Source organism: Ochotona curzoniae, unplaced genomic scaffold (assembly GCF_017591425.1).
Source record: "Ochotona curzoniae isolate NIBS_2020 unplaced genomic scaffold, NIBS_Ocur_1.0 contig_1071, whole genome shotgun sequence".
NCBI lineage: Eukaryota > Metazoa > Chordata > Mammalia > Lagomorpha > Ochotonidae > Ochotona > Ochotona curzoniae.
This window is the reverse complement of record NW_024464939.1, coordinates 15,770,850-15,915,028: the sequence shown is the minus strand read 5'-3', so window position 1 is coordinate 15,915,028 and position 144,179 is coordinate 15,770,850. Positions and strand designations below refer to the sequence as shown.

General features: G+C 37.2%; 1 protein-coding gene across 2 annotated transcripts; it reads left to right on the top strand.

Moving 5' to 3' along the window:
- Nucleotides 1-57,701: 57,701 nt before the first annotated feature.
- CRISPLD1 (cysteine rich secretory protein LCCL domain containing 1) lies at nucleotides 57,702-102,898 on the top strand. 2 transcript variants are annotated; one of them, XM_040995533.1, is made up of 14 exons: nucleotides 57,702-58,012; nucleotides 82,228-82,346; nucleotides 82,579-82,711; nucleotides 84,072-84,187; nucleotides 86,347-86,447; nucleotides 88,287-88,427; nucleotides 88,552-88,612; nucleotides 88,717-88,783; nucleotides 88,979-89,109; nucleotides 90,949-90,992; nucleotides 91,094-91,166; nucleotides 96,129-96,204; nucleotides 98,979-99,109; nucleotides 101,818-102,898. In XM_040995533.1, the coding sequence occupies exons 1-14, from the start codon at nucleotides 57,755-57,757 to the stop codon at nucleotides 101,867-101,869; spliced, it is 1,503 nt and encodes a 500-aa protein (XP_040851467.1). In that variant the 5' UTR covers nucleotides 57,702-57,754; the 3' UTR covers nucleotides 101,870-102,898. The 2 variants fall into 2 exon arrangements, with proteins under 2 accessions (XP_040851467.1, XP_040851478.1); XM_040995544.1 differs by lacking the exons at nucleotides 57,702-58,012; nucleotides 82,228-82,346; nucleotides 84,072-84,187 and having other exon boundaries at nucleotides 82,644-82,692; nucleotides 86,322-86,447; nucleotides 101,818-101,869.
- The last annotated feature ends 41,281 nt before the right edge of the window (nucleotides 102,899-144,179 follow it).

Sequence of the window (144,179 nt, the reverse complement as noted above, 5' to 3'; positions counted from 1 at the left end):
AGGAAATCTCTTTTTAAAACCCCTTTTCTCAGCCTAGCAAGGGCTTATAAAGATAAAAACAATATTTGAGAAGTACCTGGGATTGCTATTTGGACTTCCATCTCTAAATTCTCTCTTTGATTTTCACTGACTCTATTTTTTATATTTTACATGTAAAACTGCTTTCTAAAGACATACTCTGACATTTTGCTCTAATCACATTTTCCCATTCATTTTGTCACCTTTTACGTTATCTATCCTTAAGTATGCAACCTAAATATGCTGTTGTCTTCTCTCTCTCTCTCTCTCTCTTTCATTGCTTAATCTCCTTCATATTTGTTTACAGTTCTACAGGTGAAGTATCTCCACTCCTTACCTCAGTTGTTAAAATTCCTTCTGGTCCTCAAGACAATCCAACTTGCTACATTGATTGGAAAGTTTTCATTATTTTTACCACAAGCTTTAGCATCTCTCACCTCAAATTCACCATGGCCTTTTTTCAACTTATATAATAATAATTTTATACTTAACTTTTTTCCTCCAATGAGATCATAAACTCCAAAGAGTCAAATGATGATCCAACTAAAGTAGCATTCCATATACACTGAACTGAAACCAACTTAGCCAAAATAAGAAATGTAGGGAAAATACATTCATTTTTTACATTGGTTTGAAAAGCTAACATAAAATAATATAATAGCACTTTGTTTTATCATTCAAAATAATCAAAGCTACAAAAAACATATAAGCTTTTTAGATTCAAACTAATCGCCCAGGAAAGGACCTTTGTGTGTTTTAATCTAGGCAAAGATTTATTAAAAATTTTATTTGCCCTTCCTTATCAATAGTGATTACTTCTTTTTTGTAAAGATTTATTTTTATTATTTTTTATTGGAAAGGCGGATATACAGAGAGGAGAGACAGAGAGGAAGATCTTCCGTCCAATGATTCACTCCCCAAGTGAGCGCAATGGCCGATGCTATGCCGATCCGAAGCCAAGATCCTCTTCTGAGTCTCCCACGCGGGTGCAGGGTCCCAAACCTTTGGGCCGTCCTTGACTGCTTTCCTGGGCCACAGGCAGGGAGCTGGAAGGGAAGCAGGGCTGCCGGGATTAGAACCGGCACCCATATGGGATCCCGGGCGTGCAAGGTGAGGACCTTAACCACTTGCGCCACCTTGCCGGGCCCGATAGTGATTACTTCTTAACCACTGAAAATCTTAAAGGAAATCTGTCTGGTTTAGATTGAGTGCAATGATTCAATCAGCTGTGGCCAGAGAAAAAGACTTCGGTTATTTACAAAAAGTTAGACCAAGATTTTAGTCAAACAGCTTTCACCATGTCTTCATGTCATATACAGTAGGCATTATGTTTCATGCTTTGTACATGTTAGTTCATTTAATTTTTAGATTTACAGAAGGAATGGGTTTCAGAAAGTAACTCAAAGGCCTATATCTTATCTTATTTTTAATTACTTGGCTATCCAAATGTCAGATTAAAATAATATAACATTTTAGAGTGACTACATGGGATATTTGGGGAGCATCCTCAGCCAGAATTTGAGCATTTTTTATATTCAAAAATCACAGAGCTTCTAATAACAGCACAAAAGTAAAAAAAAAAAAATCAAGTAATTCAAGAGCTGAGACACTTAACAGAAATTCTAGAGGGCTAGAGTGTTAGATGAGAAAATACAGTGGCTTCCATTAGTACTGTAAGATGGAGAGGGTTTGGTATGCAGTCAAGTTGTGGTTGGGATACCCCACAATCCATATTGAAGCACTGGGGTTCAAGTTCCAGTTCCTCTTCTGACTGAGATGTCTAGTAACATACTCTATGTGGCAACAGGTGATTATTCAAGTTCTCCTGTCCCTGTCACTCACACGGAAGGCACAGGGTAAGTTTCAGGCTTCTGGCTTCAAGTTGGTTGAGACTTGGGAGTTGTGGGCATTTGGGGAGTAAATGAGGAGACGAAAGAGCTAATTCTCAGTCTCTTTCTGTATCTTTGTCTTTTGAATTAATTACAGAGCCTCACTTCTTAATGTATTTTCCATGTAGGAAAAAAATGTGTTTCACAATAAAACGATTCTGGGAAATTCTCCAAATGCTATCGCAACTTGGACTATAAACTTGATATGCTTGAAGCCTCAGAAGCAGCACTGGAGACTTATTTAACTTGAAGTTTGTCAGTTTCTCCACATTTATGAGCCTTTCACCATATACACTCAAACTTTCTAATCATTTTGGAAACACAGGTTAAAAACTAAGTCCAAGCCAGCCAAATAGGCCAATATCAAGTGCAGTGAACGTAAGTAAGGGGGTCAGGGCACATGGAAGGTAGAGAGAAAGTGGAAGAGCACGCATGTTCAGTTCAGATTTGAGAACTGGAAAAGAGGAATCATGGAAAAGGAAAGAACCACCTTCCGCTCCTCCAAGAGCTGAGGAAGCTGAATGCCTGCAACCAGTCTGTAAGAGTGATGTGTCTGTGTCCTGTAGGTAATACGAGTGGCTTCTGAGAGATTGCAGCTCTCATCAGCTCTGAAACTATTTTAGTTGGGCATCCCAATATCCTGGGTTAAATAAGCCGGTGAGAGGAGTGAAAGAACCAAAACTTGCATGACTAAATTATCTCTGGACAGCAACTTGGTGTTCTGTGAGCCAGTGATATGCGGGCTTGTTGCATTTTCTATTCTGTTTGTTTAAATTTCCATGTTCTAGTGATTCCCCTAGTAAAATTGCTTTAGAACTATTAGGCTGCTTAGTCATAAAAGAAAGACGTTTTTAAAAGGAGAAACTGGGCCCAGCACAGTAGCCTAGCAGCTAAAATCCTCACCTAGAAAATGCCAGGATCCCATATGGGCGCTGGTTCTATTCCCAGCAGGACTGTTTCCCATCCAGCTCCCTGCTTGTGGCCTGGGAAAACAGTCAAGAACAGCCCAAAGCATTGGGAACCTGCACTCATGTGGGAGACCCAGAAGCAGCTCCTGGCTCCTGGCTCCTGGCTCCTGGCTCCAGACTGCCTCAGCTCCAGCTGTTGTGGTCACTTGGGGAGTGGATGGAAGATCTTCCTCTCTGTCTCTTCTCCTCTCTGTACATCTGACTTTGCAATATAAATAAATAAATCTTTTAAAAAAGGAAAAACTACTATAATGTGCAATGTTAGTACCAAATTTGCCCAGTTAATTTCCCTGAAACTAAGAGAACTCAGACTCCTGGAGGTAAATCCTTTGAGCTTGCATTACCCAGAAGACTTACTTGTCTTCTTTACACAGGAGTTGGTTTCCTGTATGCTATTCCTCAGTTTGAGGGCAATGCATACGTTTATGTCCTCAGTTAAAAAGTGTTCAGCCATGGGACATTACTCCACATGCTCTAGAAAGCAATGTCTCTTACGACATTTCTACATATTATATTCTAAGGAGAACACTTTCTTAACATGGAACATGTATTTTTAGTGCTAATCCCACCTTTATGTACCACATGTATTTAAATAAGATTAAAATAGAAAAACATAGTTATTTCTCTGTCAATAGACGTCATATCCCTTTTTTGTAAGCTCATATTTTGGGGAAAAGAACCAAGAAAAATGGAACTCCTGCTTAAATATAATAACACTTTTGGATAAAACAAAAATTATCCAATATAAGAAGAGGTAGAAAAAAAGAAACCACACAGGCTCCAATTTAAAATGCACTAGTTTGATTTCCAATATAGAATTTGTGTTCCTATCTTTATTTAGTAGCATTACGGTTGTTGTTTTCCTATTTGCTGTCCTCATAATTTTGTATTTAACCTTCTTGTTTTTTAAAAAGAAATTCTGCCAAAATACGCTGAGAAAGTTGTTTGTTTCTAAAACCTGAAAAATCAAACGTAGTGAGTAAGCTTTATTATGATGACATTTTAATTATGAGTGCATTTATGTAATTTTTTTCTTTTGATCTCTGGATCACTTTATGATTCGGAAATTTAAATTTGTGAACTTGACAGATAATGGTCATTTAAAAGTAATGCTAAAGCAATGTTTTTATATAAATAGTTATATAAATAAATCATCCTCCAGAATTTTCAAAGTAATACTAACAATTTACGTTTATGTTGCATCAGGGTTTTCACATATATAATTTTATCCAATTACCAAGAAGCTTATGACCCAACTAGGCCAAATACTGCTCTTCGCCCAGGCCTGTCCTTCCCTTTGGTTTGTTGGTTTGCTTGTTTGCTTTTATAAATAAGGAAACCAGGGCTCACAGATGGAAAATCATGCCTCCACAGTCATATGAACAGTATGTGGTTGATTCAGATCTAAAGCTAAGATTCTTCCTACTTTCTGTGTCACTAAATTCCCTTTCCTACATAAAGTTTAAGTAGAAATCACTAAAATAAAAATGTGATTATTCTTCCCTGAGTCAGTTATTAATCTATAGAACCATTTGAATGGGTTGCTGAAAGATGAGTCCTTTGGTAAGTACGTAAGTTCTACAACGTCCTACAGGCAACAGCAGGGGCAGACAGGATTGTATGGGGCCTGCATCTTACACTTTGAGATAGATGTTTTATAGGAATGGTGGGACAGGGAGTGATGCATGAAGTGACTTGAAGAAAAAGTACAAAGTCTGTATATATGAAATTAGCTATGAAGTCTTTAATGGAGTCTATGCAAGAAAGAGCCCTTCAAATTTGATGTATTTTACCCTCACAGTAACAATCTTGGCATGAGAAAAGACAGAGGTCTGAACATTCACACTCCCCAAAATTTATATGGTCATTATTTTATGAGCTTTTGTTCTCATGAAAGAACTAGCACTTTCATAAAATTTTCCTGGGGCAGGCATTTTGCAAAGCAGTGAAAACACCACTTGGGTCTCCCACATCTCATACTTGAACACCCTGCACACAATTGCCACCTCGGCTTCCAATTCCAGCTTCCTGCTGTTGCACATCCTGAAGGGCAGCAGGAGGTGGTTAATGCACTTGCATCCCTGTCACCTAAATGTTGCATTCTTTCTCCCTCAGCTTCCCACTTTCATTTTCTCAACTATTTACTCTAGAATATCTGTTTATTTTCTTTGTGCAAGAAGCTTTGGATTCTCTTTGCTTTTCTTTTGGCAAATTTTCCTGAGTGTATCTAAAGGTGAAGATAATGTCATGTGGAAGGAAATTATGCATTCCCATCTTTCTTCCTACCTTTGAAATTTATATTTTTCACCCTGCTATATCTACTCCAAGAATCATTATTCAAATTTTTTTAAAGATTTATTTTTATTATTTTTTTATTGGAAAGGCGGATATACAGAGAGGAGAGACAGAGAGGAAGATCTTCCGTCCAATGATTCACTCCCCAAGTGAGCACAACGGCCAATGCTATGCCAGTCCGAAGCCAGGAGCCTCTTCCAGGTCTCCCACGCGGGTGCAGGGTCCCATAGCTTTGGGCCGTCCTTGACTGCTTTCCTGGGCCACAGGCAGGGAGCTGGATGGGAAGCTGGACTGCAGGGATAGAACCAGCGCCCATATGGGATCCCAGGCGTGCAAGGTGAGGAACTTAACCACTTGCGCCACCAAGCCAGGCCCCATTATTCAAATTTTACAGAGAAGGAATCAATGCTTATGTAAGTATTTTTCCCCAAGGCTACACAGAGGGTTCTAAATTTATCTATTCCCAAGGTCTTTGCTCTGTGTAAATTTTATCAAGGGAAGCTATAGCCAAGTAAAATGGACAACCTCATTAGACATAATGCTGGTAGAGAATACACTGTGTTACTGATGTGCATGTGGAATATTTTTAGCAGGCCAAGAATGGTATAATACAATCTGACTCATATTAGGGCAGTGCTGCTGGAATATGATAAGGTACATGAAGCACCTTCATGCTTGTGATAACAGGTTTTATGAATGGAATTCCTCAAGGCTTATAGCAACTCAAACTGCTATAGTTTGTGTTTGTTTTTGAAGATGTACTAAGGAATCTTTATGAGCCAAGCTCCGCAATGGCTATAGCAATGGTCCTTTACCCTAGGAAAAACCAGCAGGTCCCAAGTCACACCTTCCTATTTACTAGCTGCAGGTACCAGGCAACCATTCATCTGATGATAACAGAAATTAGCAAATGAAAAGTCACAGTGGTAGCCCAGTAGTTTTATGGGTCAGGAACACAGGCATTGACTTATCTGGGTTCCTGGTGTTAGGGTTCTTCCTAGGCTAGGGTTGGGTCATTAGCCAGGACTGAATCTCATTTGAAGATCATGTAAGGGTCACGAATTCATTTCCTTGGAGATTACTGAATGGAGGATTGCAGTTCCTCACTACCAATTGCTGGTTATCACCCTCAGTTCCATGAAGCCTTTCTATATGGCAGCTTCCTTTGCTGAAGTTGTTAACAGCGAGTCTGCTGATAAGCAGATGCTATTACTAGTTTGTAATCCAAGCACAAAAGTGACATTCTGTCATTATTGTGATTAGTTTCTTAAACAAATGGCCAGGTCAAGGATTAAGTATGAAATTCGGCATATCAGAATAATTTGGGTATATCTTAAGTCTAGTCACTATGAACATGATGCCAAATAGAACATACTTCATGATAACTGAAGAGCAAAAACATTTCATATTCTTTATATATCTACTTTTTGGCAATTCTAGGTGATGATGAATTTTTCAATATAAGTAAGATAACAATGTACTGCAAAAATAGCAAATACAATTGGACACATAATAGATGTCCAATAAATGGTAACTGTCCTTATATATTATAAAATGGTTTCTGATTCATTTGAAATTTCACTAATTTCAGGAAGCCACAATCAAACATGGCCTGAAAACATTAACTGGCAAAAGAAATTAATTCATAGTTTTACATCCCACACCTTTCTGAGTGTCATAATGAGAGAATGTTTCATTCTTCTGTCCAGTGTATCTACTCTGTTTTCATTATGAGATATTTAGTCATTTAGTAGTCTTGCCTTTGTAAGATTTACCATGGTAGTGTCCCCACAGTTGGATTCCAATATCCCTGATTTTACTTAATGTGGCTCCAAAGTGTACAAGTAGTGATGTTAGCAATTTGGGTATGCTATCTAGAAGTAATAAACTGATTCCTTAAAGTATTATCTCACATCATAGAAGGAAGATGGTGAGTAGAGCACAGTAAGATATTTTGAGACAGAGTTCACTTCTATAGAACTTTAATCATAAACTATTGCTATAATAGTTCCATTACACTATTATACTTGTTAGTGTCCTACTGTGCCTAATTTGTGAATTAAACTTTGTCGCAAGTGTTATACATATATTTATATATACATATATAAAGGATGTGTATGTTTACATATATGTACATATATAGAGAGAGAGGATGTACATATGTCACCTAAATTTTATTTGGGTATTCCCAAATATGGGCATCAGTTTATGCCTCATCTACTTCCAATCTAACTTCTAATTATCTGGTAAAAGCAGCAAAAATGGAATAAGTGTTAGAAATTCCTGCAATTCATGTGACAGACCCAAAATGACGCTCCTGGTTTTGATTTGGCCCAAGCACTAGCCATTGTGACTGTCTGAGAAGTAAACCAGTGGACAGAAGATTTTTAACTCTGTTTTATTTTTTCTCTTTATAACTCTGACTTTCAAATAAAGATCAGATTGTCAAAATAAAGTAATTTCCAAAAAAAACAAATAAATAAGGATCAGGGTTGTGACCTAGCAGCTTAGGCAGCTGTCTTTGTCACTAGTATCCCATAGGGAAACCAGCATGAGTCCTAGATCTTTCTCTTCTCATCCAGATTCCTAGTAATGAACCTAGGAAAGCACCAGAAGACGGCTTAAGTGCTTGGGCCTTTGCACACACGTGGGAGGAAGCGTGGTTTAGCCTTGGTTGCTGCAGCCATTCGAGTAGTGAACCAGTGGAGCAATGACCTCAATCTCTTTCTGTAACTCTGCCTTCCAAATACACACAAATGAGTATTTTGAAATATTAAAAATCACACAGCCTAAAAATACACAACTCCTATAATATAAGAATGTAAAGTTTTTTTTTTAAAAAAAGAGGGCATCATTGTAATTCTGAGATTCTGAGGTTATTTAGAAATCTTGGGCCCGGCGCGGTGGTGCAAGTGGTTAAGGTCCTCACCTTGTACGCCCGGGATCCCATATGGGCGCTGGTTCTATCCTCGCAGCCCCGCTTCCCATCCAGCTCTCTGCCTGTGGCCCGGGAAAGCAGTCAAGGACGGCCCAAAACTTTGGGACCCTGCACCCGCGTGGGAGACCCGGAAGAGGCTCCTGGCTTCGGACTGGCATAGCATTGGCCGTTGTGCTCACTTGGGGAGTGAATCATTGGACGGAAGATCTTCCTCTCTGTCTCTCCTCTCTGTATATCCGCCTTTCCAATAAACAAAATAATAAAAAATAAATCTTTAGAAATCTTTATGCAGGGCCCAGCGCAGAGGCCTAGCAGCCAATGTCCTTGCCTTGAACACGCTGGGATCCCATATGGATGCCAGTTCTAAACCCAACAGCCCCACTTCCCATCCAGCTCCCTGCCTGTGGCCTGGGAAAGCAGTCGATAATAGCCCAAAGCCTTGGGACCCTGCATACATGTGGAAGACCTGGAAGAGGATCTGGGTTCCTGGCTTCAGATCGGTACAGCACTAGCCATTGCAGCCACTTGGGGAGTGAATCATTGGACGAAAGATCTTTCTCTCTGTCTCTCCTCCTCTCTGTATATCTGACTTTATAATAAAAATAAATAAATCTTAAAAAAAAAGAAATCTTTATGCAAAAAGCCATTTTTCTTCATTTAATACTCTGCCTCATTATCTTTTTAGTTTTAACTGCTTACATTGCATCATGCAAAAACTCTTCTGGCAATTCCATCCTTCCTTGCCTAAATTATTTTCTCATGTACATCATTAATACTTCTATCAAAAAACCCTTTTTTATCTCTAAAGTACATTAAAATGGAAGGCAAGATAAGAGAGAGCATTTGGTGCAGTTTAGTTGCCATATGGGCTGCCCACATTCCATTTCAGAGTACTTTCATTTGGATCTTGGTTCTGCTCTGATTCCAGTTTCCTACTAATGTACAGCCTGAGATGTAGCAACTGATGACTGACTTACTTGACTTCCTGCCATTCATATGCTATCAGTATTGAGTTCCATGCTCCTAGTCTTCATTTGATCCTGATTATTAATGACATTTTGGAGAGTGAACCAACAGACAAAAGATCCCTGCCCACAGCTTTCAAACAAAATAGAAATATATAATTAGTATAATACAATCCTGAGCTATTATGCTTCCAGTGGGTTAAGTTCCCATTTGAGTTTCAACTGTTCCTTGCTAACATGACTAGAAAAGCAGTGAATAATGGTCTAGGTACTTGGTTCCCTGACATTCATGTGGCAGAGCTGGCTGGAGTTTGTGGTTTCAGCCTTCCTCAACACAGCTATTGTAGCAATTTGAGTTGCAAGCTAGCATGTGAAAGATCTCTTTCTCCCTCTGTCTTTGTATGGGTATGTCTCATCTTCTTTCTCATGCTCTCTCTCTCTCTCAGATACTCGGCCTTTTGAATAAATAAATAACAAATCAATATTTAAAAATAAGATGAATGATGTGAAATTATTTCAAGCTAAAAAGATTGAGACACTACAAAAATAAAAGTTTTCTAGTTTCTTCTAAAAATCACAATGTAACTAAATAATCTTGGAATCATTATAAAGTGTGATAGTAAGTCTGACACAAACTTAGTTCTCTATCCTGATGTCACTTACCTATGTATGGTTTAGTAAACAGTTGTGTGACCTTTAAAAATGATATTTGAGAGGAGGAATACAAATGACCCACTGTGTGCTAGGGTGTCCCTGGGATCCCACACCCACGCACTCAACACCGCCGCAGGACAAGGCCTGGCTAAAGCTCTTTGTGCTTTGCCTTTGGTCACTCTGGGGACAAGTTCTATTAACAGCTTTGCTTCTGGCACGATGTTGAGTTGTGAGTACTGAAGGCCGACTTGTCCCTTGTAAGGGGCTTACCGTGTCAACATTCTAATTAGCATCCACAGGGAAGGTGCCTGTTATTGTTGGCTTGTTTTCCTCTGTAATCCGGACAAACCGTTCGATTGAAGTGTACTGTTGGTGTAGTGTATGGCAGCCTGTGGCTTTCTTTGAAAGGGTATATTAATGCTGGATCCAGATTACAAATGTTTAACCTGGCAAACAGCACTATGACCTCTAAAACAAATATTGTGTCATTAATATAGCAGTGTCCACAGATGGGATTGGCAACCTAAAATCTGCTGCCTGTAAACATTTGTAAATTATATTTCAGGTCCTTAATTAACCCCATTGGGCATGCAGATTGGAAAAACTACCAATCAATATTTTTTAGAAATTTAGTAGAGTTGTATATATTATAAATTATCTGCAGTCTGTGGTTTTAAATCAGATTTAATGTTATTTAAAATGTATCCCCCCTGAAAAATGGGGGATCAGAGTTTTTAACCTGTCATTACAAAATGAGATTAAGAGTTATTGAATCAAGGAATAAGTTTAGAATTGGAGGTTACACAAAGAACTAATCTCGCTAATCCCCTCAACTTAAAAAGTACAAAAAACAAGACTCAAAGTGGCTATGTAACCCAGATAGAAACTAAAGTCAAGGACCACAATTGTACTAGTGTGCTCAATAAATCATCAGCATATATGCTAAAATTTCTAACATAGACTTTTAAGTTACTGGATTAGGATTTTCTTTCCAGCAACGAATATAAATTGGTTGGTATTTTAACTCTGTGTTAATATTGGCATCTGGGGTTTAATCATTATCAGCATTAGCCAGAAATGTGTTTCTCATTATGTTAAATATCCTAAAGAAAATACTTTGGTCTCCCATGGTAGTGATTTATTTGCATAACCTGACATTATTTACCTCACTGACTTTATAGCTCCCTGGCCATCCAACCCTGGCTTGCACTGTCCCGGGTTCCTTGGTCTCCAGTTGAGGTTCCTCAACAGACATCAACTATGCCCCAAGTTATGACAACCTGCTTTGATGTTCCTTCTCTCTGCCTGCCCATTCTTTGTCTTTATATATATTATATACATATATATAATGTATATATTATTATATGTTATATATAATGTGTATACACACATATTTCTGTGTATATATACATATATATACAAAATTCTGTGAATTATGATTTATTTTCCCTCAATATTGATATGCCTACATACAAGATCATTCCTCCCCCCTTCCCTTACTCCCTATCTATACCCTCTTATTATTTACCCCCAAATTATTACAATGGCACAATTATTCATTTTATCACTGTAAGCTTAATCTTTTGATACACACACATAAATACCTATAAATTTACATATATATGTTTCATGACACAGCAAATGTAGGAAAAGGAAGAAATAAAGTAACATAACAAAGTATAATTAAATAATAATGGAAATTGTCTACAGGAGTAAGTACACATGCTACGTAAATCCATTATTTCTTATTTTGCTATTATCTCTTATAGGGTTTACAGGCTTCAGTGTATGTGTGTGTGCTATACATTACTTGTTGCATAAAAGAGAACATATGATATTTGTCTTTTGGGGTCTGGCTTATTTCACTAAGCAAAATGGTTTCTAGCTGGGTTCATTTTGTTGCAAATATGTAAGATTTTATTCTTTTATGGATTCGCATTCAATAAGTAGATGTATCACATTTTCTTTACACATTCATCTGTCAGTAGAAATCTGGGTTGTTTTCATGTCTTAACTATCGTGAATTATCCATTTCCCATACAACAGCTATCAGAATGTCTATTGACCTCCATTTCTCATAAATGTCTGTGGATGCAATTTTCTTCCATAGTCTTTGCTTTGATGATGTATACTGTAACCCCAGTTTAAATCTCCCTCGCTGCTCATTTACTTTTTAAAAGAATTAGCTAAGCATTAAGAACAAAAGAAAATATTCCCAAGGATGGATACATCTCAACTCAAGCCAAAGCCACATTTGAAAAATCACAGAGCAGTAGTGGGAGAGGAAACCATTGCATTGTCTTTTGGAAAACACAAAGAAATGTTCAATCCCTGCTTGCTCTCTGTTTTCTTTTTTTTCTTTACTTTTTTTTTTTTTTTTTTAGCTTCTGGATCTCACGCTGCTACAATTGTTTTTGAATCAATCTGATCAATAGTTATATCAACATATTACTTCAAACATTGTTGGATAGTCAGCACTTGGGATAAATCATTTCAGTGTGGTAGGTATTAATCTAGTTTCCCTCATTATCTGCTTTTGAATACCAGAGTATAGCCAAACACATAGCCAAAACCAAAACTGAAACAAACAAAAAGCCAAAATGAAAATAACATTTATGAACACAAAGAGTTGTTCATTTAGATGCAGAGACTGAACTTGACATACAATTATACCACTAAGGCAATGAGGAACACAAAGGTTGTTATCTACAGGTCAAATATCATAAAGAAAAATACCAGTAAAGCAGACACACCAAGCAGCAGGGGTTAGCCAGGTAAAAATATGGAGAAAGAAATTCCATGTATGTATAGCAGTACCTAGACAGGAAAGTTATGTGCAAGCGTAACATGAATTCTGAGCAGCAGATCACAGATGAAAAGATATAATCAGGGTGAAGAGGTGCCGCCAGAACAATGGCCTGGTGGACAATACAAGGCAGTTTAGATTTCCTATGAAAGCAAAGGAAAAGCAATCATTGTAAGATTTTTAAGCATTTTTATCCTGATTACATGCCTTTTCTGATTTAGAAAATCTTCAGATATATTGGGAAACATACAAAATTATTAAGAAAAAAATTCATTTTTAAATATTTAAAAAATTAGTTTATTTCTATTTATATTTCATAGAGAATATTCTTAGAAATTTTGCTTCACAAATGAGTTAGCATTTTACTCTTCATTAAGTATTTGATGAAATAAAAACTTTCAGTAGCTTCCTTTGCATAAAACTATTTCATCATCTAATGATTGTTGGTTCTCTCTTTTGAAAAATTATTTATTTGAAAGAGTTAGAGAGAGAGAGGTATCCGCCAAATAACTCCAGAAGGCTGGAGCTAGACACTTCTTAAGCTGGGAGTCAGGTCTCCCATGTAGGTGCAGGCTATAATGAGGGGGTTGGATTAGAAGTGGAACAGCTGGAACTAGAACAAGAGCCCGTATTGGATATCGAAGCTGCAGGCAGACACAGCCCAGTATGTCACAGCATTGGCCCCTGCTTGTTTCTGTGTTATTGGCTGCCTTGCATTTTATCGTCATGCATACAAGCGACCCAGATGTCACATGAGGACTTACATGGCAAGTGGTTTATAGGTGACTGCTATTTCTACAGCTTGTAAAAGGTTTTATAATTGTCCACTATATTCTTACTGTTTTTTCTCCCTACTTAAAACAGTGAATCTTCACTTTTTATTGAGTTTGCAATTTCAAACTCCTTTCATCTTTCCGATAATTACATGTTTTCTCATGATCAATTTCTCACTAATATATGGGGCAGTTTTCCAGGTGCTATATGTCATGCAATGAATTCATTCCTTTGATGACTAAGGAAATGTTTGCTTGTATAATTTTGGTTTTTAAATTTTCTTTAATATTAATTTAGAATATAATAGTTTCAATCCATGGAAACTAAAGCCCACTAGAATCTCCAACTCTTTTTACATGTGCAGTGGACTATAAAATGAACAGGTTTTAGAACATTTGTCTCAGTGAAACAAAGCACTTTTGAAAAGTAAATTAAATGTGTCCCTAAGAGTTAATTTGGTATTAACTCTTACATTAGAAATGTCTTACCTACCCTGCCAATACATAATATTTTAATTCTTGACATGAGCAAGTCATGGAGGGTATAATCTGATCATATTTGTGCTTAAAATATTGAAATATGATGAATACACAGGGATTTCAAATAAGAGGTTATTTTGCAAATGAGGGGAAAGCAAATGAAGCAGTATCAATATGGTTTCAGTGGAGAGTGCTGTAGGAACAAAATATAATAATCCTATGCATTGTTACTGTCTTCATTGTGAGGGTAGGAAAACAGGTGAGCAAGGTCACTAAATGGAAGCCAAAACAGACAGAACTTGACCTCTCTTTTTCTTTTCTTCTAGAGTAAAACTCACCAAGACCTCATTATCCTTGAGAAAATATATCTACTATTGGCAAGAACAGTGTGTGTGTGTGTGTGTGTGTGTGTGTGTGTCTTTTCTTTCACTCATTCATTACTATTACTGCCCAACTAGCAATATTTGGTAATGGTCATGACAGAAGTTCAATTGTTTTGCATATTGTCATACATTACAAATGATTTTAATATGTCCCTCAGGAATCTATGTGTTTGATATTTGGTTCTCAGTGTGGTGGTGTTGGAAATGGTGTTTAATTTGAGAGGAGGAGCATAGTAAGAGGCCCTATGCCACTGGAGGCTCTGGCATCAGAATGGATTCAAGTAGTTCTCACAACAGTGACTCACGATGAGACTGAAACCAACCCCTAAATCAATCTCTGGCTTTCCATTTGGGAATATGGTCTCTCCCTACCACTGGTACTCTGCCATGAAGCTTTCACCAGAGCCAAGCTGATGCCAAAATCAAGCCCTTGAGCTTCTAGACTGTGAGATAAGCAAAACCTCTTTTCTTGAAAAAGTAACCTCCTTCTAGTACTTCATTCAAGACATGAAAATTTAACAATCCATATGTTGAAAGTTTACCATTATTTTGCTTGCAGCTGGAATTACTTCTAAATATAAGCATGAAATTTCTTGGCTAGACTGGTACTCTATACATCACTGTAGCCACTGAATTTGCTTGGACTTTATCAAGGCAGCAAAAATTATTAATTGATATTCACAGAATACTAAACAATTTCCACTATCATTGCTCTTTCTGGAAGTATCTCGGCCTCTGAAGTCTTAATTATCAATTCATTTAATTATTTATCACTTATTTTTTCCACTAAATTATTAGCATGAATGGAAAAACTGTCCTTGTTCTCTTTAATAAACTATAGTAAAACTGTTTCCAAAAGTATAATGGATTTATATCCATCTTTATTAAATTTGTATGTAACAGCACTATTAAAATGGTTTAAACGCTGTGTTTCAATAATTAACCAAATAATACACTTTTAAAAGATCAAATTGTCAAGGAGCAATTGCAGATGAGGAGAAACATCTTTACAATTTGTTCTTTTTTGATGTATTTCACTCTTTTCAGGAGGCCTCATGGTGATATGTATGTGCACTAAGCATTTACACATATTTCACAGTATAGACAACTATGAAAACTTGAAACTATGAAATCATCAACACTGGAAACAAATACATGTTAAAAGTTTTCAGAGACAGAAATGAAAATGAAAATAATTTTATGTTATTAAACATTACTCAAAACATTCTGCTCTACATTTTGGAGAGAATCATGAACAAGAATACACAAGTATTTTTTTTTTCCCTTCAGGGCAAACTGTATTTAAAAATTCCCATAGTTTCGTCTTTCATGTTAAGAGTCCTTCATATTTTTCTAGAATCACCTCTGAATATATTTCTGTCAATATATCATACTCTATGCCAGGTATAACTGTTCATACTCCAGGGGAATATTTTGGGTGTGTAAATGAATATCTTCACTAGCTTCCCAGTAAAATCCCATTTCCCAAGAATGCTGCATACTGAATTAAAAGTAAAAACCTACAGCTGCCAGAAATGTGATGGTTTAAAAAAATGCAAGATTATCAAGAAGATATTTCAAAGCTTCATAGAAAATAAAATTAAAAGATAAGTTTTACTTTGGTTAAAACTTCCAAATTCATACTTAGCTGCCATCTTAATATGAATTTTTAATGAATTTTTAAAAAAATTAGTATGTATGGATTCAAAAAATTTTGGCAACAAAAAAATTCCTATTTTAATCCCATTTATCCCAGAATTTCTGAAGCCCCTTTGTTGAGTCAAAGGTACATACAGAATTTGTGGCATTTTTTTTTTCATTTTATTAATCTGAAACCTATATGAATGCCATATTTACAGATTCTTAAAGTCCTTCAGAATATATTCGATCTGGGCCTGGTATGGAATCCTAGTGGCTAAAGTCCTCACCTTGCATGTACTGGATCCCATACGGGCACCAGTTCATGTCCCAGCTGCTCTGCTTCTCATCCAGATTCCTGTTTGTGGCCTAGGAAAGCAACAAAGGATGGCCCAAAACCTTGGGACCCTGAATCCTGGGGAGACCCCAAGGAAGCTCCTGGTTCCTGGATTTGAATCAGGAAGTGAATCAATGGTTGGAAGATCTTCCTCTCAGTCTCAGGCTCTCTTCTTCTCTGTATATCTGCCTTTTCAATAAAAATAAATAAATATTTTTAAAAAAAATAGTATGTTCAACACCCATGATGGGAACAAAGAGGGCATCAGTAAATAAATTAGAGATTAATTTGAATTCACCTTTTGGTCATAGGCACATAAAGTAATTACGATAATCTCGAAATTATCATAACTCTTATCAGATTCTGAGATGCATTTATAATGTTAAAAGAATTTTTGGAAAAATATGTCTCCCAACTTTGTGTAGGGAAGAGATCCAGAGATTTTCTGATTATAGAGCTTAAGCAATATATCATGTGCTGGTTGGTTCTGCGGAGAAAGGGTATATTTATCTATATTGCAAAACATCTATATTGCTAAAACATCAGGGGAGTAAGGACACTGGGGAATTTATAGTCTTATTATACTTTCAAACTTCAGACTCAATAGGAACTTTATACATTATTGGACAAAGTACAACAGTATGTAATTTGGCACATAGTCACTGCTTCAAGCAATGAATAATTTTTTATTACTTTAGCTGAGGGCCTTTGCTTCTTAACCTTCTCTTGTATTACTAAAGTTCATTTTTTAAAAGATTTATTCATTTTTATTAGAAAGGCAGATGTACAGAGAGGAGGAGAGACAGAAAGGAAGATTTTCTGTCTGATGGTTCACTTCCCACGTGGCTGCAACAGCTGGAGCTGAGCCAATCCAAAGCCTCTTCCAGGTCTCCCATGTGGTGCAGGGTCCCAAAGCTTTGGGCCATCCTTGACTGCTTTCCCAGGCCACAAGCAGGGAGCTGGATGGGAAGTAGAGTCACCGGGATTAGAACTGGCATCCGTATGGGATCCTGGCGCGTTCAAGGCAAGGACTTTAACCTCTATACTACCATGCTGGGCCTGCCAAAGTTCATTTTAAAAAATCATTGCATGCTCCTCCCAGTGTAAACTGTAAAGGCAGATTGCAAGCAATAAATAGACCCATTGCAAGTGACAGATCCACCATGTAGATCCGTTACTAGCATATTTTATCTTCTTCATCATGAGAAACACTCATTATTTTCCCCAGAGAAGTTTCTAACTGGCGTCTAGTCCATGTCATTCCTTTGCAAGTATGTGAAGGACAGTATATGTCCTTTTTCATATGTGACATTCCTAGTGCAATCATGAGCAGTGTAGATCTATATCTGTCAGAGATCCAACGTGATTTTTATTTTCCATGGGTCTTCAGAAGCTTTATAATTTCCTCCTATTCTCTCAACCCATTGAAAATCCCTTTCTCTCCATTTCTCTTTATTCCAATTCTACTGCTTCCTTACACAGGAACATAAAACTAGTTTTAAGAGGCTTTCTGATAGTGACACTGTAGATCATTTCTCCATATGGTATTTTCTCTTTTAAATGGGGCTGTTTATGCACATGTGTCCTGGACTACTAGAATCCTTCAGGGGACGGCAGTCTCTGCATGTGCATTGGTAAGTGAGCAACAACATGTCTTCATGGAGTCCAGGTCCTAATGGGAATTTATAATTTGACATATAAGTAAGTAGAAAGAAAGAATTATAACAGATATTGACAAATGCTCCTAAGAGTACTTGTCTGCTTATTTTATAAAGATGCAAATTTCTACGAAGAAAATGGATCTGCAAAGAGCAAGCACCAGACCTGGCAGAAGCTGGCACAGGCACCCTTCACTGCATCTACTCCACTTCCTGGCATATTAGTAACACTCAGTGCAGTAAAAACATCTAAAAGCAGGGAAGTAAGATGATCTTGTAACGCTTCTAACATAACAGAGAATCGGTATTTGTCTTCTTTATACATAACAGGAGTGTCCCGCTAAAACAATTAAAAATCATATGCAGTGTGTCCTATTGTATGCATTCCACAGCAAAAAAGAAAAAAAAAGACTTTGTAACTACATAACTACACGGATTTTTTGTGTCTGGTTAGGTTGCAGCCCAAGAGCATGGAAGAAATTGTGGCACATTGTGGGATGCTCCATGACTTTGTTGTGTGAACCAAAGTATGCATTTTGGTCTTTTGACAACTTCTCTGATTCACCACTTGCGACTAAAGTGCTTACAGAAGGTGAGTAAATTACTAGGCTCTATCTCTGCTTCCTAGCTCATAGTAATGATGAAGGGAATACTCCCAGTTTTTGTGCATTTTGTTTTTTTGTTTGGTTGATTGTTTTTTTGTGTTTTTTTTTTTTTGCATTTGTGTATTAACTTCTCAGGTATTCTTGTGTATTAACAGCTCAGGTGCTGAATGACTTCATTTTCCATAATGTCTTATGTCTGCTTTTATTTCAATTGCCACTATTTTCTCCTTTCTTCTTTTGTTTTTATTTTAATATCCTTTCCACAAATATCTCTCTCCTAGTCATTTTCTAATATTTTTCTCAAATGTATTTTTCTTTCTCTCCAGTTCAGGCCAGTAGCTTCAAAGGGATTTGATTAGTTCCACATTTTTATTCAGAATCCCTTTCCAAAGATAGTGATTACAGAAAACCAAAGCTGTACATTGTTCTGTTTTTTGTTCAGCTTGGATACTTGCTGAAAATGTTTTTTGTATCTGTAATATCCTAATTTTAATCTTGGAAAACTAGTAAATGCAATTGCCTGTAAGATGTTCAGCATTAAACAAATGTGGTTACAATGCAAATTAGGAAATTAAATGATTCAAGAGTTCTGTATTCAAATCAATTAGTCCCAAAAGAGTTTTACTGTATTTTAGCAATAGTTAAGAGTATATGTATTGTGTCCATGGTATTATGCTCAAAAACATTATGTACATACATTTATGAAATTAATTTTAATATCTTTTATGATTACCTTTTCTTCTAATTTTTTCTTTGCTTCTAATCTCCCCAAATAGAAGATATTCCGACTATTTTAAAGGAATATTTATATAGATAAGTCAAACACACATATACACACACATATACATACATACAGACTGACTTAAAAGAGAAGAAAAAATGAGAGTAAAAACTTTTATAGAGATAATGAACGAATATTACCATCTGAAATGTGAGAAACTGTTTGGAGAACTTTTTTAGAATCAAATTTTGGTAATAATCAGGGGATATTAAAGACGAAGCATTCAGCCATTCAAGCTAAATTTATCAGATTCGAATAAGTTAACGGGAAATTAACAAGAAATTCACTGTGAACAGATTGTCAGGGACAACTGGCTGATAGTCCATTTCATAGCATGAGGTCTACTGGAAACTCCTGTGAAGGGGAGGTGAACACAATATGAAGGAACACAGAAAGTCCCCTGGGAAAAGCATTTCCACACCAGGAAGGAGGTAGATGGCTGTCAAAATCTGAAAGGTCGAGAAATACCTTTGAATCTCACTTCATCCCATGCTAAAGGTAATTCTTGCGGTCACCAATCTAAGACAATGTGGTACATGAGAATTTCCTGATCAAGAGTGCACAGATGACCTGCGTTCTCTTCCTGAATGGACTATTAGACCTGGTTTCAGGGGAAGATGCAAAGGTGCAGAGGTCTATATGGCCGCTGCATGGCTACTGATGGATACAGGGACCAGGCCTACCCCAAATCTCTGGATGTCATAAAGAAACAAAGAACATACTAGGTTTGAATCAGGTAGTCACAGCTGATGCTCTTGATTGCAGAGTGGAACTGAATCCTTGTCAATACAAATATCTTCTAGAATAACTAATACAGAAATAGCAGATCATCTCTAGATCTTTTCCAGCAATAATTGTAATTTATTTATTAGCTTGTTTTAAAATTCCCAACTAAAGAATGTCAATAAGTGAAAACTTAAAATTAAAATACCATTTCAATAGGTCCTTACCCAACCTTCTAAAACAATACAAGTCATTTCTGTATTTGCAAAGAATCATCTAACTTAGACTTAACTATTTATAGTGTTAAAGAGTTCACCATTTCAGCTAGTATAACTCCCATCAATTGACCATAATTCTGAAGAATCCTCAGGACTACTTTTGAAAGATAAGGCTTATCTTCATGCATTCCTGCAGCTATATCCTTTGCTTCTCTACTCATCAAGAAGCTGTAACTCTTTCCCTCTCTTTTTAATCTGGGATGGTTATATTCCTTTCTTTGACAAATAGAACCAGACATGATAGGGCAGAAAATTCTGAGCCTTGGCATCAAGAGACTTTCTGTGAGTTGACCAGCTTTCTTGGGAACCCTTTCATGCTATGAAGCAGAATCTAAAACCACAATGCTGGAAGACTAGAGACCACCTGTGTGGAGATGAATCATTTCAGCTCTGCTGTTATAGACCACCAATCCACAACAGACCCAGCAGTTAATGAGCAAAATGTGAGGAATAGCAGCCACAAAATCACAACCACCCATGAGATATCACCCAAAGAGCTAAATAAATAATTTTAAGCCCTTGAATTGCCTGATGCACACACATTAATTTTCTACATGGCAATTGATACTTTTCATATAAGAAGCCCAGGGTAGCTTTGTTGAGAAGATTACCATTTAATTCAATCTAATATCCCTGCAAATTTAATAATATGAAATCACCATTAGTATCTTCAAATGAACATGTAATTATTTTCTCTGAGAAATAGTCAATATCAACATAAAATGCCACAGCAATAGACGATACAATTCCATAATCAAATCACACATTGAAGACCAATCATACAAAATCATAAGATTATTTTTAAAATAAGAGCAGAAATGTGTCAATTCACATACAACTCTAAAACTAATCCTATGGGATATTTAAAACTTTTATCATTCAGTTTAAATCTGAAATAACTTAGATTTAAACAGATCAAGTCCCCTATAGAAGTTCATCTAATGAGAGGGCAGGGCACAAATAAATCTTCAAGTCTCTCTGACATCAAAGTCTGTGATTTTTCAGAAGGTTCTCAGACTTGCTTACATATGTGAATTTCTAAAAGGGTCTTTTAAAACATCAATTCCCAGACTACTTCCTTGAAAAATCACAAAATATCCCCAGTATGTTTGTCATCATATGTTATTACTGAAAAGCTGGAATTAAATTCCATATCACTGTGCTTGTACTTAACAATGAAATTACTAATTCTTGATAGAGCAAAAATGACTGCATGGCTTAACCTTTGCCCACCTGTACATTCATCTTGTACTCCTCTGAACCCCTTAATGAATTATTAGTGTTATGTAAATACATCTTCAGTCTTTCAGCTGTGAGATGTATTCAGAATCCACACAAGTACCATTGAATAATTTTGATTTTACACTTGACTTAACCACAAACTTGCTTATGTAACCTCAAGCAAGTCTTTCATCCCACAAAGCCACAACATCCTCATGGATATAGTAACATTTGGAGTTCTTTCTTTCCCAAGACCTCACAGTATTTTTAAAGTGTAATATGATTCTAAAGAGAGCCTACAACTTAAAAGAAACTTCTGATTGGCAACAGACAAGCAGCTTGGCTCTGAAAGCATTCAAGTAAGGATAGAAGAATCACAAACTTTGTCTGTATTTCACTGCCATCTGTTGGATTTCAGCAGTATACAAAACATTTCTGGTTTTCACATCCAGAGCAATTCATATCATACAAGTCTGTATGCTCTGAAGATGAAGAAACATACTCTTTTGACAAAAATGAGGTTTCTCTCTATTGTCAGCTGAAGACTAAGCTTACTGAAATGACTTTCACTCAGAAAACGCATCTAGGAATATGTACTGCTGCCATCTCCAGTAGCTAATGTTCACTTATTCCAAAAGACTAAGACCAAAATGATAATTATGAAAATGTTCAAAATACCATCCAAGAATCTTCTAAGAAAGATACATTAGTAGATCCTTAAATATTCAAGTTACTGGTAATGTTGGCTATTTGCTAATATTAACACATTTTTATTTTTAGAGGAAGATTTGGATGAGGGATAGACATTACAGCAGTAATCATTATATTTCTCTCTAAATACTTCGATATTAGCATAAACTAGAGATCCGCATTTACTTAACGCTACTTAACTTTTAAATACACTGAGATACACTAATACTAAACGTAAATTTGTTCTATTTGGTTAAATGAATGTATCTGGTCAAATCTTATTCCTGTGAAGATATGGAATGTTGTGATAATGCCAAAAATCTCCTGTCTTTTCCCAGGCAATCTTTTACCACTATTGCGCCAATGAAAGCCACTGATTTCTTCTTTTCCAACACAAACTACATGTTTCTTTTTAGAAATACATATAGGTATATATGGCATCTGTTAATTTATATTCTACCTTATATCATTTAGTATTTTGGGGGGTGGATTTATTTGCATTTTGCAGCAGTATTTTGTTCTTTTTTTCGATTTCTGAGGACCATTCCAGCAAAGGAAATACATCACTGTTTACATGATTTCTTTTTGGTAGATACTCTGCTTCCAGTTTTGGACTAGGAAAGAGATGCTAAGAACATTCCTTTATAAAACATTTTGTGAAGATGTGGTTTTCTTTTTTCAAAGTAAATATCTAAAAGTGAATTGCTGGAGTTTAAGGGTCATGAAAGTGGTTGTATTGGCCTATATTTCTACCAACAATGTATATGAGTTCCAATTGCTCTAAAATTTTATAAGCATTTGGCATTGTCACTCCATTCTGTTTGGTATGCATGGTGTTCCATGTTTTAACTTTCACTTCCTTAATAACTAATGATATTGAATACTTTTTGTTAGCTAACCATACACCTTATTTTCTCTTATGGAGTGTATCTCATTTCTTAACTCATTTTGATTTGTCTATTATTCAAAGTAGAGTTTAAAAATATATATCAATATATAGAATACACAGTTCGTCGTATATGTGTGTGTATATATGTATATATATATATATCTTTTTTCTCTCCAAAATGACTTATCTATTGATTTTCTCAAAGCTATTTTAACAAATAAATCTTCATTTTTTTTTAAAGATTTATTTTTATTATTTTTTTATTGGAAAGGCAGATATACAGAGAGGAGAGACAGAGAGGCAGATCTTCCGTCCAATGATTCACTCCCCAAGTGAGCGCAACGGGCCGATACTATGCCAATCCGAAGCCAGGAGCCTCTTCCGGGTCTCCCACGCGGGTGCAGGGTCCCAAAGCTTTGGGCCGTCCTCGACTGCTTTCCCAGGCCACAGGCAGGGAGCTGGAAGGGAAGCGGGGCTGCCGGGATTAGAACCGGCGCCCATATGGGATCCCGGGCGTGCAAGGCGAGGACCTTTAACCACTTGCGCCACCACGCCGGGCCCTAAATCTTCATTTTTTAAAGATTTATTTATTTTACTTAATAGTCAAGAGTCAGAGAGACGGAGAGGAAGAGACACAGAGTGCGTTCTTTCTTTTGTTGGATCACTCCCCAATGCTTGCAACAGCCAGAGGTGAGGTATTCCAAAGCTGGGAGCCAAGAGCTTCTTTCAGGTCCCTAACATGGGCCTTTGGTCATCCTTTGCTGCTTTTCTGGGCTATCAGCAGGGAGCAGGATTGGAAGTAGAGCAGCTAGGACTCAAATCAGTATCCAGCGAATGGAGCCACAAGCAGAGAATTAGTATGATACACTACTGTGCCAGCACCAACAATGTTATTTTTTAAAAGATGTATTTATTTATTTTGAAATGCAGAGTTACAAGGACAGAGAGGTAGGAGCACACACACATATACACACACACAAAGAAAGAGAGAGACAGACAGAGAGAGACAGAGACACAGACGGAGATAGACAGAAAATCTTCTGCCTGATGTTTCATTCACCAAATAGCCACAAAAACCAATATGAGTCATGAGCCAGGAGCTTCATCTAAGCCTGCCATGTGGGTGGTATGGACCTAAGCACTTGGGCCATATTCTGCTGCTTTTTCCCAGGTCATTAACAGGGATCTGGCAAGCAGCAGATTTCTTTGCTATGCTACACCAACATTATTTTAAATGTTTCTGGTAAGTTGAATTTAAAATTAAGAAAGTGGAAAATCACCAGCGGAACAGATGAAAGCTAGATCTGTACGTTATTTATATTATAGGGTCTAGTATCCAGAATACATTCTTAAAAACTTGAGGGCCCAGCTTTGTGGTATAGCAAGTTATGTGCTGCTGACAATGCTGGCATCCTATATGAATGATGTTTCTGGTTCTAACTGTTCCATGTCCAACCATGTTAATGTACCTGAGAAAGCAGCAGAATATGCCCAAGAGTTGGTGATCCACATGGAAAACCCAGATTAATATTTTGTCTCCTAGCTACAGGCATTATAGCCATTTAGCAAGTTAAATAGCAGATGGAATCTCTCTTTCTCTCTAAATCACTGTGTGCATGTTACAAAAAGATGAATTGAAAAGAATAAGGTATGATCAGTTATCCACACTATATCATGGTAAAACTTGAAAACATACAAAGTGAAATAATCAGACACAAAGGCCACATGGTATCATTCAACTTTTATGTCTAAAATTGGCAAGGTCATAGAAATGAACAGTATATCAGTAATTTTCAGGGAAGAAAGATGTTATTGGGAATGAAGGCTAGCATGTACATATCCGACTGAAATTCTCTGAAATTAAATAGTTTAAATAACTTTGATGATCACTATACCTAGCACATTAAATCAAAACCAATGATTTGCACAATTTAAAGTGGCAAATGTTATACTACATGAATTTTGCCTCAATTTTTTAAAAACCTAAAATATAAAGAGCAGGAAAATGCAAACTACAACAATAATGCATACAATAATGCAGCAATTCATAAGAACAATCCATTAGGCATGGGTTATAGTGAAAAACTGCCGGCAATGATTCCAGGAACATCACTGTCTTTCTGGTAGATGTATACATCTTTTCAAATCTTATCATGTCTACTGAAAAATTACAGTAATACTTTTGAAAAGTTCAGAAGAAAATATAAGCTTAGTTTGATAAAAATAATTGCAAATCCACGCTGGGTCATTATATAATATACATTTCCTTGTGATATTTTTTTAAAAAGTATGCATGCATAAGCATGTTTGTGTATGTTGTAACAGGAAGAGTCAGCACAGAGAGATGAGCATACTAAGTGAAGAAAGCTGGTTGAAGAAGTGTGCAGAGAGTGCCACTTATATAAATGTAATAAAACAATTTTATGTATGTATATTTAGGTAAATACCTAAGTGGATAAAATACACAGAAATCATACATTCATGGTCCTGCATGTTAATATTCCTAAGAAATTAATACTCCTAAGAAATGAATGAAAGAAACAAAATTGGTGAGGCTTGAAATAAAAGTTCATGAAAACATTGCATAATTCTTTTTCAAAGAAAAACACAGAAAAGCAGCCATAGGTAGGTAATTAAGAAGGAAGGAAGAAAGGTAGGGTGGGAGGGAGGAAAAGAAAGGGGAAAAGAAGGAGGAAAGAAGGAAGAAAAGGAGAAGAATATTTTTTAAGATTTATTTATTTTTTTTGTAAAGATCTATTTATTGTTATTGCAAAGTCAGATATACAGAGAGAAGGAGAGACAGAGAGGAAGATCTTCCATCCACTGATTCACTCCCCAAGCAGCTGCAACGGCCAGAGTTGAGCCAATCCAAAGTCAGTAGCCCGGAGCCTCTTCCAGGTCTCCCACATGGGTGCAGGGTCCCAAGGCTTTGGGCTGTCCTCCACTGCTTTCCCAGGCCACAGGCAGGGAGCTGACTGAGAAGCAGGGTCACCAGGTTTAGAACCAGCACCCAGATGGGACCCTGGCACATGCAAGGCGAGGACTTCAGCTGCTAGGCTACTGCACCAGGCCTTGTTTTAATAAAAAATCTGTTTCATTGGCCCAGTGAAGTGGTATTCTTTTATTTTTCACTTAAACAGAATAAGCAAACCGACGGGGAAAGCACATGCTCACGGCTGGGACGCCTCACAAGGCAAACTAAGGTCAGGTCTTTGAACAACCTGAACAACACAAGCAGATGAATAGAGCAGCTGTGACTAAGGCAGAGGAAAGCAGCTGGCAGATGTAACAAATAAAAAGGACTATAAAAAACACTTCCATGGAATGAATATACAAGATAACTCCTAAATAAGCCTTTGCAATGGAGGTAGCAACAGTCATAAAATGCCCCCTTCATTTTTTTTAAAGTCAATTTACTCAGAAAATGTGTCTACTTGCTAATCCCATAACTCTGAATTTATTTGTCAGAACAGGCCCTTTAACCGTCTAGTTCCAATTTTCCCTGTCTGCTGGACTTGTGTCTTGTACTGAAGGCAGTGTAACAGATGATTCATGTGTCTAAAAGCACACTACCCTCCCTGTGACACGGAAAACTCCCTAAAGAACCATTTAGTCACATGACTACAGTAGACACATTTCTGTGAAGGTGAATGGGGAACCACCAAAAGCTAGAGGATTTGCTTGGATTTTGCTAGCAATGGGAGATGAAAGGGCAGTATTCCAATTTATTTTCTCTCTCTCATAATGCCTCTGAAATTCTAATATATATATATATATATATATATATAATTCTACTTCCTTAGACTTCAATCATCACCAAGAAAAGCTAAAATCTCTCATATAAGACAATTATTAGTAAGTGAAGTTGAGAAATGCTGGTAAACATCAAGAATCATGTAGACTCCCTGCTCTTTCAGGTTGAAATGAGAACTTAACATTTCTGCCAAAAAAAATAGCATTGGCATAAATGACGCTTTCACACCAATGCTGCCTCATGAATGTCCTTCTATAATTTTCAGATTATAAAATCTTCTCAAGAGACTTGGGAACTCAGTGAATTCATAAATGTTTGCAGTAAGGCAAAACAAATTGGTTTACCACCTCTGTAGCAATGTCTTAAGACTTACTTGGGAATTATCTTCATTGGAGTCCAACAATGAATCAGATCATCCTTATTCTCAGTTCAGGCTTCACTCAGAGGAAAGGGACACAGGGTCTTGGTGACCTGGCCTCTCAGGCCTTCTCTCACTCAGCTGTTGCTCTTTCCTCCTAATGTTTCCCTGAGCATACTCTGGAAATTTGCTATTTGCTTTGTCCAATAGCTGGAGCCCCCTTTCCACAACTGTTCATTAGATTAATCTTTCACCTCCTTACAGTCTTTGCTCAAATCTCAATCTCTTAATATCACAACTTGTTGAACCTTTTTTTCATATTTGCATACTTGAAGAATGAATATCATCAAAATGTCCATACTACCCAAAGCAATCTACATATTCAAAGTTATCCCAATCAACACATCAAAGATACTCTTCAGAGATCTAAATAAAAACAATCTTACAATTAATACAAAATCACAAAAGATCCCAAATAGCTGAAGACATTTTGAACAACAACAACAAAGCCAAGAGGTATCACAATACCAGATTTCAAGACATCCTACAGGACTATCATAATCATCATAATCAAAACTGCCTGGTAGTGGCACAAAAATAGACAGCTAGGTCCATGGAACAGAATAGAAACCCAATTACACTTCTACAATCAAGAAATATTTGATAAATGAACTAAAACAACTTCCAATCAATCTCCTTGACAAATGGTTTTGGGGAAACTACACATGGAGTTTACAGTGCACTTTTCAAGGGATACTTCTGTTACCTGTCTAGTACTCCCACCCATGACCTGGGGCTTTCTTCACACTGAAAATCTGCTCAAACTGGCAGACAGCCTGTGACTCATCCGGTGTACACTACCTGCCTGACCATTGCTCTAGCATCAAGTGCTGGACCCTGACTTAGGTTGATTTCTCAGTACAGCCGCTGGTTTTTCAAGTAGAAGGCGCAAACTCAGCACATTACCACATTAAGATAGCAGATTGAAGAGTGTCACTTACAGTTTCTGAGTGGAAGGAATGGACAGTCCTTTGCCCCAGCTCAGTAAGGCTGCAGGGGAGGAAGGCACAGCGTGTCTGGCAGTCAAAATACATATACCTGCAAACAAGAAGGGTGTGGTCACTGTTAATGACACAGGAAATGCTAGAGTGGCAGATGTAAATGAAATACCAGGCAACTGCCTACAAGGAGTGAGAGACACTTCCAAATCCTTTGGTATGCATAAATGCAATTTGTGTTAAAAACTGATAAGCAGGGGCTTTGGTGTGATGCTTCAATGGCTAAATACTTGCCTTACAACAACCAGGACACCATATGGATGCTGGCTTGTGTACCAGCTGCTCCACTTCCTATTCAGCTATCTATTTTTGGCTGGGGAAAGCAGTAGAGGATGGATCAAAACCTTGGGACCCTGTTCCCATGTGGAAAACCTGGAAGAAGCTCCTGGCTCCTGTTTTGGATAAGCTCTTGCCATTGCAGCTATTTTGGTAGTGAACCAGCAGATGGAAGATCTTTCTGTCTCTCCTCTCTGTAAATCTGCCTTTCCAATAAAAAAAAAAATCAACCTCTTAAAAATTGATAAGCAGGCCACATGACATTATACAAAGTGTTGCACCTTGCAATTATGGATTCCATTCACTCAAGGAGTAGAAAGTTTTTAAGAAACAGGAATTTACACAAAACAAATTAAATACCTGCTTACTTCATCAAAAGTATTATTACTTTATACATACATTGGGATATAGCCTAGGAAAAGAAACCGTAACGGTGAAGCCGAATGGAAAGTTTTTTTTTCTTTTAAAACCTGATATTTTTTTTTTTTATTGGAAAGGCAGATATACAGAGAGGAGAGACAGAGAGGAAGATCTTTGAGAGCAGTTCTTTGTGGCTAAATGGGCCCAACGGGAAACTATAATGCTAAGGGAAATGAGCGAATCCCAAAAGGTTAGATACCACATGTTTGCCTTGATTTAACCTGTAATTTTTTTGTTTGGTTGTTTGTTATTTTTTGAACCTGTCATTGATACTGTCTCAACCCAGATGTTTCGAAGAATGGAACTTGCATTATTTTTAACATATTGTTTACCCAATACTATGTCAATTAATTCCATAATGTTGTATATTGATACTGAGGTTTTGTCGGGGCTTTTAACTGACCGGATCTTTACTCTGTTAGCCCTACCTTCAGACCAGAGAAGGTCTCCCCAAGAGGCCACTGAACTTAACTGGACAATAAGACGCTGAACTTTATGCTAGGCATGTGTTTGCAAGGAATGAATCTCAACTGAACTTGAACTATGGTTATGCAACAAGGTGGAGGAATCCACCATGGGGGGAGGGGTATGGGAAAGGTGGGGGGAATCCCCAGCGCCTATAAAACTGTACCACATAATACAATGTAAACAACAATAAAAAAAAAAAAAACCTGATTTTTTTTTTTTTATTGGAAAGGCAGATATACAGAGAGGAGAGACAGAGAGGAAGATCTTCCCTCCGATGATTCACTCCCCAAGTGAACGCAACAGCCCATGCTATGCTGGTCCTAAGCCAGGAGCCTCTTCCGGGTCCCAAAGCTTTGGGCCATCCTCGACTGCCTTCCCGGGCCACAGGCAGGGAGCTGGAAGGGAAGCGGGGCTGCCGGGACACAAACTGGCGCCCACATGGGATCCCGGGCATGCAAGGTGAGGACCTTAACCACTTGCACCTCCGAGCCGGGCCCAAACCTGATTTTTTAAAAATCTTATTTTGGAGTATATGAAATGTCCAAATGAAAATCAGTATCAGAATTTTAAATTTCTTGACTCATGGCCCATCTTAGAACTTTTAAATGGTAAAAACAAAGAAGCAAATAAACAAAAACTGAAAAAACCTCATTCCTTCTCCTTTTCCATGCAAATTGTGGATACTTCCCCTATACTATTTAAATTCTTTATCATTAAACAATGTCATCTATTCCTGAAATTAGTTTTGTCTATATATTCCTATGATGGGGAATCAGTCTTGGTGAGGCTATTTTCAGTGCAGATCTTGTTATCCGACACCATCTTAGGACATTTAGCTAGAAAACTCACAGGCATTACTAATTCAAATATTTGAACTTCAACTGTTGACTTTACTTTAACTTCAAGAAATCCCTTCTCCAGTGTATCCTGTTTCAGGAAATAGGACATGAAGTCACATACTGCTTCTTTCTGAAGTCTTTCCATCGTCAAATGCGGGGTTTCCTATGAAACCCATCCCCTATTTTTAGTTTAATCCTAAATTTCTCTGTCCTACTCTGATGATTACAAATCAACTTCTTACTAAGGTTAACTCATTGGAATTGAGAAACCTAACATTAGGTCCAACGAGCCTCAGAGTGTCTGAGATCACAACACTAATAAGTTTATGTATCTTCTCCATATATAACATTATACTACCAAAACTTTAAGTCCTTTCTTAAGGGTGCTTTTTTTTCAATTTATAAATGTATGAGCAGAAATGAAAACAACTACAATGACAGGTCTGAATTTTTTCTAAAAGCCAGCATATACACAAGCTTAACTAGTTGATTAAACCTGTGCCTCCTAAATGAGACAGTCATAAACAGCATTCATTTAGACATGCTCAGTGAGCACCTGACTTGCTCCTCCTCCATTCTCATTGCTGCCTCAGGTCATAGTAAACAGAACTTGGAAAATTTTCCTAATCACTGTTGGAACAGGAAACAACTATGTTACTTTTCCCATGAATATGAGTGAATGGATGTCCACATAGAGTGTCGAAGCTAAAATTGAGGAACATCCATACTGTTTTCCACAAGGGATGTAGAAATCTGTGTTCTCATCAACTAGGTACAAAGATTTTTTTTCCTTCAGTGCCGTGGATGTCTGATCCTACTTTCTCCTAGCCTATAAGTTTCCTTTGAGAAGTTTGCAGTCAAGTGAATTTGAATCCTTTTTTTTTTATGTTGCTGCTTTTTTTGGTTGTTTTTTTATATGTTGCTTTGAAAATCATCCCTTTATCAATAATTTGCAAAGCTGGACTGTCTTGAGCTGGACTTAGCTGAGTTGAACCTGGTTGACTTCTGACCTTGTTAATCCTGGGTAATTTCTCCTTTCTGTAGGTTTGGGAGGGTACTGGCACTCCCCCTTTGAATATGCTTCCCAGCCCTTTGGCATTCTCAAGTCCATGTTTAATTACAATAACTTGAATATTTGCTCTTTTAATGCTATCCCCTGTTTCCCGTAAGCTTTCCATTCTTATTGATTGTTACAGTTTTTCTCCTGTAACCTGTGTGTTTTCAAACAACCTGTCTTCAAACCCATTAATGCTTTATTCTGCTATTGATGCCTTCTATTATATTTTCAATTTCACCTAGGGTACCTGTCACTTGAAGCATTCCTACTTAATTTTTGTTTAACCACTTATGTCTCCACAGAACTAGTCTGAATATTGATTTTTTTAAATTTTCTTTTGAATTTCATTGAGTTTTCTTGAAATTTTTATCGAAGCATCTGAAAATTTTAATTTCTAAAATAACTGATTTCTGATATTTTTACTCCTCAGTGAAATATGGTTTCCATGAAGTTGTTTCCTTAAAAAAAAAATGCTTTATTTAAAATGAAGAATTACAGAAAGGGGGAGGGAGGCAGAGCTCTATTTCCTGGTTTACTGTCTGAATGGCTGCACCAGCTGGGGCTGGCCCGGGCCAACCTGAGTCCAGTCCCATAACACAACCAAGCAGCTCCTTGTTTTCTGCCTAATATTTGAGGCAAGGTGTAGCCCCGCTCTGGCTACTCAGACTGCCGCAGGCTGCACATGTAGGTCCCACAGTACCTACATCCCACCAAGTGCAGGAGAGAGACGAGGGGCTCTAGTCCACAGGAGATTAAAAGTTACACCTGCCAAAATAAATCTGACCCAGGGGAACACGGCAGCAGCCTAATGCTGGGCAAATTTAGAGGCTCAGTGGGTTGACACCAACTGCAAGCGGGAGAGCTCTGGGCCGCCTCCGGTGCGGGGCATGTTGCCTCGGGCCGGCTCCGAGCTTCACCGCTGCCTTCCCACCAGCCTGGAGGCTGGAGGTTCCCCTTCTGCCTGCAAGGCCCAGAATACTCACTCGATGGGGGAGGGTGGAGCAGCGCCTTGGGGTACGCAGTCTGACTGGATTTTTCCTCAGTGGGTCCGGCTCTGAGGTTCAGTTTGTTCTCTTTGCCAGGCAGGAGGCGTCTCTTGCCGCCAGGTTTCAAGCTAGGGAAGGGTGACACGGGCCACGCTTTCCTTCTTGTTTTCATGTATGCCTCTTTCCCCTGATTATGACCAAAAAAAAAAAAAAAAAGCACTGTGAACTCTGACCTGGCTTCCACGGTCGTTTGAAGGTGACTTGGTGACTCGGTGTGTTCTCAGCTGTTCACAGGGATAGCGGCACGGTCACCGCAGCCGCTTTCCCCGCCGCCATCTTGACTCCTCTCAGGCCCCGTAGGTGAAAAACACATTCCACTCACTTCCTCCTGGGACCCCTTTCCTCTGTTAAAAAGGTAAAGTATCACTCTGGTGACTACATTTTTTTTTTTCGAAAATTTTTTCCTAATTGCACATCCTGTGAGAAATTTAGAAAACAAATATGTTTGTGATATGTGGGTATTTAAAAATAATTAACCGGGCCCAGCGCGGTGACGCAAGTGGTTAAGGTCCTTGCCTTGCACGCCCGGGATCCCATATGGGCCCCGGTTCTAATCCCAGCAGCCCCGCTTCCCTTCCAGCTCCCTGCCTGTGGCCTGGGAAAGCAGTCAAGGACAGCCCAAAGCTTTGGGACCCTGCACCCGCGTGGGAGACCCGGAAGAGGCTCCTGGCTTAGGACCAGCATAGCATGGGCTGTGGCGCTCACTTGGGGAGTGAATCATCGGAGGGAAGATCCTCCTGTCTCTCCTCTCTGTATATCCGCCTTTCCAATAAAAATAAATAAATAAATAAGTAAAAATAATTAACCTAAGTGCGAACGTTATATGCATTTTGCTAAACTGCATTTACTGGGTATGTTACTCTCTTATGCGGCAGTTTGGATTTTAACATTTTTCTTATAGTTAATTAAGAGGTGGGAAGGCTTCATATATAGCTTTTTTTTTCTCAAATCAATCTAGCTTTGGACAGAAAAATATAAAACATTTTCATAAAATTCTAGTAACTACATATTCCTTCCGAGTTTAAGTTTTTCTTAAGGCAATTATTGTTAGCATTGTGTATGTTTTGAAGCCAGAAACTGTAGTAAATACAGTAAACATATTTCTAGTATTAACAAAATTACACAGCATCTTGCTAACCTGTAAGGTCTAGCTTATTCATCTACTGTTATTTTTTAGACATGTTCAGTTTCATTCAGTTGTGTCAGGCATATTTTAAAATTAGCCGTGAAAAAGAAAATAATTTCAGATGTCACAGTTTTCTTTTGTATAAAACCAAGCACTTGGAGGTTTCATAACATTATTTGTTAATATTTTTGTATTTTAGCTTTGAAATTTGTAAATGTTATGAATTTCTGTGCTGATTAAGTTTTAAATTTAAGTGGTAAAATAATTTTAAAAGATGAAAACAAATCTGACAACGATGCAGTTCATCATCCCAATTTGTAGAACTGACTTTCACAGTGAATTTTTGCATATCATGTATACCTATGTGTTTCCACATAGGTGGAGAATCTGTTTAATATTGTGTAACCTAAAACTTTTTTTTACCAAAAACAAAGGATGTTATAAGTTTTAGCATATACTTAATATTCCAGAGATGCAAATATGGCATAAAATGCAGTATGATTTTGGCCACAAATTAACAAAATTCTTTACTTTTTTTAATCCTATTTCTCTATGAATTGAAGCTTATTTCTTTTCATTGCTGATTGATAACCTGTATCACTTCACCCGTGTGACTTCAGCTCTTATTAATTTAAAAATTCCTGTGCAAAATGTTGCTTGATTGTAACATGCAGTATTGTTATTTATAAATGCTCTGAATTGACTTAACTGGAGGACAAAAATGGAGCGTATTGATGATTGTTAAGCAGATTTATAATAATATTTGGGGATGAAAAGAAAAAGTAAGGGAAGTAAGGAAAAGTTAAGCTTGTAGCACAAATCATAACAAATCAAAGTTTTTCTATGTAGTAAGGGGAAAATAGAAATCATTTAAATTGCAAAAAAATTTTCTGACAACAATATCTAATTGTTGGTATGTAAAACAAGAGAAATTATATCCTTGAGAACAAACTGGAATTGATTTTCAGATCTCAGAACTATGCCAATTCCTGATGTTATACTGTGTTGCAGGCTTTCAGTAGGTAAATGGCAATATTTTTGTCTGTACAAAAAAAATCAAACTATGACAGGATAACCAATTAAATACAGTCCATACATTCTAGCTTCAATATCTAATAGATAATAAATACTAGGTTGTAACAGACACACTCCTAAGGGTCTATAGTCAAGTGATGTTGTAAAACCAAGGGGATCTATAAGAGAAGATTTTAAAAATATTAACTAGGGGGCAATGCCATGGCTCAACAGGCTAGTCTTCAGCCTGCTAGCACCAGCATCTCATATGGTGCTGGTTCTAATCCTGACTGTTTCACTTTCCAGCTCCTTGCTTTTGGCCTGTGAAAGCACCCGAGAATGGCTCAAGTCCCTGTGCTCCTGCTCCGGTGAAGAAGCCCCTAGCTGCTGCCTTCAGATCCGCTATGTTCCAACCATCCCAGCCACTTGGTGAGTGAACCAGCAGGTGGAAGATTGCTCCATCTGTCTCTCTGTAAATCTGCTGTTCAAATAAAAATAAAGTAAATAATAAAGCATACCAAAATAAATTAATTTTTAAACTGTGAAATGTTGACCAAGTAGATTAGTTATCATTTTGTCATTTAAAAAACTTAATTTGGTGATGATATGAAATTGTCATTTATTAACTTCATCAGTAAAATTGCATGAGATACCTTCTTTTCAATGCTTCCAATAATTTGATACTTTATTCACTTGAAGGACGGAGTCTTACAACATCACCTTTATAATATTTGGCAGTTGTACCAGCTGTGTGAAAAACTTTCACCTACTTTATAATTAAACATGTTATAGTAATTAGCATTTTTTCAGGAATGTGCATACAAAAACCTTCACTGGATGCAAAGCTTGGGGATTTAACTTTGTACTACATTTTTTTAAAAAAATCAACTCTACTTATTGCTTTGATACAGTAATAGGAAAATCAGAGATCTTAATCCGCTGATTCATTTCCCAGATAACTGTAGCAATCAGGGATGGGGCGGGATGAAGCCAGAGTACAGCAACTCCATCCAGCCTGTTGTGGCTGAGTAGGACCCTGGTACTTTTGTCATCTTCTGGGGCCTCCCAGGATGTTACCAGGAAGCTGGATAGGAAATGGAGTAGCTGCCACTGGAGCTGGCACTATGATGTTTAATGTAGAAGCAGCCTTAAGCAGTGTCTTAACCCTCTATGCCATGACAGCACTCAGAGTTGTCTTGTGCTCAGGTAACTAGTTCTGCAAACACTAACTGGGTTATTCCATCTCAATTCCAGATTAGCCAATATGCCAGACTGCTATTTCATGTTCAATGAGTTTTTCAAATCCAAACATTCTGCCTTTTGAGTAGCCTGTAAATAAGAATGAACTATATAGCAGTATTTAGGAAATTATACCTGATTTTCTAAACCATCTGAAACCCTAGATCAATAAGGGAAAATTTTTACACTAACATACTGTATGATAAAATCGTGATAATTCCTTGAATTTTAATGAATTAAATTATAATCATTACAAACAGGAGAGACTAAACTTTTCAATCTGTAAGTGTCATCCTTAAGTTTTTGTTTTTATTGAATCAGAAGCTCACAGCTTCAAATACCAAACAAAATAATAGAAGTTATATAGATATTACATTGAATAATATAGATATCATATCACTATATTATTTCCATCATTGTGGTAATAACCCTTCCCAGATTTTAGTAATTAATTTTTCTACTATTATGAGAGCTACTCCAGATTTGTTATAATATGTGCAGATTTGAAATGTCGCCACCACTTTATTCTTTTATTGAAAATTTGGGTAAATACTCCAATCACTCTGTTCACCATTTCCAGTGTCTCTTTAAAACCTCAGAAATGTGATTCATTTTGCCAGATTTAGGATGTTGTATCTTTGAAGAATGTTTATTTAGTCTTGATAATTTATCTGATTCAACAGAAAAAATCAGAAGCATCATACTGTGATTTTGATTTTGTGAGTTAAATGTTAAAATCAACTCACATTCAACTGAGTGCTTTTATTAATCACATTTCATTTAAAAAATTTATTCAAAAGGCAAAGAAACAGGGGATGGAAGGACAGAGCTCTTCCATCTGCTGGTTCCTTTTCAAATGCAGCAGTCAGGGCTATGTATCCCAGGTCTCCACAGAGATAGCAGGAAACCAAAGTACCCAGGTTACCCTCTGCTGCCTACCAGGGTGTAGATCGGCAGGAACTTGGAATTGAAAGCAGAACCAAATGTCAGCTCCAGGCAATCCAGGATGCGATGTGGGTATTCCAAAGCACATTTTAACCGCAGTTACAAACACTTGCCCTATTTATCACATATTTTCTCTTGACAATAATAAACAGATTTTTATACACATACACACATGTACAAATATATAGAATTTTAGTTTGTTTCTTTTTTTAATCTTGTTTTTGAGAAACAAGTTCATCAATTATGGTAAGATTTTAAAACCAGATTTAAAAGAGTAATTGACATGTAGTTATAGTAAATGTAAGCTCACTGAAGAAATTATTATTTTCATAGCTAGAATGCTGAGTTGGTTCACTCTGAATAAGAAAGTCTGTTGTCTGTTCTTGACCAATGGTCCCACCAGACCAAGAGTGTCGTCTCATTTCCCCAACCAAACCATGAGAGCACATTAATTCCCCCACCCCAAATCCTAAGAAATTTCTGAAATGGTCCCCTAGAGGGCACCAACCTTCTCATTATTTTAGAGCAAGGAGACAAAGAGGCTTTACAAAATAAGAATCTTTGTTCTCTCAAGTTCTGTATTCATTCACCTGTCCCTGAAGGGATCCCTCCCTCACCACATTTACCTCCAGGGTTCTGCTGTTTTATGGTGAACTTTTCCTCTTACCCACCCCCAAGTTTCTCACTGTTAGCCAGCAATACCCTTCTGATGGGCCTGGTGACTTTTCCAGACTAAATCCTTAGGGCTACACCATTCTTCCCCCAAAACACCCTGAATGACTGCACCTGCAGATAAGTAATCATTCCTCTTGTGTTTGTGTTCACTGGACTTTTAAGAAATGAACCGTCATTACAGCCTCCATCCCTGCAAAAAATATGCATATTGGAAATCAGAGGTTAAAATTCTCTTTAGACACAATCCATTCATAATTGACCCACAGAAATTTTCAAAAGGTTAAGGCAGAGGAGGAAAGAGTAATAAATTGCTTTCCTCATTTCTTAAGTGCCTTTTCTTGAGGATCACATGGTAAATAGGTTTATCCCCATTCCTAATCTGCCTTGCAAAAGGTAAAATTGAATAAACAAACTTCAAAGGAGAGTAAGTTTTGCTAAGGTCTTCCTTTGAACTACTTTATGAACAATTTGAAAAGCATGTTTTTGCTTCAGTATATTTCTCTCCTTGATTACAATATAGAGCTTTCTCAGCTATTTTGAATTTTAATTTGAATCATAGTTTTATGTTACAACAGTGATCAAAGAAATACTTCAAATGTGTTGGGGTAGAAAATTTTTATTACTTGTTAAGGTCAGGGAAGCTTAACTATAGCCCTCAATGATGCCATTGTTAAAGTTCCCATCTAAGGTCTCAGGTTTTTAGCTGTATTAATTAGCTTAGATCTATTTAAGTAGTTTATGCTAGTATTTATTCTTTTAAATCATTAGAACTGCTACATACCTAATTCTTCACATGTATTTTTCTGTACTTTATCGATTTGCCAGAAGAGGGAGCAATGTATCTAGTCTCGGCCTAAATACACACTAACTTCTGTAAATTGGTCTGTTCCTGTGTAAACATAAAAGCTTTGAAACCTTGGGGTAGGTTATTTGGCTTGGCAGTTAAGACACTGCAGTGATGCTGGCATCCTGTATCATGGTTGCCTAGATTGGGGTTCCTGCTGTGTTGCCCTCTGCATGCTGGGAAGCAGCAGGTGGAGGCCCAAGGAGTTGGTTCCCATTCTCCCATATGGGAGACCTGGATGAAATTCTGGTCTTAGGCTTTGTTTTTGCTCAGTACAGCTATTATGGGCATTGGGGGAATGAATCAGTACACGGGGACTCTCAATCTTATAAACAAAATAAATATAGTTTTGAAAGCTTTTGATAACTAGCTACAGTTTTAGGTGAGTGTGTTTTTCTAAGTATTTTGGGTGCTAAAGTGTGGTATAAATGCACTAAGTCACAGCCTGCAGTGATGACATCGCATATGAACGCTGGATTGTTTCCTGACTACCCCGAGCCTGGGAAGGCAGCAGAATGGTACAAGTGCTTGGGCACCTGCCACCCATTTAGGAGATCTAAATAAAGCTACTGGTCCCTGGCCTCAGCCTGATTGTAGCCATTTGGGAAGTGAAGCAGCAGATGGAGAATCTCTCCCTATCTGTCTGTGCTTTCTCTGTATTCTTTCAAATAAGTAAGTAAGTAAGTAAATAAATAAAAATTTCACTTATCTTGTATTTAAATAAGAGAAATTATGAATTCTAGATTGAATTTAGTAAGGGTGATATTTAACATTTCTTTAAAGGTTAATTTATTTTTTATTTGAAAGGCACATTACAGAAAGAAAGAAGGAGAGACAAAGATCTTCCATACCTTGTTTCACTCCTCAAAAGGCTACAATGGATTAATCCATACCAGTTCGAAGGCAGGAGCCTGGAGCTTCTTCTGGGTCTCCCATGGGGGTGCAGAAACCTAAGAACTTGGACTATTTTCACCACTTTGCCAGATGCAAAAGCAAGGAGCTGGATTGGAAGAGGATCAGTCAGTGCTGGCACCAGTGGTGGAGACTTAACTTAGCATACCAGGCACCAGCCACCAATTTGCTGAAGACATCAAATGAGCTTAGTCTTGTTAGAATGGGATGTTAACTAAGCAGTTTGATGACTTTGAAGTAGTTTATTACTCCTAAATGTATGTTTTCTGTTGTCTGAGACCATTTTAATGTTAAAATATTTTGTGACATTTGTGATGATTTTGACTCTTACCTTGCTTTTACAGTATCTTAAAAAAGATAATAGATGTAGATTGGCTAATGACCACTGTCAATATGTTTTGGAGTAGTTTTCTTTAGATGATAGGAAAAGGGTAATATGATATGTAAACTGTCATTTTTTTTACTCCAAATTATGATCTATAGTATGCTGACTTTGACTAACCTTGTCCAGAAATATATGAGTGATTAAATATAACTTGAACAATGAGGAATCTGTGGCACCCAGGTTTGTTTTATCATTGTCGTTAGCTTATTGAGATTGCTGTATTTCTAGGTGTATGTCCTTTAAATAACTAATTTCACATTTTACATATCAGTAGTATGGAAATTATTTGAAATATGAAATCATGAATGTACAGGTATAGAATCAAATGCATCTGTTATAGTCAGTTATGTAACTGATTTTCCCACAGGTTCCACTGAGGAAAGATGAACTTTGATGACTTGGTAGAATGTATACACTGTCATCCTGAGACAAATGAAGCAGAAAGAACTATTTGCTCTTTATAACTGTTTGTCTGGTTCATCTGTCTTCAACCATCATATTACTGAGTACTCTGACACTGCTGAATGTTTTTCTACACTGTCTCTTTTGAGCAAAAAGGCACTTCTCAGCTCTCTCAGTCTTGGGAGAGAGCCTTGGGAAGAGTGGATGCAATCCAAGGGTGTTACTGGAATTAGGGCTCCACAGGGCCAGGCTGGTGTGAGGATGGTTGTGGTGTGGTTTTAGTTTTTTTTTTCTTATTTTTTTAAGTTGCCTTCTCTGTGAAGCTGTCCCTATTTGAACTTCCAGTTGCCTCTTCCGTGTGACCTAAATGGAAAGGCAGAAGAGAGCTGGATTTTACATTTGAGCCATATTTTCTTGTGTGTCAAATGTTCCCTCGTTATAGTAATGTATATGTTATGTCACTCTACAATAGTAACCTGAATAGGTAGAGTTCTTTTCAGCCACCAGAGTTCTGTGCAGCAATATAAAGTAGTTTGTTATTGTTCCCCCATTAAACAGTCTAATTTACACACATTGCATTCATAATTCCCTTCAATTTACACTTCAATAACAGTTTTCATAGTTCCATTCAGACTTTTGCAGCCTCGGAGTATTGAACCATCTTCCCAAATATTTAATACAGTATAATGGAGTAAGGCGATTCCATTCAAAGATTTAAAAGACACCATTTTGGCCAGGCTAAGTTACTTGAAACATGAATGAAATAGCATTTTGATTTTAATTTCTTTAGCAGAAAAAGAGCATGGGTTTTGGCAGAAAGGTGGAGTCCTCCTCTACAGTTTCCACTGGAGAAAAATCTCAAAATTGGAGCAGTTTTTAGGTAAATTTGGTAACTAACATTATACAAGGCAATTAAGAAGTAGCAGGACAAGAAAAGAGACCTCTCTTTCCCTAGCTCTTTATGACCACCTGCCTTACTTATCTCTGCCTTGCCTTGTCTTGACAGATAGAGGACACAGTAAATAGAGAGCTATACTAAAAGGACCAGAGATGTAAGTGTACCCCAAAACACAAAGATCAAGCTTCAGGATCTGTCCCTTGTCTAGATGCTTTTCTGGAGGAGCAGTGTCAATGGGAGCCTGATACTTTTGGGAAATTTAAAAAATATGGCATGTAATGCTCTTCAAGAAATTCCTGGTAACTGGTCTTGTGGATACAGAAAATTAAACTGCTTCCTAGGGTGCCCATATGCCATATCTGAATTCCTAAGATCAAGTCTCATTTCTGATTAACCCAATATAGCTTCATGTTAATTTACATCCTTTGAGGCATTAGAAGCTCCATACAGTTCCTACTCTCTTCCCCAGCTTCGCATTGATGCATTTCTTTTTAAAATGTTATTTATTTATTTATATGAAAGGCAGAGAGAGAGAGAAGGTGTTTTAGCTGCTGATTCACTCAAATGGCTTCAATGTCCAGGTTTGGGTCAGGGTGAAGACTTTGGTTAGAATGCATTATCCTGGTCTCCCACCTGCATGGCAGGGACCCAAGCAAGTCTGCCATTTTTCACTGCCTTCCCAGGTACATTAACAGGAAGCTGGATAAAAGCAGAGTAGCCACAACTCAAAATGGCGCTTTGATGTGGAATTCAAGAACACAAGTGGAAATACCTCTGTGCCATAAGTCCTGTCTCCACACTTTTCCTCTTGTCCAGTGCATTAAAGCAGTCAGGGACTGTTGGTTAAAGGAGGTAAGTTAGGGATTTACTCAGTTTAGAATCAAGGACTATGTTTAAAAAACTTATTTTTCAGATATATTTGTTATTGATAATTGCATGCATTAGAAATGGCTTCATTGATCATCTATGGTTTAGGAGAAAATATATATCATTCTTTTATCTCTTAGGAAAGATCACAAAATTGTTGTCTTCTAAAGCATCCGTTAAAGACTACTCATCCAAACACTAAAATGTTGGGCATCACAGATAATTTTCATGTAATAATAAATATAGATTATGTTTTCTATATCAACCCCCAATATTTTACTCCTGTACAGGATGATGTGTTTGCAGGGAACCTTGATAGAGAGCTGCGAATTCTGGTTGATTTCTAGGTTCCTATAAGGGTGAGATTGTATCACCATCAACAAATATTTATTGAATGCTTATTAGGTAGAAAGTATGTGCTAGGAAATGGAGAGTCATCATTGCTAGTTGCTAATCAGACTTACTGTGAGCATTTATAGAGGTGCTAAGAACATAAATTCTGGGCAGAGATTTAAACAGACAATCTTCAGATACTTGTTCAGTCTTAATCTAGTTTTTGAAAGATTTGTTAATTTACTAATTTTTAATGAAAGGCAAATTAGAGAGGCGGAAGGAGACAGAGAGAGAGAGAGAGAGAGAGAGAGAGAGAGAGATCTTTGCATACTAGATCACTCCTCAAGACAGCTGCAATGAACTGGGCTGTGCCAAGATGAAGCCAGGAGTCCCAAACTCCATTCAGGTCTCCCACAGCAGTGGCACTGGCCCAAGTTCATGGATCATTTTCCACTGGTTTCCCAGGTGCATTGACAGGGAATTGAGTTGGAAATATAGCAGCTAGGACTCAACTTGGCACTCATATGGGATGCTGCCACCACAGGCAATGGCATAATTCACTGGGTCATAACACCCGCCTCTTAGTTTCTCAATTTAAAGAGTAACAGATGCAGACAGTTTCTTTGTACTTGTCTTCCATGATTGCATTGTCTATAGCTCTGTCATCCTTCCTAAAGCTTACATCCTTTAATGTAAACTTGTATATTCCTGGCCTAAGTAAATTTTATGATTTATTTGCTTGTATATTATGAATAGATTCATAATATAAATATCTGTATATCTGTGTAAATATTTGTCACTAAAAGTATATGCTTAGACAAGTTCCTAGTATGTAATAGGGCCAAATAATGTCAGTATAAGAGTCCATCTTTATTTATAATATGATTTTTTTAAAAAATCTATGTTCCTTGTGATTGATTCAGAATAATATTCAGGTCAGGTATTTGGCCTGTCAATTAAAATGTTGGAAGAGAAGCCTGAGTTCTGGGTTCATGTCCTAACTCCAGCTCTTGTTTCTAGCTTCTTTAATCATGGCTAATGTATCACCTTAAATTAGGATTTTTTTTTCTAGCTTGTTTTAAAAAATTCTTTTTCTTTTTTTAGTTTCTTTCTTCCTTCCTTCTTTCCTTCCTCCTTCCCCTTTTCCCTTCTTTTTCTCTTTCCTTCCTTCCTTCTTTCTTCCTTCCTTCCTTCTTTCCTTTCGTATGATACAATTCCATAGGCTCTGGGATTTCCTTTACACCCCTCCCCCCACACTGATTTCCCCTATATTATTATAATAGTATTATTCTTCATAAGTATTCCTAAGTTCATCATTCTGCTATTTAAGTGTATCTTGACATTGTAGGTATGGACAGTGGCAGAGAGTTCAGCATCCCATTATCAAGCTATATTTAACAATTGTATTGACAGTGCATCTTTGATTTGGAGGTAGAGATGCATGCTGCATTGGTTCTTCACATTTAGTTACCTTATATTAAAATATTCCTCTTCAGTTTTTTTCTCCTATTTTTTTAAATTTATTTTTATTGGAAAGGCAGATTCACAGAGAGGAGAGACAGAAAGATGTTACAAGCACTGGTTTACTCTCCAAGGGGTCACAACAGCTGGAGCTGAGATGAACTGAAGCCAGAACCAGGAGCTTCCTAGAGGTCTCTGACGTGGGTTCAGGGTCCCAATGTCTTGGGCCATCCTCTACTGCTTTTCCAATCCACAAGCAGGTAGCAGCTGGGAAATAAACTGGTGCCCATATTGGATCCTGGGCATACCAGATGAGGATTTAGCCATTGAACCATCATGCCAGGCTCTTTCTGCTGGTTTTAATTAGTCCCCTACAAAGATTCCTTTTTATTGTGTTGTGCGATAAGTTATCTAAGTTTATTTTCCACAATGAAGACAATAGTTTGCAGCATCATTTGCTGAGTAGTCCAATTTATATCTTTATTTAGAATTCTATGCTTATGACATATCAGGGTTCTAAATATATGTGGACTTATTGTGTTGTGACTTATGAGTCAAATAGTCAGTTGTTGAATCAACAATTAATCAATTGTTGAGCCAGGAAATATTTTTAATGACACAGGGGATTTTGTTACTAGAATATAACAAGAGGTTCTGTAGCCAAACTCATTGCCTTTTTTTCTACCAAGCTTATGTTTACAAGTTTTTGGCAATCTCCTTTTTATTGTGTGGAGGTAATTATAGAAGACTACCACAAAGTGTAATTCTTTGTCAATTTAATTCTGTCTTCCTGACTTGCCAAATATTTTAGTAGTCACTGCAATTTTTTTTCATTTTAAACTTTTATTTATAAAAATGAATAAATTTCATGTATTTTACAATATACATTTAGAAACATAGTCATTGTTCCCCTCCCTTCATTCTTGCCCACATTCTCTACCTACGCATCTCCTTCTCTTTGTCTATTTTTTTTTAAATTTTCACAATGGCATGCTTTCATTTCACTTTACAATCACAGTCTTGCCACTCCATTAAGATTTATGTTTTTGGTAAACTCACAGCAAGTAGAAAAAAGCTTGCCATTCCTCAAGAGTATGCACCAAAACTACAAACAATAATCACATCTCAGAATTTCAACCTCACTCACATAGATAACATTTTTTGAAAAAAGAAAGCCAGGAATGTCCTGGAAGAGCTATCGTATCACTGGTTGTGATGCTCAGTTATAGATGAAACCTTTGAGCATGGGGAGAACAATATTGATTTGCTGGGGTGCCTTACTAAACTTTGCCAACTGTGGTTCTCTAGTTATGATAGGAAGCACTGTTTTCCCTCATGTTCAGTCATTTTTGTCTTGGAAAAAAGGGAATCTGCATCTATGTTATCTACCTTGTTAATTCATAATTGGAGTAGTTCTCAGCTTTTTTCAAAATCCCTAATTTGAAAATTTTCTGAAATTGTAGAAACAATTCTTTACTTTCCTCATGGTTTGCCCTGGCCAGGCATGGAGAGGTAATAAGCTTGTATGTCCATTTAAGCATTGTCTCATTTTGGTATCATAAATTTAAAAGAATATGATATTGATGCATGAATAGAGTTGATGTCTTTTTATGTGTTAGAACATTCTGTTTTCCTTAAGCTGGCTTAATAAAAACAATCAAACTATGAACTTTTCTATTTAGAAAGGAATAGTTTGATTATATAAGCTAAGTAGAGGTCATAGAAAATCTTGTATTCTGACTCATCCATTCATTTTAATTCATTAAATATAATAGAGCAGTGGGATGAAACTTGTTGGGTTACATGATTTACTTATTAATCTCATCAAAACTTGCATTGCTCTGATAATTTTTTCTTCATTTCTCTCTATGCTGTGTGTGTCTGCGGTAGTTGGTAAACATGGTCTTGACAATAGTGAAAAGACCATTACTAAATTCATACTTAAATAATACCTTCATTTGATACAGACTGCAGCAATAATATTCAGATTTTACCTTAATTAGTGTAACAATTCCATTAGCAGCCTAATCAAGTGGAAGATTATTTGAGTTGAGTTGTAAGTATTCAACTTTAACACCAGTAATTGCAAACTTCACTGTCTGTATTTTATTTATAAACTTCTTCTATTTGAAAAAGGACTAGTTTGTCTTTAAATCAAAGCAAAAAGCATGCAAAAATGCATATGCTGAGTTTTCCATTCTTCCAAATTCACTAAGTTAAAATGGTCAAACTATAAATCTATCAAATTTTAATTGAAAAGCAAAGGTTATTTTTTGTACTGGAAATCTGTAACTAGCAATGGATTAGAAAGAAAATAGTTTTCAGTAAAGGTGTAAAAGTGATGGAAACATTTCCTCAGAATATGAAACTGCCATTGTTAGTTGTCCTCAGTGAACATGATTAGATGCAAGCAGTAATACAATTGAGATCTTGAACATGTGCTGTCCGTTGAGATATTATGCCTAGTGGTTAAATCTCAAGACCAGATAGGCCATTGGCTTTCCCTATTCTCTTACAGCCATGAAAGACAAGACTCAAGTTTGAGAACAAACCTATTCAAACCAAATTTTGGCAGTTTCCAGGCAGGAAACTCTTGAAATTGGTGCAGTTTTAATTTTGAAAAGGTCATCATGCTTTGCCAATAATTTGGCTTAGCAAATGTATAAGCATAAATATAATAATAAATGTTTACTTCATTTAATTGAGCTTACTTTAAGGATGAATAGAGAAAATTTCTTTTAATACACCTTTTAAGTCTCCCATTTTGCCAATAATAATTTGAAGTTCCCCATGTTTATAATCATCCAAAGGTATTTACCATGTTATTATAAAATGAATGACTAAGTGAAAATTGAACTGGTGAATAAAATACATTTCCAGAGGTTTGTTTAAACTCTCTGTAGGTATTTTCATGATGTTGATTACCAATGGAAACTGACCAAAGTCATACAGACCGTAAATCAGTAAGTCATAATTACTGAGTATTCCTGAATTGCCAAGACAGAGCTATTTCTGTCCAAAGATATAATATTCTCCCATAGACAGCCACAGTAGTATGGTGGCTCCAGGGTTATAACACAAATAAGGTCAATTATAATGTATATCTTACCAAATTAAAAAGCTATCTTTTTCAGAAAACATTTCCTAGTCAAATGAATGCTTTCAATAAAATCACATGAACATTGAAAACAAGATGGAACATCACAAAGAAGAAATTGCCTTTTAGAAGAAATAATAAAAAGAGGGAATTGTGGATAGTTGAAAGAGAAGCAAGAAGAGAAAGTACTTTGTGCGAATTATTTTCTTCAAGCTGGTATTCCCTTAATTATTTTCCTATCCTTTGGCTTACATGGCTTAACAAAGTGTGCCAAGGACAGACTTTAAATAAATTGGAGAAAGAAGAAGTGAAACAGAAAACCTACTTTGATAATATAAAGGCAATTTTTTCAACTGGCGGGACCAGTGTTTCCTCTTGTTAATAGACTGTCTGTGACCCAAATTGTTAGTGATGGATGAGCTATTAATTTAAAATAGAAATTGAATCCATCTTATGGGATTTTTAGAAGTAATGTTTTTTCTTATATTTTTCCCTTCCAAATGTTCTTTTTAGAATAGGCAATCTTAATTTTCAAATATTCCAATGTATAATTAAAGTTACAGCTTCACTCAATTTAAAGTATTAAATCTTGAATAAACTTGGATAGGCTGCTGCTTTGGCAAACTGAGAAACGTGTCTAGAATTCTTCTGATTCTTCCTTCATTTGTTCTGTCTGGCACCTGCACTCTACTTTTCAGAACATAACTTCCTTGATATAATGTTGTTGTGGGCAGAAAGCCCTTGTGTCTCATTTTCCTTTTTCCAATATCAAAAAAATAATGTCTTACTTTGGATCTGGGCCTTTATGTTTCCTGTTGCTCTTTCTTTAGTCACCTGAATATGCCTTTTTGTATGACCAGACAGTTTTGAACCCAAGAATCATGCTCATATTAAACTTTTCTTTCAAGTTTATTTAAATCTTGAGTTCCATTTCTTAAAAATATAATTGTAACTTGGGATTCACTGATACAAACATGTATTTATATTTTCAAATCAAGAAATGTCTAGGGGATAAGGCCTTTTGCCTATCAGTTGAGAAATCTGTGTTTCATGTTAGAGTACTTGCTTGTCACTGCCCTGGCTCCTCAATCCAGTTTCCCGCTAATTTGTTGTTCTGGGGGGCAACAGATCATGGCTCAAGTAGTTGGATTCTTTCTACCTGGTGGAAGATCTGGACTGAGTGGTTCACTCCTGACCACCCCTGGCTCATTTCCGGTTACTGAGGGCATCTGTAGAGAAAACCAGATGGGAAGATACACTCACTCTCACTTGCTGCTTCTCAAATAAGCAAAATGAAAATATCTTTAAAAGATTCGTTAAGTAAGTAATAATTCTCAGAATGGGAATGATTTCTAATTCTAGATGAGTATCGAGTAGCATAACACAGCTTTCCATTTACCATGTTCCTATTATCCTTGTAAGTGGAATCACTTACACTGTATTGCTTGAATTTGTGTTTTGTTTTGTTTTGTTTTGTTTTGTTTTTAGGAGATTTCAGTCAGCAGATTGCCAAGAATCATTCTCGAACATTAGGTCATTAATGAGGGTACTTAGCCATAAGTAAGATTCAAAAACTTTAAAAGTAAAATGCATGATGACATGTTCTCGGTTAATTTGCTCCTTCCTATTTCCAATGCCATTTTTGTGTTTTTAAAAGTTTCTTTCATTACTCTGAAAAAAGCAAAAGCAGTGGGTGAGACAGGTGTGGCAGCAGGAGGCAGACGTTGTGGTAAGCACTTGCTTTAAGGAAAAGATTTATCACCAGGTTCTGTTCAGGTTACTTAATCTCTTTGAACTTCAAAAATATTTATCTTGCAAACTTGTTACAAATTAGGTACACAAAATGGAAAATATTTTATTTATCAGCCTTCTATGATAATTTTGTGCAATAGACTACATTAAAATATGAAGGGTTTATAGAAACATTCATTGGACATTCATGGATCTGGCTGTGGTCTAGGCTGATGTTAGGCTGCATAGGCTGGTGTCCAGAGTATGGGAAAATTCAGAATTATTCCAATGAAAGGCATAACAGCCAACTACTCATGTTCTTCTCAGAGGAGAAAATAAAAGCTCCTAGATGGCAGGTGGAAATTGCTGTATTCCCAAGGGTTAAGTTTAACACAGACACTCTGGTACTTCTCACATTCTATTGAGCTAGGTTAGTCACACAGTCAACCTCAAAACCATTGGCAAGATGAAGATTTGTAGGCAAATAATCTAATTTGTTTTATGAAATCTACTTAATTTACAATAAATACTTTAAAAAGATACTCCCTTACATATGATTCTAGCAAGTATATATTGCATTTAATCTTGCTTATTATGAGTGTAGATTGCTAGGTATTTATTCCAAATAGTTTAGATTTTAAGCCACACAATACCTGAGTCATTAATGTAATAATCCTTTTACTTAAAGAACAAGATCTTCTTAAATTTGAAAAATGTGATTTTATTTTTACCCTGGATTTTCCTTGAATGTTTCATATATATTGATATAGATATGATATTCTATACAAGTACAATTGGGGAGGTTTCTCTGAATTGTTAGGATTTGAAATGTAATATGGAAAGAGATAGAAGATAGAAAAGGAGCAATTACGAGAGATGTTAAAATAAGAACTTAAGTGAATAACTCAGTAGCAGGACTATTTAGGAGGCAGTGGATGTCAACGTGGGTACCACAGTTAAAGACCCAACAAGGAGCAAGACAAAAGCCAAAGCAAAAGACACCTTCTGTGATTAGGGCAGCTCCACAATATTGCGTCTGTGAATGTTTCATACCCATTTGTGAAAGTCAGTTATATAAGCAACACATCTACTTATAAATCTGTTTGCTTTTATAAAGTTCCTCTTTACCACATTTTAAATCTTGATAATAGCATTTTGAAATCTGTATTCATTCTTGGGCTTATTCTCAGGAGAAGAGTTTACCTCCTCCCTTATGTCCAGGATTTTCTGCACAACTTCTTAAAATTGTCTAATCAAAATTAATCTCTTAATCTCTCCCTTGTGAGGTAGCACACATGTATTTGGACTATATAGACCTTTTAAACAGGAAATGCTAATTATTTCCTGAAAACCATGGATTTGATTTGTTTCACTTTTGTTACTTGGATCCTTAAAAATTACCATTAAAAGTAGAATGCAGGGTTTTTTGCCAACTATTTTTCATGAACTAGTTGGCTAATGACAGTTGAGAAAGCTTTCATCCTCCTCATATTAAATGAAAAGCTCATCTGTCTGTGACATTAATTCAGTAGATGAAAGGGTGAATACTTTACTTTTTACAATGCTTGCCTTTCAGCAACCCTTCCTAGTAAACCTGAAAGGCAACCTCTAACCCAGGCTCATTGTGAAGCACTTTTTACAGCTCTAGGAAGAAAAAGGATCATCTAAAGATGAAGAAGCAGCCAGATTTCTCATGCAACCCTGAATGTGCTTCAGATATACTTGTTCGGTTTTGGGAGTTATTAGCATTACCAGTTGATCTCAGGATTAAGAGTTAAAGAAAATAAACTACAGTGAGTGTTTGAACCTGAATGGGCAGTTTTATAAACAGCTGTGTTCAGTTTACATGAATAGTATCTGTAGTGCCTGTTGTGACTTGTTATCCCAGCAATGCTAACACTGTGCATACACCGGGTCTGCACATTTATGGAAGTCTACACTGCTGATATAATACATACACAGTAAAACACCCAGGAAGCACAACATCGTTCTCAGAACAATCCTTACTTTACATCAAGAGACATTTTTCTATGGAGGTTTAGGACACATTTTTTTAAACAGAACGAAGCTTAGGATTGAATTACATTTCTTTTGCTTAAAAATGTATTCACATAGAAACTTGAACACAGCAACCTAAAACAGTACTCCTAAAACTACATAAACACTTAAAAATTGTTCATGGTAGTGGGTCTGGAGATATGTACACCAGGCCTGATTTTAGTTTTAATTAAATAATAGTCTGCATTGCCTTACTTTTCTGCAGCACAATTATGTATCAATGTTTTAGTATGTTTTCTCTCAAAAGAAAAAACATGATATCCTCCGTTTATTTCATGGATTCCAGTTTTCCTGTCCACAGGACTGTGCATCCGTGGACATATGAGTACTTTCCTGGGAAGTACACAGTATTTCAAAATTCCAACATTGTAAAATATAGAGACTACATAAACACATTCTCTAGGAAATGTTTGCATTGTTGATGAAAAATATAGAAATGGCTAAAATTGACAATCCAGAAAAGGATGAGGTTTAGAGAAGTAACGGTGAAAGAATTTGGTTAAATCAGTGAAAAATCTCTGTGGAAGAGAGTGGTAGGGGTGTAGCTACTCACAGCAAAGCAGTGGAAGAGTGCAGCCAGTGGAAACACCGTCGGCCACAGCACAGAGGCATTCATGGGAATGAATGAAAATATTTTCCCAATTGTGAATGGGGACACATGGCTGGTAAAAGACAAAGACTTGAAAATGAATCATTGTACTTAGTCACTTAAATCAGTAAAATTTAAAATTAATGGTGAAATCGTATTTAACAATAAGATTAAATTAATTTTACACATGTCAAGAGATAAGGAGTTTCCAAGTTGTGAAAGCCATATGGGTCACAGCATTTGCATTTTTAAGTAATTTAAGATGCTAGATTTAAAGAATTACACTTTATTTTTTAATTCTGAAATTTCAATCTTTTTCCCAGAACAAATTAATGAACTGTTTTATAAATATGACTAAAAAAATGAAGTTGTTTTAGAATACCATTGAAATTTTAAATTATTCCTAAGTAAGGGAGTTAGGGGGATGAGATAATTTGTTTTAAGTGTATTCAGTGTTAGAAGAAAGAATGTCTAATACTCCACCACATTGTAATATGACTACAGATCAAAATAACATATACTTAAAAAAAGAGTTAAGATCTTGAATGTTTTACACCTAAAAAACATGTATAATACATGTCTTCTCTTAGCGATATTAATTTTTTGCAGTTTAAATTGGAAACAATTGTCATATTCAACAATAGAATGTTCATCAAAAGAAAAGAAAATTGTTGTTATTATTCTTAAGGTCTTCAAAAGATTATTAGAAATTATGATTTATAAAAAAATACGTGTCTAAATTCATGATCTTTGCCCAAATGAATTTATATTTCAATTCTGTATTTTTGTAACTTTTAAAATAGTTATCTCTTATTGGAAAGTCAGATATACAGATAGGAAGAATGACAGAAAGATCTTCTGTCTGCTGATTCACTTCCCAAGTGGCTGCAACAGCTGGAACTGAGCTCATCCAGAGCCAGGAGCCAGAATCTTCTTCTGGGTCTCTGCCATGGGTGTGGGTGCAAGGCTTTGGGCCATCCTGGACTGCTTTCACAGAACACAAGCAGGGAACTGGATGGGAAATGGGGCTGTGGAGATTAGAACCTGTGCCCATATGGGATCCTGGCAGGTGCAAGGTGGGTGAGGACTTCAGCTGCTAGGCTACTGTGCTGGACCCTCTGTAAATTTTTTGAGGTCTGCATCATATACCACATGGATAAATCTCACAAAAATTAAATAGAAAACAACAAGTACAAAAAGGTCAGGTAATGGAATCACCTACTTTATGACTTCATTTGTGGAAGAATGAAAAAAAAAACTGGAAACAACAACTGTTAGAGAAGAAATCAGAATATGGGGTTAACATTGGAATTGACTATATTGTGAAGGGTGTACCAAGGAGGCTTCTAGAGGGATGGTTCTGATGTTTATCTTAACTTACCTAATTTCACATATACATTTTTTAAAAAAAGATTTATTTATTTTTCTGGGAAAATCAGATTTGCAGAAAGGAGAGACTGAAAGATCTTCCATAGACTGGTTCACTCCCAAGTGGCCACAATGGCTGGAGCTAAGTCAATCTGAAGCCATGAGTTAGGATCTTCTTCCAGGTCTCCCACATGGGCGCAGGGACCAAAGGCTTTGGGCCATCCTCTCCTGCTTTTCTGGAGTACAAGAAAGGAGCTGGAAGAAGGGAAGTTGTGTCAGGACACAAACACTGTGCCCATATGGGTTCCTGGTGCATGCAAGGTGAAGACCTTAGCTATTAGGCTACTGTGCAGGCCCTCACATATATATTTAACTTTGAAAAATTTCATTAAACTTTCTGCTTCAATTTTTTGCACCCTATTACATGTGTGCTACATTGTAATAATCAAGATTTAATGATCACATTCTTAGAATTCAAGAATATTATTTATTAGAATGTTGTCAAATATGCATCCTAAATCACATTGAGAGTAGAACATTGCTTAAATACTCATAAATATTCATATATTTCAGAACTTGAGGCAGAGAGAAATGTCAGCTTTGGATAAGAAGAAAAACTGAGTCTTATGGTGAGAGAGTGAAAACTGTTCAGTTGTGGGAAGAAATGTACAACACATAGCCAAAAATATTACATAATTTTTATCATGTGTATTGCCAATTATTTCTGTCTGCCAGTTGAATTTTTAAACTGAGTGATACTTTCACATTTACAAAAGCACATATAATATCTTCAATTTGGTTCATATAAATTAATAATGTTTGATCTTCCTTGAGTTCTTTCTACTTGCCTACAGTGAGTTCCTGTATTAACTGATCCTAATTCACAAAGTGACTGGATGAGACAGCCACTTGACTTTGCCTTCAAAGAAGAAGGAGCCCAGATGCACAGAGGCCACATTGTAATCCAAGTTCAATTACTAGTTATGTCATGAGATTAAGTCAGATAAATAAAAATGTCATGTTTAAAACCATTGTATTATATTCATTTCACCTCCCAGAACTTAACAGGAATTTTATTCTTACTCATCCAGCGTGGAGCATGGACTTATATTTAACATGGTGGTGATACGGCAGACATGTGGTTGATAAGCTATACTGAAGGAGATGCCTTGAGATGAATACATACCTATTTTATAGGCATTCAGGGATAGAAAAGACACATATGAATACTTTAAAGAGGATTGATAACTGCACACAAGGAGAAAATAATAGCATAGAGAAAATGACCTTGAGAGAAGAAGGTTTGGAAGGTTTCTTAATTGTGAAAATGTACTTATTGAATATTTAGGTCTCTGTGACTCAGTATATCTCTAATGTTTTATAGAGAAAAATGGAAGGTAGGTGTGCCCGTGATTGTTCAATGGCAGGGAGATTCAAACACTGGCTCTACTTTGTCACCTCCAAGATGCTCTGTGTCTGCCCTCAGTCTTACCTTGACACACAGTGAGTTGTGTCTTGAAACTTCACAAAATCACACATTTGTACCAGAAGAGACATTTTCTTTATATCTCCTTCTATCACAAAAGAAAATCCTTACCCCTGCTGCTTTTTTTTTTCTTAAAGGTTCATTTATTTTTATTGGAAAATCAGATGTACAGAGAGGAGAGAGGAGTATCTTTCATCGGCTGGTTTACCCCCCAAGTGGCCACAATTGCCAGAGCTGAGCTGATGTGCTGCCGGGAGCCAGGAGCTTCTTCTGGGTCTCGCATTGGGTGCAGGGTCTCAACACATTGGGCCATCCTCGATTGCTTTCCCAGGCTACAAGCAGGGAGCTGGGTGGGGAACAGGGCAGCCAGGACACAAGGAGGCAAGGAGAGGACTTTAGGCATTAGGCTACCCTGCTGGGCCCACACCTGCTCCTTCTTAAGCTTAAGTTAACATCTGTCCTTTCAAAAGTCAGAGTTGTGTAACATGTCCATGCAGAATTTGCCACTGTCGTGAAGAATAGTGTGTGCAGACTGGCTTTGCTCATGAACATGTACCTCTCGAGGATGCTTCTTAGACAACATGTGAGAATGTGATCAACCTGGTAAACCTGAGGCTAGCAGATTGGAAGGAAATAAGTAGAAATCTGGTTATTGGTTAGGCAAACTGACATATGCCACAGGAAAGTAATAGTGCTAACCATGATCATGCTCAGCTCTGGTCACTGTGGCCATTTGGGGAGTGAACCAGTGGGTGCAGAGTCTTTCTCTTTGTAAATCTGATTTGCCTTTCCAATACAATTCTTTTAAAGAACAAATAATAAGCATAAAGTGGCATTTTTGTCTGAGTTTTGAGTGAAGACATTTTCCCTATGTTTGCACAGAGATTTCTCAACATTTAAAAATGGAAAAAAAATCCTTGAATACTCAAGAATATTGTGTTTGATCTTTACACTTTAAAATATTTACAGCATGGTGATTGTGTTGAAACTAACAGAAACACCAAGCCCAATGATACAAGTTTCTTCTTCTTCTTTTTTTTTTTTTTTTTTTTTGCTTAGGAGAAAAAGGTTGGCTATTAACACCTTAACAACAAATTTTGTTTTCTTGAAATATTCATATGGTCTTATCTGTTAATTGTATAGAAAGGTTTATAAACAAACCATCCAGATGTTTCTGAGTACACTTCATTTCCTCATCAGCTTAAGTTTCTTTTTACAATCTCAATTTAAATTCTCTTTGGTACATTTCAAGTATTTTATTTCTTTCAGTAGCTATTAGTTTTTCAGCATGCTTTTGAGTTTCACAGGAAAACTGCTGATCAGAATTACATCTCCCCAGTGTGAAGGCCGATACAGTAACACTTGCTATGAATGTGCAGTCTTTGTTCAGTCTTTTATGGAGAAAGCCAGCATTCTGAACCTTGTGCATGGGAATTCTGAATAATTATTTGAAAAAAATATATGTAATGATTTTGTGTGTGTGTACTTAAAATGCCAAAGAGTTGTAAATGATACACGTATACTTCCTGTGAATGTTATTTGCACCAAACCCTTTCACCTGCACATTTCTGACAGGTTGCTTTTCTTTTCTGGGAGAGAGGAAACAAGCATTAATGGACACCTGAGGCTTAGGGCTGAGATTTTTTTTTAGGCGTGATAACTAAAAAGAAGTGTTGTGGAATGATGGAAAGAGACAGCTAACAGTTGGGGTGATGTGACTGTTACTATAAATGTTTGGGCCCATGCTACTGTATACATAGAGATTTGGAGATAAAGAAAATCACAATTACGAGCAGGTTAAGGAGAGAAGCAAAACCAAATAAATTTTTCACAAATACTTTTGAAATGAAAAATGTGCCTGGGTGCCTGAGGATAAGTCTTTATTAGTTTAAAATTAGTGATTTCCCTTTTCCAGGTAGCAACTTAGGCATGGGGAAACTCAACTAAGAAGTTGAGGGTATCCTATGTATTTATTCCATAAATCAGTAGACAACAAAAAATGCTGCTGACACTTTGGGAAGACAATGTTGCCTAATTATGTCTCAAGGCGGGGAACTCAACTGTCAGGCCAAGCTGGGTCACAAACTGTCATTCAGTCCATGGAACTGGTTCCCATCTGGTCCTCATCAAGGCTTATGGGATCCGAACAGCACTTCTCCATTCTAACTACTAGGTCCTGGAAACAGATGTGCAGCCCTGGAGGAAACAAAAGGAAGAGTCTGTCTGCCCCCTTCCAGCAGTTCTGTGTCTCCAAGACTGCAGGTGTTCAGCCCATCCACACCCACCCGGTGCTCTCCAGAACAACACCTCCTTTTCTGTAAGCGCTGTTAGAGGTCATGTTCGCATCTCACCAAGCAGAACTAGAGGGAGGACCTTTGCAGGCAAGAGTAGCTGGCAAGGGAGCCCTGCTTGCACACACCCCACCACTGCAGGGTCCACAACTTCCCCGCCCCCTTTTCTGAGGCGCAAGACACGCCCACAAGGGCCCAGCGCCCAGCCTACTCTGCGCCAGGGCAGAAGCAGGGCGGGCAGCTGGTCGCGTTGCCCGCAGGCTCCTGGCCAGCACTGGTTGGGGGTGGGGTGGGGTGCGGGTGGGCGAGGAGGGGCGCTCACGTCACGTGTGCGCTCAAGGACCACAATAAATGCCCGCGAGCTCTCCGGAGGGCGGAAGCGCTCGGCTCCTGGCTCTGCAAGCTGCTGCTGTCTTCTGAAACAGAAGCGCAAGGTCCCCGCTGAGTTCCTCCTGGAATTCCCACCCCTGGTCCCTGCGGATAATGCTCAGAGAGGCACTAGAGCCCACTTCGGCAAGCTGAACAGGCAGCCTGCTCTGGGTCCCAGCTCCAGCTGCTACCTTTGAAGTGCTCTGTGTGCCCTCCTTTCTTCCCCGGTTGAAAAGGAATCACAGACTCAGAGACTCGCGTCCTTGCTGTAGCCTGCACCCTTGTCGCCTCTGGCCTCGCAGTTCCTTGCTGCTTGCTGACCTGGACCCTGTGTGCAGTGGTGGGTGGAGGCTTGGGCGGCTGTGGAGGTTCCCGGCTCTCTAGGGAGCTTTGTGCTGGAGAGGTAAGGACTTTTCTCAGATGGTGCTCTAGCTGCCACTTTTCTCTGGCTCCCCTCATGAAAAAAAAAAATGTGTATGTATGTTGAGTTGTGGGGGCAACTTGTAGAAAATAAGCCCGGAAGGTGTCTGGGCTCGTTGGAATATGCAGGGGCTTGCTCTTAGAAGTGGCTGTGACTTTCGCCACCTCACTTTGCCACGCGTTTTTCATCTGAGTTAGGCCAGCACTGTGCACCTAGCCGCCCGCTGTGCTACTTGAATAGTATGTGCGCTGTAGGTAGAAGTTGCCAGAAACTAAAAGTTCCTCTGCATATTCTTGCCTGTGCTGTGGATTGCAGACCGCAGGTTCACTCGAACCTTTGCAGAAATGGTGAGGGTCTTTCCTTGCGCTGAAGAAAAAGAGTTTTCCCTGACCTCAATTATTTTTTTGGCAGTATTTGATTGGGGCCACTAAAGCTGTCCCTGTGGATGCAAAGTAGTTATTTTAGAGTATTCCCCTTTACTTGTAGAATGCTGTGAACATTGTGAATGTGAACCAGAGATGCACACTGAAATAAAATAGTGCTTGAAATACAAAATGATACCTTAAATTTCTCTAAGAAAAATAAAAGGGGTCCTCTACATGGAAATTAATCATGCCAGATAGGTAATGCCACGTATAGACTACAGATAATGTATAGAGATTTAAATTCTTGCAATTTAGAAGTTATTTTTAAGTGTTGACCCTTCTGGGCTACTTAAGCAGTTTATTTCATCTTCTTGGATAGTATATTGGTGGAAACAGGGTGCTATAAAAAATCATCTGTAGGAAAAATGGGTTGGAGACAAATCCCTTCAAAAAGTGGATGCCAGTTTTATCATGTGGTGCTCTCCTTGTAATTGCTTTTGTTGTAATACCTGCCGGTAGTTTCACCGTGCTCCTGTGACATGTCGTTATAGCTCAAAGAAGTGGAAGAGCGTTTCTTGGAGATCTTCCCCGGGAAATCCCGAGGCCATTCACTATGAAGTGTAGCGCGCGGGAGTGGCTCCGAGTAACCGCAGTGCTATTCATGGCTAGAGCAGTGCCAGCCATGGTGGTTCCTAATGGCACCTTATTTGAGAAGCTGTTGGAAAAGTACACCAATGAGGACGGGGAGTGGTGGACGGCCAAGCAAAGAGGGAAGAGGGCCATCACGGACGATGACATGCAAAGTATCTTGGACCTTCATAATAAATTACGAAGTCAGGTGTATCCAACAGCTTCCAATATGGAGTATATGGTAAGGAAGTTTATTATGTGCTATTTGGGAAAGAATTGCTTGCTGATATTTTCAGCAGCCCCTATGGTTAAATTCCTTCATATTGTCTTATCCTGTTTAACCAGTTGGCCTCCATGAACTTTGAAGAAAAGGTTTACTCTGACAGAATTTTCTTCTGTGTATTCTGTTGTTACTTGGTATCCCTGTTATTTCTAAGAGCTCTGTGGAAAGCAAACAAAAAACTCTGAACTATAGAGTAGAACTCAGTGCCCATAGATGCAGTATTCCTACTGGGTGCTCTAAATGAGCTTAACTGCTGACCCTGCTGAGCAGCTCTTGCATTTACTTTGACATGACTTGGAATCATTGCTTTCTCAGTCCTCACGGAACATTCTTGTGCATGGTGGGTGTGGAAGATTCAGAAAGAATTTAAAGAAGCTTTCTTGAGTTCTGGTATAGATAGTTTCCGGTGGCCCCCGTTTCCTGCAGACACGTTAAGTGACTGTAAAGGAGCATGCACCTGTAGCCCTGGAACTTGGGCACTTAGTCATCTCCCTTTCCTGTACAAGGTACACTTCTGTGCTCACTTTATATTACAGTACTTTAACAGTTTTTTTTTTTCTGAATGCCTAATGTGTAAACTCTGAAGGATGAAAATAAGCCTGGGTAAAGGGTTAATTGAAAATGCACGATTTATCCTTAATCACCTTAAACTTACCCTTAGAGTAAATTTGAAAATTTAGGTAACAAAATTATTTCTTTAAGACTATAAGCATTTGACTCATTAGCATATCACATCATATCCTCCATGTGATTGGAGAATGCACTAGTAAAGTCTTAAATTAAATAGTGACTGGAGACAGTGTTGAATTAGCATTAGAAATGATAGTTATCTTTTGAGTATTTTGCCAGACAAGAATTACTTTATTAAAAATTCAGTTGAGAGGTAGAGAGATAGACAGCTCTCATTGGCCAGTTCGCTCCTTAGATTTCCACACCTAGCAGGAGCCAGGAGCTGGGGACTCAATCCAAGGCTCCCATTGGAGTGGGAGGGGCATGACTCTGCACCATCTTGTGCCTCCCAGGGTCTATATTGGTGGCCTGTTTGAATTTGGAGCCTGACCTGAGAGCAGAACCCAGGTTCTTTTGTATGCGATGTAGGTGTCTTAATCACTAAGCCAAAAACCTGCACCAAGCATATGGTAACTTTTAATGCATTTTAAGTTTTCTTGTTTTCTGGCCTGTATTTCTGCACTTTTAATGAGTAGTTCTTGTTAAGTGCATTGGCTCCAGTTGTCCATGACCCATCAGAAAATATGGAAACATATTAACTTTTACTTGAAAAATAATTTAATCCTCAGAGACCTTGCAGATGAAGTATTGGGCTGTGGGAATCAGTTTGTGAGGCTTTGAATTCTAGCATGGAGCCCTACTGACTGTGTGAATTGTGAGTTTCCTTGTGTTTACCACATGCCCTTGCCTCAAAAGTTTGCTGTGAAGATTGAATGAGATAATGTGAATGAATCGTATCTCACTTTTAGGCGTATTTGCTATGTTTGGGACTATTATTGCATCATATGAGGGTACTTCAAAAAGTTTGTTAAAAATGAAAAGACAACCTTATTTTGATACAGAAGTCAAGAAATCTATTCATCTGAGGGGTCGTCCAAATATCCATGTATATGCATATTATAAAAAAAAGCGCTGTCTGTGGATTTCAAATTTTTTTTTTATTGTTATTAACATTGTATTATGTGATACAGTTTTACAGGCACTGGGGATTCCCCCCACCCGTCCCGTACCCCTCCCCCCATGGTGGATTCCTCCACCTTGCTGCATAACCACAGTTCAAGTTCAGTTGAGATTCCTTCCTTGCAAGCATATACCTAGCATAAAGTCCAGCGTCTTGGATTTCAAATTTTTTTGTACCAAAGTAAACTTTTTTTTTAGGCCTACTTTTTCAAGACATATTTGAAGTGTTCTTATAAAAAACTAGGACTGTTTCTGTACACTGTTTATTACAACCTCTGAGGAAATGACTAGTTCTTCTCAACATTATGTGCAGGATATTATATCTGTAATGTTTTCCACTTCTGATTTTGAGTGTTTTCAGCTGTTTGTGCCAGGTGAGAAAACCCTATGGCTCCTTTACATGTGACCCTTTAAACAGAAAGTGCCAGGTGGGAAAGCTTTCCAGGAAGGCCTCTGGGACCATGTGGATAGGGATTCACTTGCTCTCTATTTACAACAAAGAAGCATTTGGGAGTTCAAACCCACAGAAAGAAACATGAGAATATTTGTAAGCATTTTAAGTAATCTGGAAGTCATGAAAGAACAGTTCTGTGATTCGTGTTCATGACTACCTCCAGAAATACTGTCTATTGTATAATGTCAGGTCTGGGGTGTCTACGTGAGTTTCTTTTTAGCTTCATTGGTTTCATTCTGTCCTTGAAACGCAGATTCAAAATCCAGCCAGGGTTTATGTTGTGTTGCCCTTAGATACTATTAGCCCTGGAACCGTGTCATGGCTATTAACCAGACTTCAGAGAAGTGTGTTCACTGCCCAATGGCTTACAGTGGAATACACTTTCTAGAATACACATTTATGAGGAGGACTGAAAGATAGTACTATTTTTTTTTTGATTTATGTGTTTTGGAACAGTAAAAAAAGATATTGATGAATTATTTAAAATTACAATTCATTCAAATAGTTACTTAAAATGGATTCTAAGAAAACAAAATTAGAACTGACTAAAGAATTGCTGCCTGGAAAATCCACAGCAGTCTGAAAAATGCTACCACTTTTGGCCACTTATAAATTATATAATATGCCATACTGTGTATTTGGACATCCAGTTACTTTGTGTGTGCTTATTACTTATTTTAATCTCCCTCCTTTTTGTCGAACCCCTGGCAGCCAAACCACATTCATGCTTATTCATATTACATCCCTACTTTTCTCCTACCATCATTGAACTTGTAAGATTAAAGATAGAAAGGCATATCTTCCTTTGAGGAGTTTGTAGGTTGACAAGAAGGACTAGACACATTTGAAACATTGCTGGTAAGCAATGACACAAAATTATTTGTTCCTATCTATCAAAAATGTCAGGGGGCCACAAAATGGTGGGCTATTCCTGATTGTGGGAGCAAATCAATAAAGAAGATCCAGCAGATGCTAATTTATAAAAGTAATTGAGACCATGAGTTGTAGAAAGGAGTCAAGAGCACATTAGAGGAAGAGGAGTTGATAAACATGTATGGGGCAGGCATTGGCTGGATAGTTAGTTATAGGAAACTAGAAGCATGTTGGGTTGATTTAAACACAGGCTACTGGCAGAACCAGGAAGAGGAGGAATGCATTGTAATGATAGGAATTAATCATTACAAACTTAGAGATAAACTACATTTATTTTTGGATAAATTGATAACCTGGAGATGTTAGATCATCCAGTGACGTGGTTGCAGAAGAGGTAATGTACTTATGGGCGGTAGGGAATTCTGGGTTTGGACCTAGGGAGCATCAAATTTTGTCTTTGCTGCTGCTTACCTATTATGTGGCCTGGACAACAACTATTCTAGGTATTGCTTCTATATCTATATCTATCCTGTATCTTTGGTTATTTCAAGATGAATATATCCAAAATACAGCCAACTGCATTATCCATTTCCTGTACCTAATTGGGCAATCTACTTTCCTTCATTTATTTTTTCTCAGGGAATATAATGAACATTTGTCAAAGTCCCTCTAAGAAGTAAAAAATAAGGGCCCGGCAAGGTGGCGCAAGTCGTTAAGGTCCTCGCCTTGCAAGCCCGGGATCCCATATGGGCGCCAGTTCTATCCCGGCAGCCCCGCTTCCCTTCCAGCTCCCTGCCTGTGACCCAGGAAGGCAGTCCAGGACGGCCCAAAGCTTTGGGACCCTGCACCCGCATGGGAGACCCGGAAGAGGCTCCTGGCTTCAGATCAGCATAGTATTGGCCGTTGTGGCTCACTTGGGGAGTGAATCATCGGATGGAGGATCTTCCTCTCTGTCTATCCTCTCTGTATATCTGCCTTTCCAATAAAAAACAATAATAAAAATAAATCTTTAAAAAAAAAGAAGTAAAAAATAAGAAGAAAATTGGATACATACTCAACTTCAGCTACCCATTACTAGGCATGCAAACAAAATTATTTTTAAAATTCTAGAGAGTCCTTAGGAATGTTTTTGAATCTATTCTGTCTTATCATAGTCTTTGGTCATTATCTCACATCATGTTGGTACCACAGCTTTGCACTCAGCAGCCTAGTTTCCAGTCTCTTCCTGCTTTATTTTTTAGTCTACCCAGCTTGCTATTACTAAAGCTGAATTTCCCCTCAAATTAATCTGTGTTGGTCATACAGCTGCACAAAAATTCAGCTTTGCTGCTCACAAGTCTACGCCACCTTGGTTAGCTTGTAAAAGAAACACCTGTAGTCTAATTGGCATGGTTGCCTTTATCTTTCTTGTGTGTCTATGAACTTGGGTTGCCAGTATCCTTTTCCTTCTTCTGATGATGGATGTGCCCCTCAGGCCCCTGAACACCCTTGAGTATTCAGTGCCTTGGCATCCTATTTCTTCTTAACAAACTCATTCTCAAGACTAAACTCATACATCGTCTCCCTATAGGCTTTCGTGGGCATATCCATTCCGCTGTCTCGTGCCTGGAGTACTTTATTGTAGTTGATATGTAATATCAGAATTTTGTTGCAGTGAAAAGTTACTTCTGCTTGTCATTCCATGTCTTTCAGCTGCTGGAAGAATTGGGAGCATACTTTACATATTTTTTAAGCCATTGCCCAGTAAATAGAAGGCGTACTTAATAAATGTTTGTTGATTGAATATTGTGAAATGTTCAATAAATAGGCATTGAATAAAGAGGTGGATGAGGGAATAGGAAAAGTACATGTGTAACAAATATGGAGGTTGGGCAAGAAAGGGTATACATTCTGAAAGATAGAATGTTACCACTATGAGAGATTGGAGCTAAGAAACATATGAGAGGAAGACATGAATGCTTCATGTATTCAGCTTTTTCCCTATTTTGTCAAATATTATAGGATACTAAGGAGATTCTATAGTGTAGATTTATTGAGCTTATAGGGAATATATTCAAATGTTCTAGTATTTATTTATTTATTTATTTATTTATTGGGTGATTACCATTTGTCATAAAATTTAACTGGTCTTCTAAAAATATTAGAAGTTGATTAAAATTCAAGATAGTTTACTCTTAAAGTATATTTAAACCCAGAATGTACCTTAGCAACCAGGACATTTGGGCAAATTATACAAAACCACCATTTTCCGCTGTTAAGTCCTCTTTCCATGTTTGGCAGATATTTTGCGAGGAGTGTTGGTGGCCACGCATGCTTGTTCTCACCTCACATCTGGGTCAGGATATGGGCAGAATCTTTGCACAACACTTTTCCACACGTAAAGCAAAATACATCTGAGTACACATTCTTTTGCTAGGCAACCAGTAGCTGTGAGCCTAACACCTGGTACTCTCAGCCTTTGAGGCATATTGCTGGGAAGAGTGGTTTCATTTCAGTTTGTCACTTAGATTCTACAAAGCCGTGGTGAAAACTGAAAACCAGGTTCTGTTGTTGTTGTTTTCTTTGTTGTGTTTCAGAACAAGTAATTCCAGACAGTGGGTGGACATTGGCAGCCTAATTGATTGGTTAGGTTCATGTTGCTCTGGGATATAAAAAAGTCAGTTTGTTACTCTGCTTATTTCCATTCAGTTATATTTCCTGACACTGCCATCAATAGCATGAATGCAGAATAACTGCAGATTAGGAGATGACGACCCCATTGGTCATTTATTTATAGTTCAGTGTTCACATGTTTTTTAATCTCACTATAAATTGCAGAATTAGTTTCTATTAATATGTTATTGCAACTCTTAATTCCTAGAACAGTGATTTTATATGTCTGTTAAGTAGCACTTCTCTGAAGACTTTCAAAAAATGAATATTTTATCTTTTGTTAATGTACCATATCTATATCCTATTAAAGCAACAGGAAATATCCCTGTTGGTTCAAAGACTATTGTCATTAGCAAAGGTAACAGGATTTCTTTATTCTAAATTTAGAATTGTTTCTTTACTTTTTTTAGTATTCTTTAATAATGATTAGTTACAATAAAATTGTTCTTTGTACACAAAATTTTAATGTTTACTGAACATTTTGAAATACTTGTTTTCCTTAGTCACTGACACTTGTTTTGTTTTTGTTGTTTTGGAAATTGCACGGTAGGTGGCAACTCCCAAGAGTTACAACCTAAATTCTTTTGAATTTGGCAGTTACCCTGGAGTTCTGGGAGAGTCATTCCCTGTAAATGTAAACTGCATAAACATGCTTAAGCTTAAGGAAGACAAAAGAAAAGATGTAGTTTCTATAGGGAAATGGAACATCCAGAGCCAAGGAAAGTACGTTTATTCGTTTCTTCATTTGGCAGGTGTTAAAGTTAACCATAAGCCAGTTACTGGCTAGGGCGCAGCTGCAATTGGAGCAATTGTGAAGGCCCCAGACCTGCTCAGCCAAGGGGTCCCTGTTACTGACAGAGACTGAGCATGGGAGGAATTGTGGGGAACGAAGTCAGAGATTTAATCTTCAGAGACAGATACAGGTCATGGTAAAGATTCTCTTTTACTTAGTGATTAAAGTGGAATGTAGATATATGAATAAAGTAGAAAGTATGATTTTATCTTTATCCAGGATCATTTTTGTTTGAGAATGTACATTAAACATTAAGATGAGGAACAACAGTATAAGCAGAGTAATCTTCTTATAAGAAGTAATCTTTGCTATAATCTTACAGTGAATACTGACTAGGAGAGGGTAGTGGCTATTAATGGCAAGAAATAGAAAGCATGTAAGTATAAAGCATTATAATTATTGCAGTAATCTTGAAACACTCAAGGAAACTTGGTATAATATTAATGAAATTGAGTTGGCCACCGAAGCAACAACAGGTTGGGATTTCCTACACCTGTACAATATCTGAACCCATCCAAGCCTTGGTTGTAGTTTTTAAAGACTCTTGGGCAACTCCACTCTTGTTTATATGTCAGTGGGAAAGATTTCAGATCTCCTTAATGTGCAGGGGTTTCCAGAATGGCTATAAATATTTGAGAAGTCACTCCTTTCCTCATACTAATTTGTTAACATTCTCGCAAGAGATTAAAAGAGGCAAAGCTCAACCTCTAGCTGCTAATTCTCAGAATATAGATGCTTTCTGTTTTCCAAATACTGTCCCCTTCCTTTCCAAAACCCAATCATCTTCCTCACGCTCCATCAATAAATTACATGAAAGCTTAAGCCTGAGAAGCAAAATAGGACAATAGTCCAGTGGGTAGGTTTTTGAATGTGGAATGTTGTGTATAGCTGTTGCCTGGGGCACTGTGATACCTGCCCAGTTCTTACTTTCTAAGAAAAGGAGGAATGTAGATAGATTAGCTTTTGGTGAATACTCTAGCTCAGTTTTAGGTATATTAACTCTAAGATTTAACTTACATATTCAAGTGCACCTGTCAACTATGCCGTCAGATACACGTAGTGTAATGTTGAACATAAAGCTATAAATGATCAGCATTAATACAGCACTTTCCATCATGAGGAAACATGAGATTGTCTAGGGAGTAAATGCACAGATTTTTAAAAATAAGTGCCAAATGCCCTTTCAAGGGTAGAGAGGTGGGGAGGGTGACTTTTCAGAGTTATCAGTTAAAAAGAAATCCAGGAAAGCATGATGGAAACTAAATGAATGCAGAAAGGCTGATCCAGTTGTTATGTGCAGCATATAAAGAAAGCTTAAATAAAATAATTGCATTTTTGATAATTTTATGACATGTAAAACAATATGGAGGCTACAAGAGAACTGATAATATAGTTTCGGTGGCCATGTATGGAGCCAGCAGTTGTTCAAGAGTGGGACGAATAGTTGGCATTTGGTACAGTGTTTGAGATGCTAATTGGGATTCGACATTTCAAACCAGAGTTTCGGAGTTTAAATCTTAACTCTGTTTCTGATTGTAGCTTCCTGCCAATGTGTGCCCTGGTAGGCAGCAGATAACAACTCAAAGACTTGAGCCTTTGCCAACCAAGTGGGAGATCTGGTTTGAGTTCTGGGTTCTTAGAGGCTTCAGCTTGACTCATCCATGACTACTGCTGGCATTTGAGTTGTTGAAGCATTTGTTAAGACAGAAAGAGATAAAGGACAAGTGAGAATGAAATCAGGAGTTTTACTTTTTTTGGCTAATAGCAGTTTGAAATGTCATAGCTTAGTTACTATTAATAGTGGAGAAATGAGATTCACTATAAAAATATGGATATCCTGTAAATGTTATTAGAAGCTACCTGTCTCAAACTGACTGGGAAATATCCTCCAAGGGGAAAATGGGCAGAGGTTGCAGCCTGGACTAAAACACTGTGGGTGGGGCGAGGGTTGAACAGAAAGAAGATGAGAAGATGCAAACAAAGAAGTAAAGAGGAAAAGAACAAATGGTTAGTAAGTTTGGAGGAAAAGATGGGATACACTCATGTCTCAGAAGCCAAAAGAATGTTAAGCAGGGAGAAGGGAACTTTTCTCAGTGTCATAGAAAAGCTACATAACATGAAGATTCAGCAATGGACTTATCAATGCAGAGATCATCGGTGACCATAATGAGAGTAATTTCAGCGCTTTGAAGACTCTGAACTCATGAAGTCCTTATGAAGAAGTAAAAAAAAGAAAGGGAGGCAAGGGAGTGGAAAAGTAAACTAACTCCTAAATATAATAAAGAAATTAGGTAGTTACAAAGAAGATGGGAAACTTTGCTTTTGTTATTGTTTTGTTCTTGTGTTTGAGAGAGTGTGTTTATAGGTTGATTTGAAGGGGAAAGCCAAGAAAGCACTTAGCATAGGAGGTAGAAAGAATTACTACTAAAGCAGTTCATTTATTGTAATAAAAAAACTCAAAGCAGGAGATTTAGGCTTTTGAAAATCGACAGAAATTTTCAAGTGGATGCCTTTGTTTTTCCAGTTAACTGTAAAGTTTCATCAGCTGAAATTGAATGACCAAGAAAGGAGGGATTCCGAAAAAAAAATACTGGTGAGAATGTGGGAGAGAAGTACCTGAATCCTCTGTTGATGGCAGTGTAAACTAATGCAGCCGTCATGGAAGACAGTGTTTAGATAACACAAATCTCTAAAAGTAGGTCTACCATGTGACTCAGCCATCATGCTCCTGGTAATTTTTCCAAACTTAATGGCATCAGTATATGAGAGAGTTACTTGTACCCACATGTTTGTTGCAGCTCAATTCATGATAGTGTAATCAATTCAGATATCCATAAACTGATCACTGGAGACGGAATACTACTCAGTCATGAAAAGAATAAAATCTTGCTTCTTTGCAACAGAATGGATCTTACTGGAAATCATTATGCTTGGTGAAATGTCAGTCCCAAAAACACAAATATCATATATTTTCCCTGAACTGTGATAACTAATTCACAGAATACAAAAAAAGTGCACTATAGGAGTGAGATTGACCTTTTGGGATTTGATTATCATGTATAGCCTATGTGTATACTCCTGAGGAATACTAAGTTTTTTTTTCCTACGTATGTTGTGTTGTTATCTTTACCTAATGGGGAGATTGTGAATTGAAATTGTGAAAGTCAGGAAGAATAAATAAGGAGTAAGGAGCGTGAATCGAAAGGAACATAGAGTGGGAAGTAGCACTGTACTCCTAAAGCTGTACTGTGCAATGCACGAAATTTATTCACTTATCTAATAATTTAAAAGAGGTAATACTTTGAAAGATAATGTAAATAAATATTTCTTATCAGATATATGGAAGGTTTTGCACACTTTAAAGTTGCTTGTTTCATGGCTGTATAATTGCATAAGTGTTTTCTGAGCAGGAGAAAGTTTACTGTCATGTGTCTAGTTTCTGCCAAAAGTCATGTTTAAAGTAGTATTGCCTTCTCTGGTTTGCCTTTGATCACACAGCTCCATCAACACACTTCTCATGGTTGCACCTTTTCAATTTTTAGTGCAAATACTTGGCTGGGAAATCTCTAGAGATAAGACACAGATGGTAAACACATGTTAGTTTATGGATTGATTTTTAAATGATTCAGATACTAGATAATGAGCCCAGTAACATACAGAAACATGCCAAACACTGTGCTTAAGGTTCACATTGTACACCCAATATTAAATATATGTGATTTTATAGTAGCTATAAAATCTCATTATGGAAATGCTGTCCCAAATATATAACATTGATTAGCAGTTTACGGAATTAGCCAAAGATAAAACCGGAACTATGATCAATGAATCTCATTTTTGTTCTTTTTTACTTTTTTTTGAAGATTTATTTTTTATTTTGACAAGTTACTTGGGGGGAGGGGACATAGTAAGACAGAAGAGCCAGATCTTCCATCCACTGGTTCACTTCCCAAATGGTTGCAAAAGTCAGAAGTGTGTTGGTCTGAATCCAGGAGCCAGGAGCTTCTTCTGTGTCTTCCACATGGATACAGGGGCCCAACATCTTGGGCCAACCTCTGTGCTTTAGTGGGCCATTAGCAGATAGCTGGGTTGGCAATCAAGCAGCTGGGAATCAAATTGACACCCATATAATATGACAGTGTTTCAGGAAGATTAGCTTATTTCCTCACCATGCCAGCCCCATCACTTTTGTTCTTCTTTTGATTAGGTAACAATCAGTAAGTGTGATTAAGTCAACTTTTGAGGGAAAGATGGAAACAGAATTTCTTTACTAGCAGGTCATCAGCTCAATGACAAAATATTAGTATGGATGCAATTCATTTATTAGGACATGCACAGTTTTTTTTTAATGTTTTTGACAAAAGAGCAGAAAGTGTTTATTGTGAAAAAGCGACTAGATATGACTTGGGTGTTAGAAATAAGTAGTCAAACAGTACTCAGACTTGACTGTGTATGAGATTTCCCATGCAGATTTTGATTCAGTGGGTTTGAGTGGATGTAATTGTTGTGCATGCCTGAAAAAAACTGCCAGGAAATGTGGCAGTCATGCCTCCTCACTTTAAGGAGAAACCAGGCTTTGGTTTTTTTGGAGGAAGCGAGGTTTTAATCACAATGTGAATAGATGACTCCAGAAGGCAGATAAGTTTATTCTCGCCTCCTCAGGTATTACATTCCACTCCTTTTTTATAAAGCAGCAACTATAACTGAGTTTTTCAGAAAAACAGAAGGTCCTTCTCACTCACTTTTATGAAATATTTAAAATATAAAATCATGAGAAAGTTTGCACAATGAGACTCCCAAGGCTTGCCACTGTCTAAAGCAGGAGGTGCGGAAAATGAGATTTCCAAATTAGTGACACAGTTTGGTTGTATAATGAGCAGTTGAAGTGCAAACATGCCAAGGATAAACTTTAAAGCCTCTGTGAGAGATAAAGGAGGTAGTAGAAAATTTAAGAGTTGGAAAGTACTGGGGAGGGATGACAACTAGATAATAAGGTAATGGTTATTTGGAAAGGGTAGGAATAGCCTGGGCATTTCTGTTTATGGATAGTCCCCTGTATGTGATTGCAGCTTGATATGAGTAACCAAACAATGAGTAATCCAGTAAAAAGTACTGATCCTAAAACATAAACTTGTGTCTTAGTACTTGTTCAGGACTAAGACACTGAATGACTGTTTGAGATCAGATGATGTCTAGAGAGAGGAGACCAAAATCATTGAAAGTGTTGGGGGAGAAGTGGCTCTGAATGAAGATAGAATAAGAACATCAGAATTCCTGCCTGCAAAGAAGAAGCCAAGATTCTGGTAAATCAAGAGTGCTGTGGATTAAGCAAGTGTCACCTGAACAAACAAAGGCAGCAGTGCTGTTCCACTTGACGGTCTGTGAGATAATCCCATATGCCTTTGGCTTGTTGATACTGACCCTTGGCAAGCCTGCTTGCCTTGCAGATGGGAGTGCTCAAGCCCTCCATGTTTTCTCATGAGTTTCCACACTTCCTCCAACCCTTACTTAAACCATGACTGTACCTGTGTAAACTCCCCACCCAGAGCTGGCTGCTGCCCTCAATCCAAGTTCGTGGCTTTCACAACCTTTTGTACATGCCTCTGCCTCTGCTGTTAACATTCCTGCCCCTTTCTCTAGCCTTACATTCCTTTGTGGAAAGGTATTGTGCAAAAGTGATCTTTGCATTCCTGGGCTAATGCTGGTTAGACAGAAAAACAATGGAATGAATGAATGAAAAAATGAAAAAAAATCTGGGTTTTCAACAACCTCAAGCAGATGGAAAGGAAAAGGATATAATTCTGCCTTGACAAGTTAGGGATATTAAAAAGCTTTGAAAGCATTTTTTCCCAGTGAAGTATTATATTCATGTTTCACTTGATTTTATATTAACAGATATAGCAACACTTTGGTTAGGACAAAATCATTCTTGAATAATGATGATGGATTGCTAAGTTATCATTAACTGTCCTTCAGGGTAACATTTGGTTTCTAATATGTCTGTTTTATTTTTAGCATGATGACTATATCCCCTCAGGAGAGAGGGGCAAAATCTTCCAAGACTTAGAATGGTCAGGGCAACTGCTTTTAAGGTGTTAATCCTAATGTAGTAAGAAATATTGAATAATGTGTTTTAGACTACATATGAATAATAACTTCACGATAAAAAACAACGACCAGAGAAAGCTTCCTAGGTATTGTAATAGTGTTAGGGGGAGATTGTGTGGTAGGGACTGTCCCAGTAAGCATTCGGATGACAAGATCCTTATCACTTAATTGTTGATCAGGAATGATGTGTGCAGTTCATTCTGAGGGGAGGACATGGCAGTCATGATCTCGTTAAGCTTCTATTGTGAAGAAGCTTAAAGCATTGTTCTAACTAGCGAAAAGAACCTTGTGCATGTTATTCAAAGCAGTCTGTGTGCAACACACTTTTTTTCTCTTGTGCACACCTGCGAAGACACACCTTATTTAGGGTCAGTTGGTACCCACTTAACATTTAATACACATCTTTTTATTTGAAAGGCAGGAGAGCTATTGATGGCTTTCTTCTGCTTCACTCCTCAAAAAGCAACCAGGGCTGGATCAAGCCAGTGTTTGAAACCTGGTACCTGTCTGGGTGCACATTAGCAGGTAACTAATCAGGAGTGGAAACAGGATGTAGACATAGGCACACCAATATGAAGTGCAGGGTCCCAAGCTCCCACTTATCCATAGTTTGACTTTTCAAGTGAAACAATGACTACTAATTATTTCTGAACTTTAGATTTATTAATGTGTTTAAAATATTCCTGTATTTCACACACACGTGTGTGTGTATGTATCTGTCAGCATGTCTTAAACTCAGGGATAGAGGCTCCAATAGAAATATAATCTTGAAAATTTAATGCTAAAAAGATTTGATGATATTGAGTGTTAAGAAATTCTAAGCAAAACTAGAAACAACTTCTTCTAACCTCACTGTATGGTTAATATTGTTTGAATTTTAAATTTCAAAATGATAGTTTACTCTTTCATTAGAATTTTTGATGGCAGTGATTATCTTAAATTTTCAAAATTTTCCCACTTATTTTCCATTTCATCTGAGAACCACAGGTACAGAGATCTTCCAGATGCTGGATGACTTGGCATAGCTGGGGCTAGACCAGGCCAAAGCTAGGGACCAATAACTCAATTCATGCCTTCCACATGAATGGGAGTACTTAAGGCATCATCTGTTGCCTTCCCTGGGTGCAGATTTGCAGGAAGCTTAATCAGAAAAGGGAGGAATCAGGATTAGAACCAGGCATTGAAATGTGGGATGCAGCTGTCCTGAGCAGGAATTTAATAATTGAACTAAAAAAGCACCTCCACTTTGCTTTTTTAATCATTGAAAATTTTGAATGTGAATTCCTACTTTATGAATACCAGAAGTGATCCAGATGCAAATAATGTGGTATATTAATCACAACAAATTATGCAGCATGTTAAAATAGCATAAGAGTACATTTATTGAGGTCAGTATGTCCCAGGTAATATGTTTTTACCAGTAAATATGCCAAGATACTTTCCTTCTCTGGTGTTTGGTTCTCAATGGAAATGCCAGAGTTGAAGACACAATTCTGTGTGTGTGTGTTAGTGCTCACTTGAAATACAAAAGTTGAAGGCAAAATTGTGTGTGTGTGTTGGTATATGTGTATGAGAATGGATTTGTGGGCACAGATGAAAAGATATTTAATACAGTGTTCTGACATATTCTGATGAGGACCTTGAAAATGGTGTGTATGTATGTGTGTCTGTGATTGTTCTCAAAGCCATTGTTTAAATGTTGTAGGAGATTTTGCTGTTACCATATTTCTGGATAATGTCTGAAAATCCAGTTGGGGATACTGTAGTTGTTAAAGGAGCTTTGAGTTTCCTAGCAGTCAGAAAACGACAAGAAACTGTGGTGTTTTAATAGTTGTTAATGAATGTGTGTAAGTGCATCAGTTTATCATTCTTGATAAAATTCTAAGTGAAAACACAGAAGTGTGAAGACAGTGTCATAGGAACACTGAGCGATGTGCAGTAGTATAGCAGTTTCACTAAAGTATGGAAGCATCCATGTGAATGTTTCTTATTTTAATCTGTCGTTGGTTTAAATGGAATTTCTGTTGAGAGATTTCAGTTTCTATGGTTTCATAAGCATCTATTTGAATTTGCACTAGAAATTTTTCATTTGTTAATCCATCTGTTTTCTTTTTTGAAAGTTAGATTTCTACAAGTATAATAAATAGCAGCAGTTATTTTCTGCTTATTTTGATATGTCAATATAAAATACTAGCTAATGCATAAAAGTATTCTAATTCATTTTGAGATTTGTTTTTACTTTTACATTTTTCTAGAGCTTATTTTCAAATCAGCCTTGCTATAAATAAACACAGGGATTAATTCTTATAAATTGACCCAATATCCATAAAGACATAAATGATTGAAAAATTAGATGATGACATTTTCCTACTAACAAGGGATTTTCCTAAATTTTGAGTTTGGCCTTTTTATAAGACAATAAAAAATAATGACAGACGCTTAGCCTTAAAGTTATAAGAAAATCAGCAAAACCATGAAATTGACAAATAGAATTCAAACTAAATTTTCCAGGCTTGGCCTTTATCTAACGTGGCTACATTGTGGATTTCTTCCACCTGAATTCAAATCAACCATGTATTTTTGAAGCTGGGAATTTAGTTGTCTCTGATCTAAGCTGTTGCTTACCTTTAGGCTGTAGGACAGGAAATAATTAATGTGTAATATTGTTGATCTGTTATAAGCCAGGTTTTATATTCGGTACTCCTCGAAAAGGCTCAGCAAGTAAGGCACGGTTTTTACTTAGAGTTGTGGTTTGGGAAAATGCATGTTTGGCAGAGTTGGTGACACTGTTTGGTACACAGTGGAATGCCCTGGCTTCCAGGACTGGCTCAGCTCCTAATCACAGCTTTGTGCACGTGTACACTTTGACAGCAGGAGATATAAGGGTGCCTCCTAACTGTGTGGGCAACACAGCTTTTTTTTAAAGCAAAGATTGATTTATTATTACTTGAAAGGTAGTTTTCACAGCCGGAAGGAGAGATAACTCTCATAGCTACTGCGCCAGGACTAACCCAGATGTTCTGGGCTGCAGGATTCCACCTAGCCCGACCACTGCTGTTGAGAGTATTGGAGAAGTGAACCTGTGTCTGAAAGATCTCTGTGATGTCACTCTCTCCTTTCTACAATTCAATAATTTTTTTAAAGATTTATTTTTATTATTTTTTTTATTGGAAAGGCAGATATACAGAGAGGAGAGACAGAGAGGAAGATCTTCCCTCCGATGATTCACTCCCCAAGTGAGCGCAACGGGCCGATACTATGCCAATCCGAAGCCAGGAGCCTCTTCCGGGTCTCCCACGTGGGTGCAGGGTCCCAAAGATTTGGGCCGTCCTTGACTGCCTTCCTGGGTCACAGGCAGAGAGCTGGAAGGGAAGCGGGGCTGCCGGGGATAGAACCGGCGCCCATATGGGATCCCGGGTGTGCAAGGCCAGGACCTTACCACTTGCGCCACCGCGCGCTGGGCCCTAGTTCAATAATTTTTTTAAAAAAATAAATAAATTCTGATTTAGCCATATCCATAGTGATATGGCTAAGGTAATGTATGGCAATGAATTATGTGCTTTTAAAGCTTCAGAGAAAGTTCAAATAAGACTTGCATTGGGAATGACTTCCCAAAGGAGTGTGCACATTCCATAGAGGAAGGATAAAGGTTAGTATTTCTAAGTTAAATTCTTCTCAAGTAAATATATTTTCTTTTTTTTTTTAAAGATTTATTTTTATTATTTTTTCATTGGAAAGGCGGATATACAGAGAGGAGAGACAGAGAGGAAGATCTTCCATCCGATGATTCACTCCCCAAGTGAGCGCAACGGGTCGATACTATGCCAATCCGAAGCCAGGAGCCTCTTCCGGGTCTCCCACACGGGTGCAGGGTCCCAAAGCTTTGGGCCATCATCGACTGCTTTCCCAGGCCACAGGCAGGGAGCTGGAAGGGAAGCGGGGCTGCCGGGATTAGAACCGGCGCCCACATGGGATCCCGGGCGTGCAAGGCGAGGACCTTAACCACTTGCGCACCGCGCTGGGCCCAGTAAATATATTTTCAAAGGACAATTCAAAAACATGGTGTAAACAGTATAATCCTTTCTATTGCGATAATGTGACTTCCAAATTATCACAATAACATGTTATTATGCCTCACCATAAAATCTCAAGCCACTTTCCTTCCTCTAAAGCAGGTGTCAGCAGAACAAATGGGTAAATAAATCTCTATGAAAGAGTGTCCCATGTTTTTTAAATTCTGCTGGTATCAAAAGCACTGCAGAAAAGTTGTGGAAAGCATTCCTCAGGATTCAGAGATTACCTCTGGTATTTAACAACTGGACCTCACCTGCTCAGAAAAGACTTTGTAGTTACAGGGAAAATGCACAGGGATCGTATTTCAAAGACAATGCTGTTAGCAGGCACTGAGGCCCTGGCAGTCCCTGAGAAAGCAGCATTACCCCAGACAAAGCACATATCAGGGTATCCTGGAGATTAGAGTGAGGCAGGTGAAGGGTGCTTTGTTTAAAATGTATGTTAAAACAAACACTCTGAACAAAACGTAGCACCCTAATCACGAAGACTAGAAAGAAATGCCTCTTCATGTTGAAATAAAAATTTACTATGCAGAAAAACTCCCAAGATTTTTTCAATTAAGAAAATTGTTTCAGTAGCATGTAAGATGATTTTAATTAAACCTACATGTTCAGTATCATGCTATCATGCAGTATTGTAACAGAAGCATGTGACAGACCTAACTCCTCATGGGACAGCAGAGGCATCCAATTTTCACAATCCTTACATTTTCTACCAAATTTCTATTGATTCATTGCATTTCACTGTCAAAGTTCACCTTCAACACAGGCTCTCCACAGCTGAATCTAGCAAACCTTAAGATACTTATAAACTGCCTAGATACTTATAAAGGTATCTAGTTAAGTAAATTCTGATTAGTAGGTCAGAAGACAAATTCAAGCTATGATATTTCCAGCTAGAACCTTGAGTGACGTTCCAGCGAGCACCTGAGCAGTCACAGTTCTCAGCCACCAAATCCTTTGGAGATGTTCACCCCATGACTTGGAAATAAGATAATTTACAAGCCAGTGTTTACTGAAGTGGCAGTATAGCAGGAATAATCTTGCAAAGGTGATATTTAGGAAAAGATAAGAAAAGATAAATCTGTGTGTTGAACTTTTCCCACCACTTATACATTCTTGGGTTGTCTGAAAAAATTCAATGCAGAAAAAAATGAGATGTCAAAGTCTCTATCATCATCATCTTCAGGACAAAGCAAAGAAAGATCTGGGTTAAGTTTTTAATAGTATTTTATGTCTTAGTTAATATTTATTTATTTATAATATTTATTTCTTAGTTAACATTTCTTAGTTAACTATGAAAGTTTTCAGTGTGTCTTTTGAACCGATTCAGAAACATCACAGCTCCAGCACTTGGACTCATAATTAGAAAATCTGAAGCTGAATTAATTATGTCATCTTTCAGATAACAAACTATCATAACCCAAAGTGTTGTTATACAATTGAGACACTCTTATGGATTCTACAAGCAATTTAGGGTGTTTTCTAACAAAAGTTAGAATAATAGGATTTTAGAGCTAAAATTGAAAAGACTCATTCCAGTTCCGAGATGTTATAAATAAGGGAATTGGTACAAACTTGACATGATCAAAAGAATAAATTTAAAATTCAGGTGTTTTATGTCACTTATAACAGCTTGAGTCATTTGGGCTTATGTCTCATCTGTAAGAGAACTAGAGAGGAAGGTATGTCACTAACGTGCCTGCATGCCCAGCAGTACCTAACAGCAATAAAGGGATGTTTTCTCACTGTTGAAAGCCTTTGTCATTTGTTCATTTGTTGCAGCATCTTGTAATGGAGTGGGGAGTCTGGGGTGGATTCTGCGTTAAATACACGTGTGTATAGGTCTGAAAAGAAGGGAGCTTGTAGAAGATATTTTTTCAAAATTCATCTCAAAAGCATGGGTGATTAAAATCACAGTTTTATAGGTTTTGCTTGTGTGTGTGTGTGTGTGTGTGTGTGTTTTGTGGTTTACTTGTGCAATTTTAGTGTTGAGGAAGTAGGATCAGACCTCGTAGCCTACTGTCCAACTTGAAGCTTAACTACCTTCTCAGTGCCTCCATGTTTTCAGTAGATGATTGCTTTCCCATGGACAATAGCATACTTTAAACATCCAGATTAATTTGTAAATATCATGGGCTAATATTTATCTGTTGCTTTATAAGCTACCTGTTATTATTATTATTATTATTATTATTATTATCAGACTAATTATTACCTTCTTTAAGACATCAATTGTGAAAAAGATGTTCATTTTTAGGATATGTCCAGGAGATGGAATTGAAAATACTTAATCCTTTTTGAGTGAAGAAACTGCTTTCCAGATCAGTGGAGCGAAAAATATATTTTTGAAGTATTTTTACGTAAAGTTTTTAGATGCAAGTTTGTAGTTTTAACTGTGCTAAAACAGCATGCTGTCCGTGACTGTGTTAGGAGTACTAGAGTAGAACCGCAGATATTCCACTGAGAATATGATTGTATTTGCTCATTCATGTTTCACAAAGGCTGGAAATCGGTTCACTCTCCATGTGTCTGGAGGATTATGTGATTTCCAGTTTCTACAAGTGCAGCTGTATATTTTGAGGTTTGCTATTGAGGTTTGTCTTTTGTCAAGTTTTAAAACTTCACATGCACACAAACACATGTTCTGGTAGCTTTAAAATGTCAGTAAGAATGTCTGTACTATTTTAAAAGTTTCTTTTAGTAATAAAACTTAATGAAAACTTTACTATGCTCTAAGAAGGAACAACATATAGATACAGTTGGAAAAATAAACTTGTTTTTGTTTCTTTGCACTTGAAGTACCATTTTATAAAGAAATGGTAATTTTTACTGTGGTTTGACTTTAAATTAGTATTTGGTGAATAAAATTAGTGCTGGGTGAATAGTTCAGAGAGAGAAAAAACAGCCAATAAGTGATGTAGGCCATCTTGATTTAATTTTCAAACTGGAATTTAAATAGAAATGTGTAGAAGGAAACCTATATTTAAATGGGATGGGTATGAGTTGTTGGTGTTCTTAAAGCCTGAAGAATGTTGTTGAATAAAAATATACCTACCATGCTGTTGTAACATCACACCATGATAATATTTCTTGGACAACAGCTGTATTTTCAGCACTTTTTCAAAATGGGATTTCCTTTACTTTTGTTAGTGAACTAGACCTACTATTCCAAGATTGATTTTAATAGGATAATTACTAATATTTTTGAATATTGAGGTGTAACTAAATTTTACTTGCATGCCTCTCTGCCTAGTTCTTATATTAAATGATATTTTAGCAGTATCATGTTTATTGCATTTTCTTCCCCATATTTTAATGGACTAAATGAAAAGCCTAAGGCATACCTTTTGAATAGCTCATATCCAGTAATCAGTAAATGGATTTGAATCTTCTAAATGATCGCTCTGTACTTTACATTTTAACTAACAAATTTTACAAATAATAAAACAAAGACCTGGAACGGTTTATTTTAAATTGTACTTCAGTTTCAGATGTAAACTTTGGAATGCACGCATGTATGAATTTGGAACTAGATGTGTATTCTCTCTACATAGGAGCCTATCCAGTTTCATGAGAAAAACTGACTTCTTGGATTGTAGAATCATGTGTCCAAGGAGAGTAAATTGACCTTGAGTCAGAGGCAAGAAGTCTGAGGATTCAGCCGTGTGGGTGGTCCTCACTCAAGGTCCCCAGGGTGTTTGCTGTGTTTGGCATGACCTGGACTATCATTGTCTGAGGGTTGACAGACTCTCATGTTTTGTGACTAGGCTGGGAAAATTCATACAGCTGGGGCTCTGTTCCTGCGTCTCTGTTTCTGTGTGGTCTCCCATTGTCTTTCCTGCTGCCTTTTCACGCAGTGGCCATACTCTTAATTTGTTGGCTCAGCACATTCAAGATTTATCTCAAAAGAAAGAAAGGAATAGATAGAAGAAGTTTTTCCAACCTAATTTCAGAAGTAGCACAGTCTCATTTTGTTTATTAGAAGTGAGTTGCTGCCTAGCTCAAACTAGAGGGGAGAGGAGGAAATTTAACTATTGTTTGAAGGGTATTTAAAACTATCACAATGATGTCTAAACATTTCATTCAAGCCATCTAGGCACATCATCATTTCATTTGGTTGCTAATTGCAGTTTGAACATGAGCTTGCTGCATTAGAAATTAAGGGATAAATGTGGTTTTCATGTACATCTTTAGCCATGCAAAATTATGATTTCTAGTACTGAAGAAATGAGTTTTTTTGACTTCTAAATAAAAGCTACTTCTCAGATTGTTCTGTCTTGCTTTTGGGAGACTTTCATTTCTCCAACATTCTGGATATAAAAGGATTGCATTTTCCCCAATTATGGGGAGATAGTAGTTGAATGCATTGTTTGCTACCTAATTATTTATAGAGATAATAACAGCTTGAGTCTTTTCATCATAGACAACATATATAAATATGAGTCAAATAATGGCATTAATCATAGTATACTTATAATTGAAAAATTACCTGATTGCCTGATTTGTAATATGCATTTCTAATGTCTGTGTCATAAAACCAATCATCTTGAATATTTGAATATTTGAAATTATTCCAATGTAAATTAAAATCAACAACTCTGGTTACTCCTAATATTTCCTTGTAAGTTATATTACCATTTCTTGTACTTTTGCTGAATAATGAAATGCTTTGTAATAAGGTAATTAGAATATACTTATACTTATTCTAACTATGTATAAATTTTGCTTTGTAACTTTTGTTTTTTTCCATGTTTCATATCTCCAGTCAAATGGGGAATATTTGCCTATGGAAAATATGTAAATGGATTGAATTTCACTTCCTTATAAATGTAGTGAGGAGAAGTATGGGCTCACAACTTTCTGGTTTATTTTTCTCTCAGTGTGTAGTCTTTTCTTTCTAAAAGAAAAGAAGGGAGAAAGAGAGAGACCAATAAGAAAGAAAGAAAGGGACAGAGACATCATCCATCCTTTATGAATGAAACCAAACAAGCAAGTCCCCTGGCCCTGTATATCTTGGGATCTTTTCTTTCTTAATTTCTCTCCTGTCTCTTCCTGCTTTCTAATGTTATGAGAATGTGATCCCTGTTTGCTTTCTCTCCTGTTTATTCATTAATCATCTATGTGCTCATTTCTCCATGATCATTGAGATTATTTAAGATCATTGATTTTAACATGCCCTTAACCGTGAAGCAGAACTTAACAGACCTCATCCTTCTTGACTTCCCTTTGTCGTACCTTTACTCTTTCTGTACTCTTGAAATCTCTTGTCCAATTATTTCTGAAACTTAATCTTTTTTTTTAGTTTTCTTTTAATTTTTCTGAATTAATTTCATGATTTTTAAAAAAGATTTATTTAGTTTTATTGGAAAGGCAGATATACGGAGAGGAGGAGAAACAGAGAGGAAGATCTTCTATCCGATGGTTCACTCCCCAAGTGGCTGCAACGGCTGGAGCTTAGCCAATCTGAAACCAGGAGCCAGGAACTCTTCTGGGACTCCTACGCAGCTGCAAGGTCCCAAAGCTTTGGGCTGTCCTTGACTTCTTTCCCAGGCTACAAGCAGGGAGCTAGATGGGAAGCAGGACTGCTGGGATTAGAACTGGCACCCATATGGGATCCCAGCGCATTCAAGGCGAGGACTTTAACCACTACACTATTGTGCCAGGCCCTCAATTTCATGATTTTTACAATTACAGTTTTCTCAACTTCAATTATAATAATCCTAGAATTATTTTTAAAAAGTTCTCTTCCTGTATCTTTTACCTGAATAAATTAATCTCTTTGAAAATGACTTAATTTGTATCTTCAGTATATACTGTATTTTTCCAGAACTCTAATCATGTCTTTCCACTCACTACTTGATGCATACCCCTTTCCTAGTTCCCCTCTGACTTGTGCGTAGAAGTAACAAAACAGATACCTTTATTGCAATCTATTTCTCCTCCTCTATTTCCTTACTTCCAGTTTGATAATCTAGTCAATCTTTGCCTTTTCCCTGACCTTTTTACCTTTGGCTTCCCACCAGCTCCTAGAAATTTAAATCTAAGCATCATTTCTGTCTTTTGGGCTGTTTGCCTCTTCTGTTTGCAGGACCCTTTTTCAGTCCTCTTGACACGACCAGAGTGCTTGCATTAGAGCACTGATATTGAACTCAGTTCAACTGGACTCTGTTTTTACCTCCACACTTACCATGTCAACTATTTAAATTAAAAACAAGTTGAGTTGGGGTACTGGCATCGTGGCGTAGCGAATCTCCCATTGCCTATGATACTAGCATCTCACATGGACACCAGATTTTGTGCCAGCTGCTCCACTTCTGATCCAGCTTTGTGCTAATAGCCTTGGAAAAGAAGTTGAGGATTGCCCAAGTGCTTGAACCCCTGCCATAGTGCAAGACCTGCAAGAAGCACCTGACTCCTGTCTCCTGGCATCATTTTGGCTCAGTGCTGGCCACTGGAGCGATCTGGGGAGTGAATCAGCAGATGGAAGATATCTCGGTCACTTCTCTCTCTCTAACCCTTTCAAATAATAAAGCTTTAAAAAACAAAATTGAATTAATATACCCAGAATTTGAAAGTTAATCCAATAGTCATTTTCTAATTCTAATTACTGCTTTATAAATTATTTCAAAAGCATGGATTAGCCACCCTCATTGAATTTTGTATAAAGAAATACATTTAATAGGAATCAAAGCTATTAATTTTTCACATACTCAGCAAATATTTTTTAATCAGCTTGACCATGTGACAAACAGAAAATCAGCCACAAATGCCATCACAAGGTGGTCACAACTTCCCCCACCTGCTGCGTGTAACAGAACCGTGTGGTAATGCTAACACTGCAGTGGATTAGGCGATAAACAGAGAACATAACAGAGCTTTAAGAACCCTCATGAAGAAAGTGCTTCCACATTTAAATAAACCTGAAAATAGATTTGAATTTTATAATTACAAATGAAAATTACATTACAATTGTAATTGTAAAGAAAGAGTAGAGTATGCTGGAACAGGGATAGTTGGACAGAGTAAATAATGCCAGAAAATGAAAGTTATGATGGGAAATAAGGACTTGGACTTCATGTATGTGAGAACTTTTTGGGACAGTTTAAGCAAAAGAATTGTGTGGATTTGAGATAATCTTAGTAGTTCTTTTTTTTTCTAAGATTTATTTATTTTTATTGGAAAGGCAGATTTACAGAGAGGAGATACAGAGACATCCACCTGCTAGTTCATTCCCTAAGTGGTCATACAGCTGGAGCTGAGCTGATCCAAAGTTAGGAGCCAGGAGCTTCCTCTGGGCTTCTCACATGGGTTCTAATAACTTATATAACAAGTAGTAGGAGGAAATGATGCAGTCTAGGAGAATAATCAGGCAAAAATTTAGTTGAGAATTGATGAGAAATCTTGATTAGGTGTTGATTTTGCAAAGAAAGGAGAAGACATAACTCAGTAACTCTGTAGTGCATAGCTTGCTCATCAGAGTCTGCATTATTTGAATGTATCTCTATTTTGCGTTTGTTTTAAACTATAGACATGGGATGTAGAATTGGAAAGATCTGCAGAATCCTGGGCTGAAACTTGTTTGTGGGAACATGGACCTGCCAATTTATTGCCATCCATTGGGCAGAACTTGGGAGCACATTGGGGAAGGTAGGTGCAGTGCAATGTTTTGTTTCTGCAAATGTGTTTAAAATGAAAGCTGATTATTATTGTATGCATTCAGATGCTTGCTGCCTAGCAGAAAACAATTGCAAGACAACAAAGTCGAGTGTCATGTCATAACACCTGCAGTTTTGTAAATGTGTTTTTGTATTTACCAATCCATTTTTCAATATTGGATTCATATTTTGTCAGATTTTCTTATTAATTTTCTTTCTAATAGATACAGGCCTCCAACTTTTCATGTACAAGCCTGGTATGATGAAGTGCGAGACTTTAGCTACCCATATGAACATGAATGCAACCCATATTGTCCGTTTAAATGTTCTGGTCCTGTGTGCACTCACTACACCCAGGTATGTTCGAGGTATATTATGTCCCTTTCCTGTAACTGGATTAGGATAACTGGGAAAAATTGGCTGCTCACTATGCATCTTCCTTAAGCTGCTTTGTATGGTCACTGTATTAGCTTTTTATTACTATGATGAAATATCTGAGAGAGCAAGTTCGAAAAAGGCAAAAGTGCTCTTTAGCTAATGATTTTAGAGGTTGACAGTCCAAGATTGGGCTTTTCAGTGGATTTTACAACTGATGGTGATGTTCTTGCTGGCAGAGTCCTAAGTCAACACACAGCATCTCATGGCAAGAAAGGGATATACTATCTATGTCTCCTTGTTTGATCATGTAGCTCTCCACCAACAACTCAGCAAATCTAATCTTGTCCTAAAATGCTGTTGAACACCGTAACTCCATTAAATTCCATCCTCTTCAAACCCATTAACATGAGACTTTGGGTACCAATTTAACACATGTGACTTCAGGAGACATTCAACATCCAAATTCATATCCAAACAATAGCAGACATTATGTTAAAATGTATTTTTTGATAGATAAAATAAGCTGATAAGTTTCTACAAATATTATAAGTAATTACCTTGCCAAAATATCCAGATGTCTATGTAAAATGCAGTGTTTCAGTGAAGGCTTTCAGTAAGGCCCAAGGACATGTACATTTGGAGATCTTTACACTTAAAAAGGCAATTTTCCTCCCAAGAATGGAAATTCTACTATCGTTTACCAGTATCAATATTTACTTAATGTTATTGGAAATTCAAAAAGTTCATGAAAATGTAGTTAAAAGGTAACATATTTTATATGAACTTTTTCAAGATTGTTTGTTTTTGGCATTGGATATATTCTAAAGGAAAAACTCACCACTGGTTGGAGTTTAAAGCATTTCTAGGATTTGTTGTCAGTAAACATATGGCAGATTGTTGTTCTGTGTGCTTCTGCACATGACAAGATTAAAATATCTTCATACTACCTTACTGCTAGTGACACAGTGATAAGATCATGTTGCATAAGAAATGTGAACACCTAAATTTTTGCTTGAGTACTTTCGAAGAAGCAAAATTTTGTTCCTTAGGTAGTTATGTTTCTACATTGAAGTATTATTAGACATAGGGCTTTGTGTAGCTACAACTCTGGAATTATGTAGTAAATTTACATTTTAGAAATGCTTGTATTTTATAGCCAGATAGAACCCTTTAACTGTAGTTATCTGTTTAAATCTGAGTTAGCAACTCGCTCACGTTTCATAGAAAATTCCTCTTTGCCCTCATTACAAATGCTTCCTTTTGCTCATTTGTTCCGATTGAGTGAGGTGTTACCTTTTTTTTTTTTAACCTAAGCCTTTTTTTTTCCCCTCCAATGTAGGTGGTATGGGCAACAAGTAGTAGAATTGGCTGTGCCATTAATTTGTGCCACAATATGAACATCTGGGGACAAATTTGGCCCAAAGCTGTCTACTTGGTATGCAATTATTCCCCAAAGTAAGTGGATAAAACTTAACTTTCACATGTAAATATTTCTCAGCAATGGGAAATTAACTCATATTAGAGCTTTTCTTTTCTCATCTGTGACATTGAGTAAAGCTTATTGTTTTCAGTTTATTTAATGTAGCAAAAAGTTGAGATTTCAACAGTTTGAAACTTGAAAGTAGCATCATTGTGAAGACATAAATTATATATTTATGTCTTCATTTAAATAAAGTTTTATTAATGTTTACTTATTTATACCTAGCAACTGTAGGTTGAGAAGTATAGTTTGATCTTTGTGAATACTACACAAACATTTTCATGATCAGTTGAGTTTAAGGTGCATTTTTATTAAAACATGAATAGGGGTGTATATCTCATGAAAGAATTTAGTTTTAGGCAATATTGGATTTATAAAATATTTTTATTCCAATTTTAGTATATGTGCTACTGAACTGAGCACTGGTTTATAAAATATTTTAATGATATATTGTAACAATATTTTTAAATTGATTACATTGCATTACGTGACACAGTTTTATAGGCACTGGGATTCCTCCCACCACTCCCCAAACCAACCCCCATGGTGGATTCCTCCACCTTGTTGCATTACCACAGTTCAAATTCAGTTGAGATTCTTTCATTGCAAGCATATACCAAACATAAAGTCCAGCATCTTATTGTCCAGATAAGTTCAGCAGTTTCTTGGGGAGACCATCTCTGGTCTGAAGGTAGAGCTGGCAGAGTATCATCCCGATCAATTAAAAGCCCCAACATTATATCAGTAACAATTTATAATGTTATGGAATTAGTTGACATAGTATTGAGTAACCAATATGTTAAAAGAGAAAAAAAAAACAGAATGCAATTTTTTTTTACCACATCCTGTGACTTCTACATTGACATTTCAATTATTAATTTATATACAACCAAGTACTATATACCTTAAAATGGCTATAGATTACTATTCAGCTGTCTCATGTCTATTTTAATATTAGTATTTAGCAGTTTATAGTGTTGAAGCATGATTTTGCTGAACCTGGCTGTTTTCAGGTAGTCTAACTCTATAACTCTGACAAGACATATATCAACAGTTTAGGTGAACAGTTTTAGGAGGGGTGTGCAGAGAAATCTTCAATACCCTAGTGAGGAGTAACTAATCTTTATGTCCCACCCAGTGAGTTATAAGTGCATCTCACTGACCGTTTCCTGTCTGATTCAAGCCTGCCTTGTCTATCTGTTCTAGATTTTTTGTTTGTTTGTTTGTTTGTTTGTTTTGAGGGGTTTCTGGAACGATCCTGATGGTCATTACGAGAGAGGGTGGGGACCCAAAGTCGGAACCAGGCAAGGACCAGAGAAAGCTTCTCTCCCTAGTCCCGAAGGAAGTTTACTGTTCTGTTTCTGCGGACTGCTCAGTGCTCCTGGTTGTCATTCTGATGACCTTGGATCCTGCACGGCAGGATTTGGGCTTTTTCCATCCCATGTGATAGATCCAAATGGGGTTGGGTGACCTCAGAGTTCTCGGCCTCCGAAGGCACTCCAATTCCCTGTGGTCTCCTTGGCAGTTGGGATGTAGACCTCGGTGCTCATACTGATAGTCCTTGGTGAGGATCTGGGAGTCTTCAGTGTTGGGATACAAGTACAAGCCTCCTCCTGTCCACCTGCTCCACTCTGGGGTCCCACTGGTCTGTGCATATAACCTCCTGTTAAGAGGTTGTTAGGATTGCTCCTGATTCCCCCCATATGCCTTTGTAGTTTTGCTATTGTCTAATCCTGATTCGAGTTTGTTGTGTATGAGTTACCAGTTATGATCCTGATAGGTTTTACTTCCCGTCTTCCTCACACCTTCTAGGGAGATGTAATATTTCTCTGCCCTCCCTCCCCATTTCCGAGTAGCATAGGGCCTTACAAGTATATTAGGTTTAATTGTAACAATATTTTAACATAACTAATGCCTTAGAGAATTTTCAGAAGAATGTAGCAGTAATTTGCACTTAAACCTAGTAACCAAAAGGCACTAGTACAGTACAAAATTTTAGTACAGAATCTGTAAATGTCTGAAACCTGACACATCGTAATCAGTACTTAGAAGAATATTATATAAGTCATATTTTGTAACATTTTGAAACTTATGCTATCAGACTGCCAGTTAATAGAGTGCATCATCTCTTTAGGGGAAACTGGTGGGGCCACGCTCCTTACAAACATGGACGGCCGTGTTCCGCTTGCCCGCCTAGTTTTGGAGGGGGCTGTAGAGAAAACCTGTGCTACAAAGGTCAGTGCTGTCTTGTTGCAGTATTCACCTTGATTTCTATATTAGTCCAGCTCTGCATTAACTTATATTAGAAAACCAAAGAGTTTAGTTAATTATTATGTGAAATGTTTACAGAGCTCTTTCAAATGTTCTGAATAGTTCATTTGGATATTTATAATATAAAGAATTGAAGTAATTATAACTGTGTCTTTAAAGGCAAGTTTCATGATTACTTCAGATAATCACTTCTAGTTCTACTGTAAAATTACCCTACAGTGACAAATATATTTTTATTCTTGAAAGCAATTATGTTGTTGACTAGAGTGATTTCCATAACTGCTACTGTTTCTGAAATATGTAACAAAATTTATTTTTAACATGTAAAAGTTTTTATGAAAGAATCAGCTCATGGATCCAATTGGACCTTGCTGTTCAAATTCTCAAGTAAAACAAACCCATAAAAAAATACAGTCCTGCAAAACTGTGAGAGAAGTAGTGTTCTGCAATGTATTTGTCATCTTAAAAAGACAGATACAGTATTATATTTGTAAGCACTCAAAGACAAAATTTATGTGACGATGCTATGTGAAAAGAAATGCACTCAGGCATTGAAGTAAATGTTTTTATTGCCTTGTAGATGAATATTAATATAGAACATGTATATAAACACATTTGAGTAAATCCATCCCTTTATCTACGCTCATAGAGATGGATCTTTTTTCTTTCTTTCTGTAATGAGCTAGAAGAAGCATCCATAAATGTCAGTGTGTCTTATAAGTCAATTTTTATTCCTGGGAACATTTGTAGCATGTTTTCACTGTGTGTGTATTTTCCATTATCTGTTCCACTTAACTGCATCCTCCCTGGCCTTGCACCCATGGCTTAGGTAGTTTCTTTAAAACCCTCTTTCCTCTCAATTCATGTTTCCATTTTTCTGGATTCTCAGTTCTTGGACACACATGAAAATAATTCACATTCACAAAGTGTCACTCTTTAGCCTTTGAATATAAGCCAGTTTGTGGGGAAAATTTAATTCAAGTCTGAAATTATTTGCTTCCATGAAGTTGAATTTCCTCCTCAAAAAAAAACCCTTTTCCATGGAAATGGATGCCGTAATAAATTACCAAGTGCGTTAGTCCTTGATTAGCACTAATTCCTATTTGGGAGAATTCTCAGTGTGATTTTCCTGAAAGTAGTACCAACATGATTTCTGGGGTTGGGATGTGGCACAGCTGCTTCAGCTGCTGCTGGCAACACTGTCAGTGGTTTGAGTCCAGGTTACTCTGCTTGCGATCTAGCTCTCTCCCAGTCTGAGTTGTAGGTAGTAAATAAAGCCCTTGGGCCATGCCACCTGCCTGGGAGACCTGGATGGAACCCCTTGCTCCTGGTTTTGGTTTGGCACAACCCTGGCTGTTTGGCCATTCCTAGGGAATAAACCGACACATGGAAGATCTTTTGCTCTGTTTCTCTCTGTCTCTCCATGTCTCTTTCATATTGCCTTTCAAATACATACATACATACATACATACATACGTACATGCATACATCTCTAAGGAAAAAATAAGACTGTATTTAGGAAAATAAATTCAAATACTGAGGCTTAACTTTTACTGGATTACTATGTAGATGTCATGGTGTTGCGAAGACTACTAATGTAAATTAATCAAGAGCTCAAAATCTGTGTCTGTTTCATTGATCCCAAGGTAGTTCATGAAATTCCCATTTGAAGCTAAAACCAGTGATAAAACCAGTATGAAGATTTCTAAAGTGTTAAACAGTTATATAAATGTAAATTATCATTTGATCATGTGTGCCATGTGCAGTGGGATTAATATCTCTTACAACCAATTTCCCTTGCAGAAGGCCCCAACAGATATTACCCTGCAAGGGAAGAAGAAACAAATGAAATTGAACGACAGCAGTCCCAAATCCACGACAGCCATGTTCGGACAAGATCAGATGACAGCGATAGGAACGAAGTCATAAGCACACAGCAAATGTGTAAGATCACTGCATAACCATCCGCATTTTATTATTTAACATTTGTAAAGAAAATATTTGCTGTGAGATTTTGTATGGTGAATTATAACTACTTTTATGTGACCTATTTTTTTTTTCTTTTCAGCCCAAATTGTTTCTTGTGAAGTAAGATTAAGAGATCAGTGCAAAGGGACAACCTGCAACAGGTGAAACATTATGATTCTCAAAATTAACTGACAAAATATAGGAGATATTTTACGTAATACTAACCTCAGAGATAACAAATTTTGTTCTCAATTACTTTCTCTAGATACGAATGCCCTGCTGGCTGTTTGGATAGTAAAGCTAAAGTTATTGGGAGTGTACATTATGAAATGGTAAGAGTTGCAAGTAGAAGTATTTGGGAGAGCTGTCCTTCCATACCAGATTTCACTTTGTAGTGTGAAAAGTCACTCCTATGTGTACTTCTTTTGCTCAGAAATGTTTACTTAAAGTAATATAAGTAGTAAATATTTGTGTCTTCTTTAGAGTGTTAATGTTATGATATCCTTTTAACTTCTTTTATCCCCAAGCAATCCAGCATCTGTAGAGCTGCAATTCATTATGGTATAATAGACAATGATGGTGGTTGGGTGGATGTCACTAGACAAGGAAGAAAACATTATTTCATCAAGTCCAATAGAAACGGTGTTCAGACAATTGGGTAAGTGCCCAAATGACCTTTTGACTATCTGATGTTAACGTGCAACAATGAACTAACATAATCTTCTTCAGCAAAGGGCACGCCAATTTTATTTATGAAAAGTTGATAATTTTCAAGATTCAATGTAGTGTTTTTTTTTCAGTTTTAATATAAAATGCTCTGTAAAAGATCAATTTGCATATTTCCCTTCCATGTTTAGAGAAAATTGCTTATTTCACACAGTTGTAATTTTATTAATAAGTTAATAGGAACAGATCCGTTGAAAAATTCTCTAAATATATAATTAATGTCATCATCCACCAATTTAGATGTTATTTAATACAACATAAAAAGCATTGATTCACTTTTAAATATATTTTTTAAGATTTATTGTACTGATGCACAAAGAGTTACAGACAGAGGAGAGACACAGTGGCTGGAGTTAGACTGGTCAAAACCATGAGCAAGCAGTTCTTTCATGTCTGCCATGTGAGTTCAGGGACCTAGGAACTTGGGCCGTCCTTTACTGCTCTTCTCAGGCTGTGAACAAGAAGGAAGTTGGATTGGTAGTACAGTGTCCAGGACTCAAACCAGAGCCCATATGGTATGCCCACACTGCAGGCAGAGGCTTAGCTTGTTTCACCAGCATGCTGACCCAAAAAATATTTCTTACATTAAGCACAGTAATTTTCCAAGCCTTTTTCCAAAGCATTGCATTTTTAAATTTGTGGGGAAAATTGGAGTTAAAAGATTATGTGAAGATTCCCTGAGCTTTTTAAAAGGATGTTTATTTATTTAATAGAATGATAGAGAGCTTTCATTCCCTAATTGACACCACAGATGTTGCAATAGCAAGGGAAGAACGGGGCCAGAGCCAAGACACAGCAACTCCACCTGCAGAAACAAGAAGGGCTGTCATCTACTAACAGGAAGCTGAATCAGAAGCAGAGGAGTTATTATAGGTGCTGTGACATGGTGTGCAGTTACCACCAGCAGTGGTTTATTCTGATGTCCCACACCCCATCTGTGGGCTTTAGGAAGGTCCCTCTTATGCAATAGGAAATAGAATGTGGACTTTTGAAATACTTAGTAATTTGCTTTTTCTTCTAAGTCCATATACCAAGTGTCTTTCACAAGGGTACCATTTAAGAAAAAATTATGCATTGTATGAAACTTAACTGAAAAATTAAGCTAGTATTCATAATTATTAAAAAAGAATTTATACACTATTTGAAATGTAATGGTATCCTGCATATACAGTTTATGTAAAAAGTTGATATGTGGTTTTAGGAATTAGCAGTAACTATCTTTAGTAAAGCATGCTTATAGTAATATTTATTGGTTAACTTATTCACCAAACATTTACTAATTTCTTTAATAAATAAAAAATTAATTATCTTTAGTAAGTCTACTCATGAATACACATTGAAGAACATTTCTTTTAATATTTACTGTTTTTATCTAAATTTAACTTTTTCTTATATTAAATATAGTGAAATTTTTTTGCAATGTGGAATGCATTGAATTTAATAGGTTCTTTTTTATGTAAAAGATGCAGCATTTTAGCTATATGGAGATGAGGGATTAGTGTTTGAGAATTAATTTTGATAGGAAATAAATATACAGACATAATACATATTGACAATGAAAAGGTGCCTATCTCTAATGGTAGGAGTGATATTAATTTTTATATACATAAATATATCAATTTAGTGTAATATACTTGTGTATTCTTGTATCAATACTTATTTACCTATTTTAATATAGATGTCAAAAAATTTTTTCATAGACAAATAGTAAGAATTGTAATAATAATGATTTTATGCAAAAACTTTTCAGAATTTATCTTTTTATTTTCAGCAAATACCAGTCAGCTAATTCCTTCACGGTTTCTAAAGTAACAGGTTAGCACATTTTTTTTCATTTATTTTTTTACTGCTGTATAGTATGCTTTTGCTTCTAATGGGCTGATTTGTTGCTGTTGCTTTGTGTTTTAATTCTGCAGTTCAAGCTGTGACTTGTGAAACAACTGTAGAACAGCTATGTCCATTTCATAAGCCTGCCTCACATTGTCCAAGGTAAAGTTTTCCACATTTTCTCATTAAAAATAATAATGATAGGGCCCAGTGCAGCAGCCTACAAGCCAGTCTCCTTGCTTTTGGCACACTGGAATCCTATATGAGTGCCATTTCTAATTCTGGCAGCCCTGTTTTCCATTCAGCTCCCTGCTGTAGCATGGGAAAGCAGTAGAGGACTACCTGGGGCCTTGGGACCCTGCGCCTGTGTGGGAGACCCTGAAGAAGCTCCTGGCTCCTGGCTTCGGATTGGTGTAGCTCTGGTGGCTGCAGCTGCTTGGGGACTGAACCATTGCATGGAGGATCTTTCTCTCTGTCTCTCCTCCTCTCTGTGTATCTGACTTTCTAATAAAAATGTAAATAAATAAGTCAAAATGATAATAATAGTGAAAGTCACTCGACGGAGCTTTGCATCTGAGATAACTGTTTTTACCTGAAATTCTGTTCTCTCCTAAAGTTTTGTTTCTCTTGAACTGCTTAAACAGGTGGAACAATGAGACATTACAAAGCATGTGTGTTCCAGGCCCTCTTGATGTAATTTCCCCAAATGCACAAGTTGTTTTCGCTGTTCCACAGTAAAACAGGACTTGTGCATATAATTTGTGTATGCATAAGAATTCTGTATTGGTCCTTTTGAGGTGTTTTGACGCAGTGCCACAATCTGTGTAGTATGAACCAAATGCACTCACTTTGGACAGCTGGAGAGATTGGGAAGTCCATTACGAGAGTGCCAGCTGATATTGTTGTTGGTGAGGGCACTGTTCTAGGCTTGCAGGTGGCCACCTTCTCTGGCCTCACGTGGTACGTGGAGGTTGTGTTCACTCCTTTGTGTGTCTGCTGAGGATGCTAATCCAATTGGATAAGGGCCCTGCTCTTAGGGTCTTGTTTAACCTTAATTACACTGAACATTTTGTCTCAGTTACATTGAGACAGTGAGACTGCAAAAACTAAAAGGATATAACTCATATATTTTTTAACATTGTTATCCAATTTTTAAGTTGGACTGATTTAGTTTCCGTTAGAAGCCAAAAAAAAAAAAAAAAAGAACATCTCTGCCTTTGTTTTTGTGTACTCTTTTCTGAAGGTGTAGTAGAGTTTATAAAATAATGAAAATGTTTCATTTAGCTTGGTCAAGCAAAGATGATAGTTGTTACTAGTATTATGGTTACAGTCATAAAGAGCATATACAGAAAGTGAAATACATCTCTTTTTAAAGATTTATTTATCTGTTTGAAAAACAGAGTGACAGATCTTCCATCTGCTGATTCATTTCCCAAATTCTGCTAGGAGCTAGGCTAAACCCAAGCCAGGAACTTCATCTGGGTCTCCCACGTGGGTGGCAGGAAACCAGGGCCTTGGGCTGTCATCCACTGCTGCTCCCAGGTGCATCATCTGTGAGCTGGATCGGAAGGCTGGGGCTGATGACGCAGTGATGTGGGATGAGGGATGTTCCCGTGGCAGCTTCACCAGCTGTGCCACAAAGCCGGCCTCTCAACTGTGTCTCTAGAGAACCAGCCTTCCTTCTATTCAAGCTACTTCCAAAAATCAGTAATGCGATTTAAAGATATAATTGTAGTTTGGCACACTGTATTTGCTGAAAAAAAAAAAAAGAAGAAAAAAGAAAAGGAAAAAAGTAAAGAGCTTAATTTTTATGCCAAAATTTGCTTTCTTTGGAAAAGCTTCGTTACTCAACCTTTTAAGTCTGTTTTCATGTTTTGACTTAAAGAATGAGATTAGTTGCTCACGAGACAATGGTAGCTGATATAAGTGTAGGTTCTTCATTTTCTGTTCAGGGATGAATCGGGACTTTCCAATTAGAGATGTGACATAAAACATCCGTTCTTTTATGTGAATATCTTCCTTTTTAATTTTTTTTTCTGTTTCTACTCTTATGGGGGAATATTGTGATGTTTTGGGTTTGCTAGCTTGGTGAGTGCTGATATAAGAATTTTAAAAATCTTTCATCTTATTTGTTTAGTGAAATCAACACATTTCAGATTTTAGGATAATACGAAGGTCTTTTAACTGTGTGAAATGCATGATAGACTTGTTACCATTTAACCCAGATATTAGAACTTAACTGATCATGTTGCCGTAAGGCTCAAAGATCTGATTAGATTATGGCTCCTTTTGTAGTGTTGAAGTATTTTTCTTAGATTTAGATACCCTTACACTCACAGATTCTGTATTTATTGGAAGAAACAGATTGCTAGGTGAAATTGACATATTATAGTGTTATGATATGGGAAAATGCAAGAATTTTTCTATTATACATTATACAAGTATAGGGGAACTTATGAAAAGAATCAACTTAAAAGGTATTTTGTTATAAAAATTTCAAAATTCATACTTAGTTATTTTTTAGTACACATTCTCTGTGAACTGTTTTGAAGATGCCATATTATTCCAGACCCTATATGAGCTGCAGGATTAGGGTTATGAGTATCAAATAAAAAGAACATTTTCTGGAATACTCTACCATAAAGTTTCAATCCAATAAGTGCTCTGTAATGGTAATTTTATGTCATTGTTTCAGTATTGTTCCAGAAGGGTAGAGATCATTCAAATAAAATTGAAACAAATTTCCTATTGCTTTTTTTAAAAAAAATATTTATTTGTTAGTAGATTTCTTTATTAAAAGGCAAAGTAACACAGAGAGGGATAAACAGAGAGAGAGAAAGAGAGAGATGTATCAGCTGATTCATTCCTCATCTGGCTGCAGCAGCCAGGTTTGGGCCATGCCAAAACTAGGGGCCGAGAATTTCATCCTGGTCTCCTATGTGGGCTGTGCCAGCACAAGGAAAGAGACCACACATGTACAGCTGCTTTCCCTGCACGTTAGCAGTAGCTGGCTTGGAGGGAGAATGGCCAGGAGTCCTATCTGTGCCTGTCTAGGAGTCTTAGACCGTGTTCTTACCTCCTCCTGGCTTCTTGCCTGGCCCACCTCCATCTGGTGGCAGGCATTTGGGAAATGAAACAATAATGCAAGATTTCTGTCTCTGCTTTCAAAACAAGACTTTAAAAATATGGGCGCCAGTGCTGTGTTGTAGTGAGTAAACACATCACCTGCAGTACCAATGTCCCATTTGAGTGCTAGTTGAAGTCCCAACTACTCCTCTTCTTATCCAGGCTTTCACTAATGATCTGGAGAAGGGTTGGAACATGGCCAATTTACTCGGACTCCTGTACCGCTATAGGACAACCAGATGACAGCCTTAGTTTTTATTGGCCTACCCCGTTTAGAAAGTGAACCAATGCCTGGCAATTCTCTCTCTCTCTCTCTCTCTCTCTCTCTCTCTGTCTGCGTCTTTCTCTCTGTCCTGCCCTCAACATTGTAACATTGCCCATCTCTTGTAACTCTGCCTTCCAAATAAACAAACAAATCTATACTATGTATAAAACAAAAATTCAGATGATTTGATAAAACAATATGAATGTGATCAAACAAAAGGAGTCTCCCAGGTTTTTATTTATTTTTTTTAAATTAACATGAGACTAAACTTGAACAGCTGATGTTGCCATTTTATAAACCAAGAACTAAATAGGAACAGGTGGAGTTTTCACAACATGATCATAGTTAGAGCAGTGGCTTTACAACCATAGGGTACACACAGTTGATGCCCAGCAATTCTTGAACATGGTGAGATAATTTTCCAGTCACTTTGAAAACATTTCCAACTATGCCATGATGCTCTTTCCCAGTTAATTATTTTAAATGCCACTTAAAAGTTTTTTGAATTATTAGAATGGATTTTTAATGTCATGTGACTGATTTATTACTGGAAATTGGGATCTACATCTAAATAAAAAGATTTGAGGAATTCCTTTTAAATCACTTCAGCCAGTCAGATATGAATAAAGCAATAGGCCACCTGGAGAAAGAGCATGCCATGTGAAGTACACATCATGCTTGTCTGGGGAATTACCATTTGGCCAGTATGACTGGAGCAGGGGTTGTGGAAGTACCAGGGGAATAGGAGATAAAACGATGAGGTAATGGAGATACAGGATGGGCAGACCAGACTGGCCATTCTAAAGATCTGGTCACTTATTCTGAATGTAATGGATGGCCAGCAGAGCACTTGCAGTGGATGAGTGGCATGATTAGGTTTACAAAATAGAAAAAGGAAGGCCAGATTGGAAGCAAGCAGGTCATGATGAAGCCTATTCGAGTAAGTTAAACAGCACATAATAAAACCAGACTTACTGTGATTGAAGTGCTTAGAGCTCTTCTGATCTTGGGTATGTTTTAAGGTATAACTGATATATGAAAGGCTGATGGGTTAATGTAAGATGTGAGATAGAAATCAAAGGTCTAATGAAGATTTCAACTTACAGAAATACCAGATTTGGGAACTTGAGGCTGAAAATCTGTTTTGATATCAAGTGAGTGTGAGATATTTGCTAGCTCCAAGTGGAGATATTGAGGAAGCAATGGGATATACAGATTTAGGATTAAGAGTAGTCCGAAAATGTGACATAAATCTGGATTTCAATAGTTTGTAGATGATGTTATAAGACCAGAAATTCAGATGAGATCTCAGTGAGTGCGGAAAAGGAAAACCATTAGATACCATGAAGTTACAGTGATTCCGACTTTCTACATTACCCAGTTTCTAAATTCTAAAGTGCCACCTTCTCAGATGCATACAGTGAATATTTTCTGATGCTTCTTTCCTAAATTTTCAAATTGGAAGATGTTCTCACTAAAATAAAACAAAATTTAATAAATCTAGTTTTTGTATCAAAAGCTGCAGAGAGATATAAAGTGAACAGAAGTAATTGTGTCTATTTGTTTGGCTAGTTCTCTGTCTTATTTCAGAATAAAGAAGGTTTAGAATTTTGCATTTACATATATGTAAATATATGTACATATATGTGTGAGTGTGTGTGTCAGTGGTTTACTAATGAGAAACACTGAAGAAACCAGCCTGCTTAACATAGAAATGTATGTTTGTTTTTCAGAGTATACTGTCCTCGTAATTGTATGCAAGCCAATCCACATTATGCTCGTGTAATTGGGACTCGAGTTTATTCTGATGTAAGTATTCTACTTATACAACCTACAGTGTTTAGGATACATAAAAACATGTAATACCAGTAAGGAACATCATTTCTGCAGAGCCATATGATGTTGACAAAATTTTATGTGGCCCTGCCAAGCCAACCACAGGCAGGATTCAAAATTCAGTTCTTTTGTAGCAGGTTAATTTTTAAGGTGATGATTTTGTGTGCCCCACAAAAAATGCTACTGATATCCAAGTGACTGTTGGCAGAAAAAGGCTTCTTAGCCCTGACTCATACACATATTTAAGAGTATCTGTATGCTTTGAAATGCAGAATGAGGGAATAGTTTCTGTAATAATACATGTATTCTCAAGAGAGATACTATCACAGAAAATATGCAAATATGAGTGCACAATGATTTGATTATCTCCCTGTCTACCTCATATGTTATATCACATACTAAACAAATAGTCTGACATTAATCTTGAGAAGGAAGATGCATTTTTCTTCCTTTTGGTTCTTGCAAATTTGAATTGTAAACTGGACAAATTAAGCAATTGTCTAATGTATAAATAATATCCTTGCTGCCCAAAGGACACTGAAAATTTGGTATAGAATTAAGAGCAGATGATATCTTGAAATACACACAAAAGGGGTATAGTTGAGAGTGAGGTAAAGCATGACCTTTGTGTGGTTGGACCAGAAATACCCACTGTGATGGCTTCAGTATGGGTGAATGCCTTTTGGGCCAGGATGGAGTGTTCTTTGGAAAAGAGCATTTTGGAGCACATTATGGATTGGGTGAATGGTGCATATGAACACATGGAGCACAGTTGTGCTACCCTCCAGTAAGCCATGGATTTGCTTGTCTCTGACCTGAAGAGAACTTTAGCTGAAAGAGGCTGCAGCCACTTGGAAGTGACCAATAGAAGAATCCTATTCTGGAAACAGTTTTACAGAAAGTCTGAAAGTACATGCTGATTGGTTTAGGTTTATGTAAGCCAGAGAATTAAAAATCAAGAAAATACCTCCTAAATGTACATTGTCAATAGAATACTATGAGGATTTAGTTTGCGTGATGACACCTGGAATAAGTATATCACTATCTTATGTTTTTGATGAATATATTTACTCCTAAGTATTTTTTTTAGATTTAAAAAATGCATTTTAATTTTATTTTATTAGGTTATTTTTCAATGCCATTTCATTTTTAAAGTTATTTGTAAATTCTCTCTTAAGCTCCAGGTTCATTCCCAGCCACATTTTCAGGTAGCTGGATTGTAAGTGTGTTGCCTATGAGCTTAATTTCTGTGTTCATTAAAAGTTCCTTTTTTCACAGATCAATTCTTTCTTTTCATGCTGTATTAGTTCTTAGAGTGTGGTATGAAAAGAAAATGTCTTTTGACCTCTAAACTCAAACATGAATGCCTACCGACTGCATAGTTGTAGGTGAAAACAATGGTCTCAAAACATATTTAGTGGTTGGGTTTAGTGAATGTTATATCTATGCACTTTTGTTGCCTCAGGAAAAAAAATGCTGATAGCACACTTTATACAGAACCAGGCTAAATACTGAAGTGCGCATAGAATTGTTTTAACACCATCTGTTTTTAACCCTATCAAATAGAAGCATTAACTCAGTGTGGGTCTCATAGCAGAGAATAAAATGCCTCTTCCTCAGAATATGGATGTGAGATTTTCATTCTGTGGTATTTTGTGATACTGCAAAAGCATGCGAAGGATTAAGCAGCGTGGCTTTAAGGCTTTCTGAGCTAATAAATACTGACTGAGGCCTCAGAGTTCAGAGCACAGGAATAAAGCAAGGTCATATAAGAGACACAGACTAATGTGAAGTTAGAAAAGCGTATTAGTTCACCCACGTGTGCATGGAGCGAAGAAAGTTGCACACCACTGGGATTTGGGCAGACTCAGGGATAGCAGGTGGACTGCTCTACCTGAAGCAGTTCAACTAGTTCCTGTTATGAGACTTCCTCGGGTTACTCTCAGCTATTAATTGTTTAGATGAAAGAAAATGTGGAAATCTAGAGAAGATGTATTGGGCCAAAAAAAATGATTTGGTAATTTGAAAAATCTGAAAGTACTGGACCTGAAACAATAACTTTCTTCACCACAGAAACCCTATTCAATACAGATTATATAACTGGTACAGTATAAACAGAACATTTTAACACTTCATGTCAGGACATTCATACCAGGGTGATAGGCACTGCATTTTTTTTTGAGTCAGCCATTAGAATGACTTTGTTTTCCTTGAGGTTATTCTCTAAGGCAGAATTTCTCTACATAGATTATAGTATTTAATCAGAAAAGACTCATTTCAAGTATTCCTGTGTTCTGGAAAAGGAACCATAAACATATACAGAATTATAGCTTGGTTGCATATAAGCCAAGAATGGATGTCTGTAAAACTGTGAACAGTTTGTAGAGTGACCCCAGCAAAAACTAGTAAAAACTGACATGTAAGAATGGCAAAATAGTTCTATTAGAGAGAAAAGAAGCAGGCAAACTTTGTCTCGCTTTGCTGGACAGTTGAACTGGACCAGCATTTTCAGATTAAATGGTAGAGAGATCTTCCCATGGCAGCCACCCTGAAGGTCTGCCTTCAGATGTACTGAAAGTTAACTGTGCCTTATGATTTTTGAAATGTTTCTTAATGCACAGAACGTCATTATGAGGTTGCCTCTTTCTATATAGAGCTAGAGTTCCCTGTCATCAGGCCAGTAAAAGTAGAATTGGCTGCTCCACAGGAATTTCCTAACCATGAGATTTTTGTTCTTGCTTCCTCAGCTGTCTAGTATCTGCAGAGCAGCAGTGCATGCTGGAGTGGTTCGAAATCACGGTGGCTATGTTGATGTGATGCCTGTGGACAAAAGAAAGACTTACGTTGCTTCCTTTCAGAATGGAATCTTCTCCGAAAGGTAAAAACAGACCAACATATGCACACAAACTGTTTTCATCTTTGGGATTGCTTTGCAGTGGACCACTTTAGAGTGGTCTGAAGAAAAGTGGCCGAGCCAGTGGTTGTTCCCTTGTGTCACAACTGGTCCTGCGGGAATGGCAGAAGCTGCAGTACCAGAGGTGCCTGTCGCCTACAGGCTTTGAAAAATCAGCATGAAAATCGGATTGCAAGTCAGAAATGCTCTTTTGTTAATTGATCTTATAATTAGGAAAGTTCTGTCATCCTCTTTGGATTTCACAGATTAGTTTTTATACTGTTTCTGGGTGATCAAGGCACAGAATTATTTATCTAATCCAGTTTTCTAACAAAGTATTTGACCAAAACAGTAAGTCTGATTTTCTCCAGGACCAAATTTTACTTTTGATTGGCAATTGGATACCTAGAATGAGATAAATGAACTCTTTTAGGTTATATCATGTTATTAATTTTGCTAGTATACATATTTTAATTATATAGGAAAATGTATGGGTCTTTCCTTGTGAATATTATAAATAATTATAAATTATTAAGACATTAGGAGAAATGAACCTACAATGAAAGTATTTATCAAATCATTAGTACATAGGGAAGTAATACGAATTACATTTGTTTGTGAAAATAGAGAAAACCCTTAACTTTTAGATTCTATGGATTCCTGAAAGTTGCCCATAGAGAATTCAGATGCTCAGTGGTTTTTGTACAGCAGGGATGAAGAACCATTTTTTTCTGCCAATGGCTGCTGGGATATTTATCACATCATTTGTTGGCCATACAGAAATATTATTTGAGAACTCTTGTGCTATCAATTTATTGGATTTCAAGTCTCACCTGTGATTGACTTGGCAGGGCCAGAACAAATGATTTTTCATAGAAATGATCCATGTACTGAACGTACTTGCACAGTATGCTCTACAGTATGCCAAAGGATGTGCCTTGCTGGGTTTTGAGATTGCCTTCTCTGAGCCATATACTGTCGTCTCATAGAAGGATAGATGTGTGTTGAGTCTGTTTTCACGGACATTTCTGCAACCTAGCTTGTGATCTACTTTGGCAAATAATGATCTATTCATGGAGTCTTGAATTGTAGAGTGCAGTCTCCAATTTTATAAATTGGGTGATACAGTTCCACTTACCTGACATACTTCTTATATTTATTTTAGGAGTATAAAATGATAGATGACAGTTTAGCAAAACTAGGAATTATCTTGAGAATCAACTGTGAGAATATTCTAGAAGGTTGATGACACTGGATTCTTTTTTATGTTAGTTCCACCAGCAACCCTATCATGTTGATTATGTGAATTCTAATTTTATATGTATGTTAACCAAGGCTCATATTGATTCAAAATACCCAACAGACTTGTAAATTGCAGAGCTCAGACTCAGCATTCAGTCTTTCGGCCCAGGAATATACATTTTTTTTCCAGGATATCAATGTATATAAACAATAAACTCACTGAAAGTATCTACTTCCAAAACACTGAATCTTTTCTTACTCTACATTTCTCTCCTTTTTTCTTATACATAAATAAACATATTAAAGGAATTACACACTTAGTACTTACTGCACTGATTGGTGTCCTTATCATTTTAACTCTCAGACATTTAAAGAATACATACCCTGATTAATATCACCAAGTAAAATATAAATAATTCACTAAAGAATAAAATTTATGATTCTGGGCTACTTTTAGTGTCTGTTTTTAAAAGTACCTGCCTACTGGGCTTAGCATTTACTGCAGCAATAAAGACCATTTGGGGCACCCGGATTCAAGTCCTATTCTTGCTTCTTTTTTGATTTATCTGTTTATTCTTTTTTTTGTTTTTACTTTTAAGATAATGTTTTTAATTTGTGTTGCAGTCACAGGGTTAGTGTTTCACTAACTAAAGGGCCTAACAAATAAAAAGACTGTAGGTCAGCAGGAATATAGGCAAGGACTTTAAACAGTGATCACATGAAAAGATGGTAGTGTCACTCATAAGCAGTAAATTTTGAGACAATAACAGATCAACAACAATAACAGATAATTCAGGCTATAGTAGTAATTTTTATAAGTACTTATGAAATAAAATTAAGTAGTATGTGATTTTATATTTGAGTATTTTGGTATTTGAGGGAAACAAATCTTTGGTTGCTTTAAAGTTAACCATTAATTCTTCATACATTTTTCTTAAAACTGTGGATGTTAAGAATATTAATCTGTACATTGTCAATATAATTTTAACTTTGTTGTACTTAGGAAGTGATCATAAGCAGGTACTCTAGAATACTGCTTAAGTGTGGAAGACTATCAAGCAACTATCAACCATGCAAAATAGTTGTAAATCTTGTCTTAATACACTCCCATAAAGTGAAGTAATAGCTGTCTAACTCTGCTTTACTACAAAGGCAGAAGTTACCATATGAAAGCATGACCTAGAGTCTGTGAAGTTCTATAGAAGATAATTCCATTAGCCTTTAACATCTTTAAGTTCTCTTTAATAAATCTTAGTTCAGCTTGCAACTAGTATTAAAGAATCTTTTTATCCTGAGTCAAGTTTTCAATAACTATAAATTATAACAGCCTGAGCAAGTTGGCCATCTGGATTCATGAAGCTGCCTTTTTGGCTGCTAGAAGAAAGCCTGATTTATTAGAAGGATTATATGTGAAAATGACATCAATATGTTTTTGTGTGCTTCTTTTTCAGTTTACAGAACCCTCCAGGAGGAAAAGCATTCCGAGTGTTTGCTGTTGTGTGAAACAACATGTGGAAGGGATTGCGGAGACTATTCCAAATGTCATATAGCTGAAATCTGTATAAAACTGTAACATTATTGTACAGAAGAAATCAATTATTTTTAGCCCAAAATAGTGCCAAATGCATATAAATCTTGTTAGACAAAGTCTATAAAATAATACATGGGACTTATGCTTTGGAAAAAGTAAAGAATATGTAATGGTTTCAGAAATCCTGTGTTGAATATTGCTATATTTTCTTAGCAGTTGTTTCTACAGTTAATTACCTGTTCTTGATTGTTCCACATTTCATTATATGGTGCTTTGTACATGCCACTAATAAAATGAGTCTAATATTGAATGTGAATGGTCCTCAGAAAAATCGTCTGGTACAATAAAATAATCAAGTGTAAAACTGAAATTAATCTTAGCATATTTTCTCCCATCCAATCATATAACATTTGCTACTCTAAATAATCTCAAATTCTTTTCCTCTTAATATCCTATACAACTTTTTTCTTATGTTAGATTTAGGTATAGAGGATATTAAATTCTGATATTGTACTTGTTATTGTGTATATGTTAATCATTTAATATCCCATGAATCTGTTAAAGTGTTTAATTTTGGGGAGGGGGTGAACTTATTACTAAGTGGGGTAAGTCAGATTAGTAGTGTAGCAACAATTCTAGTAATCATATAGTGAATATAATGTTAAAATGGGCACGGAGAGCTTTCTATGTATTGTTGAAATTCTTTTGTATCCTGGCAAATACTCCTGCAGGCCAGGAAGTATAGTAGCAGAAAGTTAAACAAAGGTGAACTAATGTATTGCATTTCCATTGCCACTGATTTTCTTAACGGTGAGCTGTCATGTGTAAATGCTGCCAGATCATGGTGCCTATCATAGTGATATATTTGTTTCTATGAAAAATGTATCATGCTTTGAGAGTTAAAAGAAAAACCCTGTAAAGTGTTACTTTTGGTAATTATTTTTTTCTTGCTGGTGAATTTACACATTACCTGTAAACATTAAAAGTAAACATGTTTCAAATTATTTTTGGTTCCCTTTGCATGCTCATTTTGATCTAGACATAATTCTAGCAGAAAGCAAATTATTGTGGAAATCTTTATTTTGTTTATTAAATAACATACCTAACACCAGATTGTACAAAATCAACCTAATTATGTGTGTGTAAACATGGAATTTTGTATTTAATAGCATTCTAGCAAGGGAAATTTTGAATAAAATGAGGGAAAGTAATTAATAAGGCAAAAATGAATGAATCTGAAAGACACAAAGTGATTATAAAAGGAGGATAGACAAAATAGTAGAAATATTTCGAGGAAGAGCTTAGGTGCTGATATGAGATAAAATGCATGTAAAACCCAGAGAAAGAGAGCAGAATTGAATTGAATTACCTCACCTCTAAAATGGGACATGTAATATCTCATAGTACTTACTGTGAAAGTCAAGACACATTTTGCATTATATATTTTTAGAAACATTATATAATATCACCCACCATTGTTAATTTTTGGTATTCTAATCATCAGTGTTGCTATTATTTACCTCATGGAATCCAAGTATTTCCTCTGCTATGGTATTGCTTCTCAGTGCTTAATCATATGTGGGATTCTCTAGGTACTTTTTTGCAAAAATTAAGTATAAATCCCTTTTAGTTTTACCACATCAGTGATATAATTTATTCTGTATTTTATTTAACTGAAGAATAGCCTCTGTGAGAGTGATAATACTCCTGTCATCTTTCTACTGATGATCTTCTCTGTGATTTTTACATTCTTATATGGGTCAGTACTGTTTTTTCCTGATACAGCTGAATGTTACACCTAGTGGAAAGTAATCACTAAGATAAAATGGTATAGTTAATGGAAATAGCTTACTGATAAGCATTCTATATGTAGTTTTCAGAGCAATGCTTATAGCTTTTAAAGTTATCCAGGTAGTTTAAAAATTATTTTAATGACCATATATTGTTAAGAATAATCTCTTTCCCTGAGTTTTGGATTTTCCTGCTTTCTTTGATTGCCTGTTTGAGAATTAGTGGAATCCTCTATCTCTACGGCAAAGGCACTCTGTTCCACAGTTGTGGTTCTCATGGACCAGTGGGGCAGACTGGGAGCCCCTCTGAGTCTTGGCTGGAATTTTGCCTCTGCTGATTTGGGCTCAGAACTGAGCAGGAACAAAGCTGCTCTCCAGTTCCCAGTGGGTTTGTAATCAGAATGAGATTATGCTTCACAGACACCATCCGTTCCGCTGTGTTGTTCCAAAGAGCCACACACCGGAAGCCTTTGTGGATCCACATTTAAGAATGTCTTCTAGAGGGAACCCAGTTCAGCTGTACTTCAGGGGTGACTGTGGGAAGAGTGACGTGCAGCTGGGTACTATGGATCCCCACTTGGTCCATAGTGCTGCAGAAGAACCGTAATAGGAGGGGTCTCTATTGCATCGGTCCTAAGGAATGGCCCAGAGGATACTTTCTGGTACCCAGTCCCCCTGGTAAAAACAATTTACACTAACAATCATAAGAACTAGGTGATGGATGTTAAGAGATTTCATAATTTTGTTTAAAGACTAAAACCCAAATTTTTCTGAAAGCTAAATGAAAATTATTTTCTCATTTTAAAAAGCCAATTGTGCAAGAATATTTCTGAAAGTTCATGCAAAATGAAATTAAAAGTACACTTTTGTGGTGCAAAAATGTTTTAAAATTGTGTACATGAGGGAGCTTTTAGGAAATTAGAGGAGAATGAATTATGAACAAAGCATGCTTGGATTTCAAATTTATGCTGTGCCAAAATGATATCTTTTTTAAAAAGGTTTTTAATTTATTTATTGAAAGAGTTATAGAGAAATTGTAGTCGTAGAGAAATTAATTTTTCAGTGACCACAAGAAGCATTTTCTAGGTAAATTGTTAACTACGGCTATGATTAGCCTGATGAAAATGAGAGCACCTACATAACATTGTGTCTGATAAGTTCCAATTGTAAAAGAAACGTGCAAAAGATATATTAAAAATCAAAAACAAGGTTTCAAAGGCAATATTTGGCTTAAAGTGTTTTTAGAAATGATAAATCTAGAAGCTGGTATTGAGAAACAGTGAGTTAAACCACACTTGTGTCATTGATATCTCATACTGTAGTGCTGGTTCAAATCGCAAAAAACCTGTGAAAGCAGCAGCAGAAGGCCCACGTCCTTGAGCTCTGCCACCCATGTGGGAGACCAGGACAGAGTTCCTGACCTCTTATTTTGACTTGGCCCATATCTGGTTGCCTCAGCCATCTGGGGAATGAACTAGCGTATGGAAGATTATCTACCCAAACACATCCCCATTGTTATGCATTTAATGAAATACATCTAAATGAAAAAGAAGCATGAGCTGAAATTGGGGGCTGGTACCAGTCAGGCTTCAACAGCCACTGGCGAATACCGAGGTGAGGTAGACCATGCCAGACTGGGCCGCAGCACCAAACCAGCACATGTCAGACCCAAGTGGCGAGAGGTAAACCTGGTATTTGGGGGTAAAAGGGTTCCCCTGCTGGAACACCGCTCCCGCTATCAAGCGTAAGACTGGGATGGGAGCAGATCAGCCCAGGCAGGGCTACAGTGCTTGTTGGCCTCATGTAAGCTGGATTGGGGGGAAGCCAAGCTAGGTTGACTATTTTTTGTTGTTATTGTTGTTTGTTTGTTTGTTTTAAGATTAATTTATTTTATTGGAAAGGCAGATGTACGGAGAAGAGGAGAGACAGAGAGGAAGATTTTCTGTCCGAAGATTCACTCCCCAAGTGGCCACAATGGCCGGTACTGTGCTGATCCAAAGCCAGCAGCCAGGAGCCAGGAGCCAGGAACTTCTTTCCAGGTCTCCCACGTGGGTGCAGGGTCCCAATGATTTGGTCCTTCCTTGACTGCTCTCCCAGGCCACAACCAGAGAGCTGGATGGGAAGTGGAGCTGCTGGGATTAGGCGCCCATATGGGATCCCAGCACATCAAGGCAAGGACTTTAACCATTACGCTGTCACACCGGGCCCAGGGTTGACTGTTTTTATTAGTGCAGGCATAAGCCAGAGTGGGTGTGGGTTGGTTGGGCTTTGCCGCAGCATCAGCTGGCAGATGCCAGCACAGATGATAAATTCTATCAAGTTAAACTGCAGAACCGCTTAGAGAGTACAAGATACAGGAATGGGAGTGGGTCCATAGGGAAACAGTGAGCATCTTTCTTGTGGGTTGCCACTCCAATTGGTGAGCATGAGAACTGGGACTGGGGCAGGCATGGCTAGACAAAGAATGTCACATGCTGGCATGTGTGTGGGCTGGATAGTGGGGCTTTTTGGGTTGAACTAGGCTTCAGTGCCCATTGACAAATTTGAGAGCTGAAGGGGATGTGGGACAGACTGGACCAGTGTGCTTTGCATATTGGCAAGCAAGGGAACCAGGACAGGGGGTAGGCCTTGTGGGGGTTATTGTGAGTCACTCCGTCTAGGTTGCAGATTCCACTAGTTTTTGTAACGGCCGCATGTGTGGTAGGCAGGATCAGGCTGAACTGCAACACCATAGGTTTGGGTAGAAGAGAGGGCTAGAGACAATTGCAATTACAATCACCAGCATGTGCGTAAACTGATTGGGGTGACAGACTGTGCCGGACTCTATACTGGCAAACGTACACAAGATTCTGATAAGAGATCACCTCAGATGAAGTTTCCTTGTGGATCCCTCCAACTGAATTGATGACTCAGAACCCCAACCATAAAGAGAATTGCGTGTTCCATGGTCTGACCATGGAGTGCAAGTGTCAGAGCTGGCCACCTCAGTGGCTTGGACAGAGCAGTAAACAGCATATCCAGGTCTGCGTGGAAGATATGATAGTACATTGGCATCTGTAGAGAATACTTGGTACCATAACAGAGGTTGGAGGAGAGAATATATTGATCAACTGCCCCAGCCAATGGCTGGCAGTGAATACTTGGGAAAATGGAGACTTTAAGGTGGACTATGTCAACTAGTAAATTCTGAGAAGATTTCATCATGATTGGAGTGGTGAGATTGGCAATAATTCAGAACTGATGAACTATCAAATCATTTTGAGCATGCCCTCAGAGCATGTCCCACATTGGGAACCCTGGAATGGCATCAGGTGGCCATCCCCCATTCCAGGTTACGGAGACAGTTGAGAGGCTGAGTGTGGCTCCTCCTCTTATCTCATCCCTTTCCACAAATACAGCATGGAAAAAAAAAGAGAGATTGTGGAAATAACGGTGTCACTCATCTTCCTGCAGCCCTTGACCCTTTGTACCCTAATCACCAATGCAAAAATCATCAAAATTGTATTTTGATAACTATAAGTTAGAGTATAAAGTTATTAAAAGAAGAATTGTTAAACTCTCTTGGATTGATTTCTAAACCTATGCTGAAACAAATGCAAAGACTTTAAAATTATTTGAGAACAGCATGGGTAAGAACAATCCATGGAAAAACATAAATATATAAATAATAGCTCTTCCTGAAGCTTTCTGCTTTACTACTTCATTCAGCTATAAAAACAAAAAAAGAATCACTACAATCTGCTATGCAGTGTGACAATAAGTTCAGATATGCTTCAAAGCAAAAGTACTCACAGGGATTTAGAGTTTATTGGGGAATAATAGTTAGATAACAACAAAAGAAAATACATGATTATTAACCATGAAGATTATATAACTGCATAACTACAAATAAAATATTTCTAGTATTTGAAAAGTGGAACTGAACTGAGATAGAAAATTAAAGGTAATTTTCTTTGAACTTGAAATTAAAGCTTAGATCTTAAGGTTGAATAGGAGTAACTATGGAGTGAAGATTCCTTTGCTTAAACAGAATGAGCAAATATCTTGCAGAAATGTAATATTGGTTCAAAGCATACCAGAAGAGAATAAAGTTGTGCCATACAGATTTTTAAAAATTAATGGGCAATTTTAAAGGCCATAAAAAAAGAATGACACCAATACTATTCATTTAATTAAATAGAAAAGAAAAATAAAATGAAAAAATATTATGCTTCTAAGAGCAAGGTAATATTGAAAATGAATGACAATTGAAATCGTGTTGATTACAGTGTAGTCTCAGTCCAGAGCCAGCACAGGAGAGTGTTACAGTTGAAGACAAAACTTTTGTTTATGATAGAGGCACACGCCAATGTAACCCAAGACTCTGCTTCCTTATTTAAGATAGCCTTTTTTGCTTCAGTTTCCAGCCCAACCCTGTTTTGGTACCCTCAGATGAGTGCAATTAATCAACATAGGCCACACACAGACAGAACGTTAAGTAAGACCTCTATTCCATATGAGAGGTGGACATAAAGAGATATTTGTGTTCACCAGTCCAGTTCTTTGGATGCAACTACAAACACAAAAATGTGATCATTAGACACAAGGGCAGATGAGCAAATATTGCATCTGTTAACCGACACCATAATAGAACATTTTCAGGGAGATAAAAGTGTCTCAAAAATATCACCGTTAATATCCTGAATATTCATAAAATACTAACTTAAGAAGAAACTTCACTTATCCAACAATAGGCCAATAAGTAAAAATGATCGAAAAACAAGAAAAGCACCAAGTTAAGGATAAATTATAGTAGATAAGATTCAGTCATTGAACCCCAGGAAGTGAGAATGAAGTCAGGCTTGAACATAAGAATGTAGACTAACAGAATTTCAATAGTTGCAGAACAATTTTCCTTTTAGAAACAAAATGAATCTATGTTTAAAAATACACGACAACATTAGATAATCTGAATAATCATGTAAAATTAGGCAAAAATACGATAGAACACAAAATTTCTAGTGAGAAAGCTTGTATTCCTATGCCAGCTTTGCCTTTTTCTGGCTGAATGATGCTCAAAGTTTTGTTATATTTCTCGCAGAGGTGGTTGGCTCATTTGGAACAGTGCTATTATAAAGACCTCATAGGGTTGATATGAGAATAAATAATGCACATAGTTGAAACTGTAGCAACTTACTACATTCTAACAATACAAACTGTTTAGGTGCAAATATATTTACTTTTATATGGACACATAAATATTGAATCCTATTAAAGGCTTATGGATTTCATTTTAGATTTGTATGAACTAGATTCAATAATTTGAGTCACATTTATTGAGGGATAATTTGTATACAAAATGTAGGCATTCAACTACAATTTGGATGAGTTCTATGAATTTCTTAAGGCTGTTGTAATAAAGTAACACAGGCTGAATGCTTTAAACTGCAGGAACTGATAGTATTACAGTTCTGGAGAAGAGAAGTTTGAGATGAATATAATCACAGGACAATACTCCCTCCAGGGGTGCTAGAGAAAGGGTCATTCCATGTCTCTGGCTTAGCTTCTGATTGTGGGAAGTTTTGCGCATTTCTTGGCTTGTGGCACAAAGCCAAACTTCACATGGCATTCTCTCTTTCTGTATGTGTCTTTGTCCAAGTTTTCCATTTTAATAAGGACACCAGTCATATTAAATTAGAGGCCCACCCTATTCCAATATGACCTCATTTTAACAAATTATACCAACAATGACCTTGTTTCCAAGTGAGGGCACATTCTGAGATGCAATGTGTTAGAACTTCAATGTAAAAGATATGGGGAGCACAACTCAAATGTACTTTAAGTATTAACAAAAATGTTGGTATACAGCACCACAATAATAAAATATAAAATCTTTCTATAACCCCTGCTTCAAATTCTCTGCCATTTACTTCCAGCATATATTCAAAATGCCTTTTTAGTCCCTATTAATCAATAGTTTATAGGATTTCATGTAAATATAAAATATGTCTGGCTTATTTTGCTCAGAATGATTTTGAAATTGCTTTGTGCTTTTTTTGCATTTATCAATCATTTTATGCTTTTTTATCCTTGAGTACTATTTCATTGCTTATATGTCCATTCAAATTTCTCACCACTTTTAATGAAATCAGTTCTCATTTATTAATTAATTGTAAGATTAAAGTATCTTTGTATATTTTTAAATAGTTTAATAATTAAAAGTTAATTTTTTTTGCATATCGTAGTACAAGTCTTTATAGAAATGAAAGGGTCAAATGTTTTCTTCCAGTCTGTAGTTTAATGCTTTGGGTTTTATTTTATTTTTGATGAGATGCGAAGAGACAAGAAGAGAGTAATGGGAGGAGCGAGGGAATGATTTCATCTGCTGCTTCACTACCCAGCTGCTCGCAATGGTCAGGACTGGATACAGTAGAAACTGGGGGCCAAGAATGCAGTCAAGGTTTTCCAAGTGATCAGCAGGAAGCCAACTGTTTATCATCCCTGTTCCCCAAGGTATGCATTGGCAGGAAGCAGAGAGAGGAACCAGAGCTAAGAAGCCACTCAGGCATCCCATACATGGGGTACAAACAGTCCCTCCTGGATTTATTTTAATAAAGTCTTTTAAAGAGCATAATTTAAAATTTTGATGAAGTCAAAAGCATTTTGCTGTAATGGTTAAGATGCTGCTTGAGTTGGCGGTTTCCAATGTGAATTGGATATGGATAGCCTGGATTACAGTCATGGCTGCACTACACATTGCCTTTTCACTTATGCGCCCCCTGAGAGGTACCTGTCACGTACATGGGTCCCAAAACTATTCCTGGCTCATGCTTTTAGCCTTGCTAATGGGTACCGGCTCTTGCCAGCCTTTGGAGAGAGAACAAATGGAGAATCGATGTCTCTCCCTTTCTACCTCTCTCTATTCCTCTCTCTCTCTCACACACACACTCATACATAAATACATATACACACAATATTTTCACCTTTTTCAAATAATACAATAAAGAAAAAATTTAAAAATCTTGAAAAATTTAAACACAAAATAAAAAGGGAAATCAATAGTACAAAATTAATGAAGTCTAATTTATATTTTTGTGAGGGCTTTTTGGTATGTGTAATAGCTAAAATGTGTTTGTCTATCTCTATTTACATGATTTTTCTTGTACATTTTTTTTCCTGAGAGTTAAAACCTATGATTCATTTGCATTGGTTTTCTTCATTTTCTTCATTGCATGAAGTGAAATTGGAAGTTTTTTTTTCCAAATGAAATTGAATATATTTGGACTATTTTGTAAATACCACCATCTGACAGAAATTTAATGTAAGGTACATGAATATATGTATTACATTTTAATAACTACATTAATAAAAGTAAATAAAGATCAGTTTTCCTTTAATATTTTTGATTTATCCAATAATATTTTGATTTATCAAAATGCTATTTTGATTTATGCAATTATTGCTGAATGTGTAATCTGTACAGAAAACATTAGGTAATAAGTTTTTCTTACGTACTATTTTTTTTATATTTGTGTTGCCACTGTAAGACTTTATGATAGTGACTGATTAATGTTTCTACACAGCTTTCTGTTGGAATTGAATCAATGCATGTCAGTGTGCACCTTATGTAACTTTTAGCCATACTTTTGGCAAATGCACATGGTCATCCAGCAGACACAGAGATAGAAACAGGTTTATCAGCCTAGGAGATTATTTGGTGCCCCTTTAGAGTCAGTTCCATCCTCAATTTTCAGTCCCAACAGTTCTGTTTTTCTATCACTGTAACCCGAATTTTTTCTGGAATCTGCTCCCCCCACCCACCCACGCACACACATACACACACTGGATCTTGAAGTCTAGGTTGACAATTGCTTGCTGTTAGCATTTTAAAGATGCTACTTTACTGGTTTCTGGCATTTGTATTTGCTAGAGACAGCTGCAATCATCCTAATATGTATTCATCTCTAGAAAACATCTTGGGCAGCTTTTAGGGCCATGCTTTCATCATTATGTAGAAATAGCTTGATCTTTTGTAAAGGTCTAGGCCATCTGAGGTCTATATTAATGACCCCAAGTGATAAGCAAAAATATTCTAACTTTGTTGATTAGCTCATGATCATCTCCTGACCTGAATTGAGCTCTGAAAATGATTCCTCCATTCATGCATTGCTATTTGTTAGTTCTTGGGGTTTTGTTAAGCACGAGCAACTTTGCATTCAACACAAACTCAAGGCAACCGCAAAAAAAGTTCCTGCATCTCTTTCCTTGTGTGGCCCCATCTTTCCAGAACTCTGCTTTGCAACTCCAAAGAGCTTGGTCACCGTCAGCTTCACTGGGACAACAGAGTTCTGGCAGAGAAATTCCTGCTTGGACAAGACATAAGACCTTCTGGAGGTAGAGAGTTAGATGGTGAGATGGGCAGAGCATCATGGGAGTCACTTTGCTTCTCTCATTTAGAGCACCGTACTAATTGCCTGATAACAAATGTCTGTAAACAGTTGGTTCATACATTTTCTTGTTTTCTACAAATCTATTGATAGGAAAAAAAAGAAGTATTTTCTTGTTATTCCAACAGGTGAGTCATAGTAGTGTTTTAACTATTGCACCAAACAACCCATTCCAAATTGTTTTTTAAAGATAAGTAGTGGAAGAGGAAGTTCTCTTCTAGTAGTTTTTACTCCAATTTGCTTAAAGATATTTAAATAATGGTAATGAGGTCACCCTTAAAAAGCGGCATGACTTGAGAAAACTTTTGGTATTATTTCAAATATGTAGATTTTCAACTTCATTGAAATATTGGTGGCTTCTCACAGAATTAATGTTTACCGGATCCACAAAAAAATTGATGAGAAAGGCAGAAATGAAATTCTTTCTGGTGACTTACTGGAGCTTGGAAGTAAAGAGAAAATACATTCAACATAATAATTTGATTTCTGAATAATCAGAATTGTTACCTTACAAATAAGCTAAAAGCATAAACTGAGAACCACAAATGTTTCAAAAACATAGTTTTCAATGGAAAAAATGAGGTTAAAACCAAGAAAAGCTAAGAAATACTAGATGCAGTTGTTAAAAGAGTTTGGGAGTTGGACTAATTTCTTCAATAGGTTTTGGACATTTATACTATGTTATTATTCCTCTAAAATAGACTGTCTTGAAACTTTGTAACACAGCTAAAACATTAATGTCTCATCCAAGTAATTTTTACAATACAGCTATTTATCATACAAACTTACCTTAATTTTAGGCTAGTAATTTCTTTCTTTATAAATAGAATCAGGATGAGTAAACTTGTTATCTAATACCTAAGCTAATGGCAAAGCAATTTAATAAATGACAGAGGGATTTACTCTTATGAAATGGAAAAGATCAAGTAATGCATTTCTCTACTTACTATGAAAGGCTTCATTTTGCAAGAATGACTTCTCAAATGAATAAGAGAATTCATTCATGAGAAGTATTTTAAGGTGTTGTCTAACTCAAGTTTTTATAAATTCCTAGCGATAATGTTATGCCTACAGAGTGATAGTATACCTGTACATTTTCATAATCAATATATCAGAAGTATAGATCAAATCAGATAGTTTATAATTGGTGCATTAACATAACAGGTTAATCCTCTGCCTGCAGTGCTGACATCCTCTTATGCATGCTGGTTCCAGTCCTGGCTCCCTCGCTTTCAATCGAGCTCCCTGCTTATGACCTAGGAATTCAATGGGGACAAGTCCACGAGCCACTGTATGCATGTGGAAGTCCTGGAGAGGCTCCTGACTCCTGACTTCAGACCAACTCAGTCCATACAGCCATTTGCGCAGTGAACCACAGATGGAAGACTTCTCTCTTTCTCTCTGTCTCACCCTCTCTCTCTGTAAAATTTGCCATTCAAATAAAAACAACATGAGAACAATTTCTTGAAAAATAAAGTACTTCATATAAACAAAAAAATGAATGATCTCTCTCTGTAACTGACTTTGCTTTTCATTTTTTTATTATTATTGTTTTTCATAATACAGTGTTGTACATACAGGGATCCTCACTTCCTCCCCCTTTCCTCCCTCCCATTCAAGCCCCCCCATTCCCCCTCCCCACAATATACAATATGCAATAGTATAGTCCTTCAAAAACAGTTATAAGTCTAACATTCATCTATTTAAGTGTGTATCATGACATTCCAAGTATTGGCAATGGTGGAAAATCTAGTATTATATTGTCAAGGGATACTTAACAGTTTGATTGGGAGTCCTTCTTTTATTTTACAGTAGAGATGCATACTACAGTATATCTTCACTTGCTGGTACGTTAGGCTCAATTTTATAGTTCATCAATGAATATATATATATTCATATATTTATATACTTGTTCACCTATATACCTGTTTATTTTCTATTTTGCATGAATGTTATGTTATAAAAGTGATAACATATGTTGTTTGTTCTTTTTGGATTGGTTCACTTCACTGAACATAATGGTCTCCACTTGGGAACATTTTGTTGCAAACGGTAAGATTTTATTCTTTTTTAAGGTCAGAATCGTATTCCATGGAGTGTGTGTACCACAGTTTCTTTATCTACTCCTTTTTCAATTGGCATCTGGGTTGTTTCCATGTCTTCTATATTGTGTATTATGCTACGATAGATACAGGAGTGTGGGTCACTTTCTCATTTGCAGATTTCACTTCCCTTGGATATATTTCCAGGAATAGAATATCTAAGTCATATGGCAGATTGATTTTCAATTATCTGAGCATTTATACTACGCTACTCTGCACTACTACCAGCAATGCAATCTTACTGGAGTTGGGTAGAACATCAAAGTGGTTTTGATTTGTATCTTCCTACTATCTAGGAAGCTTCAGCGATTTTGAAATGCCTATTAGCCATTTTAATTTGTGATTTTGAAATATGTCTGTTCGTTGCCTTTGCACAAATCTTAACAGGGTTATTTGTTTTGTTGTTGTTGAGTTTCTGATGTTCTTTGTAAATCCTGGATGTTAGTTTCCTATCTGTTGTGTAAAATGCAGATTTTCTCCCATTCTGTTGGTTGGTTCTTTGCTATGTTGATTATTTCCTTTGCTATATAGAAGCTTCCTAGTTTGAGGTAGCCCCTGTGTTCATTTTTACTTTACCTGCCTGTGCTTTTGGTGACTTTCCAAAAGAGTCTTTATCAATCCCTCTATCTTGTAGTGTGCTTCCCATGTCTTCCCTTTATTAGTTTTATGGGTTCTGATTACAGAGTTAGGTCTTTGTTCCATCAAGAGCTGATTATTATAAAAAATGATAGATGGGTGTCTTGCTTCTTACTTCTGCAGGCTGCTATGCAATTACCCCGACGGCATTTGTTGAAGAGACCAGTCTTTTTCCTTGATTTATTTTCAGCTGTCTTGTCCAAAATTAGTAGCTTAATCTGTGTGGATTCACTTCTGGAGTTTCAGTTAAATTGATCTTTTCTGTTTCAGTACTAGTATCGGACTGTTACTTCCTTTTTTAGATTTATTTTGTTTTAATAGGAAAAGAAAATCAGAGATTTTCAGAGAGAATGAGAAACAGAGACAAAGATCTATCCTCTGGTTCACACTCCAAATGACTGCAATGGCCAGAGCTGAGTTGATCTAAATCTATGAGCCAGGAGCTTCTTTCACCTTTCCTTTATGAGTGCAGGATTCCAAGACTTTGAGCCATCCCCATTGCTCTTCCAGGCCATAAGCAGAGAGCTGGATGGGAAGTGGAGCAGCAGGGCATAGGACAGCATTCATATCAGGACCAGGTGCATGCAGGTGAGGATTTAGCCATTGAACCAATTTGCCAGATCTCCTGTCAGTTGTGATTGTCAGTGCCTGGTAATATGTCTTGACATCTGGAATTGTGGTTTCTCCAATTTTGTTTTTGTTTTTGAGGATAACTTTAGCTGTTTTTCAGCTCCTGTGTTTCCAGATGAATTTTTGTGTCATCTTTTCTGTTTCTGAGAAGAATGTTACTAAGAATTTGGTTGGGATAACATGAAATCTGTATATTATTTTTTATAATATTGACAGTTTCATGACTCTGAATCTAGTAATCACAGAACATAGTAAGCTTTTCCATCTCTTAATGTCATCTTCTATTTTTATTTTAGTGTTTTACAAATTTCATCATAGAGGACTTCCACAACTTTGGTTAGGTTCATTCCAAAGTATTTAAGGTTCTCTGTTATTTTAAACGGGAATGTACTTACAAGTTATTTCCCAGCCATTGGGTTGTTTCTGTATACTAGAGCCATCACTTTATGTTTATTGATTTTGTTCCCTTCTACTTGTTGACCTTTCTTATGAGTTCCAATAATCTCTTGCTTGAGTCTTTTTATTCTGTTATGTATAGAATCATGCCACCTGTGAACAGGAATAATTTTTAATTCTTTGTTTCCATTTGAATTCTTTTGACTTCTTTTTCTTGCCTAATAGCTCTAACGAGGACTTCCAGAACTATGTCAAATAACTGTGGTGAAAAGGGACATCCTTCCAGTCTTTCCCCATTCAATATGATGCTGGCATTTTTTATATCGCTTTTATTGTGTTATAAAATGTTCCTTCTATACCTATCTTGCTTAGGGCTTTTAGTATGAAATGAAGTTAGATTTTATCAAATGCCATCTCTGCATATATTGAGATGATGATATAGTTGTTATTCTTCAATTTGTTGATGTGGTGTATCACCTACACTGATTTTTATATGTTAAGCCATGCCTGCATACCAAGGATAGTTCTTACCTGGTAAAAGTGAGTGCTCTGTGTGATATACTGTTGGATTTTTTGGTCATATTTTGCAAAGAATTTTTGCATCGTATTCATCAGCGATGTAAGTCTGTAATTTTCTTTTTTGGTTGTTTCTCTGCCTGGATTTGGTATTAAGGTGATGCTGGCTTCATAGAAAGAGTTTGAAAGGATTATCTTCCTTTCTGCTGTTTTGAATTGCTTGTGGAGGATTGGGTAAGTTCTTGAAGTGCTTGGTAGACTCCAGGAGTAAAACCCTCCGATACTGGGCTTTTCTTTCTTGGGAAGGATTTAATCACTGACTCAATTTCAATCCTAGTTATAGGGCTATTTAGATTATTAATTACTTCATCATTAAGTTTTGGTAAATTGTATGTGTACAGAAATCTATTCGTTTCTTCTAGCTTTTTCAATTTATTGATATGTTTTTGCTTGTGATAATTTCTGATGATGCTTTGTATGTCTGAGCCTGAAGGAGCAAGAAAAGCAACAGCAATTGAATCCCAACACTAATAGAAAGAAATAATCAAAGTAAGGAGGAAAAAAATCAAAATACAGACAGAAAGAACAATACATTAGATCAAAGAGCTGGTTCTAGAGAAAATCAACAAAATAGATTCGCACTGGCCCAACTAATCAAGAAAATAAGGGAGAAGATAGAATATGAGGTAAAACAAGAAATATATCAATGGATTCCCCCACAATTGGCTTTCAAAATAAATAAATAAATCTTTTAAAAGATAAAGACATAAGCAGTGCTTCACTAAATCTTTGGGCTTTCCATTACTTTGACTATATTCTTTGATTTGCACATATGTGTCAAAATTCATGATAGTTACTTAATATGTATTGTACATTCAATGTATAAAGCACCTGATAAACCTATTAAATGTAATCTTAATGTATTATAAATTCAGTGGAAGACGCCTCTGATAAACAGCTCAATTGTAAGCTTATTGAAAAGTTCTGTTTTAACCGTCATTTATAATACATAATAGTATATCAGGTAAAACATAAGACAACACATAGTTTGAAACCTGAAGAGTTGATTGAAGAGTTTTAATGCAAGATTGAACTGATTGAATTACATAAATATAGTTTTTCTTAACTAGCTAGGGGAATCAGGTCCAGTAATTAAAAAAAGGGCACATGTGGAGATCAAAATAAACTTAATTCTGTGTTTATAATTAGCTGAGATATAAGCATTCATTTGTACCAGTTAAAATCCAAAGAATTCAACTTCCTTGAAGGTTAAGAAATTCCACCAAATTCTTGAAGAAAAGTGTTTCATATATCATGCATTAGAGGATAAAAATAATTGAAACCTTATGTAAGTGCTTAATAATAGGATTTTTACACCTACTTAGTGTTTTGGCACTGCTATGATGCTCAATGGAAGAAAATAATTATGATAATGTTATTCAGAACAGATGTGTTGGAAATTGCCCATGAATTTGATATACTTTTTTTTTTTTAAAAAAAAGATTTATTTATTTTATTGGAAAGGCAGATGTACTGAGAGGAGGAGAGACAGAGAGGAAGCTCTTTGGTCCGATGATTCAGTCCATTAGTGACCGCAACAACCGGTGCTGTGCCGATCCAAAGCCAGTAGCCAGGAGCCAGTAGTCAGGAGCCAGGAACTTCTTTCCGGGTCTCCCACGTGGGTGCAGGGTCCCAAGGCCTTGAGTAGTCCTTGACTGCTTCCCCAGGCCACAAGCAGGGAGCTGGATGGGAAGTGGAGCTGCCGGGATTAGAATCAGTGCCCATATGGGATCCTGGAGCTTTCAAGGTGAGGACCTTAACCATTATTCTATTGTGCTGGGCCCTGAATTTGATATGCTTTTAAAAGCTAACATAAAACCAAAGCTTTAGGATGTTCTTAGAGTTGCATAACTTCTTGCTATTGTGTGTGAATGTGTCTATCAACAGATATTTTTCACAGACTAATAGTTTGTTAGATAATATCTCAGTGTTTCTCTAAACTACCATTCGTTTCCTGAGTTGAAAATGTGAAACATGGAAATTGCTCTAATTTTACCAAAATCACATAGATTTGTAAATAATCTGAAATATATTATCCAGATTTGAAATCATATTTTCTTTATTTTCCTGAGGTTAAAAAAAAAGAGGTAAAAAGTACTAAAACCAAGTTTAAAGCCTTCATATCTGAATGTTTTAAATCCATCACCAAAATTTTCAAGAAAAGGACAGAAATTTCACGATTGCATAATCAGTTTACACGTGATGAGGGTCTCAGTTTAAAAATATATTTGTTGCATCACTGGCTATTTTTTAAAGGGTAAAAACATTTTGTGCAACATGTACAACTGCTAATGCCCTATGAAATACTCAAGAGTCTGAGAGGGTAACATAAATAATCCTGTTTTTAACTATTTTCATGGAGTTCTTGTTATGTGTCTGGCATTATCTTAAGCAATACATGCATCAACTCACACAATTTACATCATAACCAAGGCAGGAGAATGTTATCTTCGTTTTTATTTCAGCAATGAAAAATGCAATTGAACTAATTTTTCCAAAGCATTCAGGAAACTATATTTGAGTCAGGATACAAAAATCCAAATATTCTCTTATCTGATTTATCCCTTGCAACAGATAGTACCCTTCTCATTAGGTATTTGTTTATTTTAAATAAATAAGTTTATTTATTTGTTTATTTTAAAAATTTTAAAATATGGAGTTTATTTACTAATACCCCAACTAAGCCAGCTATCAAAACTTTAACATTAACCTTGATACTTTTCAAGCACTTTTTTTTTCACTTCAGTGAGAAAATCTTTCAATAATCTTTGTGTGAAAGAGTTTCATGCATGTGAAAGCATCTGTCTTACAGCTGGATTGACCTGGAATTCAGAAATTTAATACTACAGTGGGTGTAAGCTTAAACATGGACTGAAGAACAACTCCCTAATAAAACAGTAGAGGTTAGGTTAGGGTATACTTTCATTAATAGGGCAAGGAACATCATCTGAAAAGATTAAGAGCTATGAAATTTAGATTTTATTCCTATCACTGCCAGCCTTTCCTTTTTTAAGTTTTTTTCCCCAAGAGATGATTCCATAGGAACAAGAATTCCCCCTTCCATCCACCAATTCTTCCCATTATCACATTTTCCCCACATTATTACAGTATTATATAGTCCTTCAGCAACAGCAACAAGTCCAGAATCTTGCTGTTTAAAAGTGTATCATGGCTTTGTAAGTGTAAACAATAGTAGAGAGTCTAGTATCCTATCATTAAAACATGATTAAAAGCTTCATAGGGAGTTCTCCTATTATTCAGGAGTTGAAATGTATACTGCAGTGTATCTTCGCTTCCTGATATGCTTGTCTCTGATATACAGTTCATACTTAGTTTTGCTGGATATGTTATTTTGGGCTGACTTTTTTTTCTTTTAGAATCTGGAATATGTCACTCCATTCTGTTTTTGTCTGCACAGTCTTCTTTGAGAAGTCAGCTGTGAGTCTGATTGAGATTCCTCCATAAGTTATGTGACTTTTCTCCTGTGCACATTTAAGAACCTTTTATTTATGTTTAACTGAAGAGAGCTTGATTACAATGTATTCTGGTGAGGATCACTATTGGTCAACTATTCAGAGATATGTGCCCTGTCTGTATTTTGTTTCCCAATTCTTTCTCCATGTTAGAGGAGTTTTAAATTATTATTTCATTGAAAGCACCTTTTAACACAGCTTTTCTTTCTATGCTTCAAAAACTCCCATATTGCTTATCTTTGGCTTTTGATGGTCACTTAATTTTTAGGTGTTTTTCTTTGCCTCACTCAGTTCCTCCTTCAGTTTTTTGACTGTTTCAGCATTATTGCAACAGGTATCTTCCAATTCTGAGATTCTCTCTTCTGTCTCATTCTGTTCTTGAGGCTTTCCACTGAATTTTTAATTTACTGTATTATGCTCTTCATTTCTGATAAATTAGCCTGAAGTTATTTCAATGTTAACATTTCCTGTGTAACTAATTCCTTACATTCCTTGAACTTTTGTAGGCTTCTCATTGTTTTTAAGGAGCCTCACAACACTTTTTAAAAAGTTATTTGCCTCCCATTTCCTTCATGTCTTCCTCAGTTATTTCCGAGTTTGACAGTCTTTTGCTCCGTTGTATGGGAGGTGTCATTAACGTCATTCATTTTTCCCTGCGATTCTTTTGTACTTGGCCATTGCAACTGATTAGCAGTGATTATTAACTTGCATCATCCACGGGTCCACAGGTAGACTGTATTAATTCCATTAGGTTCCCAGAACAGTTAATTTGCCATTACTCCAGCACATTTTAGAAAAGGGGTCCCATGCTACACTTAGGTCATGTCCTCCACAACCTCAGCTCATGGGTCACCCCTTCTGTCACCTATGATCTGATTTGTGTGGCACACCATTGTCTGCATAGCTTTTCCCCCACTAAAAGTTCCAGCAGTACGCAGGACTAGGTGGACACTAGCTGTGACTTTAGCTCAGATCAAAGGGCTATAAGTAGTACCCATTGCATAGATTGTTTTTTCTTTCCTTACAGGAACCTGTTGGCAGTTATGTCTTGGGGCAATCCAGATTTATTTTGGGTGGATTCTTTGGAATGCCAAGTCAGTGTTTTCTCCCAGTGATATCAATGCAATACATTAAGCCAGAAGTGTAAGCAATACATTAAGCCCTGGCTTAGCTATCCACAGCTCACTGTTGTCCCCTTCCACCCATTGAGCTTTTGCTGCAGAAGTCAAAATGGTGCCTCATGTGTCACTAGTGAAGGTCTGGGTCCTGAAACACACCCTGTTCCCACACCTGACCGCTAAGAGCTCTGGTACACTATCTCTGCTAGTGTTCAGATTAGAAAAAAAAATACAGGACTTTCATTTCAATGATTGGCTTTACCCAGTGATTTCCCCCTCCCAACCTGGCCACTGAAGGAGTTCCAACATTATTGTAGTATCTGTTCACTGTAGCAATACTCCACTGTCTGCTACTTTCCCATGTATATATTCTACAGGTGTCCCTATGCCACAGGCTTGTCCTTTCCTATTTCCTGAGACCATGCCCTCACTGCTTCTCCTAAGCTAGTCCTTCTTTGTCCATTTTAACATGTCCTCACTCTATTTTGTCATCTAGTATTCTAAAAGGTGTATTTATTTATTTAAAAGTAAGAATTACAGAGAGAAAAAGGGAGAAAGAGAGGGAGAGAGAGATATCTTCCGCATGCTGGTTCACTAAAGCCACGATGCCAGTTTTCCACTAAGTATTTAAACAGACCAATCTAAGCTACATCAATTCTGTGTCCCCATATGTTATAAAATGGGCCAGATATGAATTTCTTCTTTTAAAAATTATTACTTTATTTGAAAGGGAAGGTAACATATGAAAGAGACAGAGGGAGAGAGAGAATGTTCTTTTATCTTTTTATCTGTTTGTTCTCTTTCAAATGACTGAAAAGGAGAGACTTGTGCACATGATGAATCCAGAATCCCAGTTTCATCTAGGTCTCCCATCTGAATGGTGAGGACAAATACTTGGTCATTCCTTTACTGCTTCATTGTTACTGCTCCCCACAGTGGAATGAACAAGGTTCAGGAGGGGGGCAATATGCAATGGGTTAATTAAGAAATTAGACATAAGGTAAAAACTACAAAACCAAGGTAAATTTTCTAGGTCAACCTCCTTTCTCAGAGATTGACCTAGGAAGTGCCTTGCCTGAATCATTTGTTGAATTTGAGGAGTCAAATTACAGTTATTGATATGGCATAGACGTTGATGTTTACCAGCCAATCCTTAATGATGATGAAGCAACAGTGGATCCAAATATAGACTCAGTAGGTGACTATATTATGTGTATCCTTAAAGGAAGCAGTTCTGTGGCCTGGACCATTGCCCAACTTCTGATCCTTCATTGCAAGTCTTGACCTTGGGCTTGGACGTTTGCCCATTCTTGGATGGTTGGCCACAGAACTCAAGCACTCTCCAGCATCAGCAGTGTATGATCTCAAGATTCCAGGCTAGTGTGCCCTACTCTTCCTTATCCAGTCACGCTGTTTTTTATTTTATATATATGTACATACATATATACACACTTATACATATATATTTATACACACATATATGTATATTAAAAAAAACCAAACTTCCTGTAGTTCTTTGGTACAATAACATAGAATGATATAGGAAACAGAGCAGCTTAGACTGCTACTGGAGCACCTGATATGGCCTGCTACAAGTTAGTCTGCTGCACCATCATGCTAGCTCCAATATTTTTGTCTTAATGTGCTGATATAGTCATATACTACAGAAGAGCTCAGTTCATCAATACTCAGACATACAACTCCACATTAGGCTGTTAAGAGACATTTCCTGAAGGGCCTGCACCATGGCATGGCATGATAGATTAAACCTTTACTTGAAAAGCCAGCATTGCATATGGACATTGATTTCAGCTACTACACTTCCACTTTTTGCTTTCTTAGACTTCTTACAGTCTAAGAAAGCAAAAAAGAAAGAAAAGAAAAAGATAAAAAGATAATCCTACTTCTTGAGCCTCTAACCCATGTTGGAGACATGGAAGAAATTCTTGGTTTCTAGCTTTGGAATGGATTATTTCTGATCCCTGCTTTCAAACAAAAGACGGACTTCCAAAGAAACTGTTGGAAATGTGTAGACAATGAGATGCTGGACTGTCTGAGATTGTCTGGACTAGCAATGTCAGGGCACACTTAAATAAGACACTGATGGAATTATGAAGTCTTATGAAGGACTCTATTATTATAGCAACATGGGGAAAATCTGTTGGGGGGTGGAAGTTTAGGAGGGAATCCCAGTCCATACGAAATTGTACCACAAAATTCAAAATTTAAAGTAAAAATAACAAAAATGAATAAATAAAAATAAAATAGAATGGATTAGCTCTGGTCATCGTTGCCTTTAGAAGAGTAAACCAGCAGAAAGAAGATCTCTCTCTCCCTCTCTCTCCTTCTTTCTATAATTCTCCCTTTTAGAATAAAGCAAATCTTTAAAAACAAGGATTAATATCATCAAAATCTAAGCCCCTTAATCAACACTTCTCTCCTTTGAAAATCTACTTTTCCTTCCTCTCTTCTGGATGGTGGCTGCATGTCAGTCTGTGGACAATCACATGGTATGGAAACTCGCTGCATGCAAATCTGTGACAGGTGTGTGCTCCTGACTGCTTAGGATTACTCATTGTTCCTTTATCAGCTGTTAAATGCACGGAACCCTGCCTTTTTTCTAATTCCCATGCATGTATACAGTAATTATTCCATATTTGTCCTTCTCCATTAAACTATAAATTCTGTGCACTCTTATCTTCTTATGGTGCTAATTGCTGTGGTCTTTAATACTCATTTTTAACATATTAGTCTATCTTAAATTAACATGTCCATCATTTCTCAATGCAAGTGCTTTTATGGAGTTTAGTTGCATTAATTTCACTTTTGTTTTTCATGCTCTGTTCCATAGAATCTCTTCTAAAATTTGTGATATGCTTTAGAAGGCATTACTAACATTGTTTTTGAAGTAACTGATATTCATTTGTATTCACTTTTTCCAATTCTGTGTTTTATCTAAAGTTCTGTGTTTCCACATAGTAGCATATTTATATGATGATAGGACCTCACATAATTTCTTTCAGTGCAGTCATACTGATGCTATGTTTACCCAGATTTTATTCATTTGAGGCATTTCCTGTTTAGTTTTAAGTTAGAAAATTGTAGGTGAGCTTCTTTTTTTGTTTTTAGTCTCTAGATTTTGATATAGATAGCTATTTCATTGTCTTCTGCTTTCCGTAGTAACTGGTACTACTCAGCTGTAATCCCTATTCTTTTTTCTTTGAAAGCCAATTCTCTCTCTCTCTCTCCTTGGCTGCTCTTAGTATTCTCTTTAGCATTACTTTCTGGCAAGCTGACTGATAATAATAAGCTGGTAAATAACTCATATAAAACTCTACCACAGATTGGTTCATATTTTATTTTTGTTTTCATATTATCCTTTCTTTTTGTATATCTTTTACGTTAGACATTGCGGGAGTTCTGAATGATGTTCTTTTCCTCCAGATTGGTTGAATTTTCTGCTACAAAACAGCATTAATGGCTCACTTGAGTCCTATCAAGGACTGAATTTGGTCTTTATTAGAGGTCATTTTTGTTTGTTTGTTTTTGCTTAATCTCGAGGTGTACCGCTCAACAATAGAACATTGTGTTCGTGGGATATCAAAGTCAGGCTTTTAGGTGTTATCAATGTCTTCCACCTTTGTAGGATCTTAACTTCAACTTTCTAGTATCTGTTGCCGTCTCTTGATTTTACCAGTTTAACATTCCAGGTGTTAATTCTGTTAAATGTTACTTGCTTGTTTGCTGTGTTTTATCCTGTGAATGCCAGGTGAGAAGTCAGCAATCATCCCTGGGGACATGTTGATGCATTTTTGGACTGTTCCTGTGGTTCTCCTCTCCCCATTACTGGTCTTCAAAATCCTCTTGAGTGGAGCAGCCCCCAGTCTGACCTTAGTCTCCCCAACACAGCAAGACTGGTGCTTCCTGCTTGGGCTCTAGCCTCTTGTTTGGAAATTTGGAAAATGATTTCAGTGAAAAGGCCAGAAAGAATGGGAGCTCACATTAGCCACTTCCTTCTCTCAAGGGTTAGATTTGCCAACATTGCTTGATTTCCAAAAGCTTCAAATACATTTAAAAAAAAATTTCCAGCTTTTATAGTTGTTTTGTACTGGAGACTTAGTCCAAATCAAGCTATTCCATTATGGTTGGAATCAGCAGGTTACAAATGTTTGTTTTTGCACAGAAAAGGCAATGTTACCCACGACAAAAACTTTTTTAGAAAATTTCTAAGTAAAAGTGTTACTATTACCCTCAAATCCCATTTTTTTCACAATTTACAAGAGCATGTGTGCATTTACAATCATAGATATGTGTGTTTCTCTATATATATTAGTAATATGTAGATGAATGCATGTGATTTTTATACCTTGTATTCTTTTAAGAAATTTGGGTCAGCTTTGTGGCATAGCGGACAAGGCTACTGTGTGGGAAGCCAGCATCATATATGAATTCTGGTTTGAGTCCAGGTGGTACCTCTTCTGGTCTAGCTGTCTGCTAGTGACCTGGGAAAAGCACTACGTGATGGCCGTGTGCTTGGAGCCTGTCATCACGTGGGAGACCCAGATGAAGCTTCTTACTTCTGCCTTTGATCTGGCTGGGAAGTGAGAAAGCGTGTTGCGGATCTCTTTCTCTGTCACACTCTCTCCTCTCTATAAACTTAATTTTCAAATAAAGAAATAAGTTTTAAAATTGGCACTCCCTTGTTAATTTAAAACACAATGTCCAGTCATGTTTCAGTTCATTTTTAAAGTTTTATACTTGTGAGTTATTTATCAAATCTTTTTCTTAAGGATTTTTTTTTAAATAGTGTGTCTTGCTTAGAACCATTCTTACTTCATTTTATTTTTTTACAACATTTTTAATATTGTCATCCAGCACTTTCAAGTTTACATTTGTTACTTTCAAATGTTGGATCCATCTAAAATTTATTTTGGTTTAAGAATAAGAAAAAGAGAAATCCAGCTATGTTTTTCAAAATGACTATCCATTTTCTCTTGCACTGTGTTTTGGCTAATCCACCTTTTCCACGTAAATTGGAAAATGCTGCCTTATTTGAACAATTTCCATTAAAATTGCTATAATTATTGAGCTTACTTTCTGATCCATTTGCCCTAAATACCAACCAGTACTAACGTGTAGTATGGCTAATTGTTCTTATTTAAATGTAATTTCAGTCTCATACGATCATTTGTCCATAGAAAATGTAAAGTCTGTTCAGATGTGTTAATATGTGTCCATGCTTTCACCTCTGGTTAGAGTTATTGTTTGTGTTCCCATGATTTCTGTACTTTTCATTGTAGTAGATCATTCATATTCCTAGAGTATCTGACTATGGATTCCAAAACAGAAATGACCAGGAACACTTTGCAGCATGACTCAGAGGCACTAACTTCACGATGCCGCACACGTCTATTCTCCAAAATGTTCCTCAACATTTGCTTATAGTTCAGACAAGAATCTCAAACCTCTAGACTTTGGCCCTGTGAAGGAGGGTAAGCTTATTGCAGTAGGGTGTGTATCAAGAAGAATATTGGAGTAGGATCTGCTGCTTTTGCTCTGTCAGCCTTCCATTGGTTTTTCCCCAGGTAAGAACGTGCTGTTTGGATTTAGGCAGGAGGAATGATGCTTTCCATACATTTAGTGCTCTTGGTTAATTTGGAGAAGATCTTACCCACAGAATCCTAGAGAGAGCTGTGAGTCAGGACTGGAAGAAAGTATTTTCAAAATCTCTGGCCAAAATCAATATTTTGTGCTGGAAGCATGAGAAAAATTCTGCACTTTTGTTTTTAACTAGTTTGAAAAAGCAGAAATGGTTTAAAAACTATTTCAAAGCAGTATTTTCTTCTTGTTCCTGTAAAGATGAATTAAGGACAATCCTCTGGATCTGCTTGTTACCACTGTGTCCTGTGGCCCTGCCTGGGAGCAGAGAGACCCAAGGTCTGTGTCTGTATTTGAGCCACTAGGCCCAGCCAAGCATATAAACTTATGAACACCTAAAGGTTGTGTGTGTGTGTGTGTGTGTGTGCGCGCACGCGCTCCAGTGAGCTTCCTTGGGCATAAAGCATGCTTCCCAGGCATGTTGGCAGGAAGCTGGATTAGAAGCATAGACTAACTGGCGCTCTCCTATGAAATACATATCCATTGGTGGCTTAATCCGCTGTGCCACAATTCTCACTCTGATTAACGAAAGGTTTAAAAAGTTAGATTAGCAAGAATGAACCACTTGTGAAAATTCCAAGTCAAGACAGAAGAAATGTGCATAAAACATCTGTGAGGTCCAAAATAATATTGTACGATAATTAAGATGATATATCAAGTAGAATTTATATTACATTAGTGTAGAAAACATATTGTATAGATATATCAGATATCAATATACAACACATTGTAATTAATGGTAAAATATAATACAACAAAATTTGTGCTTCAACATTGAACTTTACAATTAAGCAATATTCTGTGTAGCTAATATTTTTCAACAAAAATTCCTTACATGTGCTAAAAAATTAAAATACATTTGCCTGTGTCAGTAGTCGCTAATAATTATAGAAACTGGAAATGTGTTTATACCTTTTATTATTAATATAGCTATAATTATTAATATAGCTATTAACTTTATAATACCATCTTAGAAGATTTAGCATAGATTTGCTGTGCCATATCTGAGAGAAATGAGGTTGTTATGTTTAAAATGGAATATTTATTTTATATAGAATATAATTTTAATATAGTGGTTATATATGGTAGAAAGTCTAGTTAGAGCTGTCTTTTCAGATAAACTAGCTTGTTAATCTTTTTTTCTATCACATTAAAAATAATGGACACAGTTACAAGTAAGAAATATCCTATAGTTATACCTCATTAGAAAAGGGAATAATAGGGCCCTGCGGCATGGCCTCGTGCCAGGATCCCATATGAGCGCTGGTTCTAATCCTGGCAGCTCCACTTCGCATTCAGCTCCCTGCCTGTGGCCTGGGAAAGCAGTCAAGGACGGCCCAAAGCTTTGGGACCCTGCACCCACGTGGGAGACCCGGAAGAGGCTCCTGGCTTCGGATCAGCATAGCATCGGCCGTCGCGGCTCACTTGGGGAGTGAATCATCGGAGGGAAGATCTTCCTCTCTGTCTCTGTATATCTGACTTTCCAATAAATAAATAAATCTTTATTTATTGGACCAGAAGTATGGAGTACCAGGAGCCAGAACCTCTCTGATACGAAATGAGGGCTTTCCAAGCAGTGGTTTAATGTGCTGCATTACGATACCCAGTGTAGCCTCTTGGTATAACCAAGAGACATGATATGGCGTGGTATTGATAGTAAAATTTATCTTTACACAAGTATTGGTTAAATATTGGATTCCTAAAATGAAGCAATTAAAATAAACACAGACCCTAGTGTAAAGATATTAGTACATGACATGGAGACTTACTGTGCATGCACAAGCACAAAATTAAATGCAGACATACATACACTATTGGATGACAAGTGAATATTCTCCAATGGAAATGAAATCTATATTTGAAGAGATATTTGCATATTTATTTTCGAATTATTCACAGTAGTAAATGATGTATATCCATACATTATTGAGTAGATAAATATATGTAGTACCTATACATAATGGAATTAGCCATAGAAAAGGAATTTCTTTCATTTGGAGGGATTTTGATTAAGTGAAAGAAACTAGGAAGACAAATATCTGATCATATGTAGAGTCAAAAATAGGTGATTTCAAAGGGAATTTGGGAGAAATGCCATTACATATGATGGAAAGACAAATTAACACATTTGTACTAGATATTCTTTTAAATACCTGCCTGTGTTTTCTTAAATACCTCCTCCATTCATCTAATTGCAACCATATAAAAACATGGGGCTATAACTGGCACCAGGGTAGAGCAACTATTTAGGACCAAAATCAATGAGTCAGATATTAGGGTGTGCTGACAACAATCTAAGAACTGAAAACTGTCATAACATTTAGAAAGTCCAACACATAGAAGTTGAAAAACAAAACAAACAAAAAAATGGGAGCATTACTGTTTGTATCACAAGTGTGAATCTGGAATATCTCAACTTATCAGAGCAACATAAACATAAAGAAAAAAGAAAAATTATGAAATACAGAAGTAATTAGACATCTGGATTGGTTTGTTTGTAATGTCAAAGAAATTTCACAGGCGTATGCATTGTATGTATTGTTCTCTTACAATGAATGTGAGATGTTTGTGTTTACCTCCTGTATATTAGGGGAGTTCATAGCTGTATCTTTCTTTTGCTAAGAGTTTAATAAACCAAATGTCTTGTAATTGTTCAAAGTACATAGTTATAGATTAGGTAAAACATGATATTTGTATTTTGGGACAGACTATTTCACTAAGTCTAATGATTTCTAATTACAACCATTTCATCGCAAAAAGATAAGGTTTTGTTCCTTTTTATGGCTGAGTAATATTCTGTAGTGCATAATACCATGTTTTCTTTATCCAGTCATCTGTTAGTAGATATTTGGGTTGATTCCATAGCTTAGCTACTGTGAAATGAGCTGCTATAAACATGGGGTGTAGATAAGTCTCTCACATGCTCAATTATACACCTGATAAACAGGAGATTTTTTCTATATGCTTATTTTTTCTCTAGTTTTTGTCAGTTTATTTTATTCTACATTCTTCATGAATATTGTTTTCTGTCATTTGTGGATATTGCCGCCTGTGAAAAGAAAAATTTTCTTTTTAAAAGTAAAAAAAAGATGCCATGTTGTGTGGTGTGGGACGCAGTTAAGAGGATGTTGGTCAGTTGCAATTGAAGATCAACTTTGAATTTTCAACGATCTTTTTCTGAAAAAAAAAATTTATTTGAAGAGTTACAGATTGAAAGAACATGAGAAATAGAGAAAAATCTTCCATTTCTTTGTTCTCTCCCTCAAAGAGCCGCAATGACAGGTTTGGCCAGGCTGAAGTCGGAAACAAGGAGCTTCTTCTGAGTTTCCCACATGGTGCAAGGCCATTTTGCACTGTCTTCCCTGGTGTATCAGCAGGGAGCTGGATTGGAAACAGAGCAACTAGGACTGGAACTGGTGCCAATGGAGGATGCCAGCATTGTAGGATAGGGGTGGGGGCTTAGCTTGCCGCCTCACCATGTCAGCCCCTGAATAGGCAGCAATCTTTGAGACTTGCTAAATTATGAATTGCTCCTTTGACTACATTTTGATCATTTAAAAGGAGTTTGTGCTTAGGATATTTTTCAACACTGTGCATGTTTATGTGCAAGAATAGCTACAAGTAAAATACGCTGCACGTATTTAAGCCATTTATGTGTTGTTGCAAGGTAAATGATTTATTTGTGTGCATTATTTTTATCTGCATATACTCTGTTCATTCATAATACCACGGCTGGTAAAATATTATAACAGCATTTGACAGATAAAACAATAAATGTGACAATTTCCAGCTCTTAAACTCAGGAATAGAGATTGAGAAATCCTTTAAATGCTCTTTACTAGCAGATATTATTAAATATGAAGCCTATTGCATATGTTGAACTGTTTTTCCGTTTTTAGATGCTGTGTTTAAATCATTTAAGCATTTTCCTTGTGCCAATTGCCGCAACATAACAATCCTGAAAGAAAAGAAGGAATATTCCTTCACAGTGAAAAAAAAATTAGGGCTTCCCACAGATAATTTCCGCTGGTTCTAATGGCTCTTCCCCAGCTCTTTTGGTCAATACGATGTTGTGCTTGACAGTAGCCTTCAGTGTAGCACTGCCAGAGAAAGCTAAGCCAGGCAGGCACCAGCCAAACACTTCTCCAGGTCTTCACACACTAAGTAAATCTTTGCTTACTGGCAGGCTTGCCCACTGGTTGGAGCACTTGACTGGAAAGGAGAAACAGATATAGATGTGAAAACCTGAGCTTAAGAGCAGGAAGGGCAATGGAAAAATTCAGGAAAAACACAAGAGAGAACAGTTTGAGAATTTTTGTTCTTAAAAATAAAAATACATACGAATTTTAGGAGTGAAGACTTAAAGCAAGAAATGTTTGCATACCAATCATAGTCTCTACCATTACTCTTACGGGATTTTAAAACAAAGCAACATAAGGAAGAAAGTGTTCATAGGATAATGCTTTTTTTTTTTTTTTAAGATACAAGATCAGGATAAAGGCTTATTCCCATGGGGGAAAAAGATGATAGCATAACAGACCAGAAAGTACTGTCATTTTTCTCATTATGTTATTTTTTCAAGCTAAATTTGAGAGGAAGAGAAAGAAAAAGAGGAGATGAACAGAACAAGTGTGTATTCCTATCAATGTTTCCCTACTCCAAATGTCTGAGAAGTGAAGACTGAATGAGGCAAAGACTGAATCAAGGCCTCAAAGCATGTGTCCTGAGACGTGGCATGTGGACACCTCGGGAGGCATCTTGCTGCCTGTCTACACACCCAGCAATGCTGGGGCTTTGTAGATACTTTTGTCCTTCCGAGTTTTTTTCCCAGGTGTCTACAGATGAATAGGTTAGCATGTCAATATACCTCTATACAATAATTAAAACCTTCATTTAGCTTTGCTGAAAAGTGTCAGAAAGAGAAGATTTCGTACATTGGAGGATAGGATCTTTCTATTTCCCAGCCCCTACACTCGTGAGATGAAATGTTCATGTATTTAAAAATTGAAATTTAAATTTGTATTGAGAATGTTGGGTTACAGTCATAACCTTAAAAAGCAAAATTAAATTACAACACAATAATTGATGAAACACAAAATCCTAACAATAAACAGAAAAGTTGGAGTGTTCATTATGGTTTACATGAGTGTAATTTATCATATACTCTGTAAAACTGGTAAAAGTTAAGTAGAAGCGCAGTGTTAATTCAGGGGAGAAGAGTTGGAAGGGAAAATGTGGAGGGAGAAGAGAATGGGGAGAGAAGAACCCCTTTACCCTCAAAACTGTAGAGCGGCAAATAATAACTGTTGTTGAATTTCAAAAATAAATGGAAAGGAATAGAAATATATAGTTAAATCTGTATAAGAAAAAAGAATTTTAAGAGTACAGTTTTAAAAACCTGTAAATGAATGTTGAAGTATTGAAGAGAATGCCGTTATTCTCTCACCTATAGTTATTTTAAGCAAATCCTTTCTATAATTAGAAGGTGCATAGATAATTGGTTTTGTGTGAGTATAGACCACAATTCACTGTGTCTTGCACACTGACACCAGATAGGCATTCATGAATGAGCAAAAGACCAATAACATGATGACAGAAAATTCTTCTGTCAGATTGTCTATAAAGATATTAAATAGAACATGAAGCTTACATAACTTGACATAAGCTATTCAAAGAGAGTATAGATATTTGAAAATGTGTAATACTAATCAAGGCATGACCCAACAGAAAAAAATTAACATTAATGGAACAATAAATATAGAACTAATGATGCTCACAATGAGGTGAGTTATGGTGGGGTAAGCAAGACGATCATTGGCTATAAGATAAATATAGCTAGAGAACAAATGAGTTGAGAGATTCAATGAGAGTCTTCCTAGAAACAAGGAAAATAATTTGTAGCTATGGAACATACATGAATGCCGAGAGATAGTGAAATCAGAAATATTAAAAATAATTTAGTCTTAATTTTTTATATTCTGCAATGTTTTATGGTGATGTTTGGCACTCATGTAATAATTGAGAAGATTTATGAGGAATAGTGTTATATTGTGTGACCTGTGGAGGCATACCAATCAAAGGATGGTGCCATTTTAATGTTTTTTATTTCTTGTGTTTAGAGCCTTTGAGATGCTTTCTCTTCTAGCTCTTTACAAAATAGATAAGAGGTTATGGTAAGTTGTGGTCGTACCACTGAACTGTGGAACTTGAGAGCATATTCATTTTCCCTAACTGTGTAATGGTACCCATTTTCCAACCTTTTCTGTTTCCTAATTTTAAATCAGCATCATCTATTTAGAACTCATCTTTAGTTTTATATAAGAGAGAATGTGCAGTACTTATCTTCCTGTACCCGGCTTGTTTCACTTTACATAATGTTCTCCAGTTCCATCCATTTTTCTGTAAACCATGGATTTTCCATATTCTTCTTTTAACTGAATAATATTCCATTGCCCACATATACCATGTTTTTTCTGTTCACGTGTCAATTGACACTTAGGTTGATTTTATGTATTAGCTAATGTGAATAATGCTGCAACAAACATGACTGTGCAGGTGTCTTTTTCAGTGCTAATTTAATTTGTTTTGCATATGTACCTAGAAGTGGGTACCTAGAAGTAGGTTCATTATTTTTTTGCAACTTTTAAAAAAATGACTGTTTATGTCCATAGCCCTTTTCTCTCCCCTGCCCCTTTTTTCATTGCCCTTTTCTTAACTGGATTTTTTGCTGACTGTTTGGTTTGTTAAACTCCTTATGGTCTCTGGATATGAAGTCAAGTTTGCAAATATTTTATCCCATTCTGTCAGTTGCCTTCTTCCTTTGGAGAATGTTACCTTTGATGTACAGAAACTTCTTGGCTTAACGTAATCCCATCTGTCTTTTTGTGCTTTTGTTTCTTTATTTCTAGGATCTTCTCCAAGAACTCTTCCTCCATTCCAATGTCTGTGGTGTTTCTTCTCTATTTTCATCTAGTAACCTGATGCTCTCAGGTTTTAGGTTTAGATTTTTTCATCATTGTGTGCTGATTTTTTGTATAGGGTGTAAGGTTGATATTTAGTTTCATATTTTTGCATAAAGAAATTCAGGTTTTGCTCAAGGTTTATTGAAGAGATTTTCCTTTCTTCAGAGAGAGGTTTTAACTCATTTATCAAACATTAGTTGGGCGTACATGTGTGGATTGTTTACTGGGATTTCTAGTCTGTTCCATTGGTCCACATGTGTACTCCTGAGTAGTACCAGGTGATTTTGATTATAACTTGCATGTTATGTGACTTGACATTTGGTATTCTTATGGGTATGGCTTTGTTTTTACTGCTTAATATTGCTTTAGTTATTTCATGTCACTTGACCTTCCTTATAAGTTTTAGCAACATTTGTCCTAGATTAAACAAAAATGTCCTTGGTGTTCTGATTGATGACTGCAGTGAATCTGTAAATTGTATTGTGTAGTATGGAAATTTTGTTATTCTTTAACTGTGGAAGACTTTACTATTCTTAGTGTGTTTTCTGTTAATCTTTTTTCTTAATGTATTGTAATTTTTATCATATAGATTTCATATCCTTGGTTAAACTTATGCCAAGCTATTTAGAGCTTTTGAATCTATTTTGAATGAGACTAATATGCAGGTTCTTTCTTAGTCATAGAATCACTCATGCATATAAATATTATTGATTTTTATTTCATCCATTTATTTATTTAGTGAGTTATTTTTGATGATGTTTACAGAGTTGAGAAGAATGCACGCCCATGTGGACCACTGATCATGGTAGGAAGGGTCACGGAATAGGAGGAAGTGGATGAGATCAATGTTTCCAATTTTCCTTTTTTTTGTCCTGTATTTCCGGATCGGAGGGAGAGAAAGGGAGATAGATGGCTTCCTTAGCAGCCTAACCATATCAGTACCTGGGGAAACATACATGCATGTCAGTATGGAGTCTGGCTCAGTCCATCACACACATACTGCTGGTTGTAATTGCTGGGTCTGTTCTGTCTCCAGCTCCATCTCTTACGTAAACCAATGGATGCTACAGCCCAGCCCAACTCTGCCCACCGACACTTGTCTCTGATGAACTCCATTGGGAACTGCAGCCCAGTCAGAGTAACCCCAAGAACTCCTAACAGACCCAACCTAACCCTGATTTCTGCTCATGATTGTTTGTGCAGCAGACTGGTCCAGTCTGTTCTGCATCCCATTTTTAAAAAGACTTTTTAAAATTTTTATTGGAAAGGCAGATACACAGAAAAAAGCAGACAGAGAGAAAGATTTTGCAACTGCTGATTCTCTCCCCAAGTGGCTGCAATGGGCAGAGCTAAGCCCATCATAAGTCAGGATCCCAAGGCCTTGGGCCATTCTCTACTGCTTTCCCAAACAACAAGCAGGGAACTGGATGGGAAGTAGTACTGCAGGTGCATGAACCAGCACCTATGCAGGAATCCTGGTGCATGCAACGCAAGGACTTTAGCTAATAGACCATTGTGTTGGCTCCCCCATTAAGCTTTTATACACACCAATGGGTGTTAAAGCTTAGCTCAGTCTAATGGACCACTGTCCAGCCCTCATTTATACTGTGGGTGCTACTGCTTATCCAGCCAGGTCCACCCCCAGCCCTGGTTCTCATGCTCACCATTGGCAGCTGAACCTCATCAGAAGGGTGCCCACAATTTACCTAATAGGCCCACTCCCAGCCCCAGATCTTGCACATTTAGGTGGTTCTGTAGTCTTGCTTGACAGAACTTGCCGCCTTGCCTAGCACTTGCCAGCTGATGCTGCAGCAAAGCCTGACCAACTTGCACTTTCGTTCATACATACACCAGTGGATACAACTGCTTAGTACAGCCTGGCTCTCCCCCTAAACCAGTTCACATGTAGGCCAACAGGTGTTGTAGTCTTGCCTAGCCTGGTCTACTCTACTTCCCAGTTCCTGTGCTCAGCAGTGGGCACAGCGGCCCATTAGGGGAGTCCTCGCTGCTCCCTTACCAGGCTCACCACCCACCTGAGTCTTACATGTACTGGTGGATGTTGCAGCCCACTCTGGGATGGTCCATCTCACCTCAGCATTTACCATTTGCTAGGAGGTTCTGTAGCCTGGCCCAACCTGGCCTGACTCCAGTTTCAGTTCATGCTGGTGGCTGCTGCAGGATAATCGAGCAGGGACTGCCCACCAGTCCCAGCCTTGATGTGAACTGGCTGGTGTTGTGGTGGCCCAACCTGGTCTGTTGTGTACTCTGTTCTGGTACTTTCATCTTCCAGTAGGTGCTATGAACTGGCCCAGCCTGGCCTGCTGTCAGACCTGAACCACATGTGTGCTGGTAGATATTGTACCCTGACCTGACTCCCAGTCTTGATTCTTGTGCTCATCTGCAGGATCCTCATCCAAAGAGAGGCGTATTCTTTTCTGCTCTCTCAGGGCACCTGCCACTGGCAGATCTCATTCACACCAGTGGGTCCTTTGTCCAGCTTGACTTGACCCACCTCATGTCCAGGCAGGAACAGCAGCTTTGCCTGACTGGCCCACACCCACTCCAGCTTTTACTGTTGGGTGCTACACTTGGTGTACCCCAGATCAAGCGCTCATGTGGTTCAACTGGTGATGAGACATAACCTAGCCCATCCTACACCCACCCTGGCTCTTGTGAGTACCAGTGGGTCCTGGAGTCTAGCCTAGTCTGTCACCCTCCCAGCCCATTCCATACCATGCTGAGGTATATTGCAGTCATGTCCAGTCCAGTACGGTGTCCCAATTCTCACTCTTGCACTCACCAGTGGAAACTACAACCCAGCTGAAGCAACCCCTTAGCTGCCCGAATAGGCCTGCCGCTAGCCACAGATTTTGTTTGTGTCAGTGGTTGCCCTGATCTGTTCTGAGGTAAACTCATCTCTTGTCTTGGCTCTTACCATCGGATGTTGCAGCCTGGCCTAGCCTGGCCCACCTCCATTTTCAGTTCTTGCTGGTGGGTGTCAGGGGTTGCTAGGCCCACACCAAGCATATTCTGTCCACTTTGTCTCAGTCTTTGTGGGAACTGGTGGATGTTGTGACTTGGCCCACCACACACTTTATGTTTGGGTGTGCCTACAGGTGCTTCAGCCTGGAGCAACTCAGCCTATTCCCAACACGAGTACCCATGAGTGTTGGAAGGTCCCATGGTCATGCCTAGCTTGGCCTGTCATTACCCCTAGCTCTTGAGTAAACCAGTGGAAATTGCAGTTCCACAGGGTGAGCCCAGTAATCCCCCACAGAATCTGCCCCAAGACCTGGTTCTCTCACATGCTGGTTTGTGTCATGGCCCAGCCTAATGTTACCCATCCCCTATTCTGACCTCATTGGCAGGCACTGTGACCTAGCCCTACCAGATAGGCCCCCAGCCCTAACTTCAATGTACACTGGTGCATTGTGGTCAGTGGTAGTTGATGCTAACTATCCCAACTCAGGTATTCCATGTGGGCAAGTATATTGGTCTGATCCAGAAAGGTCCTCTGGTTTCTTTCCTCCAAACCACCCAGTCTCAGCCCCCTTGCTTATCTGCAAGTATGGTGGGTTTGAAAGTCCCCAGAAGTCATGCCTCACCTAGAACAAACTCCTTCTGATGTACTCTCTCATACACACTTCCCTATACCTACTTCCCTAAGCAATCCAGAGCACATGTTTCCCCAGCCTGGTCTTCCAAACATGAGTATTCCATTGTGGTGGTGTGCTGACCTGGAGCTGTTCCCACACACCAGGACTCAAGCTCCTCACATGAGTGCTGGCCTGGGACTATACCCCTCTACCTACCCAACATTTAAGAACATTCACAGTTCCCCACACCTGATCCACCAACACAAAACTCCAGCATGCTAACCTAGAGTTCTTCCCCCTCCCATGTCTGGGATCAAGCACTTATAGAAATCTTGCTCACTCCACTTACTTGGTGCAAGTCCCCATATTGGCATCCTTCAGGCTTCCTGACAACCCACACCCCCAGACTCCCATGAATCCTCCTGTGCTGATGGTAGCCAGTAACCTGTGACAGAGAGCTCTTGATTTTGGTATATTTTTATAACCTGGAACTTTGCTATATTGTAATGAAATCCAATATTCTCCAGTGGAGATTTTTGGTTTCCACAAATATTGGATCATGTCATCTTTTAACAGGGATAATCTGACTTCCTCTTTTTCAGTCGGTATGATTTTGATTCCCTTTTCTTGCTGAATGACTCTGGCTAAAATTTCCAAAACTAGGTTGGGTAATAATAATGAAAGTGGGTATCCTTGAGCAATGCCAGATCTTAGCATCAATGTTTGTATTGTTTCCCATTCAGTGGGATACAGGCTGTGGATTTATTGTATATTGCCTTGATTGTGTTTAATACATTCCTTCTTTATTTAATTTGCTTAAGGTTCTCATTTTGAAAGGATGTTGTGCTTTAGCAAATGCTTTCTCTGCTTCTACTGAGACAATCATGTGGTTTTTAGTCTTCAGTTTGTTAATGTATCATCTTTACTGACTTGTTTATGATGAACCATCCCTTCATCTCTAGGATAAATCCCACTTGGTCCAGGTAGTGATAATTTTGATGCCTTTGCTGGGTTCAATTACCTAGCATTTAATTGAGCATCTTTGCAACTATGCACCTTTTTTTCTTGTATCTTTTTTTTTTGAATTAAAGTGATGCTGGACTTACAGGACTTTGACATGCTTTTTTTCCTTTTAGTTGTTTTGAATAGTTTAAAAACAATTACAGTTAGCTTTTTAAAAAATAAATATTTATTTATTTGGGTCTGGCATGGCAGTCCAGTGACTAAATTCCTGGCTTTGCATGTGTCAGGATTCCATACGGGTGCCGTTTTCTGTGGTTGCAAGGGTCGGTACTGAACCAATGCAAAGCAGGGAGCCAGGAGCTTCATCAATGTCTCCCCTGGGGTGCAAGGTCCCAAGGTTTTCCTAGGCCATGAGCAGAGCTGGATTTCCTAGGCCATGAGCAGAGCTGGATGTAAAGTGGAACATCTGGGACACGAACCGGCATCCACATGGGATTTCGGCATATGCAAGTTGAGGATTTAGCCACTGAGTCATCACACTTGACCATGCCTTGTGGTTAGTTCTTAAAATGTTAGAATTCAGCAGCAAAGACATCTGGTCCTGGACTTTGCTGGGAGTGTCTTTATACTTTATATAACTAAGATACATTTCAGTTATTAGTCTATTCATGTTTTCTATGACTTCATAACAATTTTTGGTTCTCAAAGATTAATTGGCTGAAGTATTAATTTCTAAGTCTCCAATATATTCCATTTTCCAGTGTTTATTCTTGTTCCAGTTTTGCATATAATTGTCCTGTAATATGTCTTGAAAATTGGTGTTTTGATGCCTCCAGCTTTATTTTTATGATTTAATCTTTTTTTTTTTAAAGCTATTCAGGGTTCTGTGACCTTTCGATATATGAGAAGCATATCTTCTGATGTTTTGTCAATTATCTCATTGAATCTATAAATTGGCTTCAGTCATGTGAATACTTTGGTGACACCAATTCTATACTTTGAACATTGAGTTTTTTTAATTTTCATTTTTAGTGTCTTCTATTTCTTTTCTTAACCTCTTAAAATTTTTAATTGTGGATATTTGCTTAAATTTATCCCCACATACTTTAATTGCATTTACACAATAGTAAATCAGTGTTGATCTTACAAGTTCTTTCATAGTCAAAGCGCTGTTTGTATGTTGATTTTATATCCTGCAAATTTGCTAAACTCTCACGAATTCTGACAGTCTCTTAGTAGGAGTCAAAGGAGACCAATCTGTTAAGCAAGGATAATTTAACTTTCTCCTTTCCAATTTGAATCTTTTTGATTCCTTTTTCTTGCCTACTTGCTCTGGCTATAATATTTAAAATTATTGTATAGTAATGGTGAGACTGGGCATCCTTGTCTAGTATAAATTTTTGTGTCAGTTGTTCTAACTTTTCCCTAATCATTATGATATCTGTAGGTTTCTCATACGTGACTTGATTGAAGCTGTAGCTTTTATATCCAATTGCATAAGATTTTTTTTTATCATGACAGGATGTAGCATTTTATCAAATGCTTTCTCTGCATGTGTTAAGATAATAACATTTTAATATATTTGTGTTTAATTAATACAATACACCACATTTATTGGTTTGCATATGTTGAACCATTCCTGCCTCATGGAATAAATCTAACTTTGTCTAAGCGAATGATCTTTTTGATATTTTCTTTGTGTTTGGTTAATGTTTTTCCAATAATTTTTATCAGAAGATATTGGTCTGCAGTTTTCTGTTGTATTATTTTCTGGTTTGGGAAATAAGTTGGGAGGATCCATTTTAATTGTTTTGATAGTTTAAGAAGAATTTAGATTACTTCCAAAAATATAATGTATGAGTAAAATTGACAATTTGAAATTTGGGGCTGTTAATCATGTTTATTTTATAATTTGAGAGCTTTTGTAGCAGATACACACACATTTTCAATTACTATATTTTCTTATTTAATTGACACCTTGATTATTACATTATGACTTTAATTATATTTTAATTCTATTTTATCTAATTTAAATCTAGCTACTTCTGCCTCTATCTGATTTCTACTTGAGTAAAATATTTATCTGACCCCTTCAATTTCAGTATGTATATGTCTTTACTAAACTGAGTTTTTTGTATTGTTGGTTCTTGCTTTTTTCATCCATTCAATGTATAAATTTTAATCGGACAACTTACTGTTCATGGTCAAGGCTATTAACAGTATGAAGACTTATTTCAGTTATTTTTAAAAAATCCTCTTTTATTCAATATCATTTGTTGTGTCTTTCATAGCTGTTCAGCTTCGTAGTTTGCTGGTTTACTCTATTGACAAGGTTTTATTTCTGATTCTTGTCTATGTGTTCTTTAGTGCCTTTTATATTTTCTTGTGTTTCAAGAAAGTATAAAAAATGATACTTGCCCGAGACTCGACCCTCCCATTCCAGTTGTGCCCTCTCGAGTTGGTCCTGTGGTTCAACTCAACGTGTCTAGCCCTTTGTACCAGCTTCCGCCAGTTGATGCTACAGCTAAGCCCCAACAACCCTCACCAACTCTGATTGTTGCTTGCACCAGTGGGAATAGTCAGCCCAGCCTGGTTTTCACCCAATCTGGTCCACATGAGGTGCACAGGCGCTGTGTCCCTGCCTGGTCTGGCCTACCCCCCACCCAGCTCACGCTCCTCAGTGCTAGGGAACCTATCCTTATTCCCCTGTCAGCTCTGCCTCCTCCTTTGCTGGTTCTCACGTGTGTTGGTTGGTTGGGTGCTGCGGCTGTATCCGGCTCAGGCTACCTCACCTTGGCATTCTAACTTGTGTGTTGCTTTTGTCACGACCGGACCTGGTTCGACCCACACTCTGTTCTGGCGATCAGATTTACCAGTGGATGACATGAACAGATTCAGCCTGGTCTGCCCCCAACCCATGCCAAATGCATGCCAGTCGGACACTTTCTATGACCTCTTGGCTGTAGCCTTCCATGTTCCTTGCGCTGATCTGCTGGGTCTGTGTCCTGCCAGAGGAACTGCCTGAGCTCCTCCATCAGAACCCCTCCATGTGCCAGGTTTCGCGCTTATCAGTGGGTCCATGTGCCAGTTCCCCTCTTGTCCTAGCAGGAACAGTGGCTTTTCCTAACTGGCCATCATCCCGTTCTGGTTCTTGCTGTAGAGTGTTTCAGCCCAGCCATGGTCATCCATGCCCTCATATAGCTCGTATATGGCTCAGTTGAGGTTGGGACCTAGCCTAGTCCGTCCCACATCCGCCCTGGTACTCCAAAGCACCAGAAGGTGTTACTGTCTGACCCGGCCCAGTACGTCTTTTCCAATCCACATTAATGCCAGGGGAGACGACAGCTGTATCCAGACCCTGCCGCAGCCCCATCCACCTGTCATGACCACTGCCTTAAACCCTGTGGCTCAACTCTGTGCTTAATGTGGACCAGTTGCAGCCAAAACCAAGCTGGCATGACCTGTGTTGCACCCTGTGTTCCAGTCATGCTAGTGGACTAAGGTTTGCTTAGTACCAACATTCAGCAAGGTGAGGACTTTAGCCATTAGGCTACCATGCTGGGCACCGCCTCTCTCTTTTCTTTCTCCCTAACGAATAAATAAATAAATAAACAAGTATTCGAAAATGTTCTCAAGCATACAAGATCTCAGGTTTTACATATAGAGACACTTATTGAAAACACACTTCAATATAGTATTTGAAAAGAGAAGAGAAACTGTTCCAAGACAATCCTGCAAGAAATGTAGTTAGTCTACTAGTTATGGGTAACATGACCATAAATTTGAGTTAAAACTAGAGAGGTGGGGACTGGTATGGTAGCCAAGCACCTAAAGCCCTTGCCTTACATGCTCCAGGATCCCATATGGGCACAGTTTATCATTCTGGTGACCCCACTTCCCATCTAGTTCCCTGCTTGTGTCTGGAAAAGCACTCAAGGATGGCCCAAAGTCTTGGGACCCTGCACTCACGTGGGAGACCTGGAACAGGCTTCTGGCTTTGGAATGGCTCAGCTCCGGCTATTATGGCTGCTTACAGAGTGAATCAGTGGACAGAAGATCTTCCTCTCTGTCTCTCCTCCTGTATATATCTGACTTTACAATAAAAATAAATAAATCTTTAAAATAAAAACTAGAGAGATGGATATCTCTGTGCATGGATATTATTATAATGCAAGTATAATGATGCTTTGTTAAGATTTCATTAACTTAAAAAATGACACCTGGTTCTGCTAATATGGATGAACTTCATTCTTCCCCAGTTCTTTGTTTTATAAGCAAAAGTTCCTGAACTTAACACAACAATGAAACATAGGTCATCTCTAGAAAGACAGATTGCTTCACAATAGCAAGATTCAAGGAGGGGCTGAGGCTGTGGTGCTGTGTGTTAAGTAGCCTTATGCAGTGCCAGATTCCTGTATGGGCATGGATTCATGTAATGGCTGCTCCAATTTTGATTTAGTTCCCTGCCAATGTGTCTATAAATGTTACAGGCCTCTTGTGTCCGTAGGGAAGACCCAGAAGAAGCTTCTTACTCCTGGCTTCAGATTGGCCCACCCAGAACCAGCCTTTGCAAACATTTGAAGAGTGAACTGGCAGATGGAAAATGTGTCTTTCTCTGTAACTCTGCACTTCAAATAAATAAATAAGATCATTTTTTAAAAAGACTGGAGCAACTACCGAGGCAAATAGTCTTATTGCCCATTACAACATAGAGAGGGAGTTGCAAAAATCTCTAACCTGAAATCACCCAGAGACACAAAGTTTTTAAGCCTTAATAAAAACTGTTCTTAGGTAAAGGATCAGGAAAAAGGTATTTTAATAATGGAAAACATATTGGGCAACAGCTCTTTTACTCTGGACAAATACTAAACAGCAACAGAACACAGTTTTGCATCTGTAGCTTTTCTTCATGAAGAGAAGTGTGAGTTGATCTTCTATTCCCCATCCTTGTCACAGGATCAGGTGCTGTCATGATTCCCCCACCTGCATATTGTCAAGTGAGGAAGTTAGCCTCCCATACTCTGCTGGCTGATGCAGGAGATGCTTTGTTCCCTTAGGAAGGCAGTGACAACGAGGCACAACAGGGTGCTGATCTTTACTCCCCATCCCAGTAGCAGGTGATGCTTCCATTCTTTCCTGTAGCTCCTCTCTATACAAGTGGCATGAGCGTCTTCCCTGTCATTGCAGAGCAGGGATTCCCTCCACCTCAACATGACTGGGGACCAAATTGAGAGCTAAATCAGCACCACCATTGGCATCTGTGGAGAAAAATAATTCAGTCAGCACTATTTTCATGAGAAGCTGAAGAACATAATTTTTATTTGGGTAGCCACAAGTCTGGGTAAACTTCCCTGTAAGGCAGAGAATAAGTGCCCATTATCAATGATTATTTCCCAATATTAACTAGTTCACCTTGAAAGAAGGGTAAGCAGATTGGAAAGAACGGGAGCAACTTAGCAGTTTGAAATACCTCACCTTATTTAATGTTAGACTGGATAGATAATCACATCATAGCTTGCTCTTCTGTTAAAAAAAACCACTTTAAATAGAAATACATAAACACATGAGAGGTGAAAGGATGTAAACCAATATGCCTGGTAAGCATTAATTAAAAGATAGCTAAAATACTACTATGTTAATGTTAGATAAAGTAAGCCTTTTAACAAAGAGTATCAGTATTCGTGTAGCATGAAAGAGACATGTCACACTGATGAAAGGGTCAATTCATATTGAGAATATAGAAATCCTAAATGGGTAGTTACCTAATAACAGAGCTTCAGAATACATGAAGCAAAACATGATGTAATCATAGGAAAAATATACAAATCCAAAATTATATTTGGTAAAGAAAAAAAACACATACTTTCTCTTATGGTCAGGCACAAAGCAACAATATCTGCTCTCTCGATGTCCATAAAATGTTACACAGTAGGTTTTAGAATAAAATAAGAGAGAG

Coding starts and splice junctions, on each gene's coding strand:
- CRISPLD1 (XM_040995533.1), top strand. CDS start 57,755: ATGAAGTGTAGCGCGCGGGAGTGGCTCCGAGTAACCGCAGTGCTATTC. Junction 82,712..84,071: donor TGTGCACTCACTACACCCAG/GTATGTTCGAGG, acceptor CCTCCAATGTAG/GTGGTATGGGCAACAAGTAG. Junction 89,110..90,948: donor AACGGTGTTCAGACAATTGG/GTAAGTGCCCAA, acceptor TTTTATTTTCAG/CAAATACCAGTCAGCTAATT.